The sequence below is a fragment of the Mytilus galloprovincialis genome, chromosome 10 (genome assembly GCF_965363235.1).
Source record: "Mytilus galloprovincialis chromosome 10, xbMytGall1.hap1.1, whole genome shotgun sequence".
Classification (NCBI taxonomy): Eukaryota; Metazoa; Mollusca; class Bivalvia; order Mytilida; family Mytilidae; genus Mytilus; species Mytilus galloprovincialis.
The window spans coordinates 49,316,131-49,460,309 of NC_134847.1; the positions used below are offsets into that span (position 1 = coordinate 49,316,131).

Here is a 144,179-nt window from a genome sequence, read left to right on the forward strand (position 1 = left end):
ATGAAAAAGACAAACAACAGAATACATGACACAACATAGAAAACTAAAAAATAAACAACACGAACCCCAACAAAAAACTAGGGGTGATCTCAAGTGCTCCGGAAGGGTAAGTAGATCCTGCTCCACATGTGGCACCCGTCGTGGTGCTTATGTAATAAGAAATCCGGTAAATAGTCTAATTCGGTAGGTCACATTCATGAAAGGGAAGGGAATTGTAGTTACGACGTAAGGAACATATCCGATATCATTTGTGAAACGGTTATTCCATAACGGTCAACCAATTCGTGATGGCGTCCGTAAAATTTACGAAGGGATGATTTCAACTTCAACATTTGGAAGTCTTGGTTTAATAACTTCTTTGTAAGCAGCAACCCTCTATCAAGAAACATTAACATTGTTCTTCCTTCAATGTGACGCATTTTTGAAATTTTCTATAAAAAAAAAATCCCATAATGCACTTTTTTATTAAATTGAACAAAGCTGCACTTGAGCTTCCAGACGACATTTGATGTAATCTCAAAATGCGCTTTGTCACTGTCGTATCCCTCACATGGCCAATTTTATCGATAATAAAATCTAGATTTGTCCAGTAAAGACAATAAACATATATGACCGCTTGACCAATCAGTATAATTTTATATCTTTTAGTTTGCTGCTGCAGTCTCGGTCTGTTATGGCGATTATATGAATAACAATTTCATATTAAGTTGACACTAACAAAGATTATCTTTTATATCGGTGTCCATTATTGCCTTATTTTACTCATGCAGATTTGTAAGTGCGTATGTACTTCCGTGCACTTTTACGTGTATGTCTGTGATGTATGTTTTCACATTTTTGTGATTTTTTGGGATGGATCCCAATTTCTGTGCTATTTACCAATTATATCTGTTTGAGATGCTTACCCAATTGTGTCAATATAACGTAACGATAAAAAATGTCATACAAGAAGGTGGTTAAGCTAGCTATAACACCACGTTTAATCCACGTCAAGAACCTGACAATAGTTTTCGCTCTGTCCTACATTTTGGCCGATTGAAAATTGTTCTGCTCTGTCAAGCTTTCATTGAAGACATTAATCATGTGTGTTATTCTTTCATTAGTGAAGTACGGTTCTTGTTATTGTTTTAGCTGTATTCTTACCCATAGGACTTTTGGACATAATGATAAGTGTCCAATATTACAATTTTACTGACTTTTTGCCATTGATAAGTAATACATAGTCGACGGGTTCCGAGATAACATCTTATGTTGTTAATCACCATTGGCTAGCAGACGACATCTTATGCTGTTAATCACTACTGGCTAGCAGACGGCATGTGATGTGGTTTTTGCTTATAACCGTTTTTATACAGTCACCATGGGAAATAAGAATCGTTTAAACATTATGTACATGTACTTTTTCAAAAAATAAATGATGGGTTTGGGTTACAGAATCGAAAAGGACGATTACTGCAGAAAAATGGACTAAAAAATTTAAGGAAAAACAGAGAAAAATTGACATGAAAAAAATCAAGACTAGCTGAAATGTAAAATAAATACAAAATTAAAAAATACAGTATGTAGGACAATTATCAGACCTTTCTATGTGTACTCCCGCCAAAATGAAGCAGAAATTATATTTTAGAAAAACAGTACAAATGAACGTTAAGAAGAATATGACCTTTTAAATCGCTGGTAACTTTATCATTCCCTTAACAGATTTGTCAGTAGTGATTCATGGCTTTATCAGATGTAACTATCAGTGATTTTTCACTTGCCTGGTGCAACACCCCGTGTGTCACCAGTATATCAGGAGGTGTTTACCGGACTGTTTGAACACTTACGCTTCTCCATTAGGAAATTTCTAAGTATTTTTTATTCTGGACTAACATTTTGCTGTACTTAATTGTTTTTTAATGTTGTATTTTTATTCTTTGAATTGACTTTTTTTCACCTTTTCGTTCTTCTTCTTAAATGGTGTGCTTGTGAGTTTTCACTTGCAGTTGTGTTAATACTGTGTTTTGAGTTTTCGCTTGACCCATATGGGTGTCATTTGCCAAAAAAAAAATTATATAGTTATTAAAGCGAAAACGAGGTGCAGATTCCATTCTCTGTTGCAGATTCCATTCTCTGTGAAAGAGCGAAAACTCGGAGCATGTTCCATATTCCTTGAAAAAGCGATAACGAGGTGCTGATTCCATTTCATGTGATGCTTTTTCGGATTATTAACGGCGGTTTTATACACCGACTTATACTGGACTTAAGAGTGAACAATGATAACCTAATTCACGGATATTGACTAACGGCGAAGTAACGTGATTTTTCTAATGTGCAATAAAATAATTTAGAAAAACACGATAAATCTTTTATCCTTGTAACCTCTGATTTACAAACAAATACTGATGCAAATGATAAAAAAAATACCATTAATATTGGAAATGTATTATCTAAATAAAACATCTGGTAATGTTAATTATTGAATTTGGAAAAGTATCTATAGAATAGATAATTAAATTATATATTATAGAGGACAAATGTACGTAGTGACATACTACCAATACTAGTACATACTATTTCACTGTTTTTTCTACGTTTAACATGAGCCAATCAGTTGACAAGAGCTAAAAGCTTAAATGGTGTAATATGAAGGCCCGTTTAGTATAGATAGAAGCTTTTATTTTCCTTTGCTCTATTGTCCTTTACAGTTTTGTTTACTATCCTTTGCTTAAACTAAATCTTCAAAATTATATATTGGTAACCCGGACAATATGTGAAAAATAGAACTGAAGACATTTTAAAACAATACTTCAGCTTCTTAACAGATAATTGGTATCGACACACAAACTTATCTTGATTGAGGTCAACAATCCACGTCTTTCAAGCAGAGCATGTACGTTAAGAAACAACAATTGGAAGCAGCAGTCAAAATACACTCGCACAGAAACTATGTTTATGACATTTTTGTTTGTTCTATCTACTTTTTTAGTTCGACCTTATGTTGTTTGTTAAAATAAAGTCTTCAAAATGAAATCTTGATATCAAGACATGTAGGAATTGAAACTGAACCACTTTTTAAACAACAATTCAACTTTAAACCAGGTTACGAATACATAAGTTTTCTGTCACCAGTTAAAGGCTCTCAGTAAACAGTCAGTCAATTACTCCTGCAGAAACTGTGTTTATGGCTTTTTGTTTGATCTATCTTCTTTTCAGTTTGACTGTTTATGTAGTATTTATAGCAATGCAAGCTCTCAATATAAATCTTGAAATCAAGACATGTGGAAATTGAAACTGAACCACTGAAGTACTTCGGTACTGACATGATTTATAACAATCCGTTCTATAAATGTTCAATTAATAAATTTTAAAATTATAAAGAAACTAAGGTTTCAACTCTCTAAGGAAATGCTGACTTAAGATGGATTTGGCTTTTTTATTTGGTTATTTTTGGTCATATAGTTCTTGTAAATACTTGGCTTTCATATATTTGGCTTTGAGCGTTCCTGATGAAATAAAATCCAGAAAAGCGCTTCGGACGCATAAGATCACATAACGTGTTGTTTTCATTTCTTTAACACTGATTCAGCTTTAAACCTGATTTTCGACACAAAAACCATTAATCTTGGTTTTCGACCACCAGTCAAAAACTTTTAGGCAGTAACATGAACGTTTGAAAAATGGATTCAAATTAGACAGACACTCTTTCTGAAACAGTGTTTATATCTTTTTTTGTTCGCTTTATTTTTCTTTATTGTTCGACTTTAGTTTATATCTTATATTTAAAACATGACTTTATAATAAATCTTGATCAACCGGACGCTCTGTGAAAATTGAAACTGACAAACTTTTAAATCATTGCTTCATCTTTCATCTTCGCTAACCAGTCAAAAGCTTTCAGGTAGCATGAACGTTTAATATTGAATCAAGTAAGACAGACTCTCTTGTTGAAACGGTGTATAAAGCCTTTTCCACTCTACCTTCATGGTTTGACTTTATATTTTATATCTCAAGCAAGTCTTCAAAATAAATTTTGATATTTTAGACAAAATGTGAAAATTGAAACTGAACATCTTTCAAAACACAAATTCAACTTTAAACCAGATTATCGACACAAACATTAATCTGCGTTTTCGATCACCAATCAAAGGCTTTCAACGAACATGTACCTTTTTAAAATAAATGGAATCAAGTCAGACAGATATTCCTACAAGAATCTGTGTTTATAGCAGTTATGCTATTTTTCTTTACAGTTTGACTTTTTATCTAATATTTAAAGTAGTGTTCATAATGAACCTTGATATACTATAGACAATATGTGAAAATTGAAACCAGAACAACTTTTAAAACATTGATGATCATCAACACAAACATCTTGGTTTTCGGTAACCAGTTTAAAGCTTTCAGGCAGTATGTACGTTTAACAAATGGAATCCAGACATATAGTTTGTTTTGTTCGCTCTATTTTTCTATATAATTTGACTTATATTTAACGCATGTCTTTATAATGTATCTTGAATAAAACGGACGCCTGTGTAAATTTAAATATAACAACATTTAAAACACAGATTCAGCTTTTAACCAGATTATCGACACAATCATTTATCATTGTTTTTTGGTCACCAATCAAAGGCTTTCAGTAAAATGTCAGACAGATAATCCTGAAGACACTGTGTTTTGTTTGATCTATCTTATTTTTAGTTTGACTTTAAATAGTTTATCCAAATCAAGTTTTCAATATAAATCTTGATACCAAGACATATGGAAATTGAAACTGAACCATTGAAGTACTTCGGTACTGACATGAATTATAAAAATACTTTCTATCAACTACCCGTTAATAAATTTGGAAATTATAACGAAACTAAGGTTTCAATTGCCTCAGACAAAGTTGGCCCTAGATGGATTTGGCTATTTTATTAGGTAATTTTTGGTCATAAAGTTGTTCGATTGTTTCGGTTCTTATAAATCCTTGGCTTTCATACATTTTGCATTGAACGTTCTTGATGAAGCTAAATCCAGAAAAACGCTCCAGACACATGAAATGTATAAAACGTGTTTTTTTTAAACACTAAATCAGCTTCTAACCAGATTTTCGACACATTTATTATTCTTGGTTTTCGGTCACTAGTCAAAGGCGTTCAGGCAGCATGTACGTTAAACTATGGAATCAAGTTACACGGAATCTCCTACTGAAACTGTGTTTATAGCTCTTTTTTCGCTCTCTTTTTCTCTATAGTTTGACTTGATAGCTTATATTTAAAGGTTGGATTCTAAATAAATCTTGATGAACCGTGCTCTGTGAAAATTGAAACTGAACAAATTATAAAACACTAATTCAGCTTCAACCCTGATTATCGACACAAACATTAATCTAAGTTTTCGGCTCCCAGCCAGATTTCAGGCAGCATGTAAGTTAAAAATGGAGTCATGTCAGACACTCTCCAACTGAAACTGTCTTTATATCGTTTTTTGTACGCTCTATTTTTCTCTATAGTTAGACTTTAGTTTATGTCTTATATCTAAAGCATGCCTTTATAATAATTCTTAATTAACCGGACGTTCTGTGAAAATTGAAACTGAACATTTTTTTAAACACTGATTCAGCTTCAAACCAGATAATCGACACAAACATTTATCTTGGTCGCCAGTCAAATGTCTTCAGACAGCATGTACGTTTATAAAATGGAATCTAGCCAGACACACACTCCAAAGGAAACTGTGTTTATAGCTTTTCTTTTTTGGTTTTATTTTCCTTTACAGTTTGACTTTAAATATTGTATTTAAAGCAAATATTCAATATAAATCTTGATAAACCGGACGGGGTGTGAAAATTGAAACTGAACAACTTTCAAAACACTGATTCAGCTGCATACCGTGTTATCGACACACTGAACAAAAATCTAAGCTTTCGGTCACCAGTCAAAAGGTTCCATGCAGCATGTACGTTAAAAATGGAGTCATGTCAGACAGACTCTCCTACTGAAACTGTCTTTATAGCGTTTTGTGTACGCTCTACTTTTCTCTATAGTTAAGACTTTAGTTTATATCTTATATTTAAAGCATGTCTTTATAATAAATCTTGATAAACCGGACGCTCTGTAAAACTTGAAACTTTTAAAATTCTGATTCAGCTTCAAACCAGATTATCGACACAAACATTTATCTTTTTTTTTGATCGGTCACCAGTCAATGACTTTCAGGCAGCATGTAAATTAAATATCAAAACCAGACCAATTAGATATACTCCCAAGACATAACAATTAGACATCTTGCCCTTTACAATCATTGCCAGTGTGAAATGTAAGCTTATACATCACTGTTAAAGCAATTAATCTATAAATATTTTATCAGGCCAAGGTTAATAATGATGAGCCAGGGGAGATTTTAAAACCGCCATTTTTCATTTTAATTCTCTTGGGGTAAATTTTCCAGACGATGAACAAAGTATCTTATCTTAAACATTTCTATTACAAATCACTTTTAAACTACGTTCAACTTTGTTGCTTCTAAATGTTATTTCCTGAATACTGGCTCCTTTTTTTTTGTAATAAGGGGGAAATGCGCTATGAGAGTTATTCATGTTTCCTCTAAAAGAAGGGCTTATCAAACGCGTCTTTGTTGTGGTTTCATTTAGTTTGGGGAAAGGATACATGGTTCAGCGGGAAGCTGCATATCGTCTTCGATTGCTGCTGTCAGTGTAAATGTGGAATTGGAATGTTGACTGCCAACGACTACATAGTAATATAGAAATAAGGAGATGCAGATTGGTGCCAATGAGACAATTCCGTCCACCAGAGACCAAATGACATAGAAGTCCGTTTATGAATATAATATAGAAATATAAAATCAGAAAACCCCGTTTTTTATATCTCAATCACAAACAGTTTGAAAAACAATAAGTATTTCAAAAATTTGCATCTTTTGTCATCTCACAGACTTGACAAAATAGAAAAAAACTTTTGGTTTAGCACTTCAAATGTCCAGGGTAAAAGATGATAAAAAAATTCTATTCCTTCGCATTTTATTGAGAAAATGTTATTTGATTATATCAAGACTTGCCATTTCTAAAATAAAATTCTTCTAAAAGCCATATTTTAAGGAGAATTAAGTATGTTTTACATTTAACAGACCAATAAAAAATAATGATTTTTACATATTAGTTTTTCTGTAACTAACATATTACAGTCAACAATTATGAACAGATTATACAGCACCTTGAAACCAATTACCTCTTTACACGAATAAAATACACCTTACTGAAAACTCTGTTCACTAATTATCTAAATATATAAACAGCACTTCTTGGAGGCCAATTCATCTAACGTGTTTTCAATATGTGATGTTGAAGCTAATGGTCTTGTTTTCATTCCATGGTATTGTTGTGTTTAAATTTTGGGTGTACTTGATTAAGTCCTCAATATAACAAACAAATAAAGCTAGAATGCCAGAACTATTAAAACAAAAGAAAAAAACTTCTCAAATAGCATGAGAGAAATACGTTTTAAAGCCGGCTATACACAGTAACTTCATTTAAACTCTAGTGAAGAGTTGTCTGGTTGGCAATATAACGAGTATCCAATATGTGTTTCTGAAGATAATGGTCTTGGTTTCATTCCATGCTATTGTAATGGATACATTTTTGGTGTTCTTGATTAATTCCTCAATAGAATAATCAAACAAAGCTGGAATAACAAACCTATTACAACAAAAATGTGTCCATAGTACACGAATGCCCCACTCGCACTATCATTTTTTTTATGTTTAATGGACCGTGAAATTGGGGTAAAAAATCTCATTTGGCATTTCAATTAGAAAGATCATATCATAAGGAACATGTATACTAAGTCTCAAGTTAGTTGGACTTTAGCTTCAGCAAAGATTACCTGTACCAAAACCTTTAACCTGAAGCTGGACAGACGGACGCAGAGACCAAAAAACATATAACACTGCTCTACTATCGTAGTTGGGAATAACAAAAGAATCAAAGAGCTGATAGCTCTGAGGAAAATGACGCCACTGCCTCTAATATTGGGATATTTTTTATGCAAGTCTTGATTTTCACATACCGTAAAAGTTGAACATTGCAACATGTCTCGTTAGCATATAATTCATATTCGTATATGAGTGTGTGAAGTGAAGATGACAACTGACTGTTTTTTTTAATACAAATGAATAGGTCAAGAGTCAAGACTACCTAAATGATCTACAGTATCCAATGACTACTGGCTGTTTTTTTATTGTACAAATAAATAGGTCAAGACTACCTGAATGATCTACAGTATCCAATGACTACTGTCTGCTTTTTTTTGTACAGATAAATAGGTCAAGAATACTGGAATGATATACAATATCCAATGATTAATAGCTGTTCCTTTGTACTAATAAATAGGTCAAGACAATTTATATGATCTACAATATCCAATGATTACTGGCTGTTCTTTTGTACATACTAAATAAAGACTACCTGAAAGATCTAAAGTATTCTAAGTAATGTGTATTTTTTAACTTGCAATTACATTTTTCTAAATCAAGAATACAGACTACTAGTATCCTTTCAAACCAAATGATTATGAAGAGCCTGTTGTAATAAGCTCTTATACCCCACTAGTCCTATAACATATGACTTCGCATTCTTATTAAATTTTTAACGTTTTTATACTGATATTTTCATTTTTTTTTCAAAGTGTGACACATTGATAGTAATAAAAATCGTTAGAACAGTAAATAGAAATAGTAAACAATGCTCCTGATGTCATATGTTATAGGACTAATTACCCACATACCCATTAAATAAGTTACTAGTGACATACACAAATGTAGTTATTTCTGTTACTTGAAGCAAATTCTATTTCTGTAGATTTACACAATATTGTTATACTTGTTTTATTTCCCATTGAAGATTAGACAAATAGGGATACCCCTTTGATTTTTTTATTTCATGTCAGTCAGGTCCCTTTATATGAAACTTGAAACCACTTCTCTGCCATATTGATATTTTATAACAACTCTGCCCATGACCCATATAATTTGATATTCATTCTTTAACCATATATCATAGTAAGCTAGTTTTTTTTATTTTACACTAATCCACAATCTTTCATGTTACATTTTGTCTCCATTTAAGTTTATGCCATTGAACCATCATGGTATTAGACACAATTCCAAGTAATTATGCTGTTATAGAGGGTCACCATATATTCATCTTGGGTGGCATTCCAGTTATTGAAATTTGTGTCAGATTAGATAATGAACTAGACCTTTAGGAATTGATCTCATAATTTAATATGGAGCTATCGTATGCGAACCTTACTCGGTAACAAAAATAAACATGTCAAGCGGCAAAATTTATCACCAGAGATTACAAGTCAAAAGAGGATGGATAAGTCTCCAAAATGCTTGCCAAACTGGAACTACAACAAGATCTCCAGACAAGGACGAACAAGGCGTTGAAGCAAAAATTAGTATTTATGTACAAAGAAGTTGAGGGGCTGATTCACGCTATTGAACCAGACGAATTCCTCTTAAAAGCATGTCCGAAGAGAACCATATCTGCCGAGAAATTCAAAGAATACCATGCAACAATTATTGTGGAAAAGCAAGTAAAGAATAACTCTTACTGTGAGTGTATTGACATTCCGCCAAGTAAAACAGCGTACAATATTCAAACTCACTTTAGGGCCTTAATAATAGGGTACAAGTCAAATCGGCACCAATAGAAAAAGTCAAATCGGCACCTGGTTAAATCGACATCTAGTCAAATCGGCACCTATTTCAAGTCAATTAGGCATCCAATAATATATATAAATAATTCAACCCTTAAAAATGTGAATAAACATGATAAAATTAGGTTAATATTTCTGGCCAACCCCAGTTTCTGCTTAAAATACTGTTAAAAATATATATTAAACAAATCTAACATGGGTGCCGAATTGACTATATCAAGTGCTGATTTAACCAGGTGCCAACTTGACTAGATGCCGATTTGACTATACCGGGTGCCGAATTGACCAGGTGCCGATTTAACCAAGTGCCGATTTGACCAGAATTATATAAGACAGTGATCGCGCCGAATCAGCTAGACGACACTGTTGTGCACGCATCAAACGTAGAGAGCTTCAAATCTGTTCTCCCGACCCGCCAATAAAACCGTTGTATTAAAGCCAGCATCGATATCGACAATTTATTCACATGTCATACAGATACAGTCTGTTACAGACTCTAAAAGAGGGACGAAAGATACCAAAGGGACAGTCAAACTCATAAATCTAAAACGAACTGACAACGCCATGGCTAAAACGAAAAAGACAAACAAACAACAGCACACACGACACAACACGAACCCCACCAAAAAACTAGGGGTGATCTCAGGTGCTCCGGAAGGGTAAGCAGATCCTGCTCCACATGCGGCACCCGTCGTGTTGCTTATGTGATAACAAATCCGGTAAATAGTCTAATTCGGTAGGTCACATTCATGAAAGGGAAGGGGATTGTAGTTACGACGTAAGGAACATATCCGATATCATTTGTGAAACGGTTATTCCATAACGGTCAACCAACTCGTGATGGCGTGCGTAAAATTTACGAAGAGATGATTTCAACTTCACCATTTGGAACTCTTGGTTTAATAACTTCCTTGTGAGCAGCAACCCTTTATCAAGAAAATCATGATAGGAAATACAAGCACGGGAATATCGTATCAATTGGGAGATATATACCCCGTATGCAGGTGCTGCTGGAATGTTGCTACTTAGAAATGGAAAGTTCACAATTGGAAAGCTGAAATCATCTCTTTTGTCGTAAAGTTTTGTTTTCAACCGACCCTCATGGTCAATTTCTAGATGTAAGTCAAGATATGAGGCCGACTTAACTGTATCTGTAGTATCCTTTATCTCTAGCTCGATTGGATAGATGCGTTACACATAAGTCACCAAATTTTGAATTATTTAGTGAAGGAACATCATCTATATAGCTAAAGGAGAGTTAAAGGATATTGCTTACTTCTTATCTTTCTTCCTAAGAAGTTCCTGCATGAAGTCAGCCTCATAATAATAAAGAAACAAGTCGGCAAGTAGAGGGGCACAGTTTGTTCCCATTGGAATGCCGACAGTCTGTTGAAAAACACGTCCTCCTATAGTGTACTGTTGAAGGACGTATGGTTGCCTATACCAGCTTACATTCACGTCATTTGAACTCTGGTCGACAGTTGTCTCAACTCTCATTGAAAATCAAACAATATCTCCTTATTTTCAAATCAGTCACAAAGTTAGCTTTTTTTTATGTCTAAATTAATGTGTGCAAAATCTCGTCTATAATTTATTAGATAAGAATGTGTCATTAATTAACCAGCATGCATTTTGCATATTTGCCAGAAATTAAGCAGACTAAATGAATGCTACATGTACTTTTTGCAATATATTCAAATGTAACTAACAACAATTGATGTTCCAGATTCTTGGGAATTCAAATATACATAACTCTTCTTGTTAAAGGTTACCTCCTTGTGAAGAAGGATTAAAATGAATAACCCATAGCAATGTGATGAATTATTTAGTGTTATTTCTGTAAAATTATTACTAACACCAGCCCAAAGATTGTAATCTTGATCTTTTTTGTATAATTATGAATATTGCCTTAACATTTATTTTTAGATTTGAATTATAGGTAACCTTCCTGTTTACCATGTATTTTTTGTAATTAGATGTCAGAATATTTGGTATATTGAGGGGGAATGGTGTCATAAATGACATCTATATGACAGTTCTTGTCCATTCGTTTTTGATGCGTTTTGTTATTTGATTTTGCCATGTGATTATGGACTTTCCGAATTGATTTTCATCTAAGTTCAGTATTTTTGTGATCTTACTTTTTTCTAGAACTGATTATAATTATAGAAATACAAAAACTTTAATATGCAGGATGAGTTTTAAACTTACTATTTCTATCATTTTTTAAAAGACAATAAAAATCTTTTTAAAAGGCCTAAAGTATTTCATTTAAAAAAAAATAATGACCTTGAGAGCCAGTCAAGGTCGTTAAAAAACTTCCATCATCATTTTCAAATCATGTGGTCTAGATAAGCAAGGTGGACGGGTTAGTACACACAAATAAAACAAAAAGATTATCTTAACTTGTATTGCTCACCTGGTGAACATTATAGACTTGCATATCCACATACTATAGATATAGCAACTTTACCTGACCATATAGGAAAATAGGTATTTAGTCGGATCTTAACACGTACCTGTGATTTGGTTAAAACCGGTTTTGTTCAAAATATACGAAGAAATGTCGAAATGTTCAGGACTTAATTAAATCCGTATTTCGGTAGGATGGTGCAAGCATACGATTTTTATTGCGTCTTACACTTTGAGAAGCGAATAATCTTCAACTACTTTATTCAAATATTGTGTAAAAACGTTAATTTTGAGCTATGAAAGTCAAGTGGCTCGATTATTTTTCTGAGGAAGTTTTAAAAAATTGCAAAGAAATATTTTTACATTGGATTAGCTTTCATTAGTCTTAACTATCTATAGATTAACAACTTCTGGTTATATTTATAATTTAGAATCATCATTGAAGGTGGGGGACGATTTCGCAGATAATTAATTATATTGATGTGCCATTTGTATGCAAGAGTGACATTTCGTTGTATTATGTGCCAATTCGAAAAAGTTATGCGAGTATTCTCTCACCTTAACAGGTTCATTATTTTATAATTAAGTTTAGGTTTCTGATATAATTTTGAATAATTACAAAATGTATCAATTCAATATATTTCAATTTTTGTTATTGGTGTATCAAAAACATTGATGTACGAATATAATTTCATAAATTTGAAACGTTTAAAATGATTACATACCAATATAAAGAACCGTTCATCATTTTTGAAAAAGACTATGAACGAAAATCGATTTATTTATCTTCCCTTGGTGACATATTGATTGGGAAATAAACCAGCGTAATATAATGGTAATCACAGAGAGGGACCAGCAAGCAATTTTTAATTGTAGCTTATTCAACGTTAAAACAATTTTCCACTATAAACAAATGTTACTTTATACAAATATAAGGACTTTGTTAGCTAAATCTACAAATTTTATAAGATATTATGATTTTTATTGCAATAGATTAATATGCTAATAGATATTCTAACATGTTTAACATAGTGCCCAGTGTTTGCTTAACAGCCAAAATTACAAATGGCCCACACCATTTTGAGCCTTTACCTAGTCATTCTATCTAGAACATGTCTTTCTCTTTATTGTTTGTCTTGTTTTAACATCTTGTTTTCTTTTAACAGCTGGTATGGTATATAAGCAGGGGCTTCAGAAAGGACATACACACTAGGAATTGTATACATTTACTATTGTAGCTTGATAACCAGAGGGTAGAACATTATCAGTCTTGCTGTCAACAATTCACTTTGTTACATAACATAAACATTGCAGGTGATGCATTCACGTGTCCCAGCCATCTTGGTAATGGTTTCTTATAAAATTCACACTTAAAAGCTTGCTTTTACAATGCAATTTACTCTAAAGTATCAAATAAATATTCTTCTGTTGTCTCTTGTGGGCCCACTAATTTGGAATAAAACTCTATTCTTCACTATCAGGTTTTCTTTAGTTGTCTCTTCGACACATTCCCATTTTCACTCTCAATCTTATTTACTGTTTTATTCTTTACTATCCATTTTTGGTCCTTTGTTTAATCTACCACATAACTTTTAATTTTTTAAATAATAACAATAATACATTTTTTTATTAATTACAATTTAATAATTAATTCAACAACTGCTGTTCATGTCAAGTTTCTTTCACACATTACAGACCTTGTATACTTTGAAAAAATTATTGCACATTTTAACAAATGTCTCTTCTAAAAGCATATATCTATAAAATATTCATATAACATTTAAACAAATGATTCTTTCAACAATAGCAGCTTAAAAGGGCTGATATTTAACATGATATATGTTTTTTCTTCATAAAAAACCCCATTAAATTCAATTTAAAAACAGTTACGAACATCACACTTGAACTAAGTACTATCAAACTCACAAACTACACTCAATAGGCTCATTACAATATTATTGCAATTAATATTCATATTCATAATTTACTTTTGATCTTATCTATGAAATTCTAAGGCAACTGAAATAAATCATAGTTCTTCAATATCTTGTCAATTTACATTTTACATTTTAAAATTGTTATGAAAGGGGGCATGATAAAATGAGACAGATTGATTATTATAAATAAACAGGTCAAAAAGAATTCTTTTATTATTTTTTTACTTTAGCAAATAATTTTAAATTACATATTACAAATTTCTTGCTTTCTTTCATCAGGAACACTCAATCCAAAACATTAGAAAGCAAAGGATGTATACATTCATAAAAACCAAGTGTTCGTAGTAAATGGATGCTCCACTCACACTATCATTTTCTATGTTCAGTGGACCCTGATATTGGGTCAAATCTCTTAACTTTGAAATAAAATTAGAAGGATCATATCATAGATAAACATATGTATTAAGTTTTAAATTGATTGGAATTCAACTTCATCAAAATCTGCCATGACCAAAAATTTAACCAGAGGCGGTAAAGAAAGAGGAACAGATGCACAGACAGAAAAAAACATAATACTCCAAGGTGAGGATAAGAAAAAATGTAAGGAGCATTATGAACAAAGGGGACCAAAATTCTTCTAAGGTCTACTTTGTCTGAGGGAGTTTGAACCATAAATACTAAATAATTTCTCTATTCATAAATGGAAAATTTATCCTCAGTTCTTTCTTTCCATAGATTCTGTCTAAAACAACTAACTTTCATAGTATACTTGTGTAATATTCAGATTTATCAACGGCAGTTGGGGAAACTTGCTAATAATGTCAGCATTAAAACATTTTTTATACCATTCTAAGACCTCTTTATAAAAAAGTGTTAGGAATTGGAAAATACAAAAGTATTGTAATGGCTGCTCACCTGAGAAATAAAGATGAGGGTTATTAAGTAACATTAAAAATAAATTCAATTAAATAAATAAAAATGTTTTTATAATTCAAAAAAAAATATGCTGAACATGGCTTTGAAAATGTAATAAAATGATAGGGTGGCAGTAAGAATATTTTCTTGTACTAAACATGCATGCAAATGTCTAATTCATAACTCATAAATACTAATTTATAACGGAAGTTACAAAACAAGAATTTAAAAATGGTATTACATCATTTATTGTCTGACAAAAACAAAATAACAACATAATTTTATACATGTAGTTCCATGCAATCAAAATGTACATAAATCATAATCAACATAATAAAATCTGGTAATAGCTTTTTGAAAGCTTGTCAATAAATTATTTATTCATAAACAAAATGAGTTTTTAATTCCATGATAATGTAATAACAGCCAGAAATACATGTGATATGCATTTCAAAGCTGGGTTTGTTTATGTTCTAAATGAAATTAATTTTTAAGTGATAAGAAATGTACAAGTTTTGTAATCTTTCGAAGATTATTATTCGCAATGAGTTCATAATGCAACATGCATTTCACCAACACAGTTGGCAGTGAATGGAAACTACAGAGCTCTCATATGTTCCTTTGGGAGTTGATAATTCAGTAAGATCTTCACAACAAATGTTTCCATCTTTGAAGTAAAGGAAGTTTCACTGTAAATCAGGTTTCATCCTCAATGGACTATAAATGTCATCTTCTGAAGAAAAGAAAAGTGTTTTCAGAATTTTTTTTATAACAACCGTAAAAAAAAATATATGTATGTTTTAATTCAGAATTTGTTATCATTTGACTTTCTTAAATAAGAACAGACAGAAAAATTGTTGTTTCATAATTAAAATCAATATTCCACCAGAGTACATATCTTAAATATAGCCATTGTTTTATATGTGCCATTTTGGGGCCTTTTATAGCTGACAATGCAGTATAGGTGCGGGAATTTCTCGCTACATTGAAGACCTGTTGGTGACCTTCTGCTGTTGGTTTTTTTCTATGGTCGGGTTGTTGTCTCTTTGGCACATTCCCCATTTCCATTCTCAATTCTATTTGCTCATTGTTAAAGGCTGCATAGTTTTTTGGTCTCTTGTGATGAGTTGCCTCATTGACAATCATACACATATTCTTATTTTATAAGAGGAAAAATTCTAGACCAAAATATAGGGGACTCATAGTAAGGGAAAATGAACAGAATTTCAATACAGAAAAAATACCAGACATTTCAATCAACTCTCTATAACTCCAAATAAATCATAAATATTGTTCCCTCTTCCAAATAGTGCTAATGTTTTCCTAGGCATAATTCAAGATAAGTTCAAAACAATATAAAACTTTCCACATTACCTTCTTTGTTGTATCTGTCTTATCTGTTGTACCTGCTTACTCAGGTTTTGTGTTAACAGTTTAAGACTCTCCTGAAAAAGTATGCAAACATTTCGTTAATCTTTTATTTGCAATAAAAATTGTCAATTAAAGTCACCTTTTTATCATATCAGATTAGGGCTGTTCCATAATAAAATGAAAGGGAGATGAGCAGCACTTTTTTTAATACCCCTATCACCAATAACACAAAATTTCCCTTTAATTTATACATTCATACCCACTTTTATAAGGACAATGCAACTGCTCACAATTACTTACGGTAGATCATAAGTAAATGTTTTTTGAGACAGATTTTTTTTATAATTTGCCAAAATGAAGATCTTATTACGCTTTCTTCAAAAATATAACAAAAAGTATGGGTCACCGTGCTATTTTTCGAGCTATGAGTCGTTGAAAAATGCCTAAATTTGGTTAGTTTGTTCATGAAAAAACACATAAGAGTGCATAAAAAAAATTCTATAAAATAGAATTTTGAAATAAATTGTGAGAGTATAGCTTTCATAATATATTTTAAGAAAACAAAAAGAAAACATAGTATCACCGAACTTGTTTTCTTGCCACAAGTAAAAATAAAAAATTTCCCTATTAGTCTAGTATAAATTTTGTACTAAAAGAGTTATCTCCCCTTAAATGGGTCCTTTGAAAAAAATGATTTTAAAAACCAAAAAGCTTGATATTTGTCAAAATATTTTGAATGATACAATAAATTTACAAGTTTTCTTGATATAGATAAACAGTCTAACATTAAATTCCAAATCTGTTTCCAAATTTGTTGATTTGGGCAAATTACTAGACCGATTTTGTACTGTAATTGTACAATCCAAGATGGCAGTATACCATGAATCTACCTTAATAGGGCTGCCATCTATTCCCCTACCACAATCAATTTTAGAACAACCCTTACTGTAATGTTCTCTTCAATATTTTGCAAACTGTATCAGCGCATGCATATGATATTCAGTCTGTTTGTGAATCGGATATATCTAGAAGCTTAAATGGAGATTGTATGTCTTTACAAGTAATCATATATATTAATTTTTTATATAAATAAGGTTGTCAGTTTTCTGGTTTGAATTGTTTTACATTGTCATATCACAGCCTTTCATAGGTGACTATGCGGTATGGGCTTTGCTCATTGTTGAAGGATGTACGGTGACCTATAGTTGTTAATGTCTGTGTCAGTTTGGTCACTTGTGGACAAATGTCTCATTGGCAATCATACCACATCTTTTTTATATATATATGATAATTTTGAATTTCTTGAAAAGAAAGACACTAAGTTACAAACTTATATATACTGGTAAGTATTAAATACCGGGTATTGTTTTATGTACCTTCTCATCATCTCTCATTATCTTTTACAAATTCTATTTAGATTTAAATAGGTTTTTTTAAAGTTCATAGATTTATTTTTTTCTCATACTCGAGTAAAAAATAGCTATATAGAACAAATATTCTTTATTTCAAATTTACATAAAAAGATTTAAACTAATAATGAGGTAAAAACTATATCAGTGTCATATTCATGAATAATTGTAAGATATCAATAACTGAACATTAAATTTTCTATTTATGAAAACATAAAAAAGAAGAAAATCAAGAAATTCAGTGAGCCACATATTTAAGGTCAATCGATCTAGTTCATTCAAGAAACTAAACTAGACAAAACAGAGCTGGACTTAATCAATGAAGACATTACAAAAATATGTCACCATCTTAAAGACTACCAATATGAATTGAGTAAACACATTAACACCATAGAGTGGTAAACTGAAATATAAAACCTTAATAACACAGCCTTGTAACTAATCAATACCATGATCCTTCATCAAAGATGGCAGCACCTTTTTATCTTTTAATCATTCTACTGACAGCTTAGGTCATGGACATACATGGTCAATGGACCACAACAAATGTCCGACTAACCATCTTTATCAGTCAAATCTAAACCTTTCTTTGAGAGAAAATCGTAAAAAAATATTGAACATGTGCTGTATCAACTCTTGTAATTTGAATACTATTGATAAGTTGTAAATCAAGGACAATGATTTGCATAAGACCATTTTTGAATGATTTTTTGTCTACATATGGGTATAACGATATCTTATAATTTGATAAACTTTGCAGAAATTCATTGACACATCTGCCTCCTCTCTGAAAAATTCTATGCCTCATAAATCAGAAGCTGCTCACCTTGTCAGCACATTTTTATCACATTTATCAAAATATTTATAAACATACAAAGTACTCCTGACCTAAGTATTGGCTTAATGTCATTTCATACAGACTGTTCATCAGTTTCAGCAATGGTAATTAATGCTTTTCAATATTTTGGAGAAAAAAAAGGATGAGAAAAAAGTATTTCCAATAAATAAGCAGAACAAATATTTGCCTACATATGGAAATATTATCGTTTATCTGTGCATTATGCAAAAAGCAGTTGTAAGATAATGTAAATTGAAAGGATCCACAAAAGTTGGTCAAAAGGAAGCAATAACCTAGTTTTGCTATTTGAAAAACAAATAAATGATAAAATAATGCAAGTAAAAAAGGAAACATTTACTGATTTCTGCAAATTAGCAAAATTAGGGAAAGCTGGAAAGATTGAAAGCTCCTGGGTTCCAACAAAAGACTAGTCCCTTTATCCAGAAAGTTCCTGGAAGTCAATTTCACTTTACAATCTGAACAAGAGAAAACCTCAATTTCTTAAATTTCCGTACAGACAGCATTAAACCAAAAGTACAAGGTTCTTAAGCAATTAATAAGTTATTTATATTCTATCATTCCCACAATCCTCCAAGGTTTACTGTCGTCTGCTAGATTCCATTACCAGCAGACAAATGTATTTTCCCTTGTTTGTGCTCAGACTAGGCGATACAATATAAAAACAGATGTCTCTCACGTCTCTTATGGTTTTCCATTAAAAATGTTGCCAAAAGGTTTGTCTTTGTTTTCCGTGATAATATCAAATAACCCAAGAAATAAAAGAAAAACATCTTCTATGACAAAATTACTAATTTGATGCAATAACTTTTGTCTTTTACTTTATCCATTAAAAGCAGCAGAGGGGAAGGTGTCCTAATCCCAGAAAATTGTCCAAAATTTTACAAAGGGGGTATATACTTATCACTAAAACTTTGATGTGGAATCATTTTTTCAATCAGCTATTAATCTTTTTTCTTTTATGGTAGCAAAATATCACAAAGTGTGTAAAATCATAAAGAATATCCTTGAAAAGGGAGAAACCTCTTTTAAATCAGTTAAGTGTTCCCTTACATGCACATCGATGCTTAATTTCAAGCATTCATGTGAACCAGAATGAAAATAATCTGTGTTTGTAAGCAGCTTAAACTTTACTTGTAAAAATGGGTTGACAAAAACCTAACAATGATTTTTAAGAGTTACTTACATTTTCCTCCATTAACTGATTGTATTCATCGTATAATCTTGTACTACTTTGATGGTTCTGTTCATCTATCTCAAATTCTTTCAATAAATCATTTCTGTAATGACAAAAAATATATCATGATTAAACATATGAACTATTTTTTTTTTGGTAAAAAAGGTCTTCATGTACAAATATCTCTCAAAAGAGAGTTTGGAAAATGACCACTATCATCTATTAAAGTAACTTTTCAAACTTCTAAAGTATGGAAGTAACGTCAAATATCAGCCTGTCCCTCCAGTAAATATGTTTATTAAACTCATCATAGATACCAGGATTGAAATTTTGTATTAATCCCAGATGCATGTTTTGTCTACAAAAGACTCGTCAGTATGGCTCGAATAAAAACTAGAGGCTCTCAAAAGCCTGTGTCGCTCACCTGTTATGCCCATAGTTTTAGAAAAGAAGATTTTTGTACAAGTTACAAAAATGACGAAAAGTTGTTCAATATTGACTATAAAGGACAATAACTCCTTAAGGGGTTCTCTGACAATTTTGGTCATGTTGACTTATTTGTAGATCTTACTTTGCTGAACATTATTGCTGTTTACAGTTTATCTCTATCTATAATAGTATTCAAGATAATAACCAAAAACCGCAAAATTTCCTTAAAATTACCAATTTTAGGGCAGTAACCCAACAACAGGTTGTCCGATTCATCTGAAAATTTCAGGGCAGATAGATCTTGACCTGATAAACAAATTTACTACATGTCAGATTTGCTCTAAATGCTTTGGTTTTAAAGATATAAGCCGAAATATACATTTTACCCCTGTGTTCTATTTTTAGCCATGGCGGCCATCTTGGTTTGATGGCCAGGTCATCGGACACATTTTTTAAACTAGATACCCTAAGGATGATTGTGGCCAAGTTTGGTTAAATTTGGCCCAGTAGTTTCAGAGGAGAAGATATTTGTAAAAGTTTACGGACGACGGACGCCGGACGCCGGACGACAGACGACGGACGCCAAGTGATGAGAAAAGCTCACTTGACCTTTCAGGTCAGGTGAGCTAAAAAGTTAAAAAGGCCAAAAAAAGTACAAAGTTGAAGAGCATTGAGGACCAAAAATTCTTATAACTTTTGTCAAATACAGCTAAGGTAATCTATTCATGAGGTTAAAAGCCTTAGTTTTCAAAAATTCAAAGTTTTGTAAACAACTTGATTTATAATTATGACCATATCAATATATTTCATGTCAACACAGAAGTACTGACGACTGGGTGGGTGATACCCTCGGGGAATAAAACACTCCACAAGCAGTGACATCTGACCCAGTAAATAACCTCATCATAAATTTGAACTCAGTTAGTAGCTTATAACATCATGTATATATAGAGAACATCTTAAACAAAAGTACAATCAACACTTCTTTCACCTATTGACTGATGACACCTGTACATTTAGAAACTCGTAAATTAACCCCATTAGTGTTATTATAGGGTCATTCTTCTACTCATCACACAAATTAATATTAGATTTCTTATCCATTTGACCTGGGTGAATGTTTAACCTCCCTTTACAAAAACTTAGTTAATGACCTCCAAACATTTCCTGAATCTTAAGATTCATTCAGATTCTCATTAGTAGACATCAGCAGTAAGGAACTATTTACTAGTAGTCAATTATGTCAGGTGCAAAAATTTGTGCCAGTGGCTAATTATCCATTAGCCGCTTAAATGTCATTATTTCTAAATGACCGCATGGCTGTATAAATGTATTTTGACCCCCAAAAAAGATCAAAGTTGAAGTCTAAAATAGGTAGACAGTTAATTGTAAAATGTTACAATTATCAAAAGTTCAAGGTGATATTCAAATTAACCTGACCTGCAGCAAAACAATTAATAGACATAAAGTATAAAGTTCAGTAATATTGTCAACTTATAAAGAAAGCAGGTTGTTTAACTGAAGAAAAAGATCAAAATCATTAGTCTTAGCCATTTAATGTCTGAAACTTTGCAAAAAAGCTGATTTCAGGAGAATTCATTATAAGAAATTTGTCTTTTTTTCACTATCCGAAAGTCAGTAAATAAGAAAAGAATTGAAGTGTTGATCAAATTTAACTGTTTTTGGCTGGTGTAATTAGCATGTAATATTTTCCTGATTGCTGATAGATCTAACAAATTAGCATTTAAGTGATATTGATAAAACTTAGAACTTTTCAATCTTTTTCTATCGACATTCATACATAGCGGAAAATGAATTTATCCCTACTGCCTGCTGTATAAACAGTGTGGATCTATGGAGATTAAAATTTGATTGTTACCGAAATACGACTAATTTCTCGATGTTTATTACATTTACGTCAATGTCTCACCACATTCGGCGAAGTAATTGACAACTACATTGCTATATTTGAACATTTTGTGGATTTTTTAGTTGTCTGTTTTCGGCTGTGTTATCAAATTTGTGACATGCTGCTGTGCTTTTTCTAATTTAATGGTCTGATATGCTTCTTAGTTTGTCTAATCTAAATTTTCTTTAATCAAAAGTAGCATATGTGGTCAAATTTATTACCAAATTTTTTAAATATGACTCACTGCAAATTTTATACAGAAATAGGAAGTTATTCTCATATTTGCCTCCTTTTGTATTGCTTGATATATGATTTTTAAACTTTCAATTCATACCAGTATATGAATTTTAGTTTTTTTTATAGAATGCAAAACAAGAACTGTGAAAAAATATGAAAATTGTTAATAAATATGCATCATTTTCCAAAATAAAAAAAAAGTTCGTATGATTTTTATGAAATAATGCAGAATATTTCTGAAAATTAATTATGAAAAAAATACTTATTCATTAATGTTAGTTTTAAAATTCCAACTTGGAATTTGAAATATTTATTTTCTGACCATCCAATTAAGACAGATGATGAAGATCATACATATTATGACAGAATAGAGCCTTATAATTACACCACAGTCTTAACAAGTTTTAAAACAACATTTGCAGGTTTTAAAACCACATTTGTACTCTTAACAAGTTTTATAGCAACTTTTTTAGACCCCACAAGTTTCCTAATGAACTCTTCATTTGGTTGATAAGGGGAAATGTCTGTAAAATTGAGAAAGGAAATGGTGAATATGTCAAAGCGACAACCACCCGACCATAGAGCAAACAACTGTAACCTATTATAATCTCCTGCTTGCATACTATTATGTTTTGTTTTGACTCCCAACAGTTGTAATTTTCATCATGACAAACTATTTTACACAGGAATTGCATGTTGAAATCCCATAATCCTTGTGCACCAATATCATCATTGAAGCTTCAAATAACATGCTACCAAATTTCCAATTAATCAGTTATGCATGTATAATTTATAAATTACTGACAATTGATAGAATTTGTGCAGTTTGGGAATTTTTCTAAATCTAAATTTTCATTGTATAATATATCAATATATCTAATTCTTTTTCCTCTGAGAAATTATCTTTGAGGATTATGTCAAATTACGTTAATTTTAAATCATATTTTTGCAATGTTATACAATTCATGTACTTTTGTTTGAAATTGAATTTGCCTGAGTGTAGGGGTTTGTTTGACAGATGTAACATGCATAAAATAGACTTATTTAGAGAGCTATAACAAAATCATGCATCCAGTTAAATGTACCATTGAAATTGGTGTAAAATTATCTCCCTTTAGCGATAATGGACCACATTTTTTATTTCAGGACTAAAATGAAAATATCAATTTATAAATTTGAAGCAATATCATTTAGAGATGTACAAAATAAGTTGGAGTTGTTTAAAAATATAAGCCCTCCCCCAAACAAAGTACAAAGAAGTATGTCTAATTAAGACTATAACAAAAATTGTTCATAGAATAAGCTTTATAATCAAGTGAAAATAGTGCACAGCAAACTGAACGATATCATCAATGCTTAAAAAGTTGTTTTTTGGTGAGCATTACATCTGCTATCTATAAATTTTTAAAGACGATGATAACAGTTCACAAAATGTAAAATTGTCCAATCTAAATGCCAAGGATACTGTGAAACACTTTCCTCCTACAGGGATAATTGTAATAAGTTGTTTCCACTAAATCATAAATGGAAGTTTCAGTAAATAAGAAAATATTTTTCCTTCTCCGTTATTATATATATCTGTCATTAGTGTTTGCTGGTTGAATTACTTACAATGACTTTGACCTTGGGTTGTTGTAGAAAGGTCATTGCAGCCATCATAAATCTATTGAATACTGGGTTTTCATGAGTTTTTATAATAGATTTATGTGATGGTAACTGACTGGTCCATAATTACAACACAGATAACATTAATGGAATTGTTCCTGATAGATCTGATTCATAAGAATTGTGTCTTAATGCCTAAAAAATGTTCAATTCAGTAACTCCTAACAATTTAAGTTATTTTCTTCCAAAGAAAATTTATTCTTAATTTAAGACCTTTAAAGAATGAAAGAAATTAACTTTCAGAAAAGATTGGGGTTGAATTTATTTACAAAATTACTTGTATTATTTCTTGTAGAAAAGCAAATTCAAGACACTACACAATGTCTTATCAGATGAAACTTTGTTCGTGAATCAATGATTTCTTAGCTTGCTGGAGCCAGGTTCATCTAGGTTATATTGGACCATTTTACAAAATTTTCATTTGGGAATCAAAATTTGTAGAAATGTTGGACTTAAGGAATTTTGCAATTGCACTGACAGCAGGTATCTTAAATATTAGAACCTGAAGAAAAAAATCAGTACTCATTTTTCTATTCTTTATTTCAAAATTCAAACATAGTTCTATAATTATCCATCAAGCTCTTTATTCATTGTACTTGAACTGTTACTTTTTAAAATAAAAAATCGTTGAGATTTTGGGTTTTCCCAGTGTTATTAAACATTGCTTGCAAAACTTTACTGCAAGCAACTAAACATATACCTAGAGTTTAGTTTTTTTTATGATACCAAGGATTTTAGTAAAGAAATGTTTAATTTTTGGATGAGTGTGGCTAGGGAGAATTTGACATTAATTGAAAGATTTCTCAGAGATTTTTTTTGGTCTTTGGTCTGACAGTCATTTACTGAATGCCTGCTTGACTTCTGTTTACAAAGAATACAATCCTTTGGACTTTTGGTGCTGAAACCAGATCTTTGGTGTTTCATTCTCTATCTAGTGTTTATGGGAGACAAACAATGACACATTGGAATTTGGTATGAATGTCATACAAGTCAGAGGTTTAACTAGCTATAAAACCAGGTTCAATCTACCATTTTCTACATAACTAAATGCCTGTACCAAGTCAGGAATATGATAGTTGGTATCCATTCATGTCATGTGTCTGAGATTTTGATTTTGCCAAATGATTAGAGACTTTCCATTTTGAATTTTTAGCGAAGTTCAGTTTTTTTATGATTTTTATTTTTGAACAGTTTACAATTGATTTAAATAAAGGCTACATGAAAACGAAAATATGTGCCTATTTGGTTTAAAAGAGTTGTTCATTTGCTGTCTCATTGGAATTGACCTTATATACAGTTTATTCTCATTTCAAGATCCGAATTAAATAAAACATTTTTTTTTATCTAAATAAAGATATATCTAGTAGTGTTAGTTAAAAAATCGCTTATATTTTAAGATTGACACACTGTAGACAATTAGACTAGATTGTTTCGTATTGCAATAAATCAACCCAAATGTCTATTTCCAGAAAAAGGTTAGAATAAGGAAATAACACAAGGAACAAGATCAATTATACAGGGAACCAGTTCAGCGACCAGGTCAACACAATTGTTAATGCTTTCTATATGGAAGATGTAAACCAAAACTGTTTTTATATAATTGGGTTTCTCTAAAGGAGATGATTTATGAAATTTTCCTGACTAGAAAAAAACAGGTTAATAAAATAGTCTTGATATAGAAACTGAAGTTGACCATTGGGAATATAATAAACAAGTCACATGGTGATGAATTGACACAGGAAATGGATTTGGCTATCCCTAAAAATTTGATCTACTATAGCAATCTATTAAATATTGTTATTTGTAAAAAAATACATTCACTTCTTTACATACAGTGATATACATAAATTTACATAATTCTTTTGTCATGGTAAAGTGCAAATTAAAGCAAAGTAAATATGCACATTAAAACAATAAGATTGGAAGTTTTATTTTTATCTTCTGAATATTCAGGGACAAAAATTTCATGTAAATACATGTGTTCAGGACAAGAAAAATCCATTATGGTGGTTCTTTACAGTGGGTTAATAAGACAGAAATATTGCTAGGGTTCATTCACTACATAGTCCTTGACACTATGCACTTTGCATCAATTATAAAACACAACAGATCTATATAATGTTACATCAGCATTTATCACTCATAAATGTAAGCCCCAACCAACAAATTATTGGAAACCAATATACATTATGGCTATTTTCGAATGAACAATCTTGGGCTTTGCTAAAAAGCGTTGTAAAAATGGCTTCAATAACAGATAGTAGAGTTCACCAAGACAGCTGAGATCTCTACCAGTAGAACAATATATTTTCCTCCTCTTCTAGCATGCACATTCATCCCATAACTCATCCCCAACAGCTAATTCTCTTTCTTACTGGAGATCAATGTTAAAAGATATGATTTACTCGCATTTCTTAATTTGCCTTATTCAGTTCAATTCACTAGGGGGAAACAGTTATGACTAATTTACAGAGGCATTATGGGAAAACAAGAATTAAACATGCAAACATTAGTTCTCTTTTTGCAAATTTTTATTTAGCTGAGATGAATTGATGTTCTTAAGAGTCAACAGCACTTGCTTTATGTGAGAATGAATTTCTATGAATAATATAAGAATTTTTTATTGAAATAGTTTAAATGATTTATTTATTCACAGAAATATTAATAATTTGAAATGTTTTGTTTGATTTACCAAGAGAATTATTGCACTAAATCTAAGCATTGATTAATTTAAGTTTAGCTTGAAAGTTACAGAACTGCTGTGCAATCCAACTTCTACATGCTGGATACATGACTAGATGAATTTTGTAATCTTTATGACTTATTATTTCATACCTAATGAAATCTTCCCATGGACATTAAGCAACCAACAATCAATCAATCTTATGAGGTATGAACATGGGATCATTGAACTTAATTCCTGCCAATGTTGTTGTTTTGTCATGATATTTTTCAAAAAAGTGAACTGAAAAAAGCCAGTCTGCATCATTAACTAATTTTCACCAGTGACAGCTTTTCAAACTGATACTCCAATGTTTGCAAGAAACAACTTGTAACCCAGCATTTAATTATCAACTGTAGAAGTACTTTAGCTGAGGACATTAATTGCCATATAATCCGATTGAGTGGGTCTGATTCGTCAATGATTTTTAAATAAAATATTTTCATACATTGAGCAAATTCATGTATTAAGAGGAAGGTTTATGCATGTCCCAATGCATGAGTTTCCAAGTTTTTCAATTATTTTCTCATTCTGAATTTAAAAATGTAAAGCACTATCCTTCAATTTCATTCTTATTTTTTGTTCATGTTTTAAAAAATGAAATTATTTAATTTGAAATACAAATAACTTGCATGTTAACATAACAATAAAATATAATTTTTCATCACTCTTTTCCTTTATCTATGATCTGAATACACAGAACCATTCAAAAATTATTGCAGTTTATTATGTCTATATTTAGATTTGCAGACAGACAACTTAAACTCCAAATCACTCCTACAAATTACATATCGAATTAACAGGTCAAACTGATTGTGTTCACAACTTTTAAATAGGTTCCATGCATCCAAATATTTCTCTCTGAAAACTTCCTGATTCATAATTCATTTATTCTTTCAAATATGGCATTTGACTCAAAATTTCCCTTGTGTCCACTTATATTTTTCTACTTTACTTCCTGAAAATTTTGCTGACTTGTATTTAATTCATATTTCTCAAAGTGACACAACTCAATTTAAATTTCAATGGCATTCAAATTACAGCTGTAAAATATTAATTTAACAGGAATAGGATGAGGTGTTGTTTTCTCCACATTTTAAAATCATTTTTATATCTATGATCTATGCACAGACTGACCTGTTGGCTCCATTCATATATATTCCACAACTAAAATGAACTGTTAAAATAGTTATTAAAGAATTATTTTTCTGTATAAACGAGAAAAGAAAAAGTGTTTCAAAGATTTATTTCTGCCATATAAGCCAATGTTCAAAAGTTTCAAGGGAAAAAAACTTTTTTCTAGAGTGATGCTAATTTATGCTTTAAACAAGATCACACGTCAACCTAGTCATACAGGATTTAACAGGACTGAAATATTATTTTGATGGTTCTGCTAATAAAAAAAAAATCTCAGTTTGCAGTATTTAGGACAGATAATTTAATCTTTAAAGAATGGAATTTTTAAATTGACATCCAAGACTGTCAACAAGAAATACTAATCAATTTTAACCTTTTTGACAAAATGGACAAAACAAAAAAAATTTTTTTTTGCTATTCCATTTACACCTTCTGTGAATACATTTATTTTCCCGGGTACCAATTTTTGTGGTTTGAGGAAAACTTGCTTATTCATTCATATTTAATTTTGTGGTTTTGGCAGTCTGCATACTTTCCTCTAGAAAACTTGTTACTTGCTGAACATTTATATATTTGATGCTACCTTAAGCTTGTACCCACAAAATCCACGAAAAGTGGTATAAAACAATTATTAATGAATTCACAGTATATTAGTTATAAAACTTCTTTGTGCCTAACTTAAGATATTCCAAAATTCTTGATGAAATAAAAGCCAGAAATATCCTTCAAACATAATTCATAATAAATTGACTTGCTATTATTAAAAGAGTTACTACTAAAATTAACACATTAATGAAACCCTATGCAAAACTTTAATTTTGTAGCATAAATCTCTTAAGAACATAAATATTAATGAAAGAAAATAATTTAGATGTCAATCTGAGAAAAAAACAAAAACAATTCTGGTATTATGAAAACATGTAACTCTACAGGACTTCGCTTAAAACAACCTCATAACTCACGATTTTTGCACTATTTTTGGCCAAAAACACATGCTTTTTAAATTTTACAGATTTTTCAAACAAGGTTTCTACTTTTTGTATTGTAATTAGAAACATACAAAAGAACCATCATAATAATTAGATTTGGATGTTTAATGTATTTCTACTAGGTTTAACATATAATTTATGCTTACAAAAAATGTATATTAAAATCTAAGTGTCCGCCCAATTTCATCTTCTACATAGAAGATGCCTGAGGTTGATTTTGAACTAAACTGAACATTACAATATAGAAGAATGTGTCCATAGAGCACTGATGCCCCACTCACACTATAATTTTCTATAATCAGTGGACCGTGAAATTGTAGTCAAAACTCTAATTTGGCATAAAAATTAGAAAGATCATATCATAGGCAACATGTGTACTATGTTTCAATTTGATTGTACTACAATTTCTGTCTTCATCAAAAATTACCTTGACTAAAAACTTCAACTAAAGTGGGACAGGGGAAAGAAAGAACAGACAGTCAGACAGAAAAAAAAATAATACCCCTCCACAATTGTAGATGGGGCATAAAAATATTTTAAACACAAAATTATGTCAGTAATATACTATATGACATTGGACTCGGACTTCTCTTGAACTGAATTTTAATGTGTGTATTGTTATGCGTTTACTTTTTTACATTGGCTAGAGGTATAGGGGAGGGTTGTCTCATAATCAAGTTTAACTCTGCCACAATTTTGCGCCTGTCCCAAGTCAGGAGCCTCTGCCCTTTGTTAGTCTTGTATGATTTTTAATTTTAGTTTCTTGTGTATAATTTTGGAGTTTAGTATGACGTCCATTATCACTGTACTAGTATACATATTTTTTAAGAGCCAGCTGAAGGACGCCTCCGGGTGCAGGAGTTTCTCGCTACATTGAAGACCCATTGGTGGCCTTCGGCTGTTGTCTGCTCTATGGTCAGGTTGTTGTTGCTTTGACACATTCACCAATTCCTTTCTCAATTTTATGCTCCCTTTCACCATCACATTTCCATGTTTAGTGAACAGCCAAACCTGGACAAAACCTTTCTTTGGTACATGTATATATTTTTGTGTAACACCATTAACTTTCTTAATAGGCAATTATCATAAATTAATTGCCTAAGCATAGAACTACTTTTGAACAGGCAATTATGATAAAATTAGTACTTACTTTCGCTGTATAAGTAAAGCTAGCTCTGTCTGTACTTTAAGGTATTCTTGAGCAAGCTGTAATGAAATAATAACAATCAAAGGAATGAAAACTAAATACATCAGGGTAGCATAACAGCAATACAAAAGATGAAAGCTGCTAATCTTGCATCATAACAAAAACTATCGCAATGCTCAATGTGGTTAAAATATCTCATAACAAATTTCAGTGGAAATTCACAATTCCTGTCCTAATCTTCACCAGTAATATCAAGTGCAAAAAAAAGAAAACAAAAGGGGATAGAAACAAAGAAGGAACTGAAACTAATCTGACTTAAGGATGTACTTAGGTGAGGTCAGGTCAAAATTAAGAAATTTAGAAATTAAAATTGATACTTACTATAAGCTGGTAAAGCATCAATTAAGGATAAAGATAAGCTAAACATATGGATAGGTCATGGACCTCCTTTTTGAAATATTTGAGATTTAAAATATGGCGGGAAAAGGTTGACTCGGACTTTTACATTATATTTGCATTGGTATTATTTGGGTCTCAAAACAAAAGAAAGAAAATTAAGAATCTTCTAAAATTTTGGTAAATGATTTTTAATGAGCTATTACGTCTTATATGAAAAAAATAAATGGGTGTTATGGGGCAAAATATTTTACATTGTATTGTATGGAAAAACACCAAGGAGTCCGAACATTTGACACAAATTCTAAGTACATCCTTAAATTTTTTTTAACAAAAACAAATGTCAAGCTTTTTTCTTTTTCCTTCATTCTCAAGTTTATGTTGACTATTTTTTTCCCAAATAGGCAAATTATTTCTAAGTTAAAATCTATGTGGATAAAAAGAAATAAATTCAAATTACAATGATTTTTAAACAAATGTTATTTCTCTAGACCATTGTATACTGTTTTTGTCTGAAAATAAATTGAAAACAATCAATCAAAGTCAAAGAGTTATTGTCCTTTAGCCCAATTAGCAGTTATAAGGTTATTTAATAATAAATTGCTTCACTAAGCGCAACTAGATACAACCGCACAGGTCCAACACTGAACAGTTTGGACAAATTGGACACAATATTCAGACTTGATATAGGTCTGAATTAGGATTGTAATTAAATATTTGACACACAATAGGTTTCTGACACAGAATAACTGTAGTCAAAGAAATTGAAATTGGTTATATGATTTGAATTTATATTCAATTTTTTGAATTTGTGCATAAAAACTAAGCTGTTGCGAATTGACCCCACCCCCTTTTTTCGCTTTTGTGCAATACACTTTGCTGTTGTGTATTGCCCCTCCCCCCCAAAAAAAATAAATAAATAAATCCCCCCCCTTTTTTTTCGAAAGCTATTCAATTAAATTGTAAAAGCATCTAGCTATAAAATATAGAATCATAATCCAATTAATGTTGTATTAATATATCAAATTTATATCAAGTACACAGAAAAATGCAGAACAAATCCATTCAATGGCAAAAAGTTATTCCATCAAAAACGTCAAAGGATAATAAATGTTTTTATTTTCTGCTATTTGTGAAAAAGGAACATTACATTTGTGGAATTAATTGATGTTTTATATGTTTGTTCAATATAAGGATTCTTTTGTATGATGTTGTTTTATTTTCTTTATAGAAATATAGAAAATGCTGCCCTTAATATCAGTTATTATGAGATTAGTATGTGCTTAATTCTGGGACATTAAACATGAATTTAGCTCCAGAAATGAATCTTTCATTTACTGGTACATGTATATGAAACACGTTTACATCAATTTCAATGAAGAAATGAATCTGTCATAAAAAAAACTTATACATGAATTTTGATGGTTACAAATAATAAAGAACACAATTAAATTAAAACAGCATATAATTCTATTTGTTTATCTTTGGGCAATTTTTGGTACAGATCAAAATAACACTGAAGGTACAAACAAAACCAGATGCTCCACAGGGCACAGCTTTATACGACCGCAGAGGTCGAACCATGAAAGGTTGGGGCTAGTATGGACACAACATTCAAACTGGATACAGCTCTGAATTTGGATTGTGATTAAATAGTTGACACAGTATAGGTTTCTGACACAGAATGAATGTGGTCTAATGAACTTAAAATGTTCTTTTTTGCTTTTGAGCAATTCACTATGCTGTTGAATATTAATCCTTTGATATTTGAAGAAATTTTCTTTTTCATTTCTGAAATCTGAAATAAGAAAAATTGAACCTCACCGATTTTTTTTCACTTCCCCCTTTCCCTTATTCCAAAAATGATCTCAATTCAAATTTCTAATGGTGTTTTCAACAATAACTACTCATTTAAATACATCATAAAATATAAAATGTTATACAGTCATGATTTAAGTTGATTTGACTACTATTCTGGACAAAGAAAGATAACTCCAATGCAACATTTCATATTGGCAAATTTCCAATGAAGTTCAATAAACTAAAGTTTTTGGCAAATTTCCAATGAAGTTCAATAAACTAAGGTTTTGGCAAATTTCCAATGGAATTTATTAATAACAAAGTTTTTGGCAAATTTCCAATGGGATTTATTAATAACAAAGTTTTTGGCAAATTTCCAATATACATAATTTAAGAGCAGTTTAGGTGAGCTATTAAAAACTCCCAAAATCAATCCAAACTTTCCTTTTGTGGTCATAAACCTTTCGTTAAAATTCATAGATTTCTATTAACTTATACTAAAGTTATTTTGCAAAACCAAGAAAAATACTTATTTTGGGACCTGTTTTTGGCCCCTAATTCCTAAACTGTTGGGACTTAAACTCCCAAAATCAATCCCAACCTTCCTTTTGTGGTCATAGACCTTATGTTTAAATTTCATAGATTTCTGTTTACTTATTCTATAGTTATTGTGCGAAAACCAAGAAAAATGCTTATTTGGGCCCTTTTTGGCCCCTAATTCCTAAACAGTTGGGACCAAAACACCCAAAATCAATCCCAACCTTCCTTTAATGGTCACAAACCTTGTGTTTAAATTTCATAGATTTCTATTAACTTTTACTAAAATTAGAGTGCGAAAAAACCAAATGTCTTCGGACGACCACGACCACGACGACGCCAACGTGATACCAATATACGACCAAAATTTTTTCAATTTTTGCAGTCGTATAAAAACTACTTGAAGGATGATTGGGTTCACATAGTCATCAGTGGCAAATATTATATGCATTCTAGGTCAGGAAGTGAACATTTTAATGTTATCTGAATATTCAAACTTAATCTGTGTTTTGTGGTATTATAAGCATTGTGTATAACATGTATAAGTTTCATAACATTTGGTTGCGGCAAACTCAAGTTAGACAAGAGAAACAAATTTGGGACATTCACACGGCCAAGGGTGAAACTTAATTCTCCCTCCACTAAGGAAGGAGCATAAATATCATACACAATTCTAACAAGCATGTGCTGGAAATTTTGAACCAAAAAAGGGAGGGGATTTGGTGTGGGGAAAATGGTAATAAGAGGACAAAATTAGCTACAATACTCAGTCTACTGGACCAGGATTCCCCCTGTGGTAAAGCTGCATCTTAATCAAATTATTTTTACTGAAAGTACTTAACGAGGTACAAATCAAGACTTCCCAGTTTAATTCTATACATCTTGCATCAACTTAAAAAACATCCACAAACTAATATATTAAACCACAAACATATTGGTCAATTTATGATTCCAACCTCCTGTCCAAATTACCCAAATTCACATATATAAAACAATTAATGAAATCAAATAATAAAGAAACAGTTAAACAATCCTTTTCTCCTTTGAGAACCAGCCAAGTTTGATGGTAACCTTGTCACAATCTATTACCTACTATTATATATTAGTAAAACTTCAAAGTACCAAAGTCTTTATCTAATGTTTCATGTGTGATGGCCTGTGAAGTTTTGATGTAGAGATTTAATAATTTCCACTCACTGCTGGGATTATAAATTTAGACTGATTTATTGATTGCCATACTAAAAAATCTTTAATTAATTATAATAAACGTGTTTTTGGTATACTTTATGGTATCCATTTGTAAAGGGCATTTGAAAATGCTAGTAAAATAATTTCATTGAGAATATTATTGTTTCTTTTTTCAATTATGATATCTATTAAAGCAAAAACAATTTTCTCTTCTACAAATATTAAGAAAGTATATTCAAAAGTGGAGAAGAAAAAAAACAACTTTAATAATGTTTTGTTTAAATTTGGGCATGCTAAGTATCAACCATTTTCAGAGCGGGATGGTATCATATGAAGCAGGGTTCATCAATTATTAGTTCTAAACCTTGACAAGATAGCAACCTTTACCACATAAAACTAGAGGCTCTAAAGAGCCTGTGTCGCTCACCTTGGTCTATGTGCATATTAAACAAAGGACACAAATGGATTCATGACAAAATTGTATTTTGGTGATGGTGATGTGTTTGAAGTTCTTACTTTACTGAACGATTTTGCTTCTTACAATTATATCTATAATGAACTTTGCCAATTAGTAACAGAGAACTATATTTGGTAAAAATTTACATAAATTTACCAAATTAATGAAAATTGTTAAAACTTGACTATAAAGGGCAATAACTCCTTAAGGGGTCAATTGACCATTTAGGTCATGTTGACTTATTTGTAGATCTTACTTTGCTGAACATTATTGCTGTTTACAGTTTATCGCTATCTATAATAGTATTCAAGATAACCAAAAACGGCAAAATTTCTTTAAAAATTACCAATTGGAGGGCAGCAACCCAACAACCAGTTGTCCAATTCATCTGAAAAATTCAGGGCAGATAGATATTGACTTGATTAACAATTTAACTTCTTGTCAGATTTGCTCTAGATGCTTTGGTTTCATAGTTATAAGCCAAAAACTGCATTTTACCCCTATGTTCTATTTTTAGCCGTGGCGGCCATCTTGGTTGAATGGCCAGGTCATCGGACACATTTTTCAAACTAGATACCCCAAAGATGATTGTGGCCTAGTAGTTTCAGTGGAGATTTTGTAAAAGATTACTTAGATTTATGAAAAATGGTTAAAGATTGACTATAAAGGGCAATAACTCCTAAAGGGGTCAACTGACCATTTTGATCATGTTGACTTATTTGTAGATCTTACTTTGCTGAACATTATTGCTGTTTACAATTTATCTCTATCTATAATAATATTCAAGATAATAACCAAAAACAGCAAAATTTCCTCAAAATTACCAATTCAGGGGCAGCAACCCAACAACCAATTGACCGATTCATCTGAAAATTTCAGGGCAGATAGATCTTGACCTGATAAACATTTTTATCCCATGTCAGATTTCCTCAAAATGCTTTGGTTTTTGAGTTATAAGCCAAAAACTGCATTTTACCCCTATGTTCTATTTTTAGCAGTGGAGGCCATCTTGGTTGGTTGACCAGGTCACGCCACACATTTTTTAAACTAGATACCCCAAAGATGATTGTGGCCAAATTTGGATTAATTTGGCCCAGTAGTTTCAGAGGAGAAGATTTTTGTAAAAGATTACTTTAATTTACGAAAAATGGTTAAAAATTGACTATAAAGGGCAATACCTCCTAAACGGGTCAACTGACCATTTTGGTCATGTTGACTTATTTGTAGATCTTACTTTGCTGAACATTATTGCTGTTTACAGTTTATCTCTATCTATAATAATATTCAAGATAATAACCAAAAACAGCAAAATTTCCTCAAAATTACCAATTCAAGGGCAGCAACCCAACAATCAATTGACCGATTCATCTGAAAATTTCAGGGCAGATAGATCTTGACCTGATAAACATTTTTATCCCTGTCAGATTTCCTCAAAATGCTTTGGTTTTTGAGTTATAAGCCAAAAACTGCATTTTACCCCTTTGTTCTATTTTTAGCCGTGGCAGCCATCTTGGTTGGTTGACCACGTCACGCCACACATTTTTTAAACTAGATACCCCAAAGATGATTGTGGCCAAGTTTGGTTTAATTTGGCCCAGTAGTTTCAGAGGAGAAGATTTTTGTAAAAGATTACTTTAATTAACGAAAAATGGTTAAAAATTGACTATAAAGGGCAATAACTCCTAAACGGGTCAACTGACCATTTTGGTCATGTTGACTTATTTGTAGATCTTACTTTGCTGAACATTATTGCTGTTTACAGTTTATCTCTATCTATAATAATATTCAAGATAATAACCAAAAACAGCAAAATTTCCTCAAAATTACCAATTCAGGGGCAGCAACCCAACAACCGATTGACCAATTCATCTGAAAATTTCAGGGCAGATAGATCTTGACCTGATAAACATTTTTACCCCATGTCAGATTTGCTCTAAATGCTTTGGTTTTTGAGTTATAAGCCAAAAACTTCATTTTACCCCTATGTTCTATTTTTAGCCGTGGCGGCCATCTTGGTTGGTTGACCGGGTCACGCCACACATTTTTTAAACTAGATACCCGAATGATGATTGTGGCCAAGTTTGGTTTGATTTGGCCCAGAAGTTTCAGAGGAGAAGATTTTTGTAAAAGCTAACGCCGGACGACGACGGACGACGGACGACGGACGACGGACGCAAAGTGATGAGAAAAGCTCACTTGGCCCTTTGGGCCAGGTGAGCTAAAAATCGAGATAGACATAAAAGACCACTTTAAAGTATTCCACAAATGAAACGGCATACTGTAAACTCATGTATGGTTTGTGAACAATAAATCTGTGTTCACCTTCAATATTTTGTGTCTGTACCAAGTAAAAACTATCTGGACCTTATGTTGCTTGTTCTTATTTAGTCGGTACCTCACTGTCCAAGGTTAGAGGGAGGGTTTGGGATAAGAAAAATAGTTCCAACATTTGTTTGCACCTGTCCTAAGTCAGGAGCCTGTTGTTCAATGGTTGTCGTTAGTTGATGTGGTTCATAAGTGTTTTCATGTTTCTTATAGAGAGAGACTGTTGGTTTTTCTGTTTGAATTGTTTTACACTGGTCATTTTGGGGCCCTTAACAGCTTTTTGTCAGTGAAAGCCAAGACTGTGTTACAGGCCGTACTTTGATCTATTATATTGTTTACTTTTTGCACATTGTGACTTGGATGGAGAGTCCTATCATTGACTCTCATACCACATCTTCCTATTCATATGTATTGTATGACTGTTAAAATGGAACTAGATTTGCATAATATGGGTTATTATGCAGACAATTGACCATTATCCTTGAGACTACAAACTAATGACCGCAGATTTATTCGTCAATATCATATCAACAAAGTGCACAATATATAACATATTTCTTGAACTTCTTTTTACTCTAAAGGAATCAGACGTTTTAATAGTCATCTAACTTGTCATATATCACATGGTCAAAAGAATAACTGGCTAATTACGGGCCATAAACTGTCATTAGCTGATCTTCAACAGAAGCGCCCAATCAATGATACAAAATGGGTTATCCTTTGAAAATTACGATCTTTGGAAATTACATCTAAGACAAAAATGCTATGTTTTATGATATTCCCATGTTAACGATTAGATTGCATTAATTCAGGGGTAAAGGACGCTTTGATGGAATATTTGTTAATTATTTTGGATATAATGACATTATAATTTAGTTTAAATGCTTGGCTATGAATTCCTAATGGATTACCATACTTCTGTACTTGTAAATTTATAGCCGTATGACCAAGATTAACAGTGATGTCAAGTCAGTTCAACAAATAAAAAGAACAATTACCATGCTTAATTCTATTTGCACAAAAGGGAATTCTGTATATCTAGCTGGTCAACATATCAATTTGCCTTTAACCCTTAATTGCTATTCAGGATTAGCCTCAAAATAGGAATCACCTTTCTATACTAGATATTATATTCAGTGGCGGATCAAGAAATTTTCATAAGTGGGGCCCACTGACTGCCTAAGAGGCGTTCTGATCCAGTCATGCTTCAGTGATTTCCTAGAAAATCAGCCTCATATTTCCCAAAAAAGGGGGGGCATTTTGTTTTTGGGTTGTTTAGAAACAAAACTCGTGTAAAATCTAATTTAAAGTTCAATTCAAATAAGCAACAACTAAATTTCAGAAAAATTCATTTTATCTAAATTTTAGTAATTTTAATTGCCTTTCAAAAAAACGCAAATTTTCAAATATTTCATTTTGAATGAAATCAGGCTTTTTTTTGTCATTGTATAAAAGACCTAACAACCATTTCGTGTTTGATAATAAACAAACAATTTCACTCCTGACATGTTTACTCTAATAATTACATCATAATTCATTTATCTCTGAACGAAAATGAATATTATAACCATGAAAAATAGCTATTAAAAGATTTTCTTTTTTCCAGGCTGATCAATACATTTGAGTTTTTGGATCATTTATCATCAGATATAACCATCAGAACTTTATCCTACATTTTCAGAATCATCTGATATAAAAGCATAAATCATAATTTAGACTCATTATTTGTACATTAAAGACACTGATAAAAGATGACCTTAACCTTAAGCTTTATACAAGTGTAGTTTGAAGTAGAAATTATTTTAAAACATTGGTTTATCAGTTTAAAAATTTTCTTCAACTGATCATACAGAAACAGTTTAAAACATGTATATTTTTGTAATTATAAAGTTTCCTTCTACAAAATACAATTAAATATAATTTCTAGTAGCCTTTCTGAAACAATCTGTCCGTCTGAGGTCGTACATAACCTTAAAAAAATGGCTCAAACTTAAATCAAACCAAAAATCAATGTTGAGTTTCAGCATGAAATGACTTAGTCCTAATCAAACCAAAAATCGTACAGTCTCGAATAACAAAATAAAAAACATCTGTCAGACACAGAAAGAAGATCGTTTCTATTTATTTAATTTCTTTTTCACATTTTCACAAGTAATGTTGCATCATTTGCACTTGACAGAGAATTAGATCTTCGTGTTTTGACAGTTGTGTCTAGATTTATCCGATTTATATTTCAACGCTGCTAAAAAATAAGTGGCTTGTAAATGCACTGGTATTCTATCCTGTTGTAATTACTTACAGGATAACCATTAGATAAGAAATTTGGTTGTAACTTAGTCTTAGTATGTTACATAACTCCAATTTCATATCATTTTCTCAGTTAAATGATTGACAATTGCTGTTATGATAGGCTATTCCCCATACAATAACACTTAGAAATAGAGGAAAAAGGGCATAATTCATTTTAAGGTCCACTGACCTAAATGTAGAACTGAATCAAAAATCTCTCTGTCATAAAATATAGATCACAGTGACCTTAATTAAACTAAACTGCATTGTACATTACAAGAACATTTAGAAACATAAACACCATAGTTATATATATTACACTAAACTTGTGAGAAAGGCACCAAAAAATTGAGAAAAAAAAACCGACACAGTAATACAAATGTAACTGAAAAGTATTGTACCAAAAAAAAATATTATAGTATTGAAACATGATTGACTTATATCTAAATAGATCTGGAAAAAAATAAATGGGAAATGTGACCATGCCCCCTTTTGCATATAACTTTAGGGAAATAACGCATGAATGATAATAGTGACACTACACAAATTAAAGATTGATTAAAATTTTGTGGTGATAATGATTGTGTATAAGTTTCATAACATTTGGTTGAGGCAAACTTAAGTTAGAGAACAGAAACCGATTTTAAGACAGACAGACGGATGGATGGATGGAAGGACAGATGTAAGTTTAGACGGAAAAGGGTAAAACTTAATGCACCTTCCACTATGCTGGGGGCATAAAAACGATAACTGTGAATTAACACACAAAAAGATATTCTCCAACAGGCAATACGATCAGTGTATTGAAGTAAGCAAAATCAATTATCTCCCCTTAAATGTGTTTATGTCAGACCAAAGTTATATACCTATTAGCATATCCTCAGGTAGTGTTCTAAAACTTGGTTAACTTTCATCAATATTGTTTAGCTGTTCAGGATTTGTTCTTAAAAGGCAGACAAACTGACAAACAGACAGTGGAACAGGAGCCAATAAAAGATTTTATGTTAGGGAGGTGACGGTGACCAGGGCCCAAACTTAAATTTTTTGACAATGCCAATGCAAGGCAAAACATTTGTTTGATTTTAAATTTTGAAAAAAAAAATCATAATGCTTTGCAAAAATACTGAACATTTCTACTGACTATCAATTTGTTCTGAAACAGTACCTTCAACATTCACCCAAAAGCTATTGCAGAAGCCTTCAAATTCCAATAAATGTTATGAAATAGGTTAAAAATTAACTATTTCAAATCAAAAAGACGTAAATTATCTAGTTTCTAAATAACAAAACTGGCAAAACATTGGGTGCTTTATTTTACATTTTCAATTCAACTTTGGTAATTTAGTTGTTTATTCTTCTAACAGATTTAATCTTCACAAAAATACAAAATGCTTGTAGCAAATTATATACATATTGGCTAGAATTAAATTCAAATTTACACCTATTCCTTGCTAATCCTTAACAGGTGATAATAACTACCGTTAATGTGTACATCATACTTGTTCTTAATCTTAAGATTCCTTGAAGAATTTCGTAACTTGCAAAAATCATTTTATGATGCAATCCAACCCAAAATACATATAATTTTCCCAGTCTTATTCATTAACAACTAATTTGAAAAACTTGTTGAAAACAGAAAAAGCTATCAATTTGTAATAATTGTTTATATGCTATGAATAACATTTGTTTTTCAGAAAAGATATTATGCCCAACGGAACTTTTTTTTACCATATATCACGCTACAAGTACAATAAAATTTAAGCTATTAATATAAAAACCGTAATCAGGAAAAGAATCGTGCCAATTGCACTCGGATAAAGATGGGAGCTCTTGTCATTACGATTCATGATATCAAATAGAGAAAACATTTTATACAATTTACATTTCATAATGGTTCAGATACCAATTTACGTATAGCATTCTTTGAAGTGAATGAGATATAAAAATTTTGACGTAGACGAAATAATAACAAACATATCAAAACTATGCTTCACCTGCGATCTAATTCAATCAAACACTTGTTTCATCAATGGTAGCAGCATTTAATAATGGCCTGATAGACAAGGAAATGTTCCTCTTTGAAATTTTACGTGTTTTTAAGCAAAATGTGTATCCAGAAAATCTTTTCAAGTACCAAATTAAATTTGAGAGCTTTTTGGATTTCAACATAAATCACTGCTTCATGATCACCACATTACTCAAAGGATCGTTCTTTCAGATTCTTCTAAATTCATGCTTTGGGATTCATACAATTTAATTACAAACATTTATAAGATTAATATATCATGTAAAATTTCCCAAATAATCTATATTAGGAACAAGACCACCATGCATCCTTCTTAAAATAGACGAGTAAAAACATGAAAATAACTTGTAAAAAGAGATATCAAATAAAAGCAGTCCCTTTAGAAGTTACACTTAACAGAGAAATTTTGTTGTTTGGTAATATTAGTTTTTGTTTTTCATCAGAAAATTGAAGTTTTTCAACTTGTAATTTCAGACTAAGTACTGTTTCAAACTTAAAGTACTGTTAACTAGATTGTGATATTTATAGGGTATGATCAATCCCAAAATCAAAAATAATTGGTACATGTACTCCAAAGGAGAAGTGCATGCATACTTTCAAATCACAGTACTATTTCACATCCATATATCAATTGTGAGGGAGTTGGAAGGATCAAAAAGCAAAGATACCTTCATGTTGCAAACCGCTGAGATTTTAACCTTATTAGTCACAACTCTTTCAGTTGGCAACACAATTACAATTTCACACCAACTAGGAGGGAGGGAGGAAAAAATGTATTCTGACTTACCTCACAATGCTGTTGGTATATCTCCATTGATTCCTGACTTGGGGGGTAAGGTGTTATTGGCTGAAATAAAGAAGAGTATATGTTAACCAATACATGTATTTCCTGACTTGGGGGGTAAGGTGTTATTGGCTGAAATGAAGAAGAGTATATGTTAACCAATACATGTATTTCCTGACTTGGGGGTAAGGTGTTATTGGCTGAAATAAAGAAGAGTATATGTTAACCAATACATGTATTTCCTGACTTGGGGGTAAGGTGTTATTGGCTGAAATAAAGAAGAGTATATGTTAACCAAAACATGTATTTCCTGACTTGGGGGTAAGGTGTTATTGGCTGAAATAAAGAAGAGCATATGTTAACCAATACATGTATTTCCTGACTTGGGGGGTAAGGTGTTATTGGCTGAAATAAAGAAGAGTATATGTTAACCAATACATGTATTTCCTGACTTGGGGGTAAGGTGTTATTGGCTGAAATAAAGAAGAGTATATGTTAACCAATACATGTATTTCCTGACTTGGGGGGTAAGGTGTTATTGGCTGAAATAAAGAAGAGTATATGTTAACCAATACATGTATTTCCTGACTTGGGGGTAAGGTGTTATTGGTTGAAATGAAGAAGAGTATATGTTAACCAATACATGTATTTCCTGACTTGGGGGGTAAGGTGTTATTGGCTGAAATAAAGAAGAGTATATGTTAACCAATACATGTATTTCCTGACTTGGGGGTAAGGTGTTATTGGCTGAAATAAAGAAGAGTATATGTTAACCAATACATGTATTTCCTGACTTGGGGGGTAAGGTGTTATTGGCTGAAATAAAGAAGAGTATATGTTAACCAATACATGTATTTCCTGACTTGGGGGGTAAGGTGTTATTGGCTGAAATAAAGAAGAGTATATGTTAACCAATACATGTATTTCCTGACTTGGGGGTAAGGTGTTATTGGTTGAAATGAAGAAGAGTATATGTTAACCAATACATGTATTTCCTGACTTGGGGGTAAGGTGTTATTGGTTGAAATGAAGAAGAGTATATGTTAACCAATACATGTATTTCCTGACTTGGGGGTAAGGTGTTATTGGCTGAAATAAAGAAGAGTATATGTTAACCAATACATGTATTTCCTGACTTGGGGGGTAAGGTGTTATTGGCTGAAATAAAGAAGAGTATATGTTAACCAAGACATGTATTTCCTGACTTGGGGGTGAGGTGTTATTGGCTGAAATAAAGAAGAGTATAATTATGTTAACCAATACATGTATTTCCTGACTTGGGGGTAAGGTGTTATTGGCTGAAATAAAGAAGACTATATGTTAACCAATATTTGTATACAAGCAGTGGTATCATCTTTATTTTGTTTCAACTAAAATTTGAAATCAGATAACTGTAAACTGACTACCAGAATGATAGTGAATAAAGACAGTGTAAATTGACCTAGGATTACTATCCTCAACTTTTGATACATATGTGTTTGTAACGTTCTAACATAAAAGACATTTGCTTTTTTCTATTGCTCTACATAAAATTACAAGTATTTATTATCTGCAGCTTTAAATCTGATTTGGATTTACTTTTTTTCATTCAGAACAAACTTTCATGGATTCCATGGGATAAAGACAAACCATGGTTTAAAAGTTTAAGAAGAATAATCCATAATAAGTATGTATTCAAACTTTGGCAATGAAAAGGAATCCAGTATCTACAAATATACTATTTTACAAAATAAATTGTTTTGCTGAGCGCAGCTGGATACGACAGCAGAGGTCCAACTCTGAACAGTTGGGGCAAAAATGGACACAATTTTTCGCTCTTGAAACCGGTAAGAATTTGGATTGTAATTGAAATATCTGACACATATAGGTTTCTGACAGTAGTCAAAGAACATAGAAATGGTTATATAATTCAATTTATATTTTTTTTGCTTTTGTGCAATACACTATGCTGTTGCTAATTGAATCCTCAACCCCCTCCCCCCCTCCTTAAAAAAAATCAAAGCACCAAAGGGTGCTAGGCCACATTTAAAAGAATGTCTGTTTCCCCTCCCCCGGGTCTACCCTTTGTAAACAGACCAGGAAGGCAGGTTCTTTTTTTTTTTTTTTTTTTAACTGGATGTGATTGTCATAGCATGGTCACATGAATGGTTTGATTTGTCCAGTCCAGGCCACTTATCAGTTGTTTATGCTCAATTTGAGTGTATTTATTTAGATTATCAATCCTTCTGCTTTCAAGCACTTTCCAAAAATGGAAACAAATTATTTTCAGGAAAAAAATAATTTCGATTTTTTTGTGGAAAATAATTTTTTGACCCGGGGGCTTATTTTTGACCCGGGTAGGGGGAGGGGAAACAAACATATTTTTAATTTTGGCCCTATAGGCAGTTAATCAAAAACCCAAAGGCAAACTTGGCCAAGTTCAGATGAAAAGTGTAAAGAATTAGTCAAAATATTTATCTCAGGCATTGTTCTCAGCTATTTCTAAAGTATCAAATAACATGAATAATGGTTGTACAGTAATGTTTATGTTATGCAATCCTACCACTTTCACAAGTTATTTCCAATTTATATTTATAAAGATTCAATGTCTGAGATTATACACACACACTGTCCTATGTTAGGGGAGAGTTTTGTGCCAGTTAAGATGTTTAAGCTGCCACATTCTGTATGCACCTGTCCATAGTGAGGACCCACTAATGTGGTGATTGTTGCTGTATATCATTTTTATTTTTCATAATTGTTTTGTACATTTTTTTTTAAATTTTAATTTCTTGTGTATACTTCTGATTTGAGTGTATGTCCAAGTTATTGTAAATGCTCTTTTGTTCCGACGTTGTAAAGTTCTGGGCGGAAAGAACTCACTATCCGAAAAGTTCCAGAGGAACTTATTATTATGTGTTACTTTGTTCTTCCTCTGATTTAAAAGTTCCACCGGAACAAAGTGACTAGTTGAAATAGTATACATTTTAGTTATTATGTAAAGGGGCCAGCAAAAGCAATCCTTTGGGTGTAGGAGTTTCTCCCTGCACTAAAGATCCATTGGTAATCTTTGACTGTTGTCTGCTCTTAGATCAGGTTATTGTCTATATGACACATTCCCCATTTTCATTCTCAATTTTATTAGGCACTGGCTACGGTTACATGGATGGGTGAGGAACTGATTTATTACGAATGTAACAATTATTACTGAGACTACGGTTACATTACACTGCCCGGCAATGTACGCTAGATTTATTAAACTTAAATCTGCTATAGTTGTATTTCTTAATTCTTTCATACATTTTGTATATACTAAACAATACTTGTATAATACTCATTGGCAGATCCAGGCGGGGGGGGTTAAGGGGTTTGCCGATCAATGCATTTGAATGGGAGCATATAGTTGGACACCCCCCCCCCCCCCTTTTATCAAATGGCTGGATTCGCCCCTGATACTGATAAAAAATAAATATTATTATTCAACAAATGGTGTATAACTTGAATAGTTTTACGTATTAATGGTTTTGATGTTCTTAAAGATACTAAAGATTAGGAATGCCAAAGGCGAAAAATATAGTTCAATGGTTTCACTTTTTTAAAGTATTTAACTGCACACCTTCTCTTATTGTTGTCATTATACTTTGAACCAATTTGTTTAGGGTGAAAAACATTAAAACTTGGGATGCGTTTTAAACGAAACTAAAACAATATCAAGACATAAATTTCATACAGCTATACAATTTGACGCAAATTGATACATCAAAAGCAAAGATTGCTAAATGTCACTTAAATTCTAAGAACTTCTGTATGTACACATATCAGTGGAGGACGTAATTTCGTTCATCAAAAATGTGTCAGACTACAGGATTTGTAGAAATTGTCATTGTAAATAAAAAATTACAGTAAATAAATTGTATGTAATAAATGTATGTATTGTAAATATAAAATTTATGTCTTCAACTTTTATTATTGGTACATATTTCTAGTCCCATCGTACATTACTGTTTTTCATGTAACAATAACGCAATGTATAGCCTCAATAATTATTGTTACATTTGTACTTAAACAGGTCTTTACCCAACCATGCATTCCGGCATTTAGTCTCCAATGTAACAATAATATTTTTATTATTGTCACATTTCCATGTAACCGTAGCCAGTGCCATTTTATTAACGTCTCAAATTATAACTGAATTAAAATATCTTGATTACGGTTAAACTGTCTTCCATTACTTATATCATAATAAAAAAAAATATTTATTTAAACTTTAAATAATTGTAATAGTAGTAATTAAAAAAAAACTTGTTTGTAACTTCAACTTGTTGAAAACATAAACGTTTCTCGAGCCTCGTTAGTCGTTACCTTTTTATCGTATCATGCGATTTCTTTTCACATGGGGAAATCGTTTACCAGCATAAAGTTGCTGAAGGAACGGCATAGAATTGATTCAAGAACACTTAACGAGTGTTTAAATGTGAAAAATTATAAAAAGAAACATTATAACAAAAAAGTCGTATTTTTCTGTACCGGAAATCGAAAAGTCCTTGTAAATCAAAAACAATTATGATGTGAACGCGTCACAGATTTGGACTTTAAAATATTTTACAGAATATGCGACTTTGGAAGTTAAATAATGCCGTGCTTTAGAAAACAGTTGTTAAAGTTTTAATCTCAATATTTATTGAAGCACCTTGAGGTAAATCAAAGCACGTGTAGCATTATGTTACATTGTAACACTCTTAAAATGACCTTGACATCGACCAATCAGAAAACTACAATAACAACAACTTTATTTGACAAGCATGAAGAAGGTCATTTGCGAGATAACGGAATAATATTAACCAGAATACAAATGAGCATACATTTAAGATTACTGAATTAAGATGATTTAAATAATCTCAATCATCTCAGACAAAAAACGAATAAAATGATTAATAATAAAGTACCTATGTATCATCAGAATCCTCCCAACTTAAAAGGTACGTAAATTTCGTCTTCTATGTAATTTGAAATTGCCGCCAACTTATATCAGCTGATTAATAGACTACTGACATATGTAATACGTATCGATGACAAACAATATTCCTACGACTTTTGCCATTTGGGAAATGTAAAAGACTCATCTTTATAGATTTTCGGCGATTAAATTTTTCATACAATTGTTCTTTTACATCTTAACCAACAGCACAGGGAATAATAAACTATAGAAGGATTTCTATCGAGCACTACTTCCTATGTGCAACTTCAAAACTTTTGGGAAAATCGACGACCATTTAACGTTTTTATGGTAATAATTTTTATATTCCAGAATAAAAAGTATGAAAAAAGTGTCCAATTAGTTATAAATAACATGATAGCCAGCCAGATAATAAAAGTGGCACATATTTCAGCATTTATTGGGTAGAACATAAATCTAGGGGGCTCGCATAAAGCAGCTTAACTGCTTAAAAAAGGTTAACCTTCCCTTTTTTGCTTTAGTGCAATACACTCTGCTGTTGTGAATTGACCAAAGCTCCCAATCCACTCCTTAAAAAAAATCATTTACCACACACCCTTTTTTTGGCAAATAGTTCAAAACCTGACATATCTTTATACATAATTTACAAGTAGTGAAAGGGAGGTAAATCCAAACTTACACAACATTGTATTGTAAATGTATTTGGATTACCTCCCTTACACTGCTTTTAAATTGTCTTAATTGTCCATTAACATCTAGTTTTCCCCCCTTTTTTGCCCCTAATTTCTAAATGGTTTGAGCCTAACCCCCAAAATCAATCCTAACCATCCCTTTGAAGTATGGAAACTTGTGGTATAAGTACAGATAGATTCATACACAATTTACTGTTTGGAAACTACAAACATGCTTATTTGTGCCCCTTTTTTGGCCCTAATTACTAAACTGTTTGGACCATAGTCCCAAAAATCAATCCCAATCTTCCTTAAGCGCTATTGAACCTTCTGGTGAAAATTCATAGAGATCAATTCACTTAAACTTAAGTTATCATCTGGAAACTAAATGCATCTTTGGATGAGGACACACATACATAATAGCATTATATGACGCCAAAAAAAAAATTGCGGTTGTATAGAAATTTGTGCACATGAAAAATTAATCCAGAGAATTCAAAGAGAAGAATAATCTTGAAGAAAAAAATATGCCAAGACTCATAAATAATTTAAGAGATCCAGATAAAAATTTGGATTTGCGATACTGATCCCTTGTCAGCATGCATCCCTGTCTCTTAATGTGGTACTTAAGTATATAAAGTTCCAGTACAAATTCAGTCAACCGTTTAATTGAGATTCAGGATATATAACTTACCTGTAACTGTTGGTCTAAGGAATGGTAAACCAGATTCATAGCAAACGCTTCAGCATTTGACAGACCAGTACCTAGAACAGAACAAATTATATTGATCAATGATAAAATTGTGTAAAGAAGAATTTTTATCATTTTTTCTACATCAAATAATATGACAGCAAGCTATAGCTAATATATCTGATTTTACTAGAATCACTGTTGAATTCTTTGCTATGAAATTACCTAAAATTGTATGTATACATATTCAGATATCTTATTGACGTTACGCACGGTATTGCGTCGCAAGACGTAACATGTATAATTGACAAATTTGACGCGAGAAACTAACTTTCACATTTTGTTATCAAGAGCGGAGTACCTACTCGGTCGACTTTTATCAAATAAATAACATAAGCTGAAGAAATGTTTCAAAATTTATCATGTATAAGGCAATTAATTACGTAAGGATCGTTTTTATTTTCTGATCTGCGATTAGATGAAAACAAATGCAAATTTTTCCAGTTTTATTTTGGATAGAAAACATAGCAACCTTTAAAAAACATCTTGCTTCCGGAGGGACACATGAGAAGATAAATTTAGCCGTTGAACATTTTTTTGACAAATTGACATAAAAATTTATGGTATCTATTTCATTAAAATCGGTCATATAATAATTTAGCAATATTTCTTTTTATATGATTTTAGTTGAAATGATTTTTTTGTGTTGAACTCACTTTTGTCCAATATCTGTATGTGTCTGTGTCTGAGTTTTCCGACTATTTCTCTATCTTTTTAGCACTGATGGTTTCATTTTACAAATACGAATTTATATAGTTGTTTAAAATTTATAAGACCATTGTAACTCGGATTCTAATCGGTTTCTAATCTATAAAGGTGTTTTAGATTTGCGTGAAAACTTTTGTCCATAAGAAAATATCCCTCGGCCCATCCCCCCTTTTCCTGTGTGTCTATAAAGGGTTTATTCCTTATGTGTGTATGTTTTTCTAATCTGAGTGTTATTTTGATTCAGAAGACCATTTTGGAATGAACATTTCCCGGCATCATTTTAACTGCCTAAACAGTTCGTAACTAGTGTGTATTTGTATAAAAGACGCCACTGTGCAGAAACGTCAAAATGACACCATTGGACATAATGGCTAGACATAGGGAATGCTTTCCGAAAAAAAAATGTAAGGTCATAATGTTTGTGAAAACACCCGACTCATTTAGCCATTTGTATGAACTTATAGTTTGTATCTTATAAATATGTTAGTTTTGTATTATAAATGCACATTTAGTATTTATACAACATGTTTCACCTAAGGAATGGACAAAAATAACGTTTGGACATTGTGGCTAGACATTCGATTTTTAAAAATTCTGCTTCAAGAAAAAGTTTTTTTTTACATTTGAAACTTTGAAAATGTTTATCTTTTTCTGAACTTTCTATTGAGTATAGTTTTAATATGATTTGATTATTTTATAGGGATAATAATAAAACTGAAATTTTGATAAATTTTCCTCAAAACTCATTAAGACAGGTTCCTCTGCTGAATATTTCGTTGAAGGCTTGCTTCAAATTTCAGCCAATACCAAAAAACGGGTATGATGTTATAATATAAATCTAGTAGGAAGCTGATATACTAAATTTCGCAAATTTTATGTGCAAAATTACAACGGAACATAGAGAAATGCATTTTATTTAATCTGAAATGTTACGCCGGACATGCAATTTTTAACGCAAAAGTAAGATTTGTGAGTTCAATAAAATAAATGTATGGTGCAAAAATTTATAGAATTAACTTAAAATAAGAAAAACATGTCAGGGCCTTTCTGTAGATATATGGATGTTGGTGATTTTATTTCTTTAAAGGCAAATGGTTGCTGTTCTAAAATCATATAATAACGTAATTTTAATCCGAACGCATTACCGTGCGTAACGTCATTGTGACTATGTCCGTGATTGCAAAAAATGAGGAAAATTTCCTATATCTGGAATTCTTTTGTTCAGATGAAGTCAAGCGTTGTCTATTTATTGCATACACACCTGTACTCATGTACTTTTATTTCTTAAAAGTATGTACTTATTCTATAACTATAAGATATTACATGTACTTTTCACCAACACCTTCATTTTTGGGACCAATTGTTTTAAATGTTTTGATAACAATCAGTGCTTTTGGAGAAAATGTGGCTCTTTATTTGTAGGATGATTAGATAAACAGAATTATCGCTATTTTGTGCATTTTTTCTTTGTTCTTTTTTTGTGATAATTTTTCATAACATGCTATTAGCTTGAGATGGAAAATTATCGTTAGAAACTAAGGAGGCATGTGGCGTTGCTAATGAAATTGACATGAAATTTATAACGTCGTCATAGGTAAAATAGCGATAAACAGATTATCATTGGTCATCTCAACTCGATTGCTTTTCTCGCTTTTGCCGTCCTGGCTCAAAGCAAGAAAAACAATCCCGTTGAGATGATCAACGATAATCTATAAGGATAGACTATGTGATTGAAAAACTGCCCTCATTCCTAAAGTGTCTATATGATTTTTAAAAAATATCGCAGTTAAGGAATAAGAATGATGATAGTAATAAAGTAAATATCAGACCCATAAAAACAAAAATTTTCTTTAAAAAATTCAAGTTTTGTAATAAATAAAGAAATTCCCAAACTCATTTTTTTAACATTCCATGTTCCAAACATAAAAATATATAATTTATAAACAAAGAAATGAAATTTTAAATAACTACTGTAAATTCAGAAATTATTGTGTGCATTTATTATTGCGATTTTGTCATTATAGACTATAATGCTATTTTAATTTTTGCAATTTTGAGAAAAAAATCTTGTTTAACTCATGTAAAATATTTCAAAATGTGAGTTTAAATTATTGCGATTATAACACTGGTACATTGTTCGCAATAATAAAAACATCGGAAAAATTTCTGACATATGTAAAAGAAATCATGCAAAACAATTTCAATTTAAAGAATACATGCAAATAAAAATAACTTCAACACAGCAATAACAGTACTAATTAACCAATGCAATGAACTTCAATGCTCATATTTAACTAACAAAAGAGGAATAACCGAAGATAAAACATCTTTTTTCATTGGTTTTATTTTGTAGTAGACAGGTGTTCCAGTCCATAAATGAGAAGGTAGGTGTTGTCCAGCAAATTTAAAACACCAAACACAACAACCTGCTTAAATTGACAAACTTTTCCTTGACATGCTCAGGCAAATGTATTTAACCCCTTGCTCGTGAAGAACATTTTTATGTAAAATGGATTAAATTGTTTGGTGAATTTATTGTCCAGTTGCAAATACTACATGTTTTGGTTGGTCCTTTTCTATCTTTTAAGTTACGTTTTGGTGACAATTTACAGTGTACTTTTTAAGAACTTGTGTATTATTGTGGATTGATTAATATTCGTTGGATACCACTTTTTGTGGATTTTGTGGGTACAGGAGAATCACGAATTTTTAAAATGTTCAATGAGTTACAAATTTTCTAAGGGATTGTATGCAGATTTTGCGAAAAACCACGAAATTAAATATACAATTTAAGCTGTAACTGGGAAAATTGGTGCCCAAGAAAATAAATGAATTCACAGTAGGTGGGATGCTGTCCTTATTGACATTCTATAAAATTTTCATTTATTCATGATACGAAACAACTGATAGTCTTTAAAATATCTAACATCAATTACCTTGCTGAATATCTGATGACTGTGTATTCCTGGGAGGGATCAACTCTATCTGTATACCTCCCCCAGAGTCTGACGTCCATGAGGCGTGACGTGACCCTGTGGCTGGTACCCTCTCTGACGTCTGAGGCTGATGGGATACAGATCTCTGTGGGAGGGCATTTGCCCTGTTTCCTGTTATAGACCCTGGGAAAGTACTGACTTGATGAAATGTTTGTCCAGAACTGACAGGAATGTGGGCGGTGTTTATAAAAACTGGGGAGGTGCTTTTAATTTGGTATCCTTCATCTGAACCAACCCGTCGGTGACCACGCCCTGAAAATGCAAACAGCAACCACATACTCAAAACTTGCATGCAGTTAATAGAAACATCAACTTAAAAGTTCAAAGCAAAATATCTTAACAAAATTTCTAAAAGCTGATATAAGCTTTGAACTAAAATTCAAATAAAAAGAGATCAACCCAACAAAATTTCACAATTAAAAAAACATAACATTTATTTAATCTAAATAATCAAACATTAAATATATATGATGATTTGGCAATAATTTTTTTATTTTAAACATATCACTTTTATCACTAACTATTTTATAAGTCAAAAGTTTCATGCATGAAAGAACAAAAATGTATGAAACAGTTTAGGAAGATGTGATGAGTGAATTTTCATTGAGCATTACAATATCAGATGTCTAAAACATTCCAGGGAAAACAGACAACTTCAAGAACTTCTTTTTTGTACCTTTTATGGATGTATATTTCCAAAAAGACTGAAAATATCGCCTTAACCAGATACGTAGCGGTAATGAGATGTCCCTTTCTTAATGTCTTGTGACATTTTTATCATCACATTCAATTAAGTTTTATAACCCAATTTATAAAGGAGAATAACATGCAATTGACATGAATGGACAATCCAAATGCAATAACATTCACTTCTGTAAAAACACCTCAATTGATGAACGCAGTTTTTGTGTACTATTGTGTAATTAAAATATTATGTATGTGGATTTCAAATTAACGGTTTCAGACTACAAAATAATAAATAAAGGGGAGATAATTTAATCTTAACATAATTTCATGGATTTAAAAGAGCAATGAAATAAGAAACATGCATCAAAATAGGGCACATATTTCAATGCACATTTTTATATTGTTTGAAATATTCAAATTGAGAGTTGCAGATGAATTTTCTTTTCCATGCAAAGATAAGCGGGAATATTTCAAAACAGAATCATTTTGTATCTGATAAACACTTCAGCAAACACACATATTTAAAACATGTTCAAAGATAAGCATGAAAAAGTTTGTCACTTTGTTTAATTTCTTTAAACTACAAGAAAAAAACATGCAGAACTCATTTTAACATGCAAACAGACATGCATTACTAGATAATGTTAGTGCAAATAGAAGAATCACTCTTTTAAGTTGAAAGAAATGTTGTGAAGCAGCCATCAATAAAATGTAATCAAAGGGAGATAAGTGAGGAACTTTAACTTTGAAGCCTGGTATCCTGGCCAATGCTGTGCTAGCTAAAACAGATGTTTGTTTCATTAAAGGGACCAGCTGAAAAAAGTTCACTCAACCAATTTTAGATACAACAGAAATATGTGATTAACTGGTGTTTTTTTTTTTATTGCTAATCATCTAATGGGACCGACATATAAAATCAATAAAGTTGTTTCTAAAAACCTAAATATGTAAACAAATATCATTGACATATATGTATTAATTTTCCACTTCAATGTTTAAAACTTCACCAAAATATGATCATAGTTTGAATTTATTTTTAATAATAAAATCATTCTAATGGCAAATTTAATTTTGTAAAAGATCTGATATTAATTTGATCATATTCTGAAAAACATCTGTTTAAACTGCCAATACCAGGATCCCAGGTTTTATAACACTCATTAGTGACAGGAAGTGATCAAAGGTAGATAACTTTATATTACCTGGAAATTTGAATTGTGTTTGATTGGATATAAACTTTGGTGATAAGAGTGCAGCGGTAGTGTACGAGGTATATCGTAGATGAGTTGGTATGGCTAAATATTAAATAAAGACACTGTTATAGGCATAGGCAAAGACGTTATAATAATGTACTAAATAAAGAATTGGTTAGGTTAGACAAAGACATTATAATAATGTACTATATAAGTTCTATACCAATAGATGCACTTATGGACAGGAGTGAAAATTCTCTTCACTTTTTTAAAAGTTTTTTAAATAATAACATACTTTCATACTTATGAAAGAATACCTAAAGGTCTTTAATGGTCAGTGTTTTTTTTAATTGTGATGATAGTTTACCATGTCTTTGAAAGTAATATAGAAGGGTTATTGAAAACCGGATTGCTTAAAATATTCAATTAATAAAAGTGTTAGAAATTTTCACTCCCATCTTTAGACCTGTGGCCTTTTTTCCCTCCAAAAGCACAGAAAGAATGTGTTCATAAATTGGATAGCATCCTACATAGATTTCCAATTCACCAATTTTAGATTCTGAAGCATTCTGGAAATAATTTCAAATACCAAAACCTGAACATTTCAAGACATCCTAAACTAAGGAAGTTAGACTTATGAAATGACATTATATTAAGATATAAACAATAAAAGATCCAAAATCCTTTAGATTCTAAAATGGAGATTTATAGTTCACCAAATTTATGAACAAAAGCAGTTTTGGCTAAAAAGGCATCCGATCAGTTCTAATTACAGCATGCATTAGTATTTATGAAAAAATTTCTATGAGGTTAACCTATACCAGGGATTTAGAGTACACTTAATCTAGATATCACACTATCTTACTTAAAACCTGAACAGATTTCCATACATTATGTATCACATAATATATAACCCACTTTAAGAAAATTTGAAAGAGATGGGATTCTTTTATACACAATTAATAATTGGGCCATGAAATGTAATATGGTAGGTGTTTGAAAAAATACCTTTCTAATTTTTTTTAGAAAAGGATCATTACTTGAAAAATCAATTTAAAAAAGTACTAAAAAGAAATATTCCTACTACAAAATGTTTAAATTCACACTGTAAAAATAACGAGATGTGATATGATTGCCAATGAGACAAACTGTACATAACTTTTACTCTAAAAAAATGTATTAATCATTTAAAAAAAATCTTAAAATTGTTATAAAAAAGTCCTATTTGTCTACTGAAACCATTTGTTATAAAACCCACCACTGGGACCCGAATAAGCAATAGCTCCAACGATCTTCTACCTAAAAACATAAGGAGACAGAAAAGCGAGGTCAGAATTCGTGTTGTGGTTTCTCACCTGCTGACGAGGTTGTCACTGGTGTCTGTATTACTCCACCCGTAATCATTATTATGGTGCCATGAGATCCCGCCCTACGATGGCCTAGCAGAAGCAGAGGATTAATAATGCCATGATTACACGATAGATAAAAAAATCACAAAAATATATATAGTACAGTATATATGATTAAAGATATAGCTGGATTAAGTATTTAGTTGTAAGAGGTAATATTCTGTTTATCAATGAGTTTTCAATATGCATAGAGTAAATTTATTCCAGGTGAATTAGCATAATTCAAAGAAACATTTTGGCTGTTAATTTCAGTTCATAAAATAAGTTTTTGTTCTTTGACACAAGGGAGAGAACTCCTCAAGGGGGAAAGTTGACATTTAATTGTTAAAGACTATTTGACATAGGCATATCAAAGGGACATAACTCATGTTGAAATATTTGATCAGCACTGAATTTTGAACTCGTCCCAGACATTGCATATATAAACCTTTGATGTAAATGTCATAGCAATCCTACAAGATATGTGGACCCTGACCAAATCTGATTCTATACCACATGTAAGAATGACAATACTTTTAATTACTGTTTTTAGTAATGAATTTTAATTTAAGAAAAAAAACATTATTATGCCCCAAATCATACATTGTTGTCATAAGCATTATCAGACTTGTTTCAAATTGATATAAAAATTGACCTCTGACATTAGAAGAGTGAAAAGAAACAAATATTTGACGATTTGCTCAAGATATTAAACAGAATATTACCTTTATTTATGCTATCAGGTAAAAGTCAATGTAAAAACCACACTGATAGTTAGTACAATCTGAATAGTAAATCTGAATAGTAGTGCATGTCCATTCTACTCAACTATAACATTAATATCAACAATCGGCAAAAAAATGTATGCTCCTTTTTTATTTAACTAAATCAGAAAAAAAAAGGTTGATATGAAAATAGTTAGAATGAAGACTGAAATGAAATCAAAGAATTCAAATGCAAAGTTGAATATAACAGATATCTTAAAGTAAACTGTGATCATGGGAAATCTAATAAAAACGCAATACTAAAAGTAACTTTCAGAAAACATTAACTTTCAGTAATTGCTTCCATGATAAAAATAAAAAAGCATAATTAATATACAATACTTTTTCCGCATATTTCGAAATCATAACTCTTGTAGTATGAATTAAAGTCTAGATTTGTAAATTTTTTTAGTTTAAGCTTCAAAATAATTTGTTTGTATTAGCCATTGGTTTAATACGTTCAGTAATTAATACTGTTAATTCCATTTTCTCTCTGCTCATAGCAAAATTTTCATGAAACAATCTTACACAATTAATCCCTTGAAAACAAATTTTGCATGTGTTTTCCAATGAATAATTTGTTCAGACTGTAAATCCTAAATTACCTTGTCTATAAGTTTCGATGTTAACAAATTAAAATTTTGTTGTACATATGTCATGTATGTAGACAAAAAACGAAAAAAAAATGTTTTATTATCATTTTTTTGTCATCAAATTTAAAGTAAAAACTGAACAAAAATTACATCTGTGAGAGGTGACATCCATATTACATCTTTTCCTATGATCTAATTTTTTGTAAATAGCAAAAGATTATTTTTTTGAATTATTTTTTTGTCAATGAATATATAAGGTTAAATCAAACAAACAAAAAAAAACCAAATGTAAATAGGGTTGGGATTTTTTGGCTAAGATCTTCTAAAATCTTTTCATGCAAAGTAATTCATGCTTCAACAAGAGACATCTACAAAAATTACTAAATTGAAAACTTATTAAAATCAAACAAACAAACAAGTAAATTATTTATCAACAATATCAGTATATATGTATCTCTAATATATCATACTTAATTAGAGTACTAATGCCAATTTGACATATATCTTTTCGCTCACTTCTTCAATATTTTAATAGTTTCTTAGCTGGTATATTAAATTCGCCTAAAAAACATTTCAGAAAATTTTTATCGAACATAGAAGTGGCTTCATAGATCTACATATCTTATTCTCTGAAACAAGCCATTAAATTTAATGCTAATTTGTTGATCAGAGTTACCTACCTTTGTAAGAGTTTCCACTGCTGCCACTACTACTGTTGGTTATCTCCCTGCTTATATCACATTTCATCAGAGTACTGTCTGCTGAGTAACGTTTTAAATGATCTGGGGTACCAGCCCGTGCAGCATCGTTTAGACTGTCTCGACTACCGGCAAGGGAGGGTGGGGCACTCTGTTGTCCTCTAGTTTGTTCATCCTGAGAAATGTAATACAAAATATAACTTAAAGCAACCAAATAATTTTAATCTGAAATTTGCAGGATTTTCTATTTTTGTTCTTTGGGGGAAAATCAGTGATTGACGATTATTTTTACTATTAAACATATATTTTTAGTGGGTTTTAAAGCACTTCTTCTGTATTTGAACTATTTAGTATATTTGTTTTGTTGGGCAGCACTTTTTTATGGCAGAATGTCAGTTAAGGATCAAGAGTGGTGCTTGTTAGCTCCAGACTAACAGTTAGAACTTCTATAACACAACTTCACCTTTCAAGATTATTTTTACTATTAAACATATATTTTTAGTGGGTTTTAAAGCACTTCTTCTGTATTTGAACTATTTAGTATATTTGTTTTGTTGGGCAGCACTTTTTTATGGCAGAATGTCAGTTAAGGATCAAGAGTGGTGCTTGTTAGCTCCAGACTAACAGTTAGAACTTCTATAACACAACTTCACCTTTCAATATTAGCAAATGACTGAATTATGACTTAAACTAACACACCTTCATCCAATATATCCAAACCTGCTATGAACATCCCCCCCCCCCCCCATGAAGCAAAGACATATATACCTGGTAAAACAATTGTTGTCCTGCTGAGCGTTATGAACTTTTATTCAAAGTCATCTCTGTTTTAAAAAATGTCAGACCTTGAGGTAATACAATTTCAAGTCTGATCATTGTACTTAGAATTTAACCAATAAAAAATGCATGATTTTGTGTTTCTACCACACATTTTGAACTCTGAGTACTGTGTTATTTTCTACATTTGTAGCCTCCTAGTCTTACCTCTAACACTGGTGGGTTAATTGGAGGATTTGCCCTGGGTGGAAGAGGAGGTGGTATGTTGAACTCGTCTGACTTCTTGATTGTGTCTGATCCAATAAGGGTACCAGAGCGTGATTCTCCTGTCTGTTGACTCGTTGTTGATGTGTTAGAACTGGGAGGTGTGTTGGAGTATGATGTTGTCACAGGCACTGAACTGAAGGCTAAAAATAAAACATTAACACATTAAATTAGAAGTTTGTTTGATTTGAATTTAAATTTTCCTCAGTATATTTTGTTGGAACAACCTAAGCATCAAACACTAAAAAGAATAAAATCATGAAAAAAATATTTAAAATTCCTTTGACTTACCATATTTTGAATATTTATCTCAAGTTAAAAATAACATACTTGTGTATTGATTTATTAAGATGGATATAATGTTTGTTGATTGAGGAATTATTGTGTATTTCAGTGGATAACTGATTTGGTGGTTTTTCAAAGTTTGAATGCTACCATATAGTTTTTATTTGAACAATTCATTATTTTTTGCTTGGAAAGGTTAATAGATGCCCGCTGACCATTCTTCATATTTTAAAATAAAATTTTCTCTTACTTCAGAAAACCTTTTAAAAAAAATTGCAATAGTACACGAAAGTGTCAGAATTTTCAGTATAGTAGCTATTCATTTTGAATTGTCATTTGTTTTCTAAATAACATTATTCTTACATGGACTAATTCTAAAAATACCTACTGAAGTCAGGTGATTCACATGATTGTCTATTGTTAGGGTAAACTAAAGGTTCCTCTGCTCCTCGGAAAAACTGCAAACAAGAAGAGATGAAATAATTCATTTAATGTACAACACCATTGATGCTCACAAGTATGTTTCTATGTTTTGGTAAATTTCTAATAGAGCATACTGTAAACAAACTTATTTTCTCGGATACTTTATTTAGCGTTTAGCCCTTTCTAGTCCGCTTCGCCGCGATTTAATTTCGCGATGTTCTAATGTTCCTGAGGTGGTTAAATAAGAAAAGATCCTAGTAATTCATATTCGCGACTATTTAAATTCGCATTATATTTTTACTCTCGAAAGTCGCGAAAGTAAATCTCTCGCGAAAATAAGTTGGTTTACAGTATTTTTATAACAAATCTGGTATGCTGCTTAGTTTATAATAGATCATTTAATCTTTCTACTGAGGATTTTTCTAACTTGTGTGGGTACCAATTTTAATGCATTTTTCGAAGAAATCTGGAAAATGGGCTCTAATAATTAAAGATGTGAATTACAGCCGAATGCAATGAGTGTGTAGCTAAAGGTAATATCTTTGGTTAGCTTGCTTGCTAGCTGAACTGTGAAGTCATCATTAGGTAAGAATTACTACCCTCCTTTCGAAGTTGCCTAGTCCTACAGATGGATAGCTATAGAATGGTTATCTGTCAGACTAGTCTACTCTTAACCCTTTCAATGCTATATATACATGGCATATGCTGTGATGATGTACACCGTCCGCCACTGCTATTCTATATATTACCTTTAGCTACAAACTCATTGCAATCAGCTGTAAACACATGTATGATTTAATATAAATAGATTCATTTTAATCATTTAAATACCTTTTTGTGTTGAAATGTTTCAATGTTTGTACTATGATTTTTCTTGCTATTTAAATTCTGATACGAACAGACTGTAACAGCTGTAAGGTGACCTATTATTGCCTACCTTCTACATCATATGGTCTCTGGTGGAGAGATGTCTCAATGGCAATCACACCACATCTTCTTTTTTTATATATATATATATATATATATATAAGAAATAATATCCTAATTATACCTTTCACTATTTGTCTGCCATTAATGGAGATCACAAAAGTTCCCATAGAATGTTGATGTCACAATGGAAAATTGATTGCTCCGTAATGTCAATACTTCAAGCAGCACAGATTAAGAAATAGCAATAGTATAGGTCTATTATAATGATCAGTACAATTTCTCACTTATACAATAATTTTCAACATTCATTCTTGTTCTGACATGCTGTGTTCAGAAAAAGACAAAATTTCTCATCCAACCTGCTACTATTTCTTATGTAAAAATCTTACTTTTCATTTAATGGATGTTTGTATGTATACAAGAACATCTCAACCTAAACAGAAAACATAAAAGAAATCTCCAAAACAGAATATCTGACACTCACCTGATAAAGATGTGTCATGATTCTTGCCACTTCAATCATAGAGGGTCTTTCTGCTGGGTTACCTGACCAACATCTGTATATGAAGGAATAACATTCAAATATATTTACAGAGATCAATGTTAGAAAGAATCTGTGTAAACTATGATTACCATTATACAGTATCTCCATGGGTAGCCAAGGTTCTGAAACACTCATATTAAACTATGTTTGGATGTATATTGTAGTTTTCGATTATTTTATTCCCCTTTAGGCAAGTATATCAAATGATGTAAAACATTACAAGCTGCTTTCATATACATATGAGTGTAAAATGTGAGTATAAATTCATTGTATACATATATAGTCCATTTGACTTCTGTGTTTGCAGGAAAAATTGTACATGTGACTTTGCAATTTAAAATTGAATACATGTATACAACAGTATTAACTTAATAAGACTGATTACAGTATCTATACATACCTGACCATAAGAAGTTCTAGAGGTTTGGGTAAATTACTTATCAGTGGAGGCCTTGTACCTGAAATACAAAGAAATGAATTCAAAATTAAAATCTTGTAATCAATACATATGACAGAAATTTATTTTATAATGTTATTGTATCCAGGACTTTGAAAATAAGGTAACCACCTATCAATATAAAATAAGAAGATCAAGGCCATTCTAAATTCTAATATGACGTGCTTCTTTAGCTTTGTAAACAACACTGTGATAAAATTCTCGATAAAATATACTTAGCGCAGACTCAGAGATATACATTATAATGGCTGTTACAATATACTTCCCACGTAAATCTACATGTATTGGAACCTATTTACAGACCCTCTGCCGATTTTATTGTTTTAAAAAGGGCAATTAAAAAAAGACAAAATAACTTTTTTTCTTATTCTTATGCATAATAAAAAGAAGTAATGCACAAGAGCTCGGAGAAATCAACAAAATAAAAATTAATTAAAATTCCGCGAAAGTCTATTAATCTTTTTGGCGCATTTAGGTCATTTCAAAACATGACGTCATACAAATGAAACCGCTAAAGTTGAAAGTTTTCTGTTGCGTGAACCATCGGAATTCGTATGATATTGTATTAAAACTGATTTTTGAGGTAGGTTTTGTTTTATTTTCTATTCAATTGCATTATTCGCATATTTACTCGTTTCAGCAAGTCAACATGGCGGCTCCTTAGTTACAAAATGTCAACTTTGGATTTAACGGAAGCTTACGAGAAAAACATGTAAATTAAACTGGCATATGTTGGGTTTGAGAATTTAAAAAATTAAAAAGTTTTTTTTCTAGCAGTTATTTACGAACTAACCTACGCAAGCTACATATTTATAAAGATATTTGAGCTTTATCTAGCAGGGAGTAAAAAAAGAACAGCCACATACACAGCATACCCACCCTCGCTTCAGTTTTTTAATGACCGTATTTGTCCTATTAGAATCGAAATAATTCATGGAAGCCATATATTGTTGGAAATTTACACATGGCCTGGGCCGTGATATTCGTTAATTTTATCCCTCGCTAACGCTCAGGATAAAATTCGAATATCACGGCCCAGGCCATGTGTAAATTTCCAACAATATATGGCTTCCATGAATTATTTCTTAAATATCACATTTATTTTTAAAGTAAAAAAAATATTTTGATACTGACCCAATACAAAGTTGAAATTAAGGAGGAACAGACTGGTACAATTTTTATTCAGTAATTAACAAATATGTGAAAATATAACCATATTAAGTACCGGTCCACGTCCACTTGTATATTTGTCCATCTGATGAGTTAAGCCATTTTCAATTGATTTTTATAGTTCGTTCTTATGTTGTACTGTTATACCACTGTCCCAGGTTAGTGGGAGGGTTGGGATCCCGCTAACATGTTTAACCCCGCCACATTATTTATGTATGTGCCTGACCCAAGTCAGGAGCCTGTAATTCAGTGGTTGTCGTTTGTTTATGTGTTACATATTTGTTTTTCGTTCTTTTTTTACATAAATAAGGCCGTTAGTTTTCTCGTTTGAATTGTTTTACATTGTCTTATCGGGGCCTTTTATAGCTGACTATGCGGTATGGGCTTTGCTCATTGTTGAAGGCCATACGGTGACCTATAGTTGTTAATGTCTGTGTCATTTTGGTCTTTTGTGGATAGTTGTCTCATTGGCAATAATACCACATCTTCTTTTTTATATATTAAAACACTTTCAGCCCATTGTAATTCACATGTGAAACATAACTATTTACCATTATGAACAGCCCACATTATTCTGAAAGCAGGTCCTCCTATTTCATCAAAAGGCTTCCGTCTAGTAATCACCTCCCATAAAATTATACCAAAACTGAACACATCACATTTTTCACTGTACATATTTCCTGGCAAAAGAAAAGAATATTATTTAAACATGGCATGCAATTTAGTGCTTCTAATCAAGATAAGTTATACTGTATTAAAGTGTAACTACAAGTAAAAGATGTTGTTGAGGGTAATTACACCCTGGTTCAAACATTTTGTCATAATCAGAATCATTAGTTTATTTTCATGAAACTTTTTAATTGTACAAAGTGGGTATGTAGATCAGAAAAACAATTTATTTACTTTATATAATAAACAATGGTGGTTTCAACATTCCATATTTTATATCTTGGTTCTTCTCTACGAGTCCTGATCAATCATTTTGCATAAAAATGGCTAATCTAAATTTAACTTTAACCTTTTTTATAATCAAAAATTAATTTCCAGAAACACTTCAAGATCTCATTTAAGTTGGCCATTTAAGGATCTGTCAAAATATGTGTTTCATTTGATGGTTTATACACCAAAATGAAAATAGCATATGTAATCAGATAAATGACCATTGTTTAGGATGTTGTTGAAATATTACCCAAAATGCACTTGACTCTTTTAATGGTGGATTAAATATTACCCAATAAACTTGATGGTTAATGGTAGATAACCTTCATCAGTATTAAATATTACCCAATACACTTGATGGTTGATGGTAGATAACCTTCATCAGTACCAAGAATACACTAGCTTCTTAAGTGGTTAATTACCTTCAAAGACTTCTGGTGCCATCCAAGCAGCACTTCCTTTGTTGTTGGTCATGTGTGTCTGTATATCACAAGCTGTACCAAAATCACAGATCTTCAGAACTGTCCCTCCCATAATTAGAAGTAAACTGAAAATATGTTAAAAAGTCAATGAAGTTAATTTAAAAGTCCATGAAGTCATCAATTTTAATTCAACCTAATGTACATAAAAGGAATGATTATGATTTGTTTTATGATACATATTTAATGATTAGTACCACAAAATTTCAATTCTTTCAAAAACAGTACCATTACCATAAAATAACATGTTTGGTGAATCTAAACAAGACAATAAAATATAATAGAACCCCAGTACAAAAATAACAGCCTTCAACAACAGACAGTTTTCCATACAAAATGTTTAGTTGGAAATTATCACAGTCTATAAAGTGGTGGAAAAAATATAACAGAAACAATCAAAGATTCATACCTAAATCTCCAAATAATGAAAAACATTTAAATATGGCATATCAGTACAGGTATAATTCAAATGTGTAATGAAATGTAATATGATTATTGATTGGCTGCTTAATATTATATTCATTCTGATATTGTTTCTATACAACTACCCTAAACATAAAAGAAGAGGAGGAAGAGTAAGCTCACAAAATTTTCATAAATAAAAATTCCAGATTAAAAAAAAATTGCATTTAAATAAAGACAATAATCTTAATTAACATTATTAACAAATCTATTATTTATTGATCTAGGTGTAGCTGAGACAAAGCATAATGTAAAATAAAACAAAAGAAAAACACATCCTTTCTAAGGGAGATAATCAAAGTTTTGCTCAGATCATATAAACTATTGTTGATGAAATTAAATTGAATTGTAACCTTTTTGTGTTATTTTTAAATATGTTATTTGCTGCAGGTTCAGATATATTTCTAATTGGATGTCTTCTCTTGAAATGAATACTTTATCTAATAGTTAACTGGTTCAATCATAATATTTAGTAGAATATATTGAATGTACATGTAATTTGAAATACTTCATAAGTTTGCATCAATCAGATGCAACAAGGAATATTATTATACCTTACATACATTTTAAACAATTCAATTGGGTGAAACGTTATCACGTGACATGGAATAATTCAGTTGTTTTTCATTCAATTGCAAGGAAGGACGAATAACCCTAAAAATTTCCACCAGCGGTGAATAACCCTATTATTCATTAGTGAATAACTTTTTGAGTTTGTTTATTTGTACTTGAGTTATCTCCCATGAAAATGACGTCACAGAAGAAAATAAACAAAATGGCAGCGTTCATGTTACACTGGAAGCCCACCGAGAGACGAGGAAATAAGGCATATTAATAAAACAATTGTGGCCCCTTAGAATCGATGAATATCCAAAATTGTCAACCCTTAAAAGTTATTTCACTTCGGGCTGCGCCCTCATTGAAATAACCTTCTCGTGTTGACAATTTTGGATATTCACCTTTTCAACGTGCCATAATTGTATAATGTCAAATTATCTTGAGTATAAAGAAGAAAGAATTGGATGGAAAATAATGGAATCCAATTGTGGATGTTAACTCTGAGGGACATGCTTTTATACTCCAACAACTATCAGGGAACAGTGATATACAGGAATAGCCTGTGAATTAATTTATTTTCCTTGTTTAATTTTCTTGTATTTGGGAATAATTGAATTTTTGGGGGCTTCTAATTTTCATAGTTTAACAAATTTATAAATGTGTATTTCATTGCATTTCCAAATTTGAGGTTCACTGTATCGGTAAAATGTGTATCCCGCTAATGATTATGTATCCACAGTATATGATTAAGGTTTTGACACCAACATACTTGTAAAATCATTAGACAACTTTTTTTTTGTCTTCTTATGGCCCTTTTTTTCTTATGATCTGTCTTTATCATATATAACTTCTTTATTTAGGTACGCTTTTTCTATACTTACTTTGGAGGTTTCAGATCTCTATGGATCAATGCTTTCGGCTTCATGCCATGTAAATACTCCACACCTATGGCACATTGAAGCAACCAGCTCATGGCATGGGCAGTGTTATAAATTGGTTGTGGACCAGCACCATGAAGCACTACAATATACAAGTACATTAGTTTTAAAGCAGGTCGAATATGGAAACAATATTTAACATAAACAAAACATATTACTATTTTGTAATTATTCCAATGAATTCAGAAATTCAGAGGAGTAGAAAATTTCTTAAAATTAAGCAATGCGACAATAGAAATCTACATTTTGTACCATTTGGTTATATTTATGATCCCTTTTGACTCTTGTGGAGAATTGTCGCATTGGAAATCATACAACATCTTATTTTTATCATGTTTATATTATCAGCAATTATTAATAATCATATTTTTCTTTGAACAGTGCAATTGGTTGTGATTGAACAAGAATCGCTAGCTGTTCAGGAGAATCAGATTTTATCACTGTTTTTTCAAGGCTAAATTCGATTTTTTGGGTTTCGTCAAGTTTTTGTTAGCTTAGACATTTTTCTATTTTTATTTTACCATGAAATTGACTTTCCATTTTAAAACTTATAACCTTTTTCGAGCAATTATGTAATAAATCAAATGTTCTTTTTGTTCTATTGAAGAAGCAGCTGTTTCATTTAGAAAAGATAACTCAAGACACATTTTGCAGCTCATCTTGAAAGTGCCTGTCCAGGAGATTTTTAAGATGTGTTTCATCTCATCAAAACCAGAGGATCTGGAAATGTCTTCAAAACAGAATGTAAGACAGAACATGTACATTGTCTGAAACTTGTAAGCAAAATGTGGACACAGCATCTGTACTTCAATAAGATTGACACACCTCTGTTGTTTATAGTACCTACCATTATACAGTGAGCCACCTTCAGCATACTCCATTACAAGACATACCTAAAATAACATGCAATCTTTGTACATGTATAATAAAATATCTAATATATATATATTAATATATTTTCTTTGTCTGTTTATGTTGTAATGTAACACCATGGTCTAAGGTTAGGGTGAAGGTTGGTGCCTGTTTAAACCTGCTGTATTTTTAAACACCTGTTCTAAGTCAGGAGCCTGTTGATCAGTGGTTGTTGTTTATTGGTGTGGTTCATAGGTGTTTCTTGTTTCTAGTCTTTTATATTGATTAGAGATTTGGTTTTGCCTGTTTGAATTGATTTACACTAGTCATTTGGGGCCTTTTATAGTTTGCTGTTCAGGTTAACCCAAGGCTCTGTGACTGTGTTGAAGGCCATACTTTGACCTATAATTGTTAATTTTTTTATACATTGTGACTTGGATGGACAGTTGTATCATTGCTAATCACACAGCTTCTTATTTTTTATAATACATGCTTCCCTTTATTAATAAATACATGTAGAAAATATGTGTGAAAAAGATGACTTTATATCTGATGTGAAATATTTTCAGATTTTCATCTCTTACCTATGCCTACAACCAAACACATCTTTTTTAACTTTTTTAGTTTGAAGTTTTTTATTCTTTCAAAGTTTCAACCTGGAAATATTTCATTTAAATACAGTCTGCACCAAAAACTTTTTCAACTATCAGTTCGAAGACCAATATTCTGACATTTTTCTTATTAGTCCAAACAAAGTTTTGCAAAAACTTACTAGTCTGAATGAAATTTTACTAGTCTGGATCATCGGACTAGTGGCTAACCGTGCAGACTAAATATCAGCACGATCAGGTGTACCACAAACATGCATTATCATCATGATCATATTTAAACCATATACAATGTACTTACTGTTGGTGGTTTAGTACAAGCACCATACAGTTTGACTATGTTAGGATGATTAACTCTTGACAGCTGCTTTAACTCTGTCATAAAAGCTTTCCTCTCGGATTCGGTTTCTATTAGTTTTACTGCAACATCTTTTGATCTCCATTTTGCTCTACTGACAACTCCAAATGCTCCTTTCCCTACAACCTGCAAAAAAAAATTAAAACAATATTATTTTAAATAAATGATTGTCATTCTATCTATCAACAACAATATATATTTCCAACATTACATCTTCATTGTATCAAACTCAATGATTTTGTACTAAATTTTTAAATTGCAACTTTTAAACAATGGACAGTTGTTTGAGATTAGACATTCTGGTGTAAATGATATATAAGTATATGTTGTACATGTACAAATATTTTTTTCAAAATTTAAAAATTTAAAAAGTAAGTTATTTATTGGCATAAATGAAAAAAAGTTGAGGACTAAAAATTTGATCCATCTTCCCACAAGAACAATTTTGTTTTTTGGTCAATATTTCATATGTACATGTAAGCTATAGTCAAGTAAGATACATTTACATATGTACAAATGTATATACATGATATATGTCATGATCAAATGTAACAAAATAAACCACACAAAACCAAGTAAATTCAATCAATATCATGGAAACACAAATTTATTTATGACATAACATTAACAGAAATATAAAAAGAGTTTAATATAAAGATGATAAGAATAATAATGATTCATGAAGGAAAGCCAAAAACTCTTTCTCAAGCATGACAAGTGGTAAATTTAGCAACTACCAGCCGAATTTATTGGTTTACAAATTTATAAATTTCATTTCTTTAGATAATGGGTATCCGGTCGTTCTGTCTCCAAACTAATCCGGCCCAAAGTCGATCCGGCCCACATAATAAAATATTGAATAATCTATACTGCCTTAGGCAGCAACCCAGGGTGGGGGGGGGGGGGGGTATGGATTTTTTTGGAAAAAAAAAGTTTATTTCCAGTTTTTGGAGAAAAAAACAATTTGTTTTTGATTCTGGGAGAAAAAAAATGTTTAGTTTCCCCCTTAGCTGCCACTATATGTAATGCTAAAATTGAAAGAAAAAATTGTTTTCGACTTGTCGCGAAAAAAATAGATTGTTTAATTTTTCGCCACAGGCGAAGAAGAAAGTTTGTCCAGAAAAAAAATCTGTAGCCCCCCTCCCCCAGATAATCAAATGGTTGCTCCCTTAGGAGATTTGGTGACAGATTTAAATCAGTATAAATGGAATTTGTAAAATCTAAAAGTATCGATAATTGATGACATTACTGTATTTTGAATCGATACGAAAATGAGTGCGATTGTGTCTGTTTAACCATACATGTCAAAGATTAATGAAACAGTAACTTTTTGTACTCATTTTAAAAAAAAATAAACACACATGTTATGGCCTAACTGACAGTTTGGCTGTACTGGAGGACACATCTTGAATTTGGAAGTTGAAGCAGCGGCCGAATTGTCAATGTTTTAGAGCTGTACTGTAGAATTATCATATAATCTAAAAGGTTTTTGTCCACCTGATTACTACTCATAGTGGTTGACAATGCACAAACATAATGTAATCGTATCTTTCATAACTTTATGTCTACTCTAAGCTATAATAATACAATGGAGAATATGAATATGAAAATCAAAACATGGACAGGGTTTGACAGACTAACATATATAAACAAATATACAAGAAGCATAACCTCGTAGAATTGTAGTTCTCGAAAGTCTATCTCCTCCACAAAAGTGGGTTCCATTTTAAGTTAAATACTCATAAATCTACGTTCGTCTTTTCCATGAAATAGGTTTTAAAAAATCCCTGCCCATATTTTGGTCGAACTGAAAGTGGAGGAACTTGGGAGACTCGTTTTGGAATTAGAGCAAATCATGTTACACTGATGTGTTCATGTTATGCAGTCGATATCAACCTAAACCATAATTCCGGAATCATCCGGAAGTTACCGAACAAGCGCGATTGTGAATACGACAATCGCATGTTCATGTTCATGTTAATTAAAGTGATATTGGTGTTTCAGGATTAAAGATTTTGTCAAACGTCAACGAAACAAGTCTATATAAAAGAAACGTAAAGGATATGGCGTGACACAAATCAGCACATGCATATTTGTTAGTTAATGACTACTTACTAGTATATGCGTACATGAAAATAGACGTTTCGGCCATGGTGTCAGTTCGGCCTTGCCAACGGTTAATTAACATTAATTCGATTTAAACTAAAGTTTGGACACTCTCTCAAATGTAATTGGAATTAAATAATAATCAACTAATTGAAAAGTTAACGTCGTTTGGACGGTGCAGTGAAGAGAATTTGACACGCATTGCATCTACATCTACATCTATACTATTGATCTGCAGTGGACATCCATAACGCAGATACTGCTGTGCAAACGTCAACCTGCGTGCTCAGTATTTACAAATGCAATTAAAATTCGATAAAAACAGCCTGTGGTTTCTGTTTACAGCTGCAGTCTCCGAAGTTGCTCCTTGAAGCTTTCCAGAGACTAGCTTGGAAGGCTTCAAGAATCAGGCTGTTCCAGTCAGTGATGGTGCGTAGTTTGTAGCTGTAATTGTAGGCATCTGTGGAAGTACTGATCTGAGTGAATTTTCTGTATGGTATTGTCTTGTTGGGGTAGTCTAGATGCATGGTCTTCAGTGTCACGTATGATAGAATGTTGACAGCCGCCTTTCCGTGTGTTGCTTTGTAGAACATGCTTAGTCTTCTGGATTTCCGTCTAGATTCTAACGTTTTCTGTATAGGGTTTTCCTGATGTTTGTAACTGTCCCTGGTTCTCGACTGCATGTATGTTGATATCGCAAATAATAATAATAATAATAATAATAATAATAATAATAATAATAATAATAATAATAATAATAATAATAATAATAATAATAATAATAATAATAATAATAATAATAATAATAATATTTTATTCAATAAAATATCAAGCATATTTATAATTACAATACACAATATATACGATACATAAAGACAATACTAACACATATATGTTAAATATATTGGCATTATTTTGAGTGCAGTATCCTTAAGTGTATGAAAAAATTTGCTGACTGTATTTTATAAGGGATAACGGCCATTAAAGCTCTAAAGATTGTTTCCAATGGGGTCCCTTCATGGAAACGGCTTATAGTTTCGACATACAAAAAAGATAACACACAAATCAATATGGCATAAAAATTCTTATAAAAATAATTTATATAAAAATATGATTAACAATATAAATCGGAGTCTGATGACGCCGCACTATAACTTTTGGCCAAGTGCTCTTTGACGCTAATTTTGAATTTCTTTATTTTCTTTATTTTTTTTTAACATTAATTGGCAACATATTCCAATCTTGTATGCCATTAAAATAAAATGTGTCTTTAACTGGAGGAACCCAGAAGTTATATTCCTATGGCATTAATAATTTTAAAAAGGTTTACTTTTATAATGTGAAATGTGTATACTGTATTATTGATGGTGAGACGTTAATAAATTATTATTGTATTATTGTTGCACTATTTCATGTGAAATGATGATGTAAATTTCTCACCGTTGTATAAAATTTGAATAATATAATTAGGACAATGATGGTAATAAATATTATGTATGATGGTTTAATCTCAATTGTTTAACACGATTTTCAATATTAACATAACCAATACTATTCAATACATTATGGTCAACTTTTGAACTATATCCAGTGTTTTTTTTTTTTTATAAATCTAACACATTTGTTTTGTAATACTTGTAACTTATATTTATATTTTTTGCTGACACCAGCATACCATGCAGAACAGGCCTATAGTCAAAATGACATTGAATTAAAGCTGTAACTAAAGTCTTTCTTGATTGTTCAAATAAACATTTTGCCTGTCTGTATAGGAACTTCAATCTTGAATTTATCTTTTGAATAATAGTATTTAAACAAATTTCTCCAGAAAGAGAATTATCTATATTAAGGCCTAAATATTTCACACAATATTGCGAGGAAATTGTGTGATTTTTACAAGTAACATCAAAGTTACGGATTTTAGATAATTTACGTTTTGACCCAAACAGAATAGTTTCTGTTTTCCCCAAATGAAGTGATAATTTATTATCAATCAGCCATTTGCTACAAGATTCAAGTTCCTTACCAAGTTTCTCAGATATAACTTCTGGGTTTTTATGAGAGTATAGTATGGTACTATCATTTGCATATAGTAAAATTTTGCAGTCTTTACTAATACTTATAAATAGACATGTCATTAACATATAGATTATAATATAGGAATAAAAGTGATTCTTAAATACTCCCTTTTGGTACTCCACATGTAATATATCTTAAGTCAGATTCAGTACCATTTATACTAACTTTTTGTTGTCTATTACATAAATATGATTCAAACCATTTAGTACATTTTTTGTAGTTTGTTGCACAATATAAGATGGTCGACAGTGTCAAAGGCTTTTTGTAAATCTAACATTATCATTCCAGTATAAAAACCCTTAGCAGTTTCATTTTTAATATGATCTAACAAATGAATAAGACATGTATCTGTAGAATAAGCAGATCTGAAACCAGATTGTAAATTATAAAGTAGATCATTTTCCACCAGATATTACTGACGATCAATGCATTGAATATGTACATATTGTTGGAATCCCCCTTTCTCCTGGGTTGGGAACCCCTTTTAAATGTGGCTCGATCCGCCTCGATCAATTCCAGTCAGTATTTACCAAAGAAAACCTAAATAACTTTCCAGATAAAGGAAAAAGTCCATACTACACCATGAAGGACATAAAAATTAGTACCAACGGAGTCCACAAATTGTTAAAAAACCTGAAACCGCATAAAGCTACTGGTCTCGACTCAATACCAGCCTTTATACTGAAAGCATCAGCAGAACAACTTGCTCCGATACTCACAGACCTATACCAAACATCATTGAACACTGGTGAAGTCCCGCAAGATTGGAGAGATGCCAATGTAGTTCCACTTTTTAAAAAAGACGAAAGGCACCTAGCATTTAACTACAGACCAGTATCTCTAACTTCAATCACGTGTAAGGTCTTAGAACATATTGTACACAGCAACATCATGGACCACTTTGACAAAAATAAAATACTAACTGATGCACAACACGGATTCCGCAAAAGACGATCACGCGAATCCCAACTAATCGTAACCATCAACGACATTGCATCAAAATTAAAAAGCAGCGGCCAAGTAGACATCATCCTGCTAGACTTTGCAAAAGCATTTGACAAGGTACCACATCACCGCCTCCTACACAAGCTGGAATACTATGGCGTCAACCCCAAAACCAATAAATGGATTCGCTCCTTCCTACATAACAGAAAGCAGAGCGTGATATTAGAGGGTGCTGTCTCCTCACAAGTACCAGTACTCTCTGGTGTACCCCAAGGCATAGTCCTTGGTCCATTACTGTTCCTGGCCTACATAAACGACATGCCAGAAACAGCATCTACATCAGAGACCAAATTGTTCGCGGATGACAGCCTACTCTTTCGTACCATCACCAACCAAGCTGACAGTGAACTACTTCAAAAGGACTTAACAGCATTGGAAGACTGGGAAAACAAATGGCAGATGAGTTTTAATGCCAAAAAAATGCCTTGTCATCAGAATATCCCCAAAAAATAGACCAGTGATACGAACATCGTACCAGCTACACGGTCATACTCTAGACACAGAGGAAGCAAGTAAATATCTTTGAGTAACTATCAGCAACAACCTAACATGGGATAAACACATAGACAATACAGTAGGCAAAGGAAACAGAACGTTGGGATTTATACGTAGAAACCTCAAAGGCTGTACAAAACCTGTAAAGGCAGCTGAGTATGTATCCATGGTAAGACCTGCAGTGGAATACGCAAGCACAAAATGGGACCCAACCGCCCAAAATAAAATCAAGGCAATTGAACAGGTCCAGAAAAGAGCTGCACGATTTGTGAATAACAACTACACAGACCGAACACCTGGCTGTGTCACAAATATGGTTAAAAATCTTAAATGGGAAAGTCTAGAAGAACGGAGGAAAACAAATAGATTATGCATGCTATTTAAGATCCAGCATGATCTTATAGATATAGACCGTCACCAATATTTGACACCGAATGATAACCGGACCAGAGGTAAAAACCGCTTCTTCCAAGAAAGAACAAGTACAGACACTTACGGCCAATCTTTCTTCCCGAGGACAATCAGGGACTGGAACAACCTACCAACAACAGTTACAGCGACCAACACCGTTGAGGGATTCAGAGCTGCTCTGAAAGGAAGTAGGAAAACCCAGTTGTAAATAATTTTAATTGTATATTTTTGCGAACGTTTTAAATGTATTTGTAAATAGCCAAGAGAAAGCTTTCTGTGTTGCCCGACACTGCGTAAAGTTTTCGCGCGGAACCATGAACATTCAGTATTGAATCCGGTTCCTTACCTGGAAGAAGAACGAGATATTCGTGTAGCGGCCAAAAGTATACAATGGTGGTAATATCTGTAGGGCAACATATATAAATAATATAATTTTTTATAATGATATCTGATACCGGTATATCCACTATTTTAACTTCATTTTTCGGTCCAAGTTCCCCTGTTTACATGCACAGACATTATTTTATTTTTTACATTTCTGGTTATTACAATTAGTTGTTCCGGTCGTCACTGAATACAAAAAAAGTTTGAAATAGAAAATTTGATCATATAAACCAAACATGATCGTTTTAGATTAAAAATCAGACATGAAATAGTATGTTTTGTTACGTTGAAGGTTTCCAAAGAACTTGACGTGTTATAATGTAATAACTCTCAGAACCCTCTCATGAGCCATCACTGTTTCTTTACAGTATGGATCAGGCATTTGTTAAAGCCGCTTAGATACTCCCATATATTTGCTATAAAATCACATATTAATTAAATAATTGAGTAGATATAAAAAGATATGGTACGAGTGCCAATGAGACAACTCTCCATCCATGTCACAATTTGGAAAAAGTAAACCATAATAGGTCAAAGTACGGCCTTCAACACAGAGCTTTGGCTCACATCGAACAACAAACTATATAACGGGTCCAAACTAAATAACTAGTTTAAAACAATGCAAACAGGAAGATCAACGGTCTAATATTTATTAAAAAAATTAAGAAACACTTATAAACCACATCATTATCAACAAACGACAACCGCGGAACAACAATAGCATTGTTCCTTATGATATCTATACGATGAGTTTATTCACTTAGACCCGGTGCAAAAAATAACCGAATTCAGTTTTGTTTTGAAAATGGAGGCAAATAACCATCACATTTTGCATGAAGCGTCACTTGCTTCCTTTTCGTATGAATTCTTATCTGGTTTATTAAAGGCCTCTAGCTACTTGATGCAATGTTGCTTAATTGCAACAGCTGTGATTTATAAGCCAACCGGGCAAAAACAATTCATTTTTTAAAAGATCAAAATTAAAACAAAATGAATATAGTATATTTGTTAGAGTCCTTTAGTTTAAACATAATTATTTATAGTGGATTCGGAAACAGTTTATTGGTACTTATATTAATCCCTTTCTACTTTGCGGGTGCGAGTGCTGTCTTGTAGCGGCATTACTGCGGCCTGTTTTTTTTTTTCGAAATCTATAAGGGTGTACTTTACGTGTAAGAGATATCTCTCTCTCTTAACATGGGTAAGCCATTTATCGTCCCCTTCTAACGGACTATCATCTTTTCTAAAGACCATGTACTCGCAAATGGTGTCAAGGGAGAGTCCTTTCTTATTTGTGATGAAACAAACAGAACAATGATGAACAAACAAAACAATTATTTAGACGCAATTATGTAACGTTATATTCTTCTGATCTACGCCTGATTACTTTATTAACATCAATGAATAAGAGTTGATTCTTGAAAAAGAAACCATGGGCCCGGATTTTAGAACAATGAATAATGGTGACTTTTAAAGTAACTATAAGTATATCAGTATGCTATTATGAGTATATTAAAGGCATTTTCGTTAAAATGGGAGGGTTTTTAACTTCAATTCCTATTATGAGTGACCGCATGTTGCAACCTTTCCGGATCAGTGTCATCACATCATCCCTCTCGACAATATATTAAAAATATATAATTTTGATTAACTGGGACTTTTATCTTATATACGCGTACGGTCTGGCTAATATTAAGAAGTTAGTTCATTAGATACAAATGTAAATAACAGATCAACAAATCTTATATTTCAAATTAATACAAAAAGTTCAATTGATATTGAAATGAAACTGACTTAATATTTTAACTTTTTAAAAAGGTCACGCTAGTTTAATCTGTTAATCTCCTGTAATTATATTAGCATGGCAGTAATGCTCATTGAAATTGAAGTTAACGGATGTAAACAAAATGAAGGGGGCAATTGTTTTAGAATATTTGGGAACTTTAAAACAAGAATGCATATGCAAAGAAACATGCATGAACTGCAAACATGTAAATGTAAAAAAAAATAAAAAAAAATAACATTGTGGTAGTAAGTGTCAACTTGAGCGAGAGTACATAAATAGAATCATCAGATATAGAATTAAACAAACATTTAATTTCAATTGTACGCTTATTCCCTTTATCCATCTAATGTAAAAATAACATCTTGTAGAACTAAAACTACAAATGTTTGGTAATTGGTTTTTTTTCTTAGATTTAATCCATATGATATGATACCTAAACATGTATGGTCAGCTGGACCGTACGCGTATGGTCGGACCACACGAGTATACTTATACGGTCCGGGCCGTACGCGTACAGTCCAAATACTCGTATGGTCTGGAACAGTAAAACTAACTATATAATGCGGAGCCGGAAATACATTATTACTCGTTTTACATTTGTATAATTTAAATATCTGCGAACAATGAAACAAAAGGAAGTATAAAAGTAGAAAGAATCGATTGGTATGTAACATGCCGACTGTAAATTAAGCTTTTGATTCAGATTTGATTTGATTGATGTAATTAGGGTTACCAGATGATTATTTCAAATCAACACTTTAGTGTATGCTGTTGAAGCAACATGGCGACGTTTAAAAAGCCGCGACGTAATTTTCGAGGTAGAAAAATTGTAACAGAAGAGGAATCAGACGAAGAAAAGGATGACGATGTACAAGAAATGGAAGTTGACGAACAGTCTAATGATGCTGAAGGACCAAAGCTTTCCAAAAAATCAAAGAAGAGTAAAAAAGAAGCGAAATCGTCTTTGAGTTTTGTCCATGATTTACAAAATGAAGGTTAAAATATATATTATTTAGATATCTGTAATTATATAAATAAAATGCATATCGGTCATGCGTGACACCTACAATTTTGGGTGTCAGACCTCTGCATTGTCAATATTTTAAACTTGTTCTGAATGTTCATTCAGACTTTTTGTAGTTGAGTGAAAAAGGGGGGGGGGGCAATACACTTTATCGCTAATCCCGTCTGACCCGACTTCTTGAACTTTTGATGCATATAACAATCACTTTTCCATTGTGGCGTCAGATATTTTGCTTTATGACGTCAAAATTTTACGGGAACCTGTGTGATATCCGTGGCCAGCATGTCTCCAGTAATGTCGGACAAATAGCGATAAGGTGTATAGGGGGTCCGATAACATGTTAACAACACCTCAAATTGGACAAAAACAGTTAACAACAAATGCAAAAATGCTGATAGCAGTTAACAAAGTGGGTTGAAAATAGTTAACAGTTAAAATGTATCTCCGATAACAGTTTAACATAAAAAGGTATTGGGGAAAATATCCATCATTTTTTTCAAATTGGGAAATGTATAATAAACCAAGAATTTGACTGGAACTTCAATTTGCAGACCCCTTTTCAAGAGGTAAAACCTAATTTGAAATAAGACCGTCTTATTGTCAGTAATGATACATAAATAGACCCTCAAATCTACATATATAGGGTCATTTTAGGCATGAAAAATGTTAAAATGAGTGTTTTTTTCAGTTTACATTCATGCCGTCTTCATGCTAAATGGCAGCCCAGGCTTGTAAAATTGCTCTCAGGCCTGTTAAATAATAAAATCATATCTACAGGCCAACAGAATCTAACTAAAATATTTCTTAAATTGAGCTACTGGCCTGTAGATTTAACAGTCCATTGTGAAGACTGGTTCATGCACAACTACTACTGAGACTGCACTGTTTGGGGAAAAAAATGTCTTTTGGGAAGTAATATTAAACCTTTTTTTCAAATTTGGATTCTTCTCCAGGGGAAAAAGCCTTTATTCTCCAGTAATTTAAGGCAAACAATATCACTAGTAGTAGTACTGAAAAGTAACAAGATTATTTTCTCAAAATCAGTTGATTGTTTTATCGTCTTAAAGAAATTGTACATTTTAGCGTCATGCACCAAAAATTACTGTTAACGTTATTTGGCAATAATTTTTACTGTTATTCCTCATGAAGGTACCCCTATTACCACCCTCTGACATTGTCAACTCACTTCAACACTTGATTTTTCTTGACTAACAGTGCTACATGTAACTGAAAAATTACCAGAAAAACTTTAAGGAAGGCTATGTCTAACTCTATAAGCTTAAAATATAAGATAGGTACGGAAATAGGACTAAGGAAACACAGTTTTACCCTTTTACCTCTGTATGTCCTGTACGTCCCTAAGTTGGTTGCCATTCTCTTACTCTAGTTTGCCTCCACCAAATGTCATGAAACTGATACACAATGCTTATTACTTCAAAACACAGATCCAGTTTGAATTTTGGTGGCGTCACTTTACTTTAACTTTACCCTATACTACTTAAAACTATCTGAAATATGTACATGAACTATGTCTTTGATTTAACTCCCTTTCAATATTTCAGGAGAAGAAATCAAGATTAAAAAATCTAGTCACAGCAAAAAACTGGCAAAGATGCTAAAAAAGGAAATGCAGAAAGAGAAGGAAGAGGTGCATAAAGAAGAAAAGATCATAAAACAGGAACCTGTCCAGGTTGAACATCTTGAAGTTATTCCAAAGGTTGACAGAGATGCACACATAAAGGTGAGACAAAATTTCAACAATTGTTTTGGTTATACATTGTTATAAGGGCAGAATTAAAGAATAGAATTATTACATTTTCCCTTTGATCTTACTGCCTTATATTTGTCTAGATAATGTACAGAACCTGATACTTGAAAATATCAGAGCAGCAAGCTCACATGTTCATATCCATTCACATTGAATTATCAATGTAACTTCAATTCATACAACCAATAAACTTATTAGAGTAAAATAATTTTACCTACTTTTTCATTTTATTTCATGTTTTGAACAACATCAAAAACATAATTTTAAAATGCAAAGTCAAATTGTCAATAAAAAGAATAATGACATTTCATTGTTTATACTGACTCATTCAGAGCATTATTTATATTTTTTCAGAAATTACGAGAAGAGTTACTTACCTTGAATGGAGAAGAGGCTGAGGCAGTAGATAATGAGAGTGATGAGGATGAGAAAGGAGCTATACATAAAATGTTGGGACGTGAGTGATTTGGAGAGTTTAGATCATTTATTATTATTCTGATTTATGGTACCAATGATTTGCAAAAGAGAGGCATAGATAAACCTTATATTTGAAGAGACAACCACCTAACAAAGAGAGCAAAAAATGCTGATGCCCACCAAGGTCTTCAACCCAGCAAGAAAATACCCCAACTGGAGGCAGACTTCAGCTGGCACCTAAACAAAAATGTGTACAATAAGTACAACTTTTTATGTGTCTGTAATGAGACGTTAGCTAAAACTACAAACTAAAATATCCATACAAATCCATTTTTTTTTCAATCTTCAAAAATTGGTTTCTCCAAAAATAACTGAACTTATGGTAGTTTGTGAAGTAAAGATTTAGTAGCAATTGACTGACTCTCCATTATTGAACTCTGAAAGATGTAATTTTATTATTAAAAAAATTGTTAACAGGTAAGTTCTACTGTAAAGCTGTAATACCTGTTTGTGTAGATTACTGAGCACTATTTAATGTCATGATTAAAAGTGTCCTGTTCTTAATATTTGTAGGTGGCCAGATACCAGATGCAAACATGATCCACAGCATCAGAAAACAAAGACAACAGAGACGAGATCTGGGAGATTTTATACCTGTCGAGGATACGGTAAAAGTTGAAAAGGCCAGTTCAAAGTCTAGATTAGTCAGGTACAGTATATGTTGTGGGAAAGGTTTAGACAATAGACAAATGCATCAACATTTTTTACTTTTGTGTAATTGTTTCTGTTTTAAAAACCTTGCGTGCTGTTCTAAATACATATGTACCATAATCAAGAATAACTTAATGCAAAGTATTTTCAAATGAACTCATAGTTTTAAGCATCTAAAATTGACACATATACACTATTAGTAGTACATGTACTGTAATAGGGAAGGAAGTAAATACATAGAGAATAATACATGGCAAAATCCGTATCATATGTCGTATCATCCCGAGACATCAATATCAGCCCAAGGGCCTTTAGGCCCGAGGGATGATATTGGTCGAGGGTGATACGGCATGTGATACAGATTTTGCCATGTATTATACACTTTATCATATATTTCAACAGAAGAGTATTATATTATATGAACTGTTTTCTGATCCATAGCACTGGGTTACCTTCAGTTATACTTTTGTCTTGTTTCAAAGGCCTTAAAAGAACTGCTCAATTACTTATCCGAAGCACCTGGGTTACCTTACAAATATTTTGTTTATTATTGTATTTTTCATATAGTTGCATTTAGTGTGCCAAAAAATACGAAAACTTGACGTTCGTGACGTCACATACAATATGAAAACTCGACATTCGTGACGTCACATACCAAACAATGACGTCATTCAAAAAATTTACCTATTTTGAGGAAAATTTTTCTTAAGCAAAAAAAAAAAACCAAAACTAACTTTATGTAAAAAAAAAAGAAAAAAAAAAAGTAGGGGTGTGATAAAGGGTATGCGACAAAGGGTAGGGGTGTGATAAAGGGTATGCGATAAAGGGTGCGCATCAAAGTTGTGCGATATGGATTAAACAGCAGGCTATTTATCACATATGCAAAACTACTGTATTTACTACTAAACATATGATAAAATTTTGTTATGAATGAAAATCAAAAGTCTTGGGTGAGGTTTTTATGCATCTGACATTCGTACATTTATCTAAAGAAATAAAAATATAGAAAATTAAATCACAGTTGATTCATTATTTTGTGTTTAGGGCTATTCCAGGAAATAAAATGTATTAATATTGTTGGATACGATATAATTTGTGTTTCAGGGCTATTCCAGGAAATAAAATGTATTAATATGGTTGGATACGATATAATTTGTGTTTCAGGGCTATTCCAGGAAATAAAATGTATTAATATGGTTGGATACGATATAATTTGTGTTTCAGGGCTATTCCAGGAAATAAAATGTATTAATATTGTTGGATACGATATAATTTGTGTTTCAGGGCTATTCCAGGAAATAAAATGTATTAATATTGTTGGATACAATATAATTTGTAATACATGTACCTTAAAAGAGAAGCAAGCAAATACAATTCTGTGATATAAGAAAATATGAAGTTCTAAGTAATTAAGTATAAAAAAAAGTGTTGTACAACACCCTCATATAAAACTAAGGAAATACAGTATGATACAACAATTCACCAGAGTTTAAATGACAAAGATATAAGCAATACTAGGTACTGCACAGTATTCAACCATGAGAAAAAACCTGCATAGACAGTTTTAAAGTCCCAGACAAGAAAATGTGAAACAATTCAAACAGGAAAACCAATGTCCTTATTTACATATATATCACAGTGATCTGGAAGGATTTTTTCTCTATGGGCCCAGGGCCCCTCAAAAATAAATTCAATGGGCCATTTAAAAAAAATATGGGCCATGTTGTCAAATGAGTGGGCCATTTGCATGATTTGAATTGATAACAGTGAAAAAAAATTAATGGTGTATATTTCGCCAAAGAGGTGGTGGTACATATTTTGTACTTACCTTACTGATTCTAAATAATATCATGGATATTGTTGCTGTGATTTGTAATTTCAATTTCAAAGAATATAAAATAAGTTCTTCCAAACCAGACAATATTATATTTAAGATAACCTTTATTTACAATATTTAAACTGGTACTGTTGTCTTGTTCATGTTTTTTTTACATTAAATTTGGGTCTTCGTCCATACCATGCTTATTCCAACGTTCCGTATTAGAGGACGTTTCTGGCATATCTTCTGCACTTCTTGTATTATTATTACTTCATCACAATGACAACAATAACAGTAGAGAGTATCATTAAATGATAGAACAAAACAACAATTCGTTGAAGGCATGTTTACAAAATGTCAAAACGAGCCAAAGACCAAAAAGTGACAAGGACAGTTAAGCACCTTTTTAATCGAAATAATAGCAAGCTAAACTAATTTACAGGATTATAATTAGAGATAAATCTCGTCTGTACTAGCCAAATTTCACAAATTTAAAGTTGTTTATGAAAAATCATACCATGAATGATGGTTAATTACGTTTTTTGGGTAATCAGTTGTACCGCATGGTTCTATAATTACCATATGAAAACACCCAAGACGTCCCAAAAATATATAGGTGCTCCTATCATTGGAGGAACATTACACAGTTGTGTACACACACATGGCAGCACGGAATACGATCGTTAATCCATTTTGATGATATTTAAACGTTTCGAAACAAAGTGAAAAATATCGTGCGCCACATGGGCGCTTACATAAGTCACTCTATGCGCCATTTCTGGTCGATAAGCGCTATAGGCGCAGGGCGCACGTCCTTCCCGATCACTGATATCAATACAAATAATGAAAAACGTGACAAACAAACCCATGACAACTGCTGAATTTCAAACTTTATAACAGACACATAAATAATGAGGCAGATTACAGGAAATACAGTAAAAAAGTCAAAGTTAAATTAATTAAGTCTGAATGACTGATTGTAAAATTTATCATTAACTTTTTCAGAGAGGATGACAATGACAAGAGTGATGATGATGAAGAAGGCAGGATCGATTTCTCTGTTAATACATTTGCCAAGGAAAGACAGAAAATACAAAATGACTTCCTAGCTATTGAACATGGTAGGTTAGAGAAGCCTAAAATTGACTAGAAATATTAAAGAACACTAACTCTAGTATGTTTAAAGAAGAATTTCCTATAGAAAGCCATGTGTTTATAAGATGTGACATTCTGCAAATTTTTGTTGCCCAGAAGATTCTTTAAAGCAATATCCTAAATCAAAAGCATTTTGAAATCTAGAAAAATACAGTTTACCAGAATAATATTAGTTGATAAACATTATAAATGCTTTTTTTTCTATAATTTTCCTGACATAAAGGAGAAGGTCCGGTAAGGACCGATTTTGGCCTCAAATTTCAGGTTCATCTGACGAATGATTTTGACAACTTTTTAAACACTTAAGTGTCTATTTTATTTGAATCAATTAGTTTTTGTGAAAGATTTTAACTGATTTAATTATAAAATACGCACAGATTCAAGCTGAAATATGAAAAATCTACCAAATATGCCAAAAAATGTCACTTTTCAGATGTTTTTTGTCAAAAATGAAAGTGGCCGCATCCGTGTTCATCCTCAACCTTTATATATGTTATGTATTATCATAAAATACAACTTACATTTTAATATTAAGGATGAACACGAATGCGGCCACTTTCGTTTTACACGAAAACCGTCTAAAATTCAACTAAAATGCTAGAATTGTGAAGATTTCAGTAATTTAGCATGACTTTGTAGTGCTAGTACCCGATATATTTTCATTGTATTGTCAAAATCAGCCCATATTTATGTAGCAGAAGCATTCTTCTGTCCAATAAATTACTAAAAGTTTACATTTGAACAATTTTGTAAAACTGCTATATTTTGCGGCCAAAAAGGGGTCTTACTGGACCTACTCCTTTGTATTCATTTCGGAATTCATGAAATTACAGTTTGTAATTAATGTGAAACGTTCTACAAACATGACAAACATATCATATTTTTAACCAAACAAATATACTGATTTTTTTTTTAACAGGAAGTGACCAAGAGAGTGACCAGGACAAAGAATGGGAAGAACAACAGATCAGAAAAGGTGTCAATACACAGGTAGTCATTTTTGATTTTTGTATTAACTGCAACAAATGTCGCAGAATGCAAACCTATCTCATTTCCCAGATTTTATTACATACATATACATGTACATTTGTACATCATTTATGCTTGAAACACAATAAAAGTTTTGTTATACTTAAAGTGATAATGGACTTATTACACCTCAGAAATAACATATCTGTTTATTTGTATTATATCCAAGTGGTGATTATGATTGTTTTCTCTCTCAGATACCAACTTTATCAGTAGTTAAAAGGACAAGGTAAGATAAACAAACTTCAAACCTAAGGGAATATTTTAATGTGATAAGTAGCTTTCCAAAACAAAATGAGAAAATAGTGTGTCCTAAAACGGTCCTTATCGTACCTTGTCCTTTTGGACTTGACTTAATCAATGAGAGCTTGATTGATTGGTGTTTTAAAGCCACTTTCAACACTATTGTATTATATATTGGTGTTTTAAAGCCACTTACAACACTATTGTATTATATATTGGTGTTTTAAAGCCACTTTCAACACTATTGTATTATATATTGGTGTTTTAAAGCCACTTTCAACACTATTGTATTATATATTGGTGTTTTAAAGCCACTTTCAACACTATTGTATTATATATTGGTGTTTTAAAGCCACTTTCAACACTATTGTATTATATATTATGCCATGTAGTCTTATTGGTGGAGGAAACTTGAGTGCTCAGAGAGAACTACCAACCTTCTATAGGAAATCTGACAATCCTAGTCAATTAATGAATTATAGTCTAAAACTCCTGCCCGGTGCAGATTTCTAACTCACTACATCAGCGTTTTAATGGATGATGATTTTGTGTCAACATTAAAGTGATTAGAAGAGTATTATTATGCCAATCTGTATTTGATAGCGAAACATATTTAAGCTCTGTTTGTAGGTCATTATATTCCTTAGTCATATGTAAATTTACTGCAAAGAATTACAGCTAGTTAAATTATCAAATTTCAGGGTGGTCCAGGACAGGAGGAATACAGCTATGACCAGTACAGAGAGAACAGTAATGGTTATGGTGGATACAGAGAAGAAGAAGAACTATCATTTAAACCATTCAAACCTCTTACTGACTCACAGGACATGTCTGGTGTAACCATGGAGTCGCTAAGGAAACGTTTACAGGAGAGGTAATATATACAATTAAAGAATTAATTACAAACGAAAGTGAACCAACGCCTTGTGAATCTGTATACCTCGAGTAAGCTGGGTCGTTATGATAAAAAACATAAAATGTAGAGTCTTATAACAACAACACTTTAGGGACTGCTGAAGAAATTTATTGATCGACATGTGTGTTAATCAAACATACAACCTTGAGATACAATCACTTTTACAGATTACTGGCCATTCCCGATAGTTTGATGAACGAACACACAGTTAAAATTGTCCTTTACTCTCGCCGACCGAAACATTTTTCTGCACATTCCTGAAGTGATTGGAAGCAGTACCTCTGGCCAAGGGAAGCCAGTCGAAATGGTACGGAATTGCTGGTAAAATGTCGTCTATTTTGGGGAAGAAAGTTAAATTAAAATTCAGACCACACAACCTATACTGTCTATACACACTGACAACTTATTGTATTATTCTTTCCACGATGCAAGAGGACAAACACATTTTGACAGAATAATTTTAACAAAAACGTTTTATTTTAATTTCTTTTTATAGTTAACTTACATATTTACAATGAACTTTCACTTTCAGTTGCTATTAATAACTTTACTTACCATTGTAACATTGTGACACTTAAATTTTTACAACCCTGATTTTGTACTTCAGCATGATTTTAAGTATTATTTTTATCCTAACGATCAATAAATTTCTGCAGCAGTCCCTAAAGTGTTGTTGTTATAAGACTCTACAATTAAAGAATTAGTTTTGGCTTTGAACTAATTTTATAATGTCATTGTACCTAAGGAGGTGCAAATAAATTACTCTTAGAAACTGTATATAAAATTTATATAAGTCAAATTGTTATATATCATTGTAAAACTTGAAAATGAATAGTCCTGAACCGGTTGATACATATTAAACTGTAAAAATTGAGGACAGATAAAATTGATACATTTACAATTAATTTTGTTCTATAACGTTTTTACTGAGATTCATTTAAAAAATATTTTAAAACATCAGGTCATCATTTTATCAACAAGAATATTGAGAGAAACACATGTTGGGCTTTAAGGACAACTATACTTCCCCAGGATAAGGTATAAATGAAGTTAGTTCTTAGAGGTATGAAATTTCAGATGACATGAACCGTTAATATGGCAAAAAATTGTTTTTAACTATGGCAACATATATTTTAACATATGGAGGGGGGGGGGGGGGGGGATAAACACCAAAAAAATGATATGAAAACAGTTTGACTTCTATTTACATTATATATTCAGATATTCAAAGTTTATGTGATAAAAGGACTTTTTTGTTTGCATAATTCATCAGAAATATTTCATCATTTACCATACTGTATCTTTGCAGACTGACCTCTATGGATGAAGTACATCGTAGCCATGTGCGTGAGCGAGACACACTGGAGACAGACATTGAGGAATCGTCAACCAGTATTGACACGTGTAAAGAACGTGTCAAAGGGTTGGAAGAGCAATATCGCTTCTTCCAAGAAATGAGGGGGTATGTGAGAGACTTGGTTGAATGTCTCAATGAGAAGGTGGGTGTCTCTTCTATGTTGGGAGGGATTCTGTCCCGTGAAAGAGGGTTGGGCTAATGCCACTTGTATATTTCTTATAATTTTGTATCCTGGTTAAATTATTATGTGCTAAAAGATTTTTCTTAAAATTTTTATACATTTTTAAGTTACAAATTCTGCAGAATATATAATACTTGAAAAAAGTTTTATTTTTTTATTTTAATGCATTTGATTTTGATTTACATAAATACAAGTGGCACAGGGGCCATGTGAGGGTTGTCATCCTTGTTTTGTCAGTTTTATTTATGAAATATATTTACCTCTTTCACTTTAAAGATAATTGAAATTAGTAAAGACAAATTTATTTTTGCAACTACAATTCTTATGAGCAATAAGGAAGATATATCAAAAAATCAGAGTACTACATTTTATCCATGAAATAGACATTAGAATTCTCTTTGAAAACTCTTGATTTGTATGTTAAATTGTTCTTTATGTATATGACTTAAGTTTCAGTTAGGTCAGCCATGGATATACACATGTCTAGGAGATTTCTTAAAATGAGAACTACTTTTATAGATTATTACATTATACAAAGCATAAGCATGTCAGGAACTTGCTATGTAGAAAACCTGAATACACAAAATGGACAGTATAAACAACAGGAAAAATTGCATTTTATTCATTGATTTCATTTAACATTTCACCAAAACGTTTCAACAATTTTTCAGTTTTCAGTAAAAATATAATAACTACAGCATAACTTGTAATATCATTTTAAACTTTTAAACAGTTTGAAAAAATATCGAAATGACTATGAAAAAACTTCAATTCATTCTGTTATACAATTTCAAATTTCAACTACAGTCAGAAAATTCACTTGATATCAGTTCTAAGACAAAGGATTCTTTTTAAATGTAAAAACAAAAGTAAAGCCTAGGAAACTGTATTTTCACACATAAATTTTTTTATCACTACATATGTGTCATATTCATTTTCTTTTTATTTTAGGTGCCTACCATCAACGATCTTGAGAATAAAATGCTTAACTTGCTAAGTAATCGAACAGAGAGGCTGATATCCCGTCGCCAACAAGATGTACGAGACCAATGTCAAGATTATATGACAAGTCGGTATTTATACCAGTTTACTCCATTCTGTCCCAATAATCATATAGCATTCTGTCTAATTGATGATGTCTATTAGATAATGATGCTTTGACTTTGATATGATCTTGGTATCTCTTCCTTTTTTGCACAATGGTTGGAGTTGAGACAATTTTTTTTTTACAAATAACATTAACTAATTATAAGCCTTTGTAATCATCTCCTTTTATTTATAAAAGTTTGTCTGCAATGTACAAACATGTGTAATAATCATGAAAAAGTCGTAACATTAAGCACAATACATTGTTACTTATTTCCTGTAATATAGAGATCAGGAAAATAATAGAAAATTCTTTATAGTCCTCAGTCCTCAGTTCTTATGACTTTGGCCTAAATTAAAATATTGTTTGTTTCCCCAATCCCGACCCTGCCAAGCTAGGTGTGGGTAGGTAGGTAGGGAAACAATTTTATTTTTCCAAAAAGCCTGACATTATCGGATGATCCGGCAAGCCTGAAAATCCAAAATGAATAAAATAATATTTCACTTAGTTTTGACAATAAAATTTTATGAGTAGCACCAATTTTGCAGGGTCGGTCGGGATTGGGGAAACAAACAATATTTTATTTTAGGCCTTTTTAGAATTGAATTTTCCTTTTTGTATGTCATACTTATAAATTAATGTTATGGCAAAATCCCATTATTAAATTTCCCCCCAAAAATACTTAAATGATATTGTAAAATAGGTAAGCTAACTATAGTTATACAAGAAATTATTTGTAGATTACAAAGGTAAGTGATCATAATAAAACTTTTTTCTAGAATCAACTGTAGTTTATCTGGCCATTTAAATTTTTGCAGAGTGAAAAATAGTGTTCATTCAATGAAAGAGTACACTTTGCAAAAATTGGAATCCATAGGTAAACTCCAACTTATTTGATGACAGGTTCATTTCCATTGCAAAAAGATATTCAAAATTTTATTGAATAAACCCTCCTTATTTTGAATATGGACCCAAGCAATAATAATTTAGTTATAGATTATCTAAAAATAGAAAGTGCAGGATTTACATGGTTCATGTTGGAATACTAAATGCTTCAAACCTTAAGTTTGTAACCTTTAATCTTTCAGGTAAAGCAATAGTTGTCATGGAGACATCGGAGGACCAGGAAAGACAAAGAAGAGTTGCAGAAAGAGAGGCCAGGAGGTATGTTTTCAGAAATTTCATAAAAACACAAAACTTACAGCAGACTCTGCTTTTGTGTCCATTGTGTTCCTGTGAATTTATTTCTACATTGTATACTCATATTTTTAGCTCACCTTTCCTAAAAGGAAATGTGAGCTTTTGCCATCACTTGGCGTCCGTCGTCGTCCTTAGTCGTCATCCGTCCGTCGTCGTCGTCGTAAATTATTTCAAAGATCTTCTCCTCTGAAACTACTGAACCAATTCAAACCAAACTTCGTCTAATTGATTCCTAGGGTATCTAGAATAAAGTTTGTGTTTTAATTCCCATTTCATCAAAAAACATGGCCGCCATGGCTAAAAATAGAACATAGGGGTAAAATGCAGTTTTTGGCTTATAACTCAAAAACCAAAGCATTTAGATCAAATCTGACATGGGGGTCAAACTGTTTATCAGGTCAAGATCTATCTGCCCTGAAATTTTCAGATGAATCGGACATTCGGTTGTTGGGTTGCTGCCCCTGAATTGGTAATTTAAAGGAAATTTTGCTGTTTTTGGTTATTATCTTGAATATTATTATAGATAGAGATAAACTGTAAACAGCAATAATGTTCAGCAAAGTAAGATTTACAAATAAGTCAACGTGACCGAAATGGTCAGTTGACCCGTTTAGGAGTTATTGCCCTTTATAGTCAATTTTAAACCATTTTTCGTAAATCTTAGTTGTCTTTTACAAAAATCTTCTCCTCTGAAACTACCGGGCCAAATTAATCCAAACTTGGCCACAATCATCTTTGGGGTATCTAGTTTGAAAAATGTCTCCGGTGACCCGGCCATCAAATCAAGATGTCCGCCACGGCTAAAAATAGAACATAGGGGTAAAATGCAGTTTTTGGCTTATAACTCAAAAAACCAAAGCATTTAGAACAAATCTGACATGAGTAAAATTGTTCATCAGGTCAAGATTTATCTGCCCTGAAATTTTCAGTTGAATCGGACAATCTGTTGTTGGGTTGCTGCCCCTGAATTGGTAATTTTAAGGAAATTTTGCTGTTTTTGGTTATTTATTATCTTGAATGTTATTATAGATAGAGATAAACTGTAACTTCAATAATGTTCAGCAAAGTAAGATTTACAAATAAGTCAAGTGACTGAAATGGTCAGTTGACCCGTTTAGGAGTTATTGCCCTTTATTGTCAATTTTTAACCATTTTTCATAAATCTTGGTTATCATTTACAAAAATCTTCATCTCTGAAACTACTGGGCCAAATTAATCCAAACTTGGCCACAATCATCTTTGGGGTATCTAGTTTAAAAAATGTGTCCGGTGACCTGGCCATCAAATCAAGATGGCCACCACAGCTAAAAATAGAACATAGGGGTAAAATGCAGTTTTTGGCTTATAACTCAAAAACCAAAGCATTTAGAGCAAATCTGATGTGGGGTAAAATTGTTTATCAGGTCAACATCTATCTGCCCTGAAATTTTCAGATGAATCAGACAACCTGTTGTTGGGTTGCTGCCCCTGAATCGGTAATTTTAAGGAAATTTTGCTTATTTTGGTTATTATCTTGAATATTTTTATAGATAGAGATAAACTGTAAACAGCAATAATGTTCAGCAAAGTAAGATTTACAAATAAGTCAAATGACCGAAATGGTCAGTTGACCCGTTTAGGAGTTATTGCCTTTTATAGTCAATTTTAAACCATTTTTCGTAAATCTTAGTTATCTTTTACAAAAATCTTCTCCTCTGAAACTACCGGGCCAAATTAATCCAAACTTGGCCACAATCATCTTTGGGGTATCTAGTTTGAAAAATGTCTCCGGTGACCCGACCATCAAATCAAGATGTCCGCCACGGCTAAAAATAGAACATAGGGGTAAAATGCAGTTTTTGGCTTATAACTCAAAAAACCAAAGCATTTAGAACAATTCTGACATGAGTAAAATTGTTCATCAGGTCAAGATCTATCTGCCCTGAAATTTTCAGTTGAATCGGACAATCTGTTGTTGGGTTGCTGCCCCTGAATTGGTAATTTTAAGGAAATTTTGCTGTTTTTGGTTATTTATTATCTTGAATGTTATTATAGATAGAGATAAACTGTAACTTCAATAATGTTCAGCAAAGTAAGATTTACAAATAAGTCAAGTGACCGAAATGGTCAGTTGACCCCTTTAGGAGTTATTGCCCTTTATTGTCAATTTTTAACCATTTTTCATAAATCTTGGTTATCATTTACAAAAATCTTCATCTCTTAAACTACTGGGCCAAATTAATCCAAACTTGGCCACAATCATCTTTGGGGTATCTAGTTTTAAAAAATGTGTCCGGTGACCTGGCCATCAAATCAAGATGGCCACCACAGCTTAAAATAGAACATAGGGGTAAAATGCAGTTTTTGGCTTATAACTCAAAAACCAAAGCATTTAGAGCAAATCTGATGTGGGGTAAAATTGTTTATCAGGTCAACATCTATCTGCCCTGAAATTTTCAGATGAATCAGACAACCTGTTGTTGGGTTGCTGCCCCTGAATCGGTAATTTTAAGGAAATTTTGCTTATTTTGGTTATTATCTTGAATATTTTTATAGATAGAGATAAACTGTAAACAGCAATAATGTTCAGGAAAGTAAGATTTACAAATAAGTCAAATGACCGAAATGGTCAATTGACCCCCTAAGGAGTTATTGTCCTTTATAGTCAATTTTTAACAATTTTCATAAAATTTGTAAATTTTTATTAACATTTTCCACTGAAACTACTGGGCCAAGTTCTTTATAGATAGAGATAATTGTAAGCAGCAAGACTGTTTAGTAAAGTAAGATGTACAAACACATCACCATCACCAAAACACAATTTTGTCATGAATCAATCTGCTTCCTTTGTTTAATATTCACATAGACCAAGGTGAGCAACACAGGCTCTTTAGAGCCTCTAGTTCATTTTTGTGTAAGAAAGCTCTAGTTCATTTTTGTGTAAGAAAGCTCTCCAATACTGACAAGAAGAATTACTCAAAACTTGAGTTTCACCAATATACGCATGCAAAATATACATATAAATAAGGCCATAGTTTTCTTGTTTGAATTGTTTTACATTGTCATATCGGAGAATTTATAGCTGACTATGCAGTATGGGCTTTGCTCATTGTTGAAGACCGTACGGTGACCTATAGTTGTTAATGTATGTGTCATTTTGGTCTCTGGTGGACAGTTGTCTCATTGGCAATCATACCACATCTTCCAATTTATATATATAATTAGCAAACATGTCTTTTTTATGAATTTGTTTTACGTCTGGAGAACCATTCCTTATCAAAACTAAACAAACATAAAACACAAACTTGAGATTTTTCAAAATACAAAATGATAATTTATATGGTTTGTACCCTTCATTTATCTAGCAAACAATTTGCCATTATTATTCTAACTTCTCTTTTTCAGGGCCAGGAGACGAAGGTTGAGAGAGTCTAAAGATATTGTAGGTCACCATGATGGTCTATCCTCAGATGATGAACAAAACCAATCAGAAATTACTAAATTTAATCTTGAAAAAGGTGGAAATATATTTTATTCATTTAACCCCACCCACTTACAGATGCACAAAAAAAGCCTCCCAAAGGCCATGTTTTAGCATGATAATGCTTTATTTTTTTACATTTAATATTACAATGTGTTGTTAGTTCTTTATAAACTTGGGTATAATGATTTGCCATTGTTTGCATATTGACAATATTTCTATGACAGACAAGATTTTTATCCTTGCATGAAAACATTCTGTACAATAAGAAATAATTGCATTGCCTACAGCATTTATGTACAGTTTTTACTGAGTGTGAAAAGAAATATTGAGAATACAGTAGAAAGCTATGCAATTTATGCTGATATTTTATTAAATATTAGGTTTTCTTCCAAATTGAATATGAAAGATTGAAAAAATAATTCCTGAAGTAATGTTTGTTAATTTGGGAACAAAAATTAGTTGGAAATTGCAATGTAATTGTATTTATAATAATCATGATAATCATATTCATTTGCAAGAAATATTACTTCAGTATTTTATCTTTTGGAACATGAATTTAAAAGAATTAACCCTGATGAGCTATTTTTAACCCAGGAATGTTTCTTTTATTCTTAGAAAGCATACACACTGGAGTGGAGAGATTATTTGAAGACGTTGTAGAAGATTTTAGTGAGATCCATTCCATACGAGAAAGATTTGAGGACTGGAGGTCTTTATACAATGATACATATAAAGAGGCCTATATAGGACTATGTCTACCAAAGCTTGTGAATCCATTTGTACGGTTACAGCTGATCAACTGGAATCCATTACAGGTAGCTAGGATCACAAATAAACAATAAAAGGAGGAGATTTATGCCCACCATTCCTAGCTAAAATTTCAGAGTAAAAATAAGATTTGGTATGAGTGCCAATGAAACAACTTTCCATCTAAGTCACAATGTATAGAAAGTTATCAATTATAGGTCAAAGAACAGCCTTCAACACAGAGCCTTGGCTCGCACTGAACAGCAAGCTATAAAGGCAAACTTCAATATTTAGTGTTTCCCACATTGTGAGCCCTGGATTTCCTAGACCCAACCAAATGTAGTTAAAATCCAGACCTAATTGACAACTATAATTGAAATCTTTTATGTTTTAAAAAGACATTATCAATTCTAAGCCACTGCCGGAGGGATATTACATTAAAGAAGAAATTTGAATAAAAACAGAAATATAACAGTTAAAAAAGCTAATATGTATGATTATCAAACATGAAATCTTTCTTTTACAGGAAAGTTGTCGAGATTTTGAAGAGAACAGTTGGTTTGAGACCATGCTTTTTTATGGTTCAAAACTTGAAGAATTAGTGGAAAATGTTGATGATGATGTAAAATTATTACCCACTATTGTGGAAAAAATTATTCAACCTCGTCTTACTGGTAAGATAGGCAATTTAAAAAAAGGCCCTAATCTTTTTTTTTATAGACCTTATCCATGTTATCTTGTTAAGATATCTGCAAAACTTTACCCAAGATCTCGTGACACTAATGATGTAAAAATATTGCACAAACATGAGTGTGGCAAATAGCAATAAGTGTATTGACCAGATAGTCCGAATAGACATGATAGAAGGCCATTTCTACATTAAGTCTCTTTGAAAAAAGAAAATTGATTCTTTGACAGTTATATTGCATGTTCAGTGTTGAAATGTATTTATAGCTTCCATATATGGTTCCTGATTTCAGCAATGCGTATTTGAGAGTTGCACAAAGGGAGAGTTTTGGGTCACTGTCAATAGAAAACATTTGAGAACAGTTTAAAGAAATACATTTTTATTTTGCCTTTGTTTAATTTGATTTTACTTTCAAACTTCGAATAAATCTTATAAATTTGCACTTTTGTTATATTATATGATTCTTGATATGATGCTATAAGTTGTTCATACTTTACTATTGAATTGTAAAAGAAATAAACGATAAATTTAATGTTCAAGATTGATTTGTATGCACACTGATTTGAAAGTCATCTTGCTTTTCAGTATTTGCTGAGAAAATTTGGGATCCATTATCAACAACACAAACTTCCAGGCTAGTAAATGTCGTTCAAAAAATTATAAATGAATATCCATCAGTTCATGCTGATAATAAAAAAACACAGGTAAGGAGACATTCCATGTTGTAAACACATTTACAGGCATTATAAAGAGCACAGTCAATCAAAAGCAGGTTTTAAAAATCTTGATTTAACTTCTCTCCTTAAAGGGCTTGCATAGCCAAGTGGTCTAAGTAACTCCTTTCCTAAAGGGGCTTGAGTGGGCAAGTGGTCTAAGTAACTCCTTTCCTAAAGTGGCTTGAGTGGGCAAGTGGTCCAAGTAACTCCTTTCCTAAAGGGGCATGAGTGGGCAAGTGGTCTCAGTAACTTCCTTCCTAAAGGGGCTTGAGTGGGCAAGTGGTCTAAGTAACTCCTTTCCTAAAGAGGCTTGAGTGGGCAAGTGGTCTCAGTAATCCTTTCCTAAAGGGACTTGAGTGGGCAAGGGGTCTCAGTAACTCATTTCCTAAAGGGGCTTGAGTGGGCAAGTGGTCTAAGTAACTCCTTTCCTAAAGGGGCTTGAGTGGGCAAGTGGTCTCAGTAACTCCTTTCCTAAAGGGGCTTGAGTGGGCAAGTGGTCTAAGTAACTCCTTTCCTAAAGGGGCTTGAGTGGGCAAGTGGTCTAAGTAACTCCTTTCCTAAAGAGGCTTGAGTGGGCAAGTGGTCTCAGTAACTCCTTTCCTAAAGGGGCTTGAGTGGGCAAGTGGTCTAAGTAATTCCTTTCCTAAAGAGGCTTGAGTGGGCAAGTGGTCTAAGTAACTCCTTTCCTAAAGGGGCTTGAGTGGGCAAGTGGTCTAAGTAATTCCTTTCCTAAAGAGGCTTGAGTGGGCAAGTGGTCTCAGTAACTCCTTTCCTAAAGGGGCTTGAGTGGGCAAGTGGTCTAAGTAATTCCTTTCCTAAAGAGGCTTGAGTGGCCAAGTAGTCTAAGTAACTCCTTTCCCAAAGGGGCTTGAGTGGGCAAGTGGTCTAAGTAACTCCTTTCCTAAAGGGGCTTGAGTGGGCAAGTGGTCTCAGTAATCCTTTCCTAAAGGGACTTGAGTGGGCAAGGGGTCTCAGTAACTCATTTCCTAAAGGGGCTTGAGTGGGCAAGTGGTCTAAGTAACTCCTTTCCTAAAGGGGCTTGAGTGGGCAAGTGGTCTCAGTAATTCCTTTCCTAAAGGGGCTTGAGTAGGCAAGTGGTTTCAGTAACTCCTTTCCTAAAGGGGCTTGAGTGGGCAAGTGATCTCAGTAACTCACTTTCCTAAAGGGGCTTGAGTGGGCAAGTGGTCTCAGTAACTCCTTTCCTAAACGGGCCTGAGTAGGCAAGTGGTCTCAGTAACCCTTTTTTTCCTAAAGGGGCTTGAGTGGGCAAGTGGTCTCAGTAGTTCATCAATAGACTTTAAACTTTGAGGTTGTGAATTAGTATCTTTCTGGTTGCATGGTGTGTTTGGCTCCCAATCTTACTTGTCTAGGATTATCAGTTTTCTTTCCATAACATAAGGTTTGGGTTGTTTCTAATGTGAAGTGGTAGTAATTTGGTGCTACTTAAACTAAACATAAGTTTTAAATGCATGTTTTGTTTTAAAAATAGCCGATAAGAATGTAGGTTGATACCTATTAAAATGTTTAAACTTGCTGCCTTTGTATATACCTGTCCTAAGTCAAGAATCTGATGTTGTCATTTGTTGATGTGGTTCATAAGTTTTTCTTGTTTCTCTTTTTTATATAGATTAGACGGTTGTTTTTCCTGTTTGAATGGTTTTATACTAGTCATTTTTTAGGCCCTTTATAGCTTTCTGTTCAGTGTGAGCGAAAGCTCTGTGTTGAAGACCTATAATGGATTACTTGTCAATGCTCCCTATTGAAGGCTTAATTTGAAGCTATATCATAATGGTTTAATTTTACAAATTGTGACTTGGATGGAGAGTTGTCTCATTAGCACTCATACCACATCTTCTTATAACTATATATAGTTGTAGAAGGAACTTTTCAGAGTTGAAATGTGTATTATTATCAATCTGTGCAGTATAAACACTGATTAAATGAAAAAAATACATTAAAGTGCTGGTATTATGCACCAATTTAATATTGGTTTATCTTAGTGATTTGAAAGTAATCTGTCGATATTCTTTCCTAAAACATTATTTACACCTTGAAAAGTTGAATTTGAAATATTGGGGCAGAACCTCTTATTGAATTTTTGCCTGAAATGTAAACTTATAATTCTACATCTTTTTTTACAGGAATTACTGAGAGCTGTTGTTAATAGAATGAAAAAGACTCTTGATGATGATGTATTTATGCCTCTCTATCCCAAATCGTAAGTCTTTTGATCTCATCTCCTAATAACACTATTATATATATATATACAATATAGATTATTTTTTTATTGTTAATTTATACATTTGTAAATAAAAAATGGAAGCAATCATCTTTTGTAAAAAAAAGTTTGAAGGGTTTTGACCTATATTTCGTAGTTGACTACAGAAGTGTGACACTGAAAATTATTGAACAGAAAGATCAGACTTTATTTTGAAAATTATGATAATTTTCGTTTCAGAGTAACGGAAAATAGAGGATCTGGCTCATCTGTATTCTTTCATCGACAGTCCTGGACATGTATTAAGGTAAATTATAGCAGTATAGCAACACATAATATATTTACATGTGATTTGGTTAATATACATATATATATAAGAAGATGTAGTATGAGCCCCAATGAGGCAACTCTCCATCCAAGTCACAATTTGTAAAATTAAACCATTACGGTATAGGTTCAAATTAAGCCTTCAACAGGGAGCATTGACACCAGAGAGTAGGCTGTAAAGTCCCCCAAAATTGACTAGTGTAAAACCATTAAAACAGGAAAACCAATGGTCTAATCTGTATAAAATCATATATATATTTACTTGTTGGACTATCAAGCTTATTATGATAGGATGATATGTGTAGCATTCAGTTTCTCAATACCCAAATTGAGTATCTTGAAATAATATTGCCGTACGATATTAAGAATACGTTTTGTGATGTTTTGATCTTGTGGTTGTTTAATAGATATGTCTCTACTGTAGTATGGCGACAAAATGCATGTTTTTCAAAAAGTGTTCTAATCTTTTATTAAGAGTTGACGTAGATTCAGGAATTCTTTGGAAAATTTCAATTACACAGAAAACCTCTAGTATTCATCATCAATGTCTAGGTGATAAAATATTAACTCATAGTAATCATTCATTTGTGATACTTCTGCCTTTGAGCAATCTTTCATCGATTGCTGTAACTTAAAAGAAATGTTAAATTGTGGCTTACAACAAAAATATTAGAAAATGCCACACAAGTTGCACATTACATTATGTTAAAAACTTATTCATTAATTCCTTGTTACATATCAAAGTTTTATATTTCAGCTTCTAGGTAACATTTTGAGTTGGCATGGAATCCTTTCCAGTAAAGTACTACACAGTCTCGCACTGGATGGGTTATTGAATCGTTATATCATACTTGGTCTGTGTAATTCACCCATTGGTCAAGAAACCATCCAAAAATGTCAATCAGTAAGTATTTTGGACAGATATTGTGTATTTGGAACATGTTGGTGAACAATCAACAGGCTATATCAAAAAGTATTGCTTGTCAGAGTTATTTCCAGCAATTTTATTTGTTGGGTTCAAAAGGCATTTTAAATAATATTCTTAATAGGTGAATCTCCATATACTGTGAAAGTACTTTAATTCGTGCAGGGCTTTCCATTGAAGCCGGTAGCCGGCGGAAATCCGCCGCTTACGGTGGCTTCAAGTGCCGGCTACTTCACTGCCAAAAATATAAATTCAAAAAGAAAAAAAATATCTTTTTCAAATGTTTACAGGCAGCCGAGAGACATAAATTGTCGCAAAGTCGCGGTCACGATAAACAAGGATGAAAAGTCAATGTTTACCCTGGGCTAAATATAGTTCACATGAATTCAGGTCACTGATTGGTTGTCTATTTAAAGTCAGAATGCATCGTTTCTTTTCAAAGATAACAAGAGAGACGTTCCGGTGATCATTGAACGATAACAATAGAGACGTTCCGATGGTCATTAACTCGTTGGCTTTTTTTGGCTTTTAAAACGTGAAGACAATCAGATAAGATGACAATCTTATGTTATGGAATAATATTAGTCAAATTAAAGAAAGTGTAGTAGATCATATTGTTCAGAATCTGGAAAACAGTATCTTTTGAAGTTCATTTTTCAAAGCCCACGTGGTGTTCAGAGAATCAAGGTCAAAAACGAAAGTAGAATATTGTCGACTCGACCACAAATAAATAACATTTTTTTTAAAATGATTTATGTATCCGACTTATTGAACAGTTTACAAAAAAAAAGAGAAAATCAGAGGATATATCAATTTTCTGTCAATGCTTGAGAAATAATTGTATGATTTAAATACACGTAACAGTCTTTAGAGAGAAAAGGGGGGTCATTTGTTTACAAATGCATGTAGTTATGCAAAATAAATCTATCAAGATTTCTAACAAACCGGATGATTATTTAAATAAAACTCCTTTAAAAGTAAACGAATTTTAAGCATAAGGTAATGAAAATAAAAAACTGACATATAAAAAAAAATGAAATTTCTTTGAGTTTTTTTTTTTTTTTTTCTTTCTTTAATTTCATACATAAAAAATGGTCATTTGAAAGATTAAATTAGGTGCCAGGAGTTTGCGAGAATGCAGGATTTTGCTCTATTTATGCCAGAGCTTCTGGGGGCCTTGAGCGGCCCCCAGACCCCATGCCGTAAGGCACCAAGCTTACAGCTTGGTGGGCGTCCGGCTTCACCGAACGCATGTTATAGCCGCCTATAATTTTAATTCAGCCTTCTACTTCCATTTCAATGGAAAGCCCTGTTCGTGGGTATCAATTTTCGTGGTTTGAGCAATATTTACATGTTCGTGGGTTTTTAAATTCGTGGATTTTAATTTTCTAAAAAAAAATAATTTAAAAATTAAAGCCTTTAAAAACGAAGGTTACATATAGTCTGTATGAAGGAAATTGCAAAGTAAACATTGACCCTGTAAATTGTAGTAATAACGCTAATTAACCCATGATAAAGTGATCAACAGATTTAAGACCATCAAAGGTGTTAATTAGGCCATAAACATGTCATCTAAAGAAAACAGTAATATGAACAAATGTTATAAACGTATCTTGAAATATCAAATAACTCTTATCAAAATCAAGCCCAGCATGAAATGATTATTTTCTATATGTACGAGAACTATGAGGATATAAAATGAACACTTTATCATACCAATACCGGAAATCTGACTTTCATGGATCAAAAAAAAATTTTATGGCAAAAGATCAAATGTTGTACAGTTTAGGTTATTAAAGATTAAATGGGTATAATCATGCATGCATTTGTAGTTCTGTGACTGCTATTAAAGTATTTTCAGATTTTGCATTATTCAATATATTTTCTTGATCATATCAGTAGTCAAACCTACCGATGGGGATCTTTCCATGTCTTGATTTGGACAACGGTTGATTTATTTCGTTGGACACTTAAATTCGTGGATAAAATCATCCCGAAAACCACGAAAATTGGTACCCCACGAATAAAAGTACTTTCACAGTATAGAAAAGCTTATTTTAAGTATAATTACACCTTATGTAAGAATGCTGCATTTTGATTGGTTAAGAACCAGTGTATTTTTTGCATATTCTAAACTGTTTTCTCCATTTCAAAACTGTTTGGCTTTTTTTCACCTCTGCCGGTGAATTTGACGCAAATACCATGGTATTTGCCATTTTGGATATTCCTTTTTTACCCTCGCGAGCCTCTTCCCGCCAAATTATTCCGAACGTTTCTCTTCTTATCCCAATTATTAAGGCAACGTGATTAATCAATATTGATTGATAGAGATATTCCGAATAATGTAAACAAAAATGTCAGCTCACACGGCTGCAGGCGGTCGTGGGTTTGAAAGATTTGGTACTGCTGAAGATGAAGATATCGATGATTTGATGAATGATGTGTTGGCAAATAACACTAAAAAGTCAACCAAGTTTGCATTAAAACTAGTTTATGACTATTGTGTGTCTAAAGGAATAGACGCAAATATAGAGGACAGAAGCCCAGCCAGTTTAAATAATTTGTTAAAAGAATTTTATGTTAACATTCGCCAAGCAAATGGAGATTACTATTCTAGAAGCAGCTTTTGTGTCATTCGACAATCTATCAATAGGCACCTAAAGCAGCCGCCGCACAACAAACCCTTTGATGTTATAACAGATACTGCATTTACTACTGCAAACAACATCTTCAAAGCAATGTGCAAGAAACTTAGGAAGGAAGGAAAGGGACAAATTAAACATAAAAAATCTGTTGACAAAGGTGATATTAAGAAACTGTATGAACATCCACGTACATTCAATGTTAATTTACCTTCTGGACTATTAAACAAAGTGTGGTTCGAGGTTTTATTATATTTTTGCCGCCGGGGGCAAGAAAATCTCCGTGAAATGAAGCCACAAGACTTTAAAATTTCTAAAGATGATGAAGGGAAAGAATATGTACACAAAATTTCATCTGAAATGACAAAGAACCACCAGGGAGTGGATGAAGAAGACTTTGAGCCGGAAGGGGGCAGAATGTATGCCACCGGAACCCCAATGTGTCCAGTTTTGTCTTTCAAAAAGTATCTTGGTAAACTAAACCCAAACCAAACTGCGTTTTGGCAGAGACCAAGAGATTCTTTTGATGAAGAGGATGAAATATGGTATGAAAATAAACCCCTTGGGAAGAACACTTTAGGAAGTATGATGAAAAACATTTCAGAATCTGCAAATTTATGCAAATCATACACTAATCACTGTGTGCGAGCAACGTGTATAACTGTTCTTAGTGATTCTGGATTTGAAGCCAGACATATTTTCACTATTTCAGGCCATAGGAATGAACAGAGTGTACAGAACTATGTTCGTGACACATCCACAGCGCAGAAGCGTGACATGTCTGCTTTAATTTCGTCGTATACCGCTGCAAATTCAACTGCAAATTTAGATCAAAACAATAACAATGAAAATATAAATAATTCTGTTTTTGATGTCAATGAATCAGATTTAACCAGGGTTTCCGCTGGCGGTCGCCATTTTCGCAATTTGCGAAAAAAATAATAATTGTGGCGATAAAAATTCGTCATTTGCGAAAGAATTTGGCGAAAGAAATATATAGAACGATTTATTTTCCTCCATCTTGTTTATTTACTTTTTTCGAGTTTCTCGGACTTTACCCGATCAGACAATACTCGGAATTCACCTTGACCTCATTAAGATTTGGACAGGAAATCAATAATCAGCTGATTGCATTTTATAGCTATCGACAACAAAGGACTAATTAATAAAGGTGTTGATTGAATTGTTTGACAAAATGATATGGTTAAACGGCTTCCGCTAAATGTCCCATACAGAATTTATTTACGACTTTGCGACGCACGTGTTTGAAGCAAACTTTTGACGTCTCCTCTCCTTTTAAAGATAGTTTAGAAAAGAAAGCTGTTGTTACGAAACATTTTCAAAAGCAAGAAAAATCTCCGATTCAAAACTTTAATTATCCTTTGACTTTAATATAGGTAAATGATTAGGGAGACTACTTTAAAGTCGTTTGAGTGACACGTGTGTTTCAAGCATAGTTTTAGTCTCAACTTTTTCATTTACGATGGTCAAGAAAAGAAAACTGTCGTTATGAAGAAATCTATTCAAAAGGTTGGGAATGAGAGTAGCCCTTCAATGTTATGACTACACATGAAATGAGGGATCAAAATATCATGTGATAAAAGCTTTTGTTTTGTTGTAAAAACCAATTAGTACAAAAGGGCACATCAATATTTTTCTTTTAAAGAAACTTTCCCTACGAACTATACTGGTATTAAATAATCAAAATATGTCCATTAGTTTTGTTGTATTCCAGGACTTATATCTTCTTTATTATTAAAAGTATAGTGGCCCCCTCATTTAGAAAAGTTGTTTAAAATACAATGAATATTTTTCCAGGGCTCACGCTACCAGGCGACTTGGGCGAAGAAGTCGCCTTCCCGATCGTCACTTCGCTTTCCCCGACCCCCAAAAGCGAAATCAAGTCGCCCTGTTCTTGACGACAGTCGCTTTCAGTCGCTTCCGTCATCGGACATTTTCAATTTTTACCCGGTACCTCGAATTACCGAATAACAGTGTTATTATCCGAATAACTCATGTAATTACCGAATAACTCTTCAAATATCAATATTAACACATTTAAGTGACTTTTAAACATATATTATTGAATAAAATTATAATAGAAGTGTATTTTATAACCTAAAAATAAAAAAAAAGTTGCAGGTAAGTTAATATTGATCATTATAAAATTATGGATATCGGTGTGTACTTCCAAGATGGCGACCAAGGAAAACGTAAGAAATGAAGAAAAGAAAGATTGCATATATGCCTTCAAAGGAAAACGCTATGAAAATATAGTATTAAATAATTTACTGTATATACAGAGAATTGTCTAATAATTGTTTTTCAGAAAGGATTTGAAAATTTAACCAGTACATCAAAGCAATGCAATTACTCCAATCACTAATTACTTTTCATAACAATTTACTCAACATTAAATAAAATGTAATTAAGAATTTTCACATATTCAATTCAAATCTAATCAAAAAATTATTATAATTGATTGTTTTAATAAAAACAAAGCTTCTGAATGGATGATTTTTATGTTTATTCTAATAAAATTTTCTCAAAACTAAATATAAGATTTTGTATAAAAAGCCATGAATACATGTGTGCTGTCTTCCATTTTCAAAATGGCTTTATATCCGTGTGTTCAATGTGATGAAGAATGTGTTGATTGCACCATTCAATGCAGTTGTTGTGATCGTTGGGTTCACAGTGCTTGTGTCCCAATGAATGATGCATTGTTATTGGCCTGGTCAGATGTGTCTCTAAAGTTCCTTTGTAAGGACTGTTGCTTTACAGACAACAAGTATGACATGGCCAAGGCGTTAGAAAGGTAAGTAATTTTCATACATACCTTTTATTATAACATAATTAATCATTAAGAGATAATGAAATTATATTACAGTATGGACACTCTGCATTAAACAGGCTTGTGACTGTCTTGGTATACCAAGGCTGCTTTACCAACACCAATAATTATAATAATGAAAAATAGAACACAAATAAATATTTACAACTATATACAATATGTACATCCTATGTTAGTTTTCTGTCAAAGGGTAATAATGTTCAATGTTTCACCAATAATTTTTGATTATTTAAAATAAAAAATTATTAAAAAAAGGGTCCCAAAAATTTTTCGCATCGCTCCGCTCGGCGGTAGGTGCTTCCACATCGTTTCTTTCTAGCTACGCCCCTGTCGTATATTGTTCATGTTCAATTTTATTGTGTATATTTCGTATGTAGTTACTAGTATACTGGTAAGTACATGTTTACGTTGCAACCAATGCAGGTTCAATTATCTTTTTTCAATTATTTTAGTGTTTAAGTAAGTATACAGTTTTGTTTATGCAATTTATTTTTATTCTGTTTAATGCATTTTTCTTTTGTTGTTTCCCCACTGCTGTTTTATGCACTTGATACATAATGCATGTATAGTATTGTTTCGCATGTTTTCAGGTTGAAATTCTAAATAAAGTATTTCCGCGGACTATGACAGATAAGCCCGTGCCTTGTGCAGGATATCTTAGTAGTTATAAATTTTTTACAATAAATTCTAAATAAAGTATTTCCGCGGACTATGACAGATAAGCCCGTGCCTTGTGCAGGATATCTTAGTAGTTATAATTTTTTTACAATAAATTCTAAATAAAGTATTTCCGCGGACTATGACAGATAAGCCCGTGCCTTGTGCAGGATATCTTAATAGTTGTAATTTTATAGATTTAAAGGGGCTTAGTTAACATCCATTTCTAAATCACAAATATAAAAATATGATAAAGATAATATTTTTTTAATAACTAAAATTAAAACAAAAACTAATTTAAATAGTTTACTATTCCATATTTTATTTTAAAAAATGCCCACCCTCACATTGTTCATTGCCGTGACGTGGCGTGAGGGCTCCACTTTGGTGGTCTAAGATGAACACGTTGAGGGATTGTATGCAATCTTTCTTTTCTTCATTTCTTACGTTTTCCTTGGTCGCCATCTTGGAAGTACACACCGATATCCATAATTTTATAATGATCAATATTAACTTACCTGCAACTTTTTTTTTATTTTTAGGTTATAAAATACACTTCTATTATAATTTTATTCAATAATATATGTTTAAAAGTCACTTAAATGTGTTAAAATTGATATTTGAAGAGTTATTCGGTAATTACATGAGTTATTCGGATAATAACACTGTTATTCGGTAATTCGTGTTACCCATTTTTACCAAGTTGATGAAACATCAATTTTTTACTGATAATTAAAGAAATTCAGACATAAACGATTCATTATCTTTAGAAAAGAGGTTGAAGCGTTGTCTTCGCAGTGTGTAGCAGGTTATTTGATAAAAATACAACTTTTTATCACTTCCTGCATTCCCGCAAGTTTCGGTGCTTGTTACTCGAAAACGTACATCAACCTAAATTTCGGCGGCAAAATAAGTTTGTTACTTCATTTAAACGTGACAAAAGTTGCCTCCAGTAAATGTTTAATCCATTTATTGCATTAAAACCGTCATGTTCCTTTCCAAATAACTTGTCAAACATCGTTTATTTTTGTAAATTTTCTTGCATTCGTCCGCCATTGACCGATTTCTAAAATACGGATCTGAACCGGACCAGCTATGACCGAAATCCGTACTTTTACAATATTTACTACGGACGCACGGATGGAACAGCTGACAGAAGAATATTGATCCCAAAGGGGAAAATTACGCATTCCACACGCATTAAGAGACTTTTGGTTACATCTAATTGATTGGTGTATATAATTCCCTATATTTTTTCAAACTATTGATTAAAGTTGCTTAACTCTGAGACTATTATACTAATATCAATATATTATGGCCCAGCTTAATAACTTTTATATTTTTTTATGAGAAACACTGAATTTCATACACAAGATAATTTTTAATTAAATTGTAATCATGTAATTGATATATTATAATTTCTTTACATTTTTTAAAATAATTTTTTTTTTTAGTGCTAGATATCTAGTTGGTAGTTTCTCACAAGAACCTTAAGTTTCAAATGTTACTTTAATTGTAATTTTTTACTCATATGAATTGAACAACATAAAAAGAACATTATTTACATATGGCCCTTTATACTATTGTAAAATCCAAACATTGTAGCGCACCGCGCGAATGAGCACTTCTCTTTCAAATCTCACCACTTCTCCCTATCAGTTTCAAAAAGAGAAGTCACTTCTCCCTATAATTCTGAAGTAGTGTGAGCCCTGTTTTTCCCTTTTATGTTAAAAACAAAATCTGTTGTTTTAAAGTAAATGTTTAGTGAAAAATATATTGTTTTGGCGAAAGAGGTGGCGAAAAAAATAATTGACCCAGGGAAAACCCTGGATTTAACTGAAGATCAGTGTGATAACATTTTTGAAAGTATTCAACAGGGAGAAGCTGAATTGCACCCTCTTTCGGACTTAACCAACAGAAATCCACCAACTCAACTACTGGGATGAATAAGCACCCTATCGTGTTTAATAACTGTAATGTTACCATTCACAATATTTCATAAAATTCATGGTTTGAACATTTATAGTTGACACTGTTATTTTTCATGTTTCTGTTTGTATTACACATGGAATATTCATTTTATAAATATTTTACATAGTGTTTTAGTAAACAAAATTAAAAGTTTATCAATCTTGCACACTCAATTTATTCACATAAAATAGTTGTTGTGGTATAATTCTTAATGAGATCATGTAATTATTTACAAATGCAAATTATGCATAAACTTGTTTATGGATTACAGCTTTCTAGTGGTAACAAAAAGATTTCCTTTGACCTGTACAAACAGTTATAATCAAAATAGATTCGGTGTAATTAAACAGATATATCATGTTATGGAGGGGTATTTGCGAAAAATACCAGTCTTGGGACCAAATTTCCCTTGACTGGTATTTTTCGCAAATACCCCTCCATAACATGATATATCTGTTCAATGTACTAGTGTGTATTTCATTGATTGAAAATACATATTAAAATTCAGTGACGAAACTTAAAATGTATACATACATTATATTTGTACAGAAAATTACTGAGTGCTGTAAAAAAAAATGTTGAAGAGGGAAAGAACCCTACATCAGCCAATATAAATGTTTAATATCAAAATTGGAGAAGACGTTACTAAGTTGAAAAACTTGTGTCTAATCCATTTGTCATTTTTGAACAATAATGTTTAACCTAATATCAAAATAAATTAAAAAGCAAGCACCATATCTCCTTTTTAATACCAAATCTTTTATCAGGACATTTTATATATATAATGTACCAAAAAGAATTTGATGTTTCGTAACATTCTGTGTTATATTTTCAGATCATATCAACATTTCCTAAGCAGTGGTTTACAGGTTTAACAGAGGACAGAACAATGCCACAGTTAGAAAACCTCTGTAGATATTTAGTGTCAATATTTAATTCTATTCATACTCAGTCCCGTACAGATTTCCAAAAAATGGAAGCCAAGTAAGTGTTCATTTCTTAAAGAAAATATATTTTGAGTGAGTTTTAGGAAATTAGGAAGAGTGTCTGACTGCATGGTGTTGATTCTTCATCGTATAAAAAAGAAGACAGGGTATGATTGCCAATGAAACAACCCCTCACAAGAGACCAAATGACACAGAACAACTGTAGATCACTTATAAATGGCCTCCAACAATGAGTAAAGCCCATACTGCATAGTCAGCTAAAAAAGGCCAGAAATGACAAATATAAATCAATTCAAACGAGGAACTAATGACGTAATTTATGTACCAATAAATGAACCAAAATCAAATATGCAACACAGCAAATATCAACATGTTTACCAGAACTACAGGGGAAGGGATTGGCGTACAAAATTTTAAAATCCTTTCAGAAGTACTTAAAAGGATTAAATGAGGCAAGTCATACTCAAACATAAGAATATATGATCGATGAGAAAAACAGGCAAAAGACTAGCAAAATGTAAAATGCATACATGAAACAAAATAGATACAAAAATTGAAAAATGTGTAATATCAATGGGGAACTAAAACAAACAAACTTTTACAAATTCAGTTGTTGATGGTATATTTTTCCATTCTATATTATTATAAGCTATTTAGAATCTTTCAAAATTTAAATTTGAATAGCCATGATAGTAATTGTGGATTCATTTATTTATGTGGTTTGAGGAAAAAATAGTTTGTTTGTATTGTTAAAGCATGCACGCAAGTGTGTTTAAAATTGTACTTTATTAATAACTTATTATACTTTGTTCACCTTTACACATGAAGTCTCTGAATCCCTAAATAATAATGAATCCACAGTATATTTTACAAATCTAATGGATTGTTTTGCATAGTTGTTTTTTTCTCTCTTGCAATATTCAAATGATTACCATTGTTATCTTTTGCAGAGAATATGCCAAACAGATCAGTAAGATGCTTATTGGTGTTCATGCCATGGATCTCGTTACAAATCTACCAAAAGTCACATGACTAACTGAGGAAACTGTGGAGGAATTTCAAAAACTTTGTGTTTAACTGTGTGACACTCCAAAAATACTGCATTAACTCACAGTTAAAACTATGAATAAACTGACAGAAAAAATGTGAATAAATTGGCAGTTAAAACTGTCATTTGACTGTGAATATACTGACAGTAAAAACTGAATAAAGTGTCAGTCAAGATTATGTTATAACTGTAATAGCAGAAACAGTTTGCTAACGGAGAACCATCAAACATTGCAAATCAGTATGAAAGGACTATAGATGGCTTCTTGAACATGTGTTGTATGAGAGGAAATGTTACATCATAGTGCTATTGTATATATGACTTTTTATGTTGTAGTATGCCTTCCATCGGGGTCTTTCTTTTATTCACCTAATGATATCCTGTCATATATACATGTAATCATCAAAATTTTTCAAGATTTTTATTAAAAAAAATAAAAACTGAAAAAAGCAGTTATTACTGATAGAAAATGGAATTTTATGTTTGACTGAATTTTTACCCTTCATATATTTCTTGTTTTAAATCTCTCTCCAGGAAGGAAAATTAATTTGAAATATAAATTCCATTTTTGAGTTTTTACAAATTATCTCCCTTTTAAGATTGTATGTTTGAAATCACTATCGCAAAAGCAGAAAATAAGTATGAGAGTTTATTGGAAATATGAATTCCATGTTAAATGAAGTTATTAAAAATGTACAACAGTATCTGTTTTAGTCTTAGTTATAATAATTTTACAGGTATCAGTCTGCACAAACTTCCTAGGACATGATACATCAAAAGTTGGGACAGTTCGTTATTACGCATAGAATTATAGATTATCGTTGATCATCTCAACAAGATTGATTTTCTTGCTTGAGCTGGGACGGCGAAAGTGAGAAGGGCAATCGAGTCGAGTTTATCGCTATTTTACCTATGACGACGTTGTCAATTTCATGTCAATTTTGTTAGCAACGCCACATGCCTGCTTAGTTTCTAGCAATAATTTTCCATCTCAAGCAAGTAGCATGATATGAAAAATTATCACAAAAAAAGATCAAAGGAATAATACACTAAATAGCCATAAAATCTCTTACATACAAGAGACTCTCATTTTACAGAATTTAAGAAAAAAATGAGACGAGAGACTTTGAATGAAAGAAATATTTTCAAATAAGGAAATTGTTTGAAGAAATGTACTCTATAAAGTTAGGATTACATTGATAATTAGGAAAGAGGGACGAAAGATACCAAAGGGACAGTCAAACTCATAAATCAAAAATAAACTGACAACGCCATGGCTAAAAATGAAAAAGACAAACAGACAAACAATAGTACACATTAGATGCTCTCAGCTATTAAGAAATTATGTATAATTATAGCCAAATCTGGTTTTTGGGGAAAGACGGCTTCAAGCCGACAATTCCCTAATGGGGTTGGCCAGAGTATCATTCCCTCACGTCAATCATTTTGTTTTGATAGTTTGGAAACCCCCTCAAAATGTCATACTGAAATTGATGACAAGGAGAACAGATTGACTTTAATTGATAGTTTGGAAACCCCCTCAAAATGTCATACTGAAATTGATGACAAGGAGAACAGATTGACTTTAAATACATTTTTTACACATTTCCCTTCTGTTTCTCATGAAATTATCGTATATTGAGCTTTCCCTTACACTATATACGTTTCTTTTACAGTCCGGAAAAATCAGTATTACGAAATATTCTAAATATATCTAACCTAGTGACGTCATTGTTGGAATGCCACACTACACAGGGATATCCTTTATTCATTATAAAAATCATTCACAGTAGTTGACTTGTATACTAATTTAAAATCCGTATTTGTTAAATATAAACCTAATGATGTTTGCTGTAGTGTAGATGATTCACACACCAACATGAAATGCTTGAATCTGAGGTTATAACCAGATAATATGTAGGTCAACTTTTGCGGTAAACGATGTCAATGGGGATACATGAGATTGGGGAGAGAAACGGCAGTTTTCATTGTTTCTGTAAAGTTCTGTTTTTAGAATCTTCCTCCAATTCAGGAGCACCTCAATTGATGAGTAATTTTACACTAAAATCAAAGTAAATGTTTCTGAACATTTAAAATGTGACATTTAGTATATGATAAGTAGTCTTCTATATAAAAAAAAATGTGTACCAACATAATTATTGAAATGGTTAAAAAAAAAAAAAAAAAAAAAAATGTTGCTTTTTGTAGTTTATACCTATTGAGATTGGGGAGAGCAACTGCAGTTTTCATTCTTTCTGTAAAGTTATGTTTTTAGAATCTTTCTCCAATTAAGGAGCACCTCAATTGATGAGTAATTACCCACTAAAATGAAAGTTAATGTATATGAACACTAAAAATGTCACATTAAGTATATATATGATAAGTAGTCATCAATTAAAAAATAATTTTGGGTGGGAGGTGGAATATTTTCTCGTGGGTTTGAACCCACCCCCAGTGAAAAATGGTAATTTTCCGTCTATTTTCCGATTTTAAAACGACCTTGAGAGGTGAACACTGACAAGACGGTGTTTTTTTGTCATTCAAGTATTACCCTATAGTTACAGTAGTCCATTCATGCTAGCTGGGAGTATATTGGACTTGAGTGTCTTGCTTGGGGATTATTATTGTCAAGTCAGGTCTGCCTAAATGTCCGTTTTTATTGATTTTTGACAAAACGGTGACCTAGATTTTACAGACTAGATTCCTATTGGCCATATTATACCTCGTTGTGTTCCTATACCACCTATGCATGCATATATGATAATAGTTTTTACCAACAGTCACTTCCAGTTACGTAGTGGCCAACAAAAGATGCCCACCCCCACCTGATTTTGGCTACTTTTCATGTTTTTCTGATTTTGAACTCTTAAACGGCTTCAAAGTGCCATATTTTCATGAACAGACATCTAAGAAGAGTTGATGGACCATGAACTGCTTGGTTGAAGTCCCTGCTATCATGACAGTTCAGCTGGGGCAGTTCAAAAAAAGTATGGAGGGTCATACAGGCCATCAAAGAATGGTTGTCGCCATCACGCCTACAGGCGGGATTGTCGGTTAAAGGGTTAAAGCTATTTATTCATGAATTTTACAGATATATCAAAATGTGGGATCTGGAAACAAACTTCACACAGCTTTTATATCAATCATATTTGATTTTATAAGTACATGTATCCCTGTGATGAGAGTTGTAACTGGGAACTTTATCAATGGAAAATTAAAACTGAATACATTTTTCAGTCCTCACTTTCTTGAGAATATTGTCACAAAAAATTGAGAATAGTCTTAGCCTGTCGTTCAGTTGTACATAATTAAAATTTTAAAATATAATGTAGTAGTTGTTAAATTCAATTGAATTTTAGATAATTAACTCCCAACTCAAATCAAATGTTTTGATTTAGAAGGTGCAGATCTTATTGGTCCAAATTGTCTCTATGATGAATTCTTGACTAAGGAAATGAAATAACAATAAACAACAATTAGTTTCATTATTGTCAGCCTTTCTATATGTTCTAGCTGTTCTTTTGCTCATTCTTTGTATGTAGACTATCAAAAGATACCCCCTAAAAATTGAAACAATGGCCGTCTTTTCCCTCAGAGCTCTTCAGCTCTTTGATTAATAGTATCTTTTCATGATATGATGGTTAATGTATGATTGCAAATGAGAGGATTATCCACCAAAGTTCTGATGTAGTGGATTTAAGCAATTATAGGAAACTGTATGACTTTCAACAACGAGAAAGACCTATACCATATAGATGGCTATAAAAGGCAAGACATCAAGAATATGAAACAATTCAATTGAGAAAACTGACGGCTTAATAAATAACAAAACAATTTACAAATAAAAAGTGAAATAAACCAACAATGACAACTGAACTACAGGCTTCTGACTGGTCAGGATAATAGGTTGGTTCTAATTTAGAGTCAAAATGTACACGTTGAGATTTGTATTGGTATATGGTTTTGTTTAAATCACAGACAGGAATAGAGAACTTATTCTAAGTTGAAAGTAAAGTAACAAAAGTACAAAACTCCCAAGGGCAATTCTAAATGTGAAGTCCCTAAGCAAAGGGCAAAATCAAAAGCTCAAAACACATCAAACGAATGGAGAACAACTACATTTGTTGTCAGAACTATCTGTAGCAATCCTACCCAAGTATTTAATCGTAATAATTTTACCAACTGCTGAAAATTGGGAAATAAACATCTCGGGGTAAATGATTAATTATAAAAACTGTTTATAAAAAACTGTTGTCTGAATAGAACTTATCACCCATTTGGTAAAATTGCATAAGATACCGTGAAAAAAACTAACGTGTTATTTGTGGTATGTCTAATAAGTTACGAGTTTCCTTTTTTAGATACAAATTTTCCCATGACGTCAATGTCATTCAGACTCGACTTTAGGTATGAAAATGAAACAAGATCAGATAACTCTTAGAATATTTAGACTTTCCCATAAAATTGACCAATCAGAAACCGAGATATATAAGTAGATGTGACGCTTTTATTGCCAATTCATCAGCGGTTGGCAAAATTATTACTATTGACATGTTTGGGTGGGATTGCTATGGATGATTCTGACAACAAATATAGGCGTCTTATACACCATTGTAAAGATAAATCAATTTAGATTTACAATATAACAAGTTTTAGTGGGGTTGACAGCCTAGAGAGGGGCATCTAACGGAATTTCGTCACCGTGTGACGTTTTTCTAAACTGCAAGTTATAAGTACCTTGTGTTATATTAAGGTATATGGGAATTTTTTTCAGAGACAAGCGCCTGTGGTTATTGATAAACATTTAGCTTTTATGAAAATATCACAATCTTTGAAACAATAAGCACTATAGGTCTTGAAATGATTGTAGGGTTCATCTGACCTCTAAATCATTTAAATTGATCATTGAGTAATGATAAGTTTTGTGGGATTGATAACGTTACTTAGATACACAATCAGTAGTCAACTTAATCCGAGTTTTATTATGGTAAGTATGAGTTATGGCAACTAAAAGAGCATAATCCGTGTAGTTCTTGTTCACCGATTTGATTCATTATCTTGTATTTTTTAATAACATACAAAAAACGTATATCCAACTTGCATAAGGTCTATATGAACAAACGATTAACAATACATGGACTTGATAATATGTATCTGCATTTCATGTGTATATTAGTCTGGACGCCATCTGAGTAACCATCTAGACTACCTCAACAGACTGACAACAGTCATATGAGATATATGGTTTACTCCTGACCCTCTACAGACCCATTGTTTGTTTTCAAGATTTTTTTTTTATATCCAGAAGCATTAAATCTTATTAGAACTAAATGCAAATGAATATATGGAAGGTATCAAAAATGTTTAATGCACACCTAAAAAACAAACCAAAACATTTATTTTCTGATCTATTTTATTAGCTGCAATAACTACATAGTAAAAGGTGACATATACACGATCAAGTTAAGAAAGAAATACTCATACAAACGCTGACCGTTCAATTTTGAATTAATATTTGTTTTCCCACTATTTTTGGCGCGACTGCGACTTTTGTCACATAACACTCGACATAGGGATAGTGATCCGGTGTCAGGCATTATCTTACTTCTTAAAAGCTTTAAATTATAGAAGGTGGAAGACCTGGATGCTTTTTATACTTTGTATATAGATGACTCATGTTACGAAGATTCCGTCTGTCGCATGTTCATTGTCCTTGACCTTATTTTCATGGTTCAGTGTCAAAGTTAAGATTTTTTATAAGACTGCAAAAATTTTAATTTTTTGGTCGTATATTGCTATCACTTTGGCGTCGTCGTCCTGCGTCGTCGTCGTCGTCGTCGTCCTCTGAATACTTTTAGTTTTCGCACTCTAACTTTAGTAAAAGTGAATAAATGGTCCCAACATTTTAGGAATTAGGGGCCAAAAAGTGCCCAAATAAGCATTTTCTTGGTTTTCGCACTATAACTTTAGTTTAAGTGAATAGAAATCTATGAAATTTTGACACAAGGTTTATGACAACAAAAGGAAGGTTGGGATTGATTTTGGGAGTTTTGGTTCCAACAGTTTAGGAATTAAGGGCCAAAAAAGGGCCCAAATAAGCATTATTCTTGGTTTTCGCACAATAACTTTAGTATAAGTAAATAGAAATCAATGAAATTTTAACACAAGGTTTATAACCACAAAAGGAAGGTTGGGATTGATTTTTGGAGTTGATGTCACAACAGTTTATGAATTAGGGGCCAAAAAGGGGCCCAAATAAGCATTATTTTTGGTTTTTGCACCATAACTTTAGTATAAGTAAATAGAAATCTATGAAATTTAAACACAAGGTTTATGACCATAAAAGGAAGGTTGAGTTTGATTTTGGGAGTTTTGGTCCTAACAGTTTATGAATGAGGGGCCCAAAGGGTCCAAAATTGAACTTTGTGTGATTTCATCAAAAATTGAATAATTGGGGTTCTTTGATATGCTGAATTTAAAAATGTACTTAGATTTTTAATTATTGGCCTAGTTTTCAAGTTGGTCCAAATGGGGGTCCAAAATTAAACTTTGTTTGATTTCATCAAAAATTGAATAAATGGGTTCTTTGATATGCCAAATCTAACTGTGTATGTAGATTCTTAATTTTTGGTCCAGTTTTCAAATTGGTCTACATTAAGGTCCAAAGGGTCCAAAATTAAACTAAGTTTGATTTTAACAAAAATTAAATTCTTGGGCTTATTTGATATGCTTTATCTAAATATGTACTTTGATTTTTGATTATGGGCCCAGTTTTCAAGTTGGTCCAAATCAGGATTCCATATCAAGTATTGTGCAATAGCAAGAAATTTTCAATTGCACAGTATTGCACAATAGCAAGAAATATCTAATTGCACAATATTGTGCAATAGCAATTAATTTTCAATTGGAGTTATCTTTCTTTGTATAGAATAGTAGTTGATAATATATGTTGGAAATTTGCCAGACATGACTATGATGTCATTTTCTATTTTTATTTGCCAATAACTTTATGTAAATAACTTCATTGGAAATTTGCCAATATAGAATGTTGCTGATGAAGCTTTTTTTCCTTATCTTATCTAAAATGTTTTTAGATAATGTATGTTGGACATTTGCCAGACATGACTATGATGTCATTTTCTATTTTTATTTGCCAATAACTTTATGTAAATAACTTCATTGGAAATTTGCCAATATAAAATGTTGCTGATGAAGTTTTTTTTATTGTTTTATACAATAAACAATGTATATTCACTTTTACTACCAACCAATCTTTACCATTCAGTGATAACAAGCACTTTATTTTACATTTTAATATTTTATGATGTATTTAAAAGAGTAGTTATTGTTGCAAACTCCATTAGAAATTTGAATTGATATCAGTTTTGGAAAAAGGGAAACGGGGATGTGAAAAAAAGGGGGGGGGGTTTAAATTTTTCTCATTTCAGATTTCATAAATAAAATGAAAATTTCTTCAAACATTTTTTTGAGAGGATGAATATTCAGCAGCATAGTGAATTGCTCAAAGGCAAAACAAAAAAAAACCAACTTTTAAGTTCATTAGATCACATTAATTCTGTGTCAGAAACCTATGCTGTGTCAACTATTTAATTTTAGATTTAAAAAGTTTGAAGAAGAAATCTTTAATTGATTTGTAAAATCTTGACATTTGTTTTGTGTAAAAAAAAAAACATGTAATGTCAAAAATTTGATCACAATCCAAATTCAGAGTTGTATTACGCTTGAATGTTTTGTCCATACTTGCCCCAACTGTTCAGGGTTCGACCTCTGCGGTCGTATAAAGCTGCGCCCTGCGGAGCACCTGGTTGTAATGTGAATTTCCCTCTAATTATGAGTAATAGCTAGGATAACTATATTTGGTATGTGCGTACCTTGCAAGGTCTTCATGCTCGTCAGACAGTTTTCACTTGACCTCGACCTCCTTTAATGAATCAGTGAACAAGGTTAAATTTTAGTGGTCAAATCCATATCTCAGATACTATAAGCAATAGTTCTAGTATATTCGGTGTATGGAAGGACTGTAGGGTGTACATGTCTAGCTTGCAGGTGTCATCTGACCTTGCCCTCATTTTCATGGTTCAGTGGTATAAAATATAGTTTTTTCTTTCTTATACTATATACAACTATATTTGGTGTATGGACATATTTTATGATTTACATGTCAGTCTCGCAGGTTTCAATTGACCTTGACCTCATTTTAACGATTCATTGCCCAGTGTTAAGTTTTTGTGTTTTGGTTTTTCTTAAACAATAAGCAATAGGTCAACTATATTTAATGTATGGAAGAATTGAAAGCTGTACATTTCTGTCTGGCATGATTCATCTGACCGTTACCTCATTTTCATGGTCCATGGTCAATGTTTCGTTTTCTTTGTTAGTCTTTTTCTTGAAAACTATAAGCAATAGGTCAACTATATTTAGGTGTATTGAATGATTGTCAGGTGTCAATGTATTTCTTGTTTGGTTAATATGACCTTAACATAATTTTCTATATCATGTTAAGTTTATATATTTAGAACTTTCAACATGATATCAATGATTAGTAAAGAACGCGAGACATTTCAGCGTGTGCACTCTTGTTATATTAATTTTTATTTCATAAAGGAAAAATAATTTCTTAACATGACATTTGGTTCACCAGAAGTGGGACATTGCTACTGATATCTTTAACCCAACATAGATAAAGTATTATTGAATTCATCAGACTATACCTGGTTTAAATCCGATAAGGTCACTGAGAATGTTCTACATCATATTATTATTTTTCACTTTGTTGTGTTGCCTCCAGGTGTCCAATCAAGCGTGAGTTATTTAGAAATTTCAGTTGTTTTCCTCTTTTGCACACATGCTTTTTTAATCCCGTATACACTGTTGCTGTTCGTATGTGTGGTATATAACTTAGAGGAATGGAAGCACCAATTCTGGCCTGATCAGACAACACAATATAACGTAGGTTTTATTTTAAACAAAATAGGTCCTACGCATAGCTGTATCTTTGTCAATATGCAAATTATTTGGATAGTTTTGGTATCGAATAAAATCTAAGGGGTATGGGATAACTACAGAACCCTTGTTGAAAGTTTCTTATATATGAATATAAAAAAAATATTAGGAGGGCACATTTACCCTGTTGTTCAGATCATAAAAACCTGTTTTTGTACTATCAAACTTCCGGGAACCATGCAGTACGCACTGATATGCAATTTTAAAAAGGTATGTTGATTTCTTCAGCATAAGTCAGGATAAGGTATATATATATAGTTTTGAAATGGAATGCCTGCCTCTTTGTTTGATCTTAAGACAAATAACCATTTATGTTTAGAATTGCACAATTTGGCATAGAAAGCAATTTGGCTAAGTAGTTTTATATCATAAGGATTCTAAAATATTTATTCAAGTCTTTACCCAATTATCTTATTAATCTTAACGTTACTATTTATTAGATGAGAGATTTGTAAGTCTTCATTTTCACAATAAAATAATACAAATAAAATACCAGAAAAAAAATTAAAAATAAAAAACGAAACAAAATTACTACCCCAAAACAATCTTAAAAAACATCATTTAAACTGTTTAGCATGATTAATACACGTTTTACCTTTTGTGTGTTTTGTGCTTTGTAGTCTCATTAGCTGCGATTATTCATCTTTTGCAAGAGAGACATGGGTTTTATTACTCGGATCACAACTTTTTACTTCAACTACTATCAAAACCAAAATTTTTGTTCGATGATCTAACAGGACCAATATTTTTTTAATCACTGTATTTATTTTGTACTTATTTTCAATAGACATGATAGAAACACAACTATCTTTATTCCCTTTCCTTCAGATAAATATTAGCTTTCGATGAAAATTGAATATAAGACAGTTTATCAATTAAAAACCATGCTCCACAAAAGATTATTGGTCTATGCATGTTATAAGATATCAGAAAAAATATCACCAATAAATACTTCGTTCTATTTCATATAAAATAAATACCAATATTTATCTATGATTTGTTCTATTTTATACCAGAAAAATACCAATACATACCTATGATTCCCTGGTGTCATATCTAACAAATGGATCACGTGTGTCATATTTTTTCAATACAACAACCTGCCAACCAATTTCATCTACTGCTGCTGCTGACTTACCAATATTTGGTGGCGAAGTCAACTTCTTTTTGACTTCAAAGAGTTCAGAAGGTGATGCTGTACAGCTGATTTTTAACCACGAAGTAGTTGAATATGACATAAAAGGTTTGTAAAATATAGATATATTAATTATGATGCTTAGATAACACACATGCATTTAACATTTTAAAAATACACATCAATATAATATTATTGTTATTATAGTATCATTGTTTTGAAAACGAAGTTCTTTTATGAATTTCAAGTACAAAGCACCTTATTCAACGATGTACTATAACAAATGTCCGTGTGAATTAGTGAAAGTAGAATTTTTATTAACATGCTCCTGACTTACAAAATCCATTTATATTGCAACTGGACATCAAATAGCCACCCCATAGCCCCCTAAAAAAATTTGCGGGCCATAAGAACAACTGCATCATATATCCACTTTGCATATAATTTTATCAGTCCAATTAGAATTAGGTAATCTTTCCCTTGAACAGTTTATTATTATTTTTGTATACTCTATCTTATCTAGGAAGACTGAATTCTGAAAATGTAACATTATTCTTATATAGTACTTTACGTACTTTGATTTACGTTCGTTGAGTTACTTCCCTTTGGTATCAGTCTGATATGATTTATGTAAACCCCATATATCATTTGTATTATTATTCGTGTGGAATACAAATGAACACGCTGCCTCTTTGTTTGTAATTCTTATTATCGCCATATACGGCCCCAGAGAATATTACATGGTGTCAGATAAATACGGGAAATGGATCTCAACGGAGTACCACAGCCTCTGATGAACTGGGATTCAACAAATCTAGTTGATACTTGGAAAAAATTTAAACAACACGTGGGACTTATCCTCGATGGACCGCTCGCCGAAAAAGACGAGAAGGTAAAAATTACTTATCTACTATTGTGGGTTGGTGAAAAAGGAAGAGATATTTATAACACATGGCAATTAAGTGAAAACGATGCAAAGAAACTTTCTGTCCATTTTGACAAGTTTCTTACATATGTTCAACCAAAGCAGAACTCTTTACTTGCAAGGTGTAAATTTAGACATGAAACACAAAGTAGTGACACTGTTGAGCAGTTTATTACTCGACTGAAGCTCATTGCTAAAGACTGTAATTTTAAGGACACTGACGAGATGATCAGAAACAGTCTTATTTCGGGACAAGTTCGCCTAAAGTGAAGGAAAAACTTTTAAACGAAGGTGACACATTTACATTGGAAAAAGCTATTCAGATCGCGCAGGCATTTGAGTATAGTCAAGGACAACTAAAGGAGATGAAAAATTTAGAACCGTCTACAGTCGTACACGAATTAAATCTTCCGAGACACTTGCAGTATAACAGTGCCTCATCTAGGAAGAACCACAATACGTCTAGGACGGGTCCAGTCAACCAAGATCGAGTTAAAGTCGAACCCCATCGTTATTCTTCACAGCAAGGATGTGGAAATTGTGGGAGAAGACACTCCAAACACGAAGAATGTCCGGTGAAGGGAAAGAAGTACAACAGTTGCCAAAAGTGGAATCATTTTGCCCAAGTATGCAGATCCAAACAAAGGGTAGACGAAGTAGTGCTAGACACAGATAGTGACAGTGACCAAGAGTTTTTTTTATTGATTGTATAAATGAACATAATAACTTCATTAATGATAAGGATAAGGTAAAGAGAGATCAAGCTTTTGCTACAATTAATGTTTGTTCAAAGCCAATTAAGTTTAAGCTTGACACTGGTTCTCAAGTGAATATTTTGCCTAAACATATATTTGAAAGTCTCAAATTCAATGGCACTCTCAAAAAGTCCCCTCGTATCTTGACTGCTTATAATGGTAATGCCATGCCCTCACTTGGCGTCTGTTGCCTCCCTTGTGAACATGGTTATGTTAATAGTAAGTTAGAATTCTACTGTCTAGATACTAATTCCCCACCAATATTAGGCTTACAGTCTTGCTTGGATTATGATATGATAAAATTGGTATACAGCACTAAAACTACATGTACTTCTGACTCTGACCCAATGACTAAGTCGTCAGTGTTAAAAGATTATTCAGATATTTTCAAAGGTGTCGGTCTTGTTTCAGGCGAAGCAACAATACACATTGAATCGGAGGTACCCCCAGTTGTACACCCACACGGCGCGTTCCTGTAGCGTTACGTGGTCGTTTAAAAATTAGATCGCATGGTGAACGCGGACATTATTTGTAAAGTAAACGGCCCCACACCTTGGGTTAATTCCCTTGTCGTTGTCGAAAAACCTAATGGTAAGCTAAGGGTATGCCTAGACCCGAAAGATCTGAACTCTGCGATTCAGCGTCTGCACTATCCGATGCAAACATTAGAGGATATTCTGCCTCAATTATCGAACGCTCATTATTTTACTAACTTGATGTCCGATCAGATTATTGGACCATTAGTCTTCACGAGCCGTCTTCATATTTTACTACCTTTAATACACCCTACGGTCGTTATCGTTTCAAGCGTTTGCCATTTGGTCTCAATTGCTCACAAGACCTTTTTCAAGCGAATATTGACGAGTGCTACGCAGAACTTGACGGTGTGGTCGCGATCGTCGACGACATACTGGTTTACGGATCAACCCGGGAAGAACATGATTCAAACCTGCGGCGAGTATTACAGATCTCTCGCGAAAAAGACATGAAACTTAACGATGATAAATTAAAGGTTGGGGTCACCGAGGTTACATATTTTGGCCATGTTATAACCTCATCTGGTCTACTGGCAGATCCTCACAAGGTCCAGGCTATCTCGGATATATGCCACCCCTTTCTAACAAAGCTGAAGTGCAGACTATATTGGGTATGGTCAATTATCTTTCAAAATTTGCGCCCAACTTAGCGGAAATCACTAGCCCAATGCGAGCCATATTGAATAAAGATGTTGAATTTGCATGGGACGAACCTCAAATCGCGGCATTTCAAAAGGTCAAGAAGATTTTGACGAGGTCACCCGGTCCGATTCTTTCTTATTATGACACAACCAAAGACTTTACTTTACAAGTTGGCGCATCCAAATACGGTCTAGGCGCAGTCTTACTGCAAGACGACAAACCGGTAGCTTACGCTTCAAAATCCTCAACAACATCAGAAATAAATTACGCACAGATAGAAAAAGAAATGGACGCAATTGTTTTTGGGTGTACCAGATTTCACCAATACATTTATGGTCGTAGTATCAGGGTTGAAACGGATCATAAACCGCTAGTTTCAATTATGAAGAAATAATTATTAGACGCCCCCGCAAGATTGCAACGCATGATTTTACGGTTACAGCGTTATGAACTCGATGTTGTACATTTGCCCGGAAAATGTATCCCTGTGGCTGATACCCTGTCGCGCAAATTTCTATCGGACACTTACCCTGGTTTTTCTGATAGTTTTGAGGCACAAGTTCACATGATGTTTTCTAGTCTACCGATTAGTGATAGAAAGCTAGAGGAAATCGAAAAGGCCACGTTGTCAGACCCCCAGTTTGATATTTTAAAATCTGTAATTCTTGAAGGTTGGCCACAATCTCGTAGTGAATGCCCTACACAAATTTTCGAATTTTGGAACCATAGACTTGAACTTTCTGTGAATAGTGGTATTATTTTTAAGGGACACAAAATTGTTATTCCAACTAGTTTGAGGGCCCTCATGTTGGACAAAGTTCACACTGGGCACATGGGAGTAGAGGAATGTATTCGCAGAGCTCGTGATGTTCTGTTTTGACCTAAATGTCATTGGATATCTCGGACATGGTGTTAAAGTGTTCAGTTTGTTTGGAATGTAGAAATTCTAATGCTAAAGAACCATTAGAACCGCACAAAATTCCTCAATATCCTTGGCAAGTTGTAGCAACTGATCTTTTTTATTGGAATAATGCCGATTACATTGTAATAGTTGATTATTATAGTCTCTATTTAGAAGTCCATAAACTACATGGTACTACAAGTACAACTGTCATTAATAAGTTGAAGGGTACATTTGGCATCCCTGAGACCGTTGTTTCTGACAATGGTCCTCAGTATTCGTCCCAAGAGTTTAGTGAGTTTGCGAAAAAATGGGATTTTAAACATGTTACATCCAGTCCCCATTGCCCTCAATCTAATGGGTTGGTAGAGAAAACGGTACAAACTGTAAAAATATGTTTAATAAATGTAAATAGGATGGTAAAGACCCATATGTAGCTCTCTTGGAGTATCGCACAACTCCTTTGGATATCGGATATACCCCTTCCCAGTTACTGATGTGCAGAACACTCAGATCAGTTCTACTTACCACTCTAGAGATACTTGTACCAAAAACACCTATTTATAACGAAGTTCAGAATAAAATTGATTGTAAAAAGTCTTATCAGAAAAAGTACTATGACAACGGCTCAAAACCATTAAAATCATTAATTTCCAGAGATTCTGTCAGAATAAGGGGAAGTAATGGACTCTGGAAACCTGCTATTATCTCTAGTCAACACCCTGCTAGTAGGTCTTACATTGTAGAAAGTCAAGATGGTGGTATTTATAGACGCAATAGACGTCATATAATAAGAACCAGAGTGGAAGTACCCCTTACTACTGTTGAAAATGACACAATTGTACCCCCTGTTCGTTACGAACCGCAGTGCAACCTAACTCCCCCTGAATTAGCCGAACCTACTTCGAACATAAATAACTCGCCCCAAATTACGAGCGATACAGAAACTACAGAAACCCAACAAATTCCTTCTGATGGTTTATACATTACAAGATCGGGACGTATAGTAAAGCCTAAAATCATTGAATCAATGTAACTTCCTGTATATATATTTCTAATTCATATATGGTGTATACATGCATTTTGAGTCTTTTATGCTTGTGTAATGAACTTTATTATGCAAGGACAATTATTGAACACTGACTTTATATTGGAACATTAATTTGAATTTGTCTATTGTATTTGTATAGCTTGTGCATTTTATTTTATTTTTATTTGTGTTGAGAAGGGAGATGTATCATTATTCTTATATAGTACTTTACGTACTTTGATTTACGTTCGTTGAGTTACTTCCCTTTGGTATCAGTCTGATATGATTTATGTAAACCCCATATATTATTTGTATTATTATTCGTGTGGAATACAAATGAACACGCTGCCTCTTTGTTTGTAATTCTTATTAACGCAATATATGGCCCCAGAGAATATTACAGAAAATATAAATCCTTTATCCAAAGAAGTATTGATATTGTCAAGACTGATTGACCCCCGTGGTGATTATTCTTGGTAGACATATATTCAAAGAGTATTTAATCCAACCCAGACCTTTTTAGATAGAGTAAAAAATTGTAAGGATTTGAATGAAATAAATCGAATTTAAAGGAAATTTCAAAATATGTTTCAAAATATGAAAAAACCGTTATGATGAAAATAGTAAACTGTTTCTTTATAAAAACTAAAAACTTAACTTGGGTAGGGAACCTTATTTAGCTTCCAATGACCTTTCTATAAGAAAATGTTTCACGAAGTTGAGCATAACTAAGAAATAGAATAAGGTCGATATTTTAAAATTCATAGAAAGGTTAGAATATGTAAACTGTGCCACTTGCTCGAGGATAAAAATGTCTTCCTCCTTGAACGTAAAATTAACACAAAACTAAGGAGTTATTTATTTTAAAATTGTTTATCTTCCCATAGTGTTATGGTTCTTACCCCAGAACATAACCCCTCTATCATGGTTCTTACCCCAGAACATAACCCCTCTAGCATGGTTCTTACCCCAGAACAAAACCCCTTTATCATGGTTCTTACCCCAGAACATTACCCCTCTATCATGGTTCTTACCCCAGAACAAAACCCCTTTTTCATGGTTCTTACCCCAGAACATAACCCCTCTATCATGGTTCTTACCCCAGAACAAAACCCCTCTATCATGGTTCTTACCCCAGAACATAACCCCTCTATCATGGTTCTCACCCCAGAACATAACCCCTCTATCATGGTTCTTACCCCAGAACATAACCCCTTTATCATGGAACATGTTGAAAACATTGGTTCCTTTATTCGAACTGAGGGCAGAATTCTTGTATTTTTTTCCATGTGTTATTTATTTTTTTAGAATTTTTACTTTTTGGCTAAATAATGTTTTTTTTTGTCTTTTTAATACACTAATTATGTTTACATTACAATAAAGATTATTTTCTTTTTACTGTTTTCACAGGAGTATTAACTGTAGACCTGTATTCTATGTATATAATAGAAGATACTTTACTTATGATGTATGGCAAACCAGGTTTCTTTGCTAACAACACTGACAACATAAAGGGATTTATCTGCAAATGGCCCATTGGTAATGGAAAGTAAGTTAAAACAATAATTTTCTTTTACAATACCATTAAAAGTTCGTTATCCGATGTTTTTACTTCTACTATAAGATTAAAAATTCTGTTGAGTTTTTGTTATCTGCAAGTGCCCAACTGGTAACGGAATGTCAGTTTATATTCATACTATTTGTTCGAAAAAAAGTACCGAATGTTTGTTATCTGCATGTGGCCATTTAATTATTTTATCATTGCAACATGTTTAAAAAGACACTTGAAGGGTCATCGTGATTGGACCGTTAAGTTTTACTATAAGTCCCTTTCAAACACAGAATTTTTTAACACGTTGACATTGTGCGTGATTACTGTCTTGTGTCATCATGTATTACCTGCAATGATAGCGCATAGTGTATTTTGTAGTTTTTGGGCACACGAACCTGCTGTCCCAAAACATCTCAGTTCGTACGATGATATCCAGAAGACTGTGGTAGGTGGAGATCTTATTCGATTTGTTATTACAACCAGAGGATGTAAATGTCCGCCCGGAGAAGACTGTGGAGATGCTTATGTCGGAGGAGATATGAAGGGTAATTTGTTTTAGTACAAACGTCTTTCTTGAGATGAAGTCTATTGGAATTCGCCTTTATGGTGGTTTAAAAAAATAAATGTATTAACTGGATAAATCCCTTACCTACAGAAACATAATTCACTGTGTCTAAACCACACCGGCAAAATTTGATCGGACTCGATGGTATCTAACAACCGGCACAATGACGGAACATCAATAGACAGAAGAAAGATAGGTTTCTCCTTATTTTTTTTATTTTTTTAATGATATCGAAGAATATATATACATATACAACTATTTTCTATTGTGATATGCAATATTTTCTACAAGCGTTCTATATTAACGAAGAAATAAGTAAAAATGCATGTCAAATGACGAATTGAGTGAACCTTGCCTCGAAATTGTTTAATTTCTCGTTAAATTGTTCACATTGTACGGAAAGAAAGGTACGGGAAGATAGATACTGACACAAAGATTGCAAAACTAGTCATTATGAGCATCTCAATACTTGTATTTCTGTGTATGGAACGAAAGAAATGGGTCATGTCAAATTGAAATACACCGGTTTCGTCATTGTTGTTTACTACACAACACCCGGTTTCGTCTATATATATCACCCGGTTTTTTTATATTTTTTTAAAACCAACAATTTATGAAAAGCAACGTTAACACGGATCTGAACATTGTCTTTCGAAAGAATTTAAATATATATTTATTATAAAGTAAACTTAGCGAGTTTACATTTATTTACATAGGTAATTATAGTACTACGCATTTTCCTTATGAAAGTCCGTTATCCGTTATTTCACTGATCTTCAAACTAATTTTAAATGGAATATAAATACTCAATAGCAAACACTGATATCTAATTATTTTTTTTTTACATTAACATTATGATATTTTTTATATAGGTTTTGTGATATATCGCAGTATGTGACACCCCCCCCCTTTTTTTTACAAAGAAAACCTAAATAACGCTTAATAAACAAAATTTAAAAAATCACCAAAAAGTATGCAGATTTATATAACTAAGAAGTGTGTAAAGTTTGATGCAATAATGATAAATCGTTTTGAGATATGGCGCGACATGTTAAAAAAAATTCACTCCTGTTTTACTTACAAAGTTCTGTCACTTAAAAAAGATTTAATTTGATTTTCACTAAAAAGTTTACAGATCGTTTGACCATTTCAAGAAATAACTTTGTTAAGTTTCATAAAAACTAGATAAGCTGTTCTCAAGTTACGGTGCAACATGTTTATGCTAGACAGAAGGATAGACGGATAGATAGACGGACGGACGGACAGAATGACTGATAGATGGAGGAACGGACGGATGGAAGGAAGGACAGACGGACGGACGGATGTATACAATAATACGTCCTGTCAAAATTGTGACGGGCGTGTAAAAACGTATGAAATGAAAAAAAAACTCTTAATTAAAGGTCAATAAGTTTTATTAGGATATCGGCCAAGTCGATTTATTTGTATATCTTCTTGACTTCCTACGTCATTTTTGCTATATGGCTTTTATATATATGTTTGAAAATAATAGATAGAATTTGACAAAAAGAACTTCAAATTCGTCATTTAAGGGCAGTGCAATAACTCCTTTAAGAACTAATGTGAGAATTTTATAGTAATTGGACAAATGTCAGAGCTCAACATTTTGAAGATAATCATCTGGCCCTTTCGAATTGTCTATGTCTACGGCTGTTTTTAAATAATTGACATCATGCACTTGCATGCCCCCCCCCCCTTGTTTATTTCTTAGCCATGAAGACCATCTTGGTTGACAAGCGGTGTCACAGTAAACTTTTTAAAACTAGATACCCTAATTATAATTAAAAAAGACATATGATTGTTAAATGCAGCCTAGTAATTTTAGATGTGAACATGTATGTAAAAAATTGTATTGAAAGATAATGAACGACGGTCGACCGGTGCCAAGTGATGAAAAAAAAACTTTTCCTGTTGGGTCAAGTGAGCCAAAAACAATCAAGAATTCCAAACAAAATTACACCTTTCTTGAATTTGAAAAAAAAAAAATGTGTAACAACTGAAAATTTCAAATTTCACGAATCGGATCGGACATAGCAAACAACTTCACTGGCGGGTTTTTTTCAATAAATAAAATAAGACATATTATTTATATTTGCATGTACGCACTGACATGTCACAAATGCTTAAATGGTCGCAACTCAATTTATGATGAAGGTCTGTGGCCAAAGGAAAAATAATATAGAAATGGGGTCAAGGGCAAGGGCAATGGACATGGCAAATTGAAAAAAAAATCGTTAGATCTGTGTTCCATACTTGTATATGTTACAGTCAAACCTTCTAACTTTTGACATATGCAGCTTTATACAAATAGTTCAAAACGCTATGAATTCGAATCACTTAGTGTCGTCGCTTGTTTAAAAATATCAATGAGAATGTTTATAATAAACATAATCAAACTCACATAATTCGATTTCTCGGGTGTCCCTGTTTTCTTATTTCTTACAATATTTTAATTCGGTATACACTTTATAAGATAAATGGCGAATCTAGAAGACGTATAGATTGCACCCCCCCCCCCCTCCGACCCCACCTTTGATGCATGGTAGTCGTAATCCTTTTCTTCCTATACACATTCATTTCCCATGTCGATTATGCATGCATATATACATTTGTCTTATCATCAACGTTTATCCTTAAGAAGAATTATTTTTAACGATCATAGAAAAGATTACATACATAGAATGATTAGATTACTTATAAAGGTGTCCATCCTATTGTACGAGAAAATCACATATCAATTGTGTGTTTCGATTTTTTAAGACCGCAAAGTTTAACTCTAATTTCAAGTTTAAACTTTATTATTTTCCATAATTCATATAGAAAACGGATATTTGAGAGCTTTAACCTCAATTTGCGTTATAACCTTCATTTCTATCTATTCTGCTGTTAAAAATGTTTGAATGCAAAGTAAAATTAAAATTATTTGTGTTCTATAAGAGTAGGAATTCTAGTGTTTGCTTATTATTTATTTGAATCTGAGACTAATCATATACTAGTCAATAATAAGCCATTGTCCTGTGAAAGAACTTGTTTCCCAACGACCCGGTCACAATTTTAAATACTCCTTTTTAACACTGAAGTTAAATTATCAATAATAATGCAATGCGATTATGATTTTTTTTATTTGACCAAACCGGGTTATGTATTGTGAAATCTATGACCAAACCGGGTGGTAAACATTGACGAAACCGGCCAGTCCATTTTGACATGACCCATTTCTTTCGTTCCATACTCAGAAATACAAGTATTGAGATGTTCATAAAACAAGTTTTGCAATCTCCGTGTCAGTATCTATCTTCCCGTACCTTTCTTTCCGTACAATGTGAACAATTTAACGAGAAATTAAACAATTTCGAGGCAAAGTTCACTCAATTCGTCATTTTGACGTGCATTTTTACTTATTTCTCCGTTAATATAGAACGGTTGTAGACAATATTGCATATCACAATAGAAAATAGTTGTATATGTATATATATCCTTCGATATCATAAAAAAAATAAGAAAATAAGGAGAAACCTAGCTTTCTTCTATCTATTAATGTTCCGTCATTGTGCCGGATGTTAGATACCATCGAGTCCGAACAAATTTTGCCGGTGTGGTTTAGACACAGTGTAATTAATTATAATGTAATATAAATACAACTTCTTCTTGATAATTAAACGTTATTTTATGTATAAAAAATGAAAAGGATTATTAATGCAAACACAATTTTTGTTTATTGGAATACATCTAAACCTGATACAAGCGAAAATATTGGCTCCCTTAGGGGCACTAGCTGTCAAATTCATGTTCACCAATTTGTCTCGAATTCTCATATTTAATTCATAAAAATCTTAAACGAATATACAAACTACTATAAGTCTGAGTAAAACAGTAAAAAAAAAGAGCAGGTAATCGATCATATATATAAAATTTCTTATGTATTTTAATCTAGACGCCATCGAATTTACTATCGAGATGACATCCGAATACTGCCGATGGTCACTTAACCCGATATAAACAAAAACATGAACATACATAGATTGCAAAATCGTGCAATTGAATTTGTATAGGTCTGTTTGATTTCATGTTAAATGATTAATAAACGTTTTTACCTGTTTAAGAATGATTTTTTTTTAGAATCGAGTCAGTCAACGAAATGATTCACCTTTGTTTCGCTTTTATGATGACATTCGTTTCCTTATAAGGGAAGGAATGGACATGACTTATGCATGCGTAACAAATTTCTAGGTAATGGGTTAAATTGAAGGTCACATGAATAATTATTCAATGAGGTCAAATTACTCACTTACAAAAGAATAATTCATCAGCGATATTTCTTTGACACAATTGAATCGAATTGGCTGCTAAAAACGAATAATTATTTCATTATTTTACCTTTATGAATGATTAAAACCAAAAGAAATCATATTCTTTTTTTCTCGTAGCTAGTGCCCCTTTAAGTAATTTTTAAATTTTAAAATCATTATTTCTAACAAATGTTCGTTATTTGATCTATCCGATTACATCTTTAGTCTTAAATTTTCACAAAGCATATTATATTGAGAGCCGATAGCACCCAATTAACAAATGCAGAAAATAATATGTAATTATCAAATATGACTCTAGCTTAACCTACTAAGGTAGATAATCAGTTCTGCATAATTAAAAAAAATAAAATACAATGGCAACAACTTTCCGTTAAGAGCAAATCATACAGCAGAAATAGCTTCTGCCCCAAATAAAAGAGACAATCCAAGAAGACCAAAAGGAAACAAAAACACCCCAAAAACACACGTAGGTTCACATGCTTCTACTAAACATAACAATAGACAAGTGTCGAGCTAGAACTCGTACCGAGTATTACAAGTTTTGAACGATCTGCAATCCCTATGAATGAGAAAATCGAGTCTCCGGTCAGATATAAGTTAGCGTATGATTTCTGTGGAACTTGTCCTTTTTAAAAGTTAAATGATTATTATATTCTAAAAATTACTTCTTTAATCATGACACACTAAATAATTTAGATTTTACATGCATTTTTAAAATACTTAATCAATATTTATTTTTTTTAGATTTCAAAATAACAAAAGAAGGGTCAATCAACTTTTCTAAATCTATGATATTATTTTTTCCTATTCCTACCAGTCCAATGTATTATCGAGAGGTCTTGGTCGGCAATGTTCAACCTAACAATACATTAAACTTTCTGTTATCGTATGTGGATGCTACAACATGGGAGATAGAAAATAGTGTTACTATGGCATGTCAAATAGGAAATACATCAGGACATGCAGATTTCTATTTCAGTAGTGATTAATAAAATATATTAAACCAGTAAACCAATTTAAATATGAAACGTTCATTTTGATACGATCAATTCTAAAAGACACATTTGTTTTTAAATTAATTATCTGACTTCGACACTTTGTTTTGTGGATCTCTTTGTAAGTCCTTTTCGTATTCTGAATTGCTATATGGTCATTTTAAGTGATCGTATTCAAAGTAAGCATGGAAATTATACATTTACAAAAATATCAAGAAGTGTTGACAATGTTAGACTTCGATGCCGTTGGTTCATCAAAAGTGAAACATTAATTTTTAATTAATATCTTTGTCCCTATTTAGATAACATACTATTCGATTCTATACCTGGTCTCAATCCGATAAGGTCACTGAGAATGTTCTACTTCATATTATTATTTTTTATACTGCACTCGTTCTATTTGAGCAGTCAAAATGCGTTGACCGTATATTTCTATGTCATATACAGTCACTGACCTGATATCACTTTCCTCATGAATATTTAAATAGAAATTGTCGAAATTATATTTAATTATTCGTACGACCTCTACAACCTGTTCTTGCTTCCAATGTAAACAACGATGCGTTGTTTCTTTTACAATTTTTAGAAAAACATATTTCACTTGTTGATATTTTTTGTATGCAACCTATAAATCATTATATTTTATGTTTATTGTTGATATTTTAGTCTATAAACAAACGAATTCGTTCACCATTGATTGATGTTTTCAACAGGTAATAATGTACATTTGAACGTGTTGTATATTTTTCCGCCTGTGTGATATGAGGCATTTTTAAAGGGGGATTTTCCCCAGTATTTAAATCAAATAAATAACATTAACACACTAAACAACAATTGAAAATGTTTTTCTTAGATTGCAGTATAGAGACAATAATAGTGCACTGACTTGACATATCAACGATATAAGGATTCGGCCCGAAACGGGGAAAAAGCTCAGCACAGCCTCGCATTTCCCCGTTTCTAAGCCTCATCCTTATATCGTTGATACGTCAAATCAATGCACTATTATTGTCTATGTACGTTGTTGTGCTGCCTTCAAGTGTCCAATCAATCGTGAGTTTCTCAGAAATTATAGTTAGCTTCCTCTTTTGTATAAGTAATAATAAAATGCAGCATACCCTGTTGAATTTCATGTGTGTACCACATAAAAGAGGGGCTAAAATACAAGAGGGACTTTAAAACTCATAAATCGAAAACAAACTGACAACGGCATGGCACATGATATTTTCTTATCCAAATGATCTTATTAATTTTAACGTTACTATTCCACAGACGAGAGATATGCATGTCTTCATTTCCACTGTAAAACAATACAAACAAAATACGAGAACAAAATGATGAAAACTACACACAAAAAAACCCGAACAACTGTTTAGCACAATACATACCGGTACACGTTTTGTTTATTTTGAGTTGTTGCTTTGCTTTCTCGTTATCTTTAATCATACATCTTTTACAGGAGAGACGTGGATTGTATAACTGTTATTTGTTTTTAATTAATATATTTTTTTTGTATTTATTTTCAATAGACCTGATAGAAAAAAAAAAACACTATATTTTTTCCCACTTTCCTCCAAAAAAATTTTTTTTTTCAAGAAATTTCGAATATATATATCAGACAATTTATCAAATAAAAACTATGCGGAGAAGTTATCTGCCCTTGATGTGACATGTAGTGTTTTTCGCAAGTTCCGTTAAATTTAAAAAAAAAAACATCTTTAAACCTATTGCTTGTTGTACTTTTCGTCGGATATATAACCTAAATTCATTGCAGAGGTCTTTTCCGTCCAAGAGTAAGTGAAAATGAAGTAAACAAACTGTCAAAATTGTCAAAACTGATTTCTAAGTGAATACAAAGATACAAGTCAGTACACTTTAGTTCAAAGTATATCAAGGGGATCACACATACAGATATTCTAAACGAACTGGAAAAATATATAAACAGAGAAAAGGTTAAAGCTATACAACTGACTGAAAGAGAATGTATTGTAACTGTTGATGATCAGGCATCGAAAACATTATTACTAATAAAGTGTATCGAACTTAAAAACTATCATTACAAATTTGTTGATGTTGAAAAAGAGGTGACACATGTTACGATTAAGGATGCACCTGTCGAGTTGGGTGATCTTTCAATTTGTACATTTATGAGACAATACGGTGAAGTAGTCCAAGACTCAATTAAAAGAGGGACTATAAGAGGTACTAACATTGAAACCGGTACGCGGTATATTCAGCTGATAAATTGCGTCCCAACCATCCCCAATATCACCAAACTCGGAAGATTTGAAATCCGACTTTTTGCTGACAACAATAGAGCCCAATGTCGATACTGTAGTCGAACGGACCACCCTTCATACCGTTGTGATATGAAACCACAAAGACAAGAACGACAGCGATACTGTTTTCGTTGAAGTAGCCACGACCATATTATTCGAGACTGTCCGCACACAGATAACGTATGTTTCGAATGCGGTCAAGAAGGTCACATCAAACGAAACTGCAATCGAAATAAACAAACCGTTAGAAAAGACGAGCAAAATGAGAAAATAACCGAAGATAATGAATACGGGGACTATTTTCATGAAATTAGGGAGGGACGAGAAACTACGGAACAAAATCAGATCGAGGAATTGAATGTCTACATTGACAACGATACCACTAAACACTCGGCTTATATACAATCTGTTCCTGAAAACGAAGACAATTGTTTACCATTACCCCCTAATACAATCATTTTAGGTGCATCAAACTGTTGCCGTCTCAAGATATCCGACAACAGAATACACAATGCATCTGTTTCTGGTAGTACAGCAGAAGACATTGACAAACTTTTAGTCTCACTGGACAAAAGTGTTGATAAAAATTATGTGTCGAAGGTCATCTTTTGTTTGGGTACAAACGACGTCACAAGAAACATGACAGATAAAAATTGATTTGCGTTAACATGACAAATGCTATAAATAAAGTTAAAGCAGAGTTTCCTAATGCGGATATATGCATATTCAGTATACTGCCAAGAAAGGGCAAAGGTCAAACTTTAACAAAATGTAATTTAACATGTCATTCTGTTAATTTGTATATGGAAAAGGTATGTTCAAAAGATCAAAGGCTATCTTTTATCGATCTTTGGGATGATTTCTGTCGACCAGGCATGGGTGTCAACCCCATTAAAACATTGTTTGATAAAAATGACCCTTCCGGGGTACATATCAACCCAGAAGGAGCAAAACGACTTGTTTCTCTTGTCAAGAACTTTATGAGCATAGACAGATTAGGCGAATACGTAACACCCAGTGGTAAAAAGAGAACTCGAAGTTCAGCTTTAACACCAGGATCAGCTGAGAAACAGCAATCAAAAAGACAAAACTCTTCTTTGGAAGAAACTGTTTCTAAGTAAATTATCCCGGCACATTTCTTAAACGAGCTATGGAGAACTTTGTGTAAAAATGTATATAATATATTAATATAATTTTTTATCAAATAATGAAAAACTTTAAAAAAATTCATGCTATTATTGTGTATGCAAAATCTTGCATTTATTGTAAATATTTTGGAAAATTATTGAACTGTATTATGTTAGTGATACAAATATGTGTATTTGTTGGTGAAATAAGGAGGCAAAAAATAATTATATATGAAATATATGGTATGGGAGATAACTCTAAAAAAAAATGCATTGTAAGTGTACATGCAAATTCATTTGTTGTAAATATATTGAATATATGTTGGACTTTTATTATGTTGTATTACATAAATGAAATCGGTGAACTGTATAGCAAACTAAATATTCAGAATTTTGAAGACAATAATATACATATTTATTTTTTCCCATAAAGTATGTCTATTCGTTTAGTTTCATTAAACGCAAACGGTATGGGAGATAAATCAAAACGAAATGCATTATTTCAATGGTGTCAGAAAAAGAATTTTGATTTTATATGTTTGCAGGAAACTCATTGTACAAAATTTGTCGAAAATGAATGAAAAAAAGAATGGGGAGGGTTAAGTTTTTGGTGTAACAGGACTTCCGTTTCCAAAGGGGTAGCAATTTTAGTGAAACCAAATTTAGATATAAACATTACTGAAAAATATAAAGATGCGGAGGGAAGGAAATTGATAGTTGAATTCAAATTAGACTCAAACGAAACTATTAGAATTTTTAATATCTACGCCCCTAATAATGGCATAGAAAGAAAAATTTTCTTTAATAAGTTAAAAATAGATAAAGAAAATGATATTGTGAATTACGTTATGGGAGATTTTAATTGTTGTCTAAATAGGAAATTAGATAGAAAACATATAATAGAGAGGCTGGGGAAAAATTACTATATAATGTAAATAAAACTCTATCTGCAGCAGAAAAACGGTTATGTGATGGTGAAATTTCAAAAGATGAAATTTTCAAAGTAATTAGATTAATGAAAAGGGATAAATCACCATTGGAAGATGGCATAACTACAGAATTTTATCAGGAATATTGGTTTTTGATACAGGATGAGCTTACGCAAATATTAAAAGAAACCTTTTTTGATAAAACACTTTCCGAATCGCAGAGACTTGGAATGATAAGCCTATTATATAAAAGTGGGGAGAGGGAGGATATTAAAAACTGGCGACCTATAACATTATTAAATGTAGACTATAAAATTTGCTCAAAAATTCTGGCTGAACGTTTGAAAATAGTTCTACCATCTATTATAGAAACAGATCAAAAAGGGTTTGTTACGGGCAGAAATATTTTTGATTCTAATAGAATGCTGCAAGATATTTTCGATTTTATAGATATGGAAGACGAAGAAGGATCAATCCTTTTTCTTGATCAAACAAAAGCTTTTGACTATGCAGAATGGGAATGGTAAGATGCATGTTTAGAAAAATTTCAATTTGGGGAAAATTTTCGGGAATGGGTTAAAATGTTACTAGAAAATGCTAAAACTTGTTTAATGACTAACGGTTTTCAATCAAGATACGTCCCAATTTCTAGATCAATCCGTCAGGGCTGTCCAATATCGCCGATGCTATACATTTTACAAGCAGAGCCGATGGCAGCCACAATTAGGGCTAATCCGAAAATTCAAGGAATAAATTTAACCCACCCTGACATAGAAAATGAAAAGAAAGAGGTTAAGATTAACATGTTTGCAGACGATACACAATTTTTTTAATAGAACAGAGGAATCAATCGAAGAAACATTCAAGGTTTTAGAAATATATGAGAAAGCATCGGGTGCTAAGATAAATTATGAAAAGACTGTAGGGGTATATTTGGGTCGTTGGAAAAATAAAACACCAAAATATAAAAAAATTAGGTGGTCAAGCGAACCAATTAAAGCATTGGGAGTCATGCATGGATACAGTGTTGATATAGAAGCTATATGGTTAGAAAAAATAAAGAAGAGTAAGGCGTGTCTTGAGGTTTGGAAATCTCGTGACCTACATTGAAGGGCAGGGTCTTAATATTAAAATCATTGATTATATCTAAAATAGGGTTCGAAATCGAAATGCGAGGTATACTTGAAAAATATAAAAAAGAAATAAACAATGTCATGTGGAATTTTATATGGGAGGGAAAAGTAAATTTAATTAAAAGGGACGTGTGTTGCTTACCGGTAGAGGAAGGGGGAATGGTATGATCAATATAGACTCGTTCATTAAATCCAAACAAATCAAAAGTATGTAAAAGATTTTAAGATCAAAAACCGATAACTGGAATACAATAGCCAAATGGTGGCTACAGAAGTTTGATATCAAATATAATTGTGATAATTTTTTAGCAAAGTGTTCGGACTTACGAGGATTACAAATGGAAAATTTTCCAAAATACTATCTTGAGTTAATTAAAACGTGGTCAAAATTTTTGAGTATACAAAGTCCAATAAATAAAAACGATATCCTAAACCAACAACTTTTTGGAAACATAAAAATTCAATACAACAAAAGATCTATTGTTTTCGCTAACTTCGGAAAAAGTGGAATTCATACAATAAAAGATATTTGGGATGAAGAAACGAAAAACATCAAAAGCGACAACTTTATATACAATACTCTTAAAGATAAGAGAAACTGGATCTCGGAATGGACAAGGCTGAAATTAGCTATTCCAAAATTGTTCAAGGACAGATTTAAAACGTCCACGTTGATCCAGAACCCCCCAAAAATGGTTATTACATTAAAAATACATTTGAATTTTACGATAAACAAAATAAAGTAGTAATCCCAAGTGAGATATCTTTGAAATTAATCCAATATTCGTTAAATTTAGATATAGTTCCAAACTGTCAAATAAAATGGGATATTCAGTATAATTCGGAATTACCGTGGAAAAAGATCTGGATAAATTTAAATAAAAGTATGTCCTCTAGGAAAGCAAATCAAATTAGCTGGAAAATTGTTCATAACATTATCTATACGGAGCAAAAACTATTTAGAATCGGCAAATCAAATAATGGCAAATGCCATTTTTGTAAAACAGAAAACGAAACTCTCACACACCTTTTCCACAGCTGTAACATTATAATGGTTGTTTGGGAACACATTTTTGATGCGCTTAAAACATATAATTTACTTAATAACACTGTATATATTCCATTGAGCGAAGAACTTATCATACTAGGAATGTACGATTACAACAAAAAGTACAATGTCATAACTAATACGATTATGAATACAGTTTAATGGATTATTTGGAAATGTAGGAATATAATCAAATATCAGTCTAAAAGTTTTACTTCCAGTCAATTGATAGCATATGCAAAACGGGAACTGAGCAGTTTAATTGAATCTATGGAGAAATCATTATCATCTAAAAAAGAAAATTTTGCAGCTGAAATAAAACTTATAATAAATCTTATACATTAGTAAGTGAGTAATAATTTGTACTTACTTTCCTTTCCTTTTTAGAACATAATACAGCCAACGATAGAAATATACAATACACGCATTTACAAGGTCGAGCATGCGACCTATAAAATCACTGACCGACACATAACAATGTAATCCAGGTGTTAAAAGTACAAAAAATAAAATGTCAATTATATAAGTAAAGGTAAATTATTGTGTAGATTGTAGTGTGTTTTGGGGGACTTTTGATGTATTTTATTTACTGGTAGAATATTGTGAATAATTCATACGCAAACTCAATCTGTGTAATTAATATGAATGTATAACTTATGTATGGAAAAAATATAAAATAGATTTTTTTTTATAATAGAGTCCACCGTTTATCCCTGGACGTTGGATCATTGTAAACACAGGGCCCCTTGTGTATTCTTCCCTGGGTTATACAAGGAAAATTGTATTCAGGTGATTTTCAATAAATGTATTTCAAGTCTTAAAAAAAAAATAAGAATAAAAACTATGCCCCTACAAAAGATGAATGGTCAATGCTATTTCATCAGAAGAGTTTCCATAAAACAGAGAATGGGGAATGTACCAAAGAGACAACAACCCGACCAGAGAGTAAACAAAAACCAGCCGAAGGCCACCAATGGGTGTTCAACACAGCAAGAAAATACCGCATCGGTTGTTGACTTTAGCTTGCCCATAAACAAAATGTGTACAAGTCTGGTGAAAATGGACTCATTTGCAATCATACCACATCTTTATTTTTATATAAAAACTCCAAAATATATCGATGAACTGAAATTAAAAATAATACAAGACTAACGACGGACAGAGGCTCCTGACTTGGGACAGGCTCATAAAATGCGTTGGCGTTTAACATGTTTTGTGACATCTCAACCCGCCCTTTATACATCTAGCCAGTTTAGATTAAACAACCAAACAGTAATACGCACAGTAAAACTCATTTTGAAAGAACCCCGAGTCCGATGTCAGAAAAGGTAATAAGAATCTAAACAAAACGACAATGATACATAAATTAACAAAGGACTACGAACAGTTACAGACATGATGCCAGCTCTAGTCCTCAATTAAACTGATTGAAAGATTATGTCTTCATTTTATATGATTCGTTCTATTTTATACCAGAAAAATACTAATAAACACCTATGATTCCCTCGTGTCATATCTAACAAATGGATCACGTGTGTCATATTTTTTCAATACGACAACCTGCCAACCAATTTCATCTACTGCTGCTGCTCACTTACCAATAATTGGAGGTGAAATCAAGTTCTTTTTGGCCTTAAAAAGTTCAGAGGGTGATGCTGTCTAGCTGATTTTCAACCACGAAGTAGTTGAATACGACCACGAAGTAACTGAATACGACACAAAAGGTTTGTTAAAAGTAAGACAACAAAATACCGAACTACAAGGAAATTTAAAAACGGGAAGTCCCTAATCAAATGGCATAATCAAAAGCTCAAACACATCATACGAATGGACAACAACTGTCATTGTCATTTTCCGGACTTGGTACAGACAAGTTCTAATTTAGAAAATGGTGGATTAACCTGGTTTTATAGCTAGCTAAATCCCTCACTTGTATTACTGTCGCAAAAACTCCATTATTTTGAAAACATTGAATGAACAAAACAAACAGACATAATACGTAAAAATGTCAACAATAGGGATAGAGCAGTCAACATGAGGTTTAAATCTTTATCATAATCTTAAAACACAGATATATTAATTATGATCACTAGAAAACACATAAGAGATAAGAGATAAGAATTTTTAAGAGATAAGAGATAAGAATTTAATAATGTATTTTTAACTGTTAAAAATTGCACATCATTTTAATATTACTGTTATTGAAATATCATCGTTTCGTAAGGAATGTTTACGAGATTGATTGTTCTTTATAAATAAAAAATACAATACATTTTCTTCAACGATATGTAAAATCTTCCGTGTGAATTGTCATATAAATAACAACACCACAACATCGTTCTTAACCATAGCAGAGTTTATATTCCTATCTTTTTAAAATGTTTTCGATATAGCAATGCATTTAAACTGAACGACAGATAGCCACATATCCTCATCTTATTATTCGGTACCAAGTGAAGACCTAATTATTACTAACATTTTTATCTTTATTTCGCTTTAACTATAACTATTATAATAATATTATTATCATTTTAATCAGTATTATTATTATTATCATAATTATTATTATTATTATTATTATTATTATCATAATTATTATTATTATTATCATGATAATAATTATTATTATTATCATAATTATTATTATTATTATCATTATTATCATAATTATTATTATTGTTATCATAATTTTTATTATTATCATAATTATTATTATTATCATAATTATTATTATTATCATAATTATTATTATTATCATACTTGTTATTATTATCATCAGTATTGCTACAACTATATCAACAGGAGCATTAAAAGTAGACCTTTATTCAATGTATATAATGGAAGATACTTTACTAATGATGTATGGCAAACCAGGTTTCTTTGCTAACAACACTGACAACTTAAAAGGGTGTTAACTGCAAATGTCTCATTGGTAATGGAAAGTAAGTTGATATTTATACACTTTGTTTGAAATTACCATTGAAAATTCGTTATTCGATGTTTTTACTTAACAAATATACAATATTAAAATATACAATCAGATTAAAAATCTTGTTGAGATTTCGTTATCTGCTATTACCCCCTTGTAACGGAATTCTAATTAATATTCATACTCTTTGTTCAAAAATAGTACTGAGTGTTTGATATCTGCACGTGGCCATTTTATCATTACAATGTGTTTAAAAAGACATTTGAAGGATCATCACGACTTGAGTGTTTGGTTTTACTATGTCCTTTTCAACCATGGAATGATTGAACACGTTGTTATTGTCCGTGCTTATATGACTTGTCTGCATCATCATTCCTAACCTACATCAATAGCGCTTATTGTATTTTGTAGTTTTTGGGCACATGAACCTGCTACCCCAAAACATCTCAGTTCATACGATGATATCCGGAAGACTGTGTTAGGTGGAGATCTTATTCGATTTGTTATTACAACCAGAGGATGTAAATGTCCGCCTGGAGAAGACTGTGGAGATGCTTATGTCGGAGGAGATATGAAGGGTAATCTGTTTTAGTACAAACGCTTTTCTTCAGATCAAGTCTATTGCAGATCTTTTTTATGGTGGCTTGAAAAATATCTCGAGGATTAATACTGTTTAATCTTCATTCTCCTGAATAATAATTACGTATTTATAACATAATAAAAACATCCTTTGGATAATAGTACTTTACTGCTATTTTGTATATAAGTATAGAACTACTAATTGATGCAGATACAAGTTAAAAATATGAGATTTTAAAATACTAATGATATTTGAAACGCTTGTTTGCCGATGCAATTGCAAGAATCAAATTCAAACAATTCTAACAAATGGTCAAAATCTGATTATTCGGATCAGATATCCGGTTTCGAATTCTTATGATTTTCACGAAACTTTCTGTTTTGAGAGCTTGCATAATCAAGAAACCAATTGTAGGCAATATTTATAAATGATCAAATGTGATAACAGCGTAAACTGCAAACATATCATCGGTTCTGAATAAAAAGTCAAAGACAACATCATTCAATTAAGAGCAAATCATGCAGTGGAACTGGTTCCTCTTTTAAATGAAAAAAGATGCAGGGTTCATGTCAATCCAAAATTAACCAACTCGTGGGGGTTCACATACTGCTACTACACAAAACAATAGACAAGCGTCGAGTGTGAATTCGTCCTGATTACTAAATATTTTGAATAAAAGTAACAAAAACTATGAACGATATGCAATCGAAAGAAAACTCAAAGAATGACAACATATTCAGGATTAAAACACTAGTCACTTACTATTTAATTAACTATGTCTTTTTGGGAACTTGTATAATAACATTCTATAGATTATTTCTTTGTTTATAACACACTAAATAATTTAGATTTCGCATGCATTTTTTAAATACTTAATCAATACTTATATTTCATTTTAGATTTCAAGATAACAAAAGATGGGACTATCAGCTTCTCCAAATATATGACATTGTTTTTTCCTATTTTTACGAGTCTAATGTATTATCGAGTGGTCTTTGTCGGCAATGTTCAACCCAACAATACATTAACATATCTGCTGTCGTATGTGGATGCCACAACATGGAAAATAGAATATGGTGACACTATGGCATGTCAAATAGGAAATACACCAGGACATGCAGATTTCTATTTCAGTAGTGATTAATAAAATATATTAAACCAATAAACCAATTTTGATGTGTAACGGTCATTTAGATACAATCAATTCTTTAAAGACAGATTTGTTTTTAATTAAGTTTCAGACTTCAACACTTTGTTTTTTGAACACTTTGTAAGTTATGTTCGATAATTTCTGTATAGTCATTTTAAATGACCGTTTTCTAATCAATTATTTGATTTTAAGTAAGCATGGAAATTATACATAAACAAACATAAAATGTAGTGTTGACAATGTCAGGTTGCGATGCTGTTGTCATTGTTTGGCTAACAAATATTATGCATGTGAATTACTTATGAACATGAAACATGTGCCTCTTAAATGTCTTACACATACGACGATTCACATTTATTCATCAAAATTCATAACAGCAAATAACAATTCAATATTATTTGTATTTTCAAACCAGTACAGATGTACTGTCTACTGGGTTGGTATTACATTAAAAAAATCAACAGATGCAGTTATTATTCATGTGAAAGCTATAATATTAACGGGACACCTAAATAGCACCAGAGTTAAATTTTGACAACCAATGTCTCTTTAATAAGGCTCGAGGCTGAAATAATTGATCAGTCACATATTTAAACATCTGTTAAAGAGCTGATAAAACAAAAAAGACAAACTATGACAACATGGACAAGGAATGAAAACCGAAAGAAAGAAGAATGTGGGAGATTATACAGGGTTTCCGCTGGCGGTCGCCATTTTCGCAATTTGCGAAAAAATAATAATTGTGGCGATAAAAATTCGTCATTTGCAAAAGAATTTGGCGAAAGAAATATATAGAACGATTTATTTTCCTCTATCTTTTTTATTTACTTTTTTTCGAGTTTCTCGGACTTTACCCGATCAGACAATACTCGGAATTCACCTTGACCTCATTAAGATATGGACAGAAAATCAATAACCAGCTGATTGCATTTTATAGCTATCGACAACAAAGGACTAATTAATAAAGGTGTTGATTGAATTGTTTGACAAAATGATATGGTTAAATAGCTTCCGCTAAATGTCACATATAGAATTTATTTTATTTTAGAATTTAGGGATCAATTTCATGTGATAAAAGCTTTTGTTTTGTTGTAAAAACCACTTCTTAGTACAAAAGGGCACATCAGTATTTTTCTTTTAAAGAAAATTTCCCTACAAACTTTACTGGTATTATATGATCAAAACATGTCCATTAATTTTGTTATATTGTAGGACTTATATCTTCTTTATTATTAAAAGTATAGTGGCCCCCTCATTTAGAAAAGTTGTTTAAGATACAATGAATATTTTTCCCTTTTAAGTTAAAAAAAGCTGTTGTTTTTAAGTAAATGTTTAGTGTTTATTCATTAACATGTAGACTCTAAAATAAGTTTGAAGGAATAACCATAGACACAATGGGGCAAAATCATCTTATTTAAGGGAGGGGGAGGGGTAGAAAAAAAGGTAAATTTTAAACGATAAATATATTTATGTTACTTGGCGAAACAAAATGATAAAGTGGCGAAAAATATATTGTTTTGGCGAAAGAGGTGGCGAAAAAAATGATTGACCCAGGGGAAACCCTGGGGAGATAACACCTTTATTAAGAAGTAGACATCAATCAAAACACTTAGATTTTACAACACAAATACTTTGATATATAAGTAGTATGCTATATTAAGGGTAAATAAATTTGTTGACCTCACATGCCATATAGCAGTACAGGTAGGTTGGATTAATTATTTAGGATGATATATAAACATTGTTTGCTGTTAAACAATCTTTTTAATTTATTCAAAGTGTATTTTATATATAAATAAAGCTGTGAAATATTTTTCTCACGTTCTGACGTTAACAAGTTATCATTTCTCACAGTGGTACAAACATGTAGATCATAAAGCCATTGTCCTACTTAAGTCTAACTTAAAAATGAATACAATTTGGCTTAATACTCTGCTAGGAAGAATTTATTGTCATACTGTGGATTTGAAATAACTGCATCTGATTTGTTTCGGAATAACTGTCAAATACCTAATCAATAACTAAAATAATGCAACAAAAGTTCTTTAAAGTATGTAAACGAGGGGCGAAAGATACCAGAGGAACAGTCAAACTCATAAATCGAAAATAAACTGACAACGCCAAGGCTAAAAATGAAAAAGACAAACGGACAAAAAATAGTACACACGAAACAACATACAAAACTAAAGACTGAGCAACACGACCGCACTAAAATCTAGGGGTTGTCTCAGATGCTCCGGAAGGGTAAGCAGATCCCGTTCCATATGTGGCACCCGTCATGTTGCTCATGTTATTACAAACCAGGTACACGATCTTTCCTGTACTGTATATGCCGCTATGAAAAACGTACCCGAGATAAGATAAAGGTAATAGTACTATGCTGCTGTTCAAAAGTCATACATTGATATATCTCACTGCTATATACCTCGTCCCTTCTTTTATCCACAGCAAACAAGGTCACACAAAAGTGTGTTGTCATCTAAAATTAGGTTATTTTATTATTTTATAATAAATTGCGAACATTTAAAACTAATTAACGATGACATGGATGATAAATGAAGATACATTTTTCGCACGAATTATAACAGTATAAAACATAAAATGACATCAGCTTAAATAGAATGCTTGCATATTCCAAGAGATTCTAACAATTCAAGGTAAGATTTGGATTAATAAAATTGTTTATTCAAAAGATATGCATTGTCTTCTATTCTATCAATTTGAACGTGAACTTATTTGGGACCATTCTAATTCGTCGTCTCATAATTTCATTTTCTTATCTTTAATAATTTTAGTGTTAGTTAACATCTGTTATTGTTAAAAGAGAAAGAACCATAAAGACAGAAATCAGCTCATTTTTATCATTTTACAAAAAGGAAATTTCAAAATAAGATGTTTAGATAAATACCTTTTAATTATATGCAATTCATATATTTATATATCACCAGAACTTTTCGACAAAGAACGCTCTTGTGATAAAATAAAAATGA

General features: G+C 32.0%; 4 protein-coding genes across 11 annotated transcripts; 3 read left to right on the forward strand and 1 right to left on the reverse strand.

Annotated features, from left to right (window-relative positions):
• Nucleotides 1–13,737: 13,737 nt before the first annotated feature.
• Nucleotides 13,738–69,099, reverse strand: LOC143047734 (mitogen-activated protein kinase kinase kinase 7-like). Of its 8 annotated transcripts, none has more exons than XM_076220959.1 (20): nucleotides 68,919–69,099; nucleotides 67,191–67,373; nucleotides 66,277–66,322; nucleotides 65,373–65,511; nucleotides 63,415–63,539; nucleotides 62,605–62,733; nucleotides 60,827–60,884; nucleotides 60,367–60,439; nucleotides 58,918–58,987; nucleotides 58,188–58,387; nucleotides 57,186–57,378; nucleotides 55,116–55,199; nucleotides 53,770–53,862; nucleotides 51,821–52,132; nucleotides 48,120–48,190; nucleotides 41,822–41,881; nucleotides 30,020–30,075; nucleotides 19,791–19,884; nucleotides 16,343–16,413; nucleotides 13,738–15,698 (listed from the first exon to the last, which is right to left on the reverse strand). In XM_076220959.1, the coding sequence occupies exons 1-20, from the start codon at nucleotides 68,970–68,972 to the stop codon at nucleotides 15,695–15,697; spliced, it is 2,115 nt and encodes a 704-aa protein (XP_076077074.1). In that variant the 5' UTR covers nucleotides 68,973–69,099; the 3' UTR covers nucleotides 13,738–15,694. The 8 variants fall into 8 exon arrangements, with proteins under 8 accessions (XP_076077074.1, XP_076077073.1, XP_076077076.1 ...); XM_076220958.1 differs by having other exon boundaries at nucleotides 13,738–15,701; XM_076220961.1 differs by lacking the exon at nucleotides 55,116–55,199 and having other exon boundaries at nucleotides 13,738–15,701.
• Nucleotides 69,100–76,285: 7,186 nt separating this feature from the next.
• On the forward strand, nucleotides 76,286–108,327 carry LOC143047735 (PAX3- and PAX7-binding protein 1-like). Its single transcript, XM_076220966.1, has 19 exons — nucleotides 76,286–76,508; nucleotides 78,100–78,278; nucleotides 78,660–78,762; nucleotides 79,296–79,431; nucleotides 82,258–82,373; nucleotides 83,327–83,397; nucleotides 84,381–84,553; nucleotides 85,905–86,094; nucleotides 87,085–87,202; nucleotides 88,309–88,384; nucleotides 91,805–91,917; nucleotides 92,499–92,698; nucleotides 93,157–93,304; nucleotides 93,904–94,022; nucleotides 96,176–96,252; nucleotides 96,493–96,559; nucleotides 97,337–97,483; nucleotides 106,464–106,612; nucleotides 107,526–108,327. Exons 1-19 carry the CDS (start codon nucleotides 76,295–76,297, stop codon nucleotides 107,605–107,607), a joined length of 2,478 nt encoding a protein of 825 aa, XP_076077081.1. The 5' UTR covers nucleotides 76,286–76,294; the 3' UTR covers nucleotides 107,608–108,327.
• Nucleotides 98,827–102,532, forward strand: LOC143048796 (uncharacterized protein KIAA1958-like). The gene is made up of 2 exons (XM_076222669.1): nucleotides 98,827–101,043; nucleotides 102,476–102,532. Exons 1-2 carry the CDS (start codon nucleotides 99,859–99,861, stop codon nucleotides 102,530–102,532), a joined length of 1,242 nt encoding a protein of 413 aa, XP_076078784.1. The 5' UTR covers nucleotides 98,827–99,858.
• Nucleotides 108,328–116,352: 8,025 nt separating the features above from the next.
• LOC143049508 (uncharacterized) lies at nucleotides 116,353–130,030 on the forward strand. Its single transcript, XM_076223117.1, has 5 exons — nucleotides 116,353–116,446; nucleotides 117,664–117,890; nucleotides 123,982–124,120; nucleotides 124,502–124,668; nucleotides 129,764–130,030. Exons 1-5 carry the CDS (start codon nucleotides 116,385–116,387, stop codon nucleotides 130,006–130,008), a joined length of 840 nt encoding a protein of 279 aa, XP_076079232.1. The 5' UTR covers nucleotides 116,353–116,384; the 3' UTR covers nucleotides 130,009–130,030.
• The last annotated feature ends 14,149 nt before the right edge of the window (nucleotides 130,031–144,179 follow it).

Bases quoted from the DNA above. Each gene is read 5' to 3' on its own strand.
- LOC143049508 (XM_076223117.1), top strand. From the start codon at position 116,385: ATGTTCTACATCATATTATTATTTTTCACTTTGTTGTGTTGCCTCCAG. The intron at 117,891-123,981 runs GTTTGTAAAATA...CTGTTTTCACAG, and splicing joins AGTTGAATATGACATAAAAG to GAGTATTAACTGTAGACCTG. The intron at 124,121-124,501 runs GTAAGTTAAAAC...TGTATTTTGTAG, and splicing joins TGGCCCATTGGTAATGGAAA to TTTTTGGGCACACGAACCTG.
- LOC143048796 (XM_076222669.1), top strand. From the start codon at position 99,859: ATGTCAGCTCACACGGCTGCAGGCGGTCGTGGGTTTGAAAGATTTGGT. The intron at 101,044-102,475 runs GTTTCCGCTGGC...ATTGTTTTTCAG, and splicing joins ATGAATCAGATTTAACCAGG to AAAGGATTTGAAAATTTAAC.
- LOC143047734 (XM_076220958.1), bottom strand. From the start codon at position 68,972: ATGGAACCCACTTTTGTGGAGGAGATAGACTTTCGAGAACTACAATTC. The intron at 62,734-63,414 runs GTAATTAACCAC...TTCTTTTGCCAG, and splicing joins GGCACCAGAAGTCTTTGAAG to GAAATATGTACAGTGAAAAA. The intron at 57,379-58,187 runs GTAAGACTAGGA...TACATTTCTCAG, and splicing joins TTAACCCACCAGTGTTAGAG to GATGAACAAACTAGAGGACA.
- LOC143047735 (XM_076220966.1), top strand. From the start codon at position 76,295: ATGGCGACGTTTAAAAAGCCGCGACGTAATTTTCGAGGTAGAAAAATT. The intron at 87,203-88,308 runs GTCGGTATTTAT...TTAATCTTTCAG, and splicing joins ATGTCAAGATTATATGACAA to GTAAAGCAATAGTTGTCATG. The intron at 96,560-97,336 runs GTAAATTATAGC...TTTATATTTCAG, and splicing joins AGTCCTGGACATGTATTAAG to CTTCTAGGTAACATTTTGAG.